This window comes from Oncorhynchus mykiss, chromosome 13 (assembly GCF_013265735.2).
Source record: "Oncorhynchus mykiss isolate Arlee chromosome 13, USDA_OmykA_1.1, whole genome shotgun sequence".
Classification (NCBI taxonomy): domain Eukaryota; kingdom Metazoa; phylum Chordata; class Actinopteri; order Salmoniformes; family Salmonidae; genus Oncorhynchus; species Oncorhynchus mykiss.
This window is the reverse complement of record NC_048577.1, coordinates 31285385-31396785: the sequence shown is the minus strand read 5'-3', so window position 1 is coordinate 31396785 and position 111401 is coordinate 31285385. Positions and strand designations below refer to the sequence as shown.

General features: G+C 41.8%; 5 protein-coding genes and 1 non-coding gene across 8 annotated transcripts; all 6 read left to right on the top strand.

The window, feature by feature from the left end:
• Positions 1-1093: 1093 nt before the first annotated feature.
• Positions 1094-10243, top strand: LOC110485142 (neuronal pentraxin receptor-like; the record flags this gene model as incomplete). Its single annotated transcript, XM_021556211.2, has 5 exons — positions 1094-1798; positions 5782-6088; positions 6519-6760; positions 7971-8150; positions 8456-10243. Coding segments are annotated over 5 exons (1677 nt in total), but the record flags the coding sequence as incomplete, so codon positions are not given.
• An 11726-nt stretch (positions 10244-21969) lies between these two features.
• Positions 21970-25086, top strand: LOC110486118 (dynein light chain 4, axonemal). Of its 2 annotated transcripts, none has more exons than XM_021557486.2 (4): positions 21970-22271; positions 22884-22983; positions 23104-23187; positions 23665-24036. In XM_021557486.2, the coding sequence occupies exons 2-4, from the start codon at positions 22912-22914 to the stop codon at positions 23827-23829; spliced, it is 321 nt and encodes a 106-aa protein (XP_021413161.1). In that variant the 5' UTR covers positions 21970-22271; positions 22884-22911; the 3' UTR covers positions 23830-24036. The 2 variants fall into 2 exon arrangements, with proteins under 2 accessions (XP_021413161.1, XP_021413162.1); XM_021557487.2 differs by having other exon boundaries at positions 21983-22271; positions 22900-22983; positions 23665-25086.
• A 1512-nt stretch (positions 25087-26598) lies between these two features.
• Positions 26599-41262, top strand: LOC110486117 (extracellular serine/threonine protein kinase FAM20C-like). Its single transcript, XM_021557485.2, has 11 exons — positions 26599-28769; positions 29169-29723; positions 29919-30097; positions 34686-34764; positions 36428-36520; positions 36653-36768; positions 37146-37326; positions 37630-37739; positions 38040-38121; positions 39298-39357; positions 39588-41262. The coding sequence occupies exons 2-11, from the start codon at positions 29170-29172 to the stop codon at positions 39838-39840; spliced, it is 1707 nt and encodes a 568-aa protein (XP_021413160.1). The 5' UTR covers positions 26599-28769; position 29169; the 3' UTR covers positions 39841-41262.
• On the top strand, positions 35319-35391 carry trnaa-ugc. The gene has a single exon. It is a non-coding gene; the product is annotated as a tRNA-Ala (tRNA).
• A 12372-nt stretch (positions 41263-53634) lies between the features above and the next one.
• LOC110486116 (membrane-spanning 4-domains subfamily A member 4A) lies at positions 53635-74062 on the top strand. The gene is made up of 7 exons (XM_021557483.2): positions 53635-53903; positions 54032-54148; positions 54523-54579; positions 54876-55040; positions 55347-55469; positions 58499-58588; positions 73192-74062. The coding sequence occupies exons 1-7, from the start codon at positions 53742-53744 to the stop codon at positions 73285-73287; spliced, it is 810 nt and encodes a 269-aa protein (XP_021413158.1). The 5' UTR covers positions 53635-53741; the 3' UTR covers positions 73288-74062.
• A 17529-nt stretch (positions 74063-91591) lies between these two features.
• LOC110486115 (nuclear body protein SP140-like protein) lies at positions 91592-109266 on the top strand. Of its 2 annotated transcripts, XM_021557482.2 has the most exons (15): positions 91592-92143; positions 96765-96939; positions 97183-97413; positions 97631-97750; positions 99398-99531; positions 103523-103570; positions 104032-104080; positions 104615-104809; positions 105523-105662; positions 105854-105922; positions 107695-107822; positions 107955-108072; positions 108251-108325; positions 108401-108544; positions 108777-109266. In XM_021557482.2, exons 1-15 carry the CDS (start codon positions 92000-92002, stop codon positions 108888-108890), a joined length of 1884 nt encoding a protein of 627 aa, XP_021413157.2. In that variant the 5' UTR covers positions 91592-91999; the 3' UTR covers positions 108891-109266. The 2 variants fall into 2 exon arrangements, with proteins under 2 accessions (XP_021413157.2, XP_036796659.1); XM_036940764.1 differs by lacking the exons at positions 107695-107822; positions 107955-108072; positions 108251-108325.
• Positions 109267-111401: the final 2135 nt, after the last annotated feature.

Sequence of the window (111401 nt, the reverse complement as noted above, 5' to 3'; positions counted from 1 at the left end):
ATAAATAAATAAATACAAAAAAATAAAAAACAGTACTAGTGCAATTAGTTGTGTAATTTATTTTGTGTGTTTCTTGTTTTGAAGTGCAATAGTGTAATAATCAGGCTCTCTTCTTTATAAGTGTGTTATTTATTCTATGGCTGTATTTGTGTGATACAGGATGTGCAATGTAGTTTTATTTGTGTGTTTTTTGTTAGCAATAGTGTAATAATTTGATTATCTTTTTTATTTGTATTTATATACTACAATTTGGTTCTATTTGTCTTTGTTACTTCTTTTTTTATGAATCTTATTTTTGTATAAATATTTATATAGTTTTAAATTATATGATTATTTATTTGTGTTGCTCCAAATGTCTGAATAAAAATGACTGCTATAGTGCAGAATGGCGCTTTTTGGGTGGGTGGATGGGGGGGGGGGTCGCCCAGGGAGCCATACAAACTAGAACCGCCACTGCTTACAACACTTCCACCATCAGTATTCCTGTCTCCCGGGAACGTTGGATTTGACTAATGTGGGCGCGCACTAGAATATGTGCTATGTGCCCGCGCATCATCCCTGATGAGAACCCGCTGTACGAGCTTTATGATACCCTAGGCTACTACAGTTCCACGAGTTGGACTGTTTTGTTATTTAGGTTATGCATTCATCGACATAAATACATAACATCAAGCGATAACAGCATATGAAAAGCACCTCGATCTAAATGTGATGCGAGACACCGTCTCATATTATTCGCACCATCTCCCGTTCCCGCCTCTTGATATTGACTTGCATACTGTTTCGCTCTCTCTCTCTCTCTCTGGTTGTCCTGGTGATAACGAGATAGAGGAGCCTTACAACACTGAATCCAAGAGACAGAGGGATGAGATAGAAACGGTTGGAGCGTGTATCTGCATTCATTATAGCCTAATTATTAAATTATGTGGGACATATCCTATATATTGACTAAAAGCCTAGCAAAGCCATAAAATGCGTCTTTCATGATATGTTCATGGATTGTTTGACCTGCCAAAAAAATGTTTTACTCAGGCTGCGCTATTTCAGTGTTGTTGAACTAGATAGACACGTTTTTTTCTCATAATTATTGATTTCTTACGCCGCCAACCTGAAGTTCATCGTTATCATCTTGGCCGCCGGGATGGTGGCCTTCGTCGGAGCAGTCATCTGCATCATCGCCGCGGTCCATACCGGCACCGCTGCCGAATCTACCCAGCAGCCTGTGGCAGACAACCAGTCGCAATCTCCATACGCTGGAGTGCAGCAGACTTTACCCGGGGGCTCGGTGGCGCGAGCGGGTCGCCTGGGCGCTATCCATGGTTCTGAAAGGCAGAACGGAGAAGCGCCCACCTTCTTCCACGTCGCCAGCGGCTTTGATGCCGTCGGTGGAACTAGGCAGGTTAGTCAACTTATCTGCACCCCAGTCCCCGCCGGAGAATGCAACCCCAAAAACTTTCAGCAACAAGCCGAAGACCCGTCGCTGTACGCCGGAGAAGACTGGGGATACCTCCGCACCACGGCAGAGGAACTACAACAGACAGTGCTCAAACAGAAGGACCAGATTATCACCGACCAGCGGACCATTAGGGATCTGTCAGGCAAGCTTTCGGAGTGTGAGAGCGGAATAGTGGGGCGTAGAGGCGCGGGGCTCTGGGGAGGTAAAAGGGTAGATGAGGTCCGGCTCGTGGTCCGGGACCGTGCTCTGTCGTCGACTGTGGCACAGCTGCTCACCGCTCAGGCTGTGGACGAGCTGGAACAGGCTATCGTTCAGATGAAAGACCGCATAGAGAAACTGGAGGTAAGGAGAATGGGAGAAACGTGTGTCATGTCTGTTGGTGTTGAATTCCACTATCACATATCTTTATTTTAAACGAACTTGTTATTGTATCGTTAAATAAATAGGCTAATTCTGCCGCTCTTGTATTCACTCAATCTGAATTTCTACTCACGTCTCTGACCGCAGTGTGTCGGTGTGGGTGTGGCTGCGTGGTTTTACTGTTTAATTGAGACCATTTCCAGTTGATAGAAATCAGGGACAGTATTAGATTAGGTGAGATGACCGCCTACAAGTAACTGCCAAAATAAAGGAAACACCCACATCAAGCCACCACAAGCCGCCAGAACAGCGAGTCTTGGCATAGATTCTACAAGTGACTGGAACTCTATTGGGCGGATGTGACACCATGCTTCCACAATAAATTCTATAATTTGGTGTTTTGTTGATGGAAAACACTGTCACAGGCGTTGCTCCAGAATCTCCCATAAGTGTTCCAATGGGTTGAGATCTGGTGACACACACACACGCACACACACTTGCACACACACACACACACTTGCACACACACACACACACTTGCACACACACACACACACACACACACACACACACACACACTTTAAACATCCTATGCTCCTTTGAGACCCCATCTTTCAAAGTCACTGAGATCTATTTTTGTAGCCATGGTTAAAATAAAGGTTATTGCTATCTGGGATCCTTGGGACATCCCTACCCTAAACCCTAACCTTAATCCCTATCCTTACCGTAAACCCTAACTTTAACCATAACCCTTACCTAACCCTGTATTTAACCCTGACCAAAACCATTTTGAATGTCAACTTCAATGCGTTAAAGTCGAAGTCCCAAGGACCCCGGATAGCAAGGACTCCCAAATAATGGGCAACTGTGAATTTTTATACATGACCCTAAGCATGGGATGTTAATTGCTTCATTAACTCAGGAACCACACCTGTGTAAGCATCTGCATTCAATGTACTTTATATCCCTCGTTTACTCGAGTGTTTCCTTTATTTTGGCAGTTACCTGTATATCAACATCTGATTTATTGTCCATGAAAATTGATTAGCTGCATTATATTGAAATTGATTAGATACATTATATTCGACTTGGCTATAGCTTATTAGAGTTCAACTCAATTTTGAGGAACCAATCAGTTACTTCACCAAAATCTATTTACATATTTTGGTATCACTTGTTGCTGTTGCATCATTACAATGTCTTCTCAACACTGCTTCACAACTCAAGTTACATTTAGCCAATTTGATGAATGGAAACCCCAAAACTAGAATGTTGTAGGATAATTGGTTAGGCCTAGTCTACAGATACATGAGGATTTGTTATTCCAGGCACCTCTGCTTCCCAACATAACTTGCCCAGGGGGGGAGAAGAGGGGGGATGGAGGAGGGAGGGGAGAGTAGAGTAACACAAAGCGGCTTTATAGCTGCCTGCCAAGCAACATGTGATGTACAACCCCATTTCTTCTGGAGAAAATATAATAAATTATTCATCCGACCAGTTACCTATATTTGTTGAGAGCAGAGACCATCATATTCTTTTTTCAGCTTCTGCCTAGCACACTACTATTATACTATATCAGTGGTGTACCTCTGTATCTGTGGTCCTACCGTCTTTGGTCACTGAACCCCCAGTCATGGTGCAACTGATCATTAGGCCTATAGTCTTAACAAATGTACCCCATGTGGAAAGGTGAGGTACCCCTAAGGGTACTAGTACCTCATGTTGAGAACCACTGCTCTATATGTAACAGCATGAGCCTCACTGTAAATAATATGTTGCGTTGTCTGTGTGTCTATTTGACTGCACTTCGCTTTGCTGCAGTTGTAGTGTTTTTCCTTGGCTGACTATTGACTGAGAGGGCCTTCAATTACTTGTTTTCCTGGCACTATTTCTGCATTTCTCTGCACATAATTGATTGTCCATAATAAAAAATAATAACAAATCCGGAGATTAGAGTGCTTATCTAACACAAAGGCCCCCATTAATCACAGCACATTAAAAAGTGTGAGTGCAGCTCTAAAAATTGAACTGGCTTCCAGTGTTGCATTCGAGACCACTTAATTAAAAGCGAGACCGATTCAAGACCAAGACCGGAGCAAATCAGGTCAGAGTCAAAACCAAGATCGGAGGGGGGGTGAGACCAAGTCAAGACTGAGACCGGGAGGGAGACAAGGGGTCAGAGACCGAGTCAAGACCGAGACCAGAAAAATTAGAGTCCAACTCAAGACCATGATTGTAATAAAAAAATTGCCACCATAATAAGAGTTCAAATGTCCAGTATTTCTGTGCTCATATTTCAGAAGAACATACAGTATGGATTTCTTAGACATTCAGAATGGTGAGAAAAACATGCATACGGAGGGCAAATAGAGCCACTCTACAAATGATTACTAACCCAAACACAGTGGGGAACAATGAGGGCCTTCTACACCTTCAGAGAAGGGCAAAGGATTTATAAAATAATAATAACAATAATAATTACAATTATATTACTCTTTTCAATTATGTTCTGATTTATAATCGCTTCAGTTTTTGTTGGAAAGGAAAGGGTTAACACAAATCCAATCAGGATTTTTCTTTGGTCATTTCTGGGGCAAGCCATTAAGTCAGCCATTGGCTAGGCCAACATAAGCTAGATAGAAGGCATCTGCCATTCAACTGTGTTAGAGAAACATTTTGGAGTGACAGTGGAATCAACCAATCACATTTTGAATTGTAATCGGTGGGATCATTTGAACAAAAAGCATTCTCTTCTTCTCAAAGGCCAACGGGTCACTGCGCAATAGCAAGCAATAGTTTTCACATGGTCTAGCTAGCTATCCTTTGTTGTAGACTAATTTGCATCAGCTGCAGCAGGTGTTATCAAAGAGGACGTAGTTGCAAATTTGTTAGCTTCTCCCTTTTCAAGAATAACTTTCAACAAGAAGTTAACCTTTTACTGCAGTGGGCTCAATCGGGGTCACATAGAGTGATTCTTGGTACTTGAACAAATCTACTTTGAAACAAAAACAACACACATGGTTATGGGATTAAAAAAAGACACCTGTACCATGTCAGATATATAAAATATATGTGCAATACCCACTGGAAAAAAAGTGGGTATACGGTGTATACCTGCATATAGTGTCACACCCTGATCTGTTTCACCTATCCTTGTGATTGTCTCCACCCCCTCCAAGTGTCGCTTATTGTATTTATCCCTGTGTTTCCTGTCTCTCTGTGCCAGTTTGTCTTGTAGGTTTCCAAGTCAACCAGCGGTTTTCCTGTTCCCCTGCTTTTTGCATTCTCCTTTTTATAGTCCTCCTGGTTTTGACCCTTGCCTGTTTCTGGACTTTGTACCCACCTGCCTGACGATTCTGCCTGCCTTGACCACAAGCCTGTCTGCCACTCTGTACCTGCTGGACTCTGACCTGGTTTTGACCTTTTTTGCCTGTCCACTACCATTCTCTTGCCTACCCCTTTGGATTAAAAAACATTGTAGGACTCCAACCATCTGACCCCTGTGTCTGCATTTGGGTCTCGCCATGTGCCTTGATATATAGTTTCCACCTCACCACTGGCCCTTTGTGTTTTACAAAAAGTGCGCTCTCGTACATGAGTGCGCTGGTATTTCCGTTGCTGTCCTTTCAGAATCATAAACCTGTCACACACTGAAGGCCAAGGTCCAATAGGTTCGCCACTGCCCAAACATGTCTATAATAGATATAAAGACTGTTCAGGTTTGAATGTTTCAAGACAGGAGTGTATATATTTGGCCTGGCTAAGCGGTTTTATGTACCTATTGAATGGAAACTTATAATTCCACGTTTTTTACTCCGCTGGTCTCGGGAAGAAATTACGAGTCCTCACTGTCCTCACCGAGACCAGACAGAGACACTCAAAATGTACTACACCACTGCTGGCTTCCTTTGTCTTTGTATTTCAGTGTCTGCTCTTCCCTCCCTCCCACACTCCCTCCCATGAAGTCAGATATCGGACCGCTGGCGTTCCCTCACAACCACACAGATGCAGCAACTGCGATGACTTCAAGAGGTGGTGGTGGTGGGCTCTCTGAGGCCCCTGATGGTTGGGGTGAGGCAGGGCCAGGGGGACAAGCAGGGGATGGACCAAAGCAGTGGCCACGGGTGGAGGATCTGGAAGGAGAGCTTGAGAGGAAGCTGGAACTCCTGGAGAAGGAGAGGAAGGCCCTGCGAAAGGAATCCCAAAGACACAGGCAGGAGATCGACCAGGAGATGAACTCCCTACACCACCGCATCGCTGGCCTGGAGGAGGGTGAGAGGAGGGGCAGAGGGTTAGGTGTAAGAGAAGATCAATGGTTATGAGTGATAGTCATACCTGAATGATATTCATTTATATGGTGGGGGAGGTTAAGAGTCGGGGACATGAAACCATAACTGATGTACCAGAAAGGTAACTTATTATCAATCTATGAAAACGACATCAACACATTATGATACAGAATAAGAAAAAAGTACATAACAAGAAAGAAAATCCAAGTGGATATATCACAGAAGAGAGATGAGATATCCTGGGGGCAGGAAATAAGTCAAATGTGTAATGTAGCCATTGTATAAACCCCCAAATACACTACAAAGTCCTAATAAGACAAGTCTATTCAACATCCCTACCTACCAAATTACTTCATTACTCAAACACTCTCTCTATCCCTCTCTATTTCTCCACCCATACCTCCTTACCCCAGGACTTTCAGAGTATACTTATCCCGAGGGCTACAAGCTGTCCTTCCCAGCGCGTACCAACTATATGTACGCAGTGGTGCAGCACCCCATCCCTGAGCTGCGTGCCTTTACCGTGTGCCTCTGGCTGAGACCCACCGAGGGGGGCATCGGCACCCCCTTCTCCTATGCTGTAGTGGAGCAGCCAAACGAGCTAGTTCTGCTGCAGGGCATGCACACCCCTGTGGAGCTGCTCATTAACGACAAGGTAATGGAGGAAACAGAGCAGAAATAGTTTAGGGCACACTGAGTTAGACACAGCACAATTTAAGATGGAGCTATAACAGTACCTGAGAGTTTACTGTCGTATGATTTCTGCGACCAAAATGGCACCCTATTCCCTATGTACTGCACTACCTTTGACCAGAGCCCTGGTCAAAACTAGTGTGCTACATAGGGAATAGGATGCCATTTGGGACAAAAACAAAGCATCGTTTAGGCTAGAGCTGGGAGTGTAGTGTAGATCAGCATGAGGCCATTATGGTAATACATTGCCTGGAAGGCATAGAGAGCTACCTAGCTGGCTGTGCCCTTGAGGAAGGGCAGTCCGTGCCTTTGAAAAAGTAATACTGCAGTCCTCAAATGTTACTGTAATAAAAGAGCTGGATTAATATATTCCAGGGGGAAATTTGTTTAATGTCTCCATACAGTGTGTTAAGCAGCAAGATATCAACACTTAAAAAGTACAATATTTTATTTCATATAATATTGAGTTTTAGTGTAGGATATTCTTTACAACACATGGTTTAGGGTCAGTACTGAGAACCACTTCGTCGTATGATTGATTGTCCATTGAATTGTTTGCTATTGCCATCTTTTTTTTGTTCTTTTTTTAAAAATGTTACCCCTTTTTCTCCCCAATTTCGTGGTATCCAATTGTTGTAGTAGCTACTATCTTGTCTCATTGCTACAACTCCCGTACGGGCTCGGGAGAGACGAAGGCTGAATGTCATGCGTCCTCCGATACACAACCCAACCAGCCGTACTGCTTCTTAACACAGCGCGCATCCAACCCGGAAGCCAGCCGCACCAATGTGTCGGAGGCTACACCGTGCACCTGGCAACCTTGGCTAGCGCGCACTGCGCCCGGCCCGCCATAGGAGTCGCTGGTGCGCGATGAGACAAGGAGATCCCTACCGACCAATCCCTCCCTAACCCGGACGACGCTAGGCCAATTGTGTGTCGCCCCACGGACCTCCCGGTCGCGGCCGGTTACGACAGATCCTGGGCGCGAACCCAGGGCCTCTGATGGCACAGCTGGCGCTGCAGTACAGCGCTCTTAACCACTGCGCCACCCGGGAGGCCTGTTGCCATCTTAAATACTCAATTTGCAGTCTAATATAGTCTGCAGTATCACATTACCTGTTCTAAAGCACTAACACTCACACTAACCCAAACTGTTGTCCTCCCACCCCTAGGTGGCGCAGTTACCTCTAAATCTGTCTCGGGGCAGCTGGCACCACATCTGTGTAAGCTGGAGCCAGAGAGGTGGTGCGTGGCAGGCCTACCAGGGGGGCAAGCTGAGAGGAGAGGGGCAGGGCCTGGCAGCCTGGCACCACATCAGGCCTGGGGGAGTCCTCATCCTGGGGCAGGAACAGGTAAGACCTGGAGGGGTTGGTATTTTGGTGAGGAGTGGCAGGTTGAAGAGACCGTAACGGCATAGACCTATAGGGGGTTGTTGTTTTTAAAGGAGAGCATATTTTATTGTTCATTGAGATATAGACACAGGGATGAAATGAGAAGGGGCAGGTGAGAGGAACATGCAAAGTTGAAGTGGGGGACTTGAGCATCAAACCCCAGTCTCTCAGGGCAATGCCAAGTCCGGAGTTACCACTAGACCAAACTCTGACACATCCCTTCCTCTTTTCACCCCTTTCACTCCTCCACCTCCTTCTGCCTGTAGGACACTCTGGGCGGGCGTTTTGACTCGTCCCAGGCCATGGTGGGGGAGTTATCCCAGTGGAACATATGGGAGCAGGTCCTGACCCCCAGCGAGGTGTCCAGCCTGGCCCACTGCAGCCAGCACAGCCCCCAGCCAAAGGGTAATGTGGCCCCCTGGACCAACCGGGAAGTAGAGGTGTTCGGAGGAGCCACCAAGGTGCCCATGGAGCCCTGCGCTGCCAAACGCACCAACACCCCACTGTGAGGGGAAGGGTGATATAGGATCCAGGGACCTTATTTACAAAGCGTCTCAGAGTAGGACAAGTGATTGGGGAAAAATCAATACAGTTACATATCGCAATATTCTTTTGAACAATATTACAGTGATACTTTTTGTTGTTGTTGCTAGGTAGTGTTAGCTAGCAGTAGTCAGCTATGCCTGCGCCAGAACGCTGGTATTTTGTTGCTCTTCATTTTCTTTTAAAATAGTGAGCCAACATGTTTTCAATCCTTTTATTTCCATGACTGATCAAAACTCATTTTCTCATGCTCTCTCGTCTCTCTTCAACAGACATATAGAGAGCAATCTCTTTGGAACATCAAATTGCAATAAAATCGCAGTATCGAATCGCAATACATAAAGAATTGTGAGAATCAGTATTGTCACCTACCTGTAAGTATCATGATAATATTCGTGAGATCCCTGGCAATTTCCCAGCCGTACTGTACGTGTCATATTATACAGCTGTGTTGAAGTAGGGCAAAACATTGTGGAGGTAACATATTTCTATCTGAACAACTAGTTTGTAGAACAGCAGGAATACCTAACTGACAGTAGATTAAGGAATCATGTCAGCTCTATTCATCACATTTCTATCTGCAATGTTCGGTATATTGTACATTGTGAATTTGTGAAGTTAATTTATGGGTGAAGCTTGGGTGAAAGGGAGTAAGGGAATGGGGAAATGAGGCGCGTGTTTAGAAGTGGGAGTGACACTGGTTTTGTAACTACTCATAAAGACTTTATTTATCCCTCAAGGGTTAATTTTGTTTTGTTATTTTTCTATGTTTTACATCTATTGTTGATTAGGTTTATTTAGAGCTACAGGACACAGAGTGGGTCGGCTAGGCATACATACTTTTGCATTTCAACTGCTGCTTTGGACTTGGTCTATGGCCAAGCACTAGGTCCGAGGAGCCAATGTTGTTTTCTCAATAGGAGCAAACAATTGGGTATCTATAGCTTTCTCTATCATCTGACTTGTGTCTAACCGAAGGGGATAACTCAAGTGTAAATTATGATTTTATATAACATTTTATATGCAGACATTAAGAACACACAATCGTGTCTGTCCAGCGTTGATTTTTTAAATAACTTTTTGTATCAACTTGTTTGAAAACAGCATTCTTACTGTATCTCTTTTCATATTCCTTCTCGTTTAACATTTTTATAAATAGTCTATCTTAGTAATACAGCATGTCTAATCATTCCCTATGACTAATAAGAACTACAGAAACAGAGGTATGAACTAATCTCTTTGGCACTAATTCAAATTCAGTAACTGTATCCAGTAATGTCAATGTACGGCTTGAATTGATCCAGAAAATGTGTCTTAGACTTGGGCAGTGCTGTTACCCAAGCTCATTGAATAACTGTGTTGCACAATATGGTATAGCACAAAGTTTGATACTTGCTAGAACACCAGAATAAGTATTGGTACCAAGTTGTACTGTCATGTATAAACTGTGTTATATAATGCTTTTATATTCAATGTAAACAGTGATATGAATAACAATGGGTTTAAATGCATGTCATTATACTGCAGACGTGTATTCATTTTACATATCAATGCACATTCATATATAATTCAATGTATGAAAGCCCTCTTCATCTTCTACACTTTGCCATCCAGTGACGTGAGGTCTGAGGCCGGGTAGGCATATTCTATTGAGGCTCATAAAGCTACGGTGTTACGTGTTTATCGGTATGACGCGATCACAAAGATAACCATCAAACAGCAGCAACCATTAGACTCGCATTCACAGGCCGTAATTGCTTGTGCCTCACTCAGACGACTTTCAGCACCACAGACAGCGACCCAAATGCAAGTGAGTCGGTCTACTTGTAAACAGCGCTACACACACAACATCAAATCAAATGTTATTTGTCACATGCGCCGAATACAACAGGTGAGTGATATGCTTACTTACAAGCCCTTAATCCACAATGCAGTTTTAAGAAAAAATAAGTGTTAAGTAAAAATAGATAAATAAAAGTAACAAATAATTAGAACAGCAATAAAATAACAATAGCGAGAGTATGTACAGGGGGTACCGGTGGTTCTCAATCAGAGGCAGGTGTTTAGCGTTGTCTCTGATTGGGAACCATATTTAGGCAGCCATATTCTTTGAGTGTTTGGTGGGTGATTCTGTAACGGTTCTCTTGTGGTGAAGGCGAGTCGGACCAAAATGCAGCATGTAGATTGCGATCCATGTTTATTCAACAAACGAAACACGAATCTAAATACAAACACTACAAAACAATAAACGTAACGAAAACCGAAACAGCCTATACTAGTGTAAACTAACACAGAATAAGGACATCAAGACACTAAGGACAATCACCCACCAAACACTCAAAGAATATGGCTGCCTAAATATGGTTCCCAATCAGAGACAACGCTAAACACCTGCCTCTGATTGAGAACCACTCCAGACAGCCATAGACTTTGCTAGATACCCCACTAAGCTACAATCCCAATACCAACACCAAAACCCCAAGACAAAACACACCACAATACAAAAACCCCATGCCACACCCTGGCCTGACCCAATACATGAAGATAAACACAAAATACTTCGACCAGGGCGTGACACTCTCATTCTGAACGTTATTGACTTTGTAAATCTGCACGTACCCTAACTTAAGTGATGAATCAGCGATATACAAATTGGCTTTATTATTTATTTACTAACTAACTAAACAATCACACGGAAATACATAAACACACACACACAGTATAGGTTATTGATTACTAACATAATGCAATGACAACAGTCCATATTTTTATCTTATTTTTATTTCACCTTTATTTAACCCTTGTAGGCCAGTTGAGAACAAGTTCTCATTTACAACTGCGACCTGGCCAAGATAAAGCGAAGCAGTGCGACAAAAAACAACAACACAGTCAATAACACAATATAAAAATCTATATACAGTGATTATATAGTCCCTAGTGGACTAACCTGATATGACGGATTGATAAACAATGGAAAGGGGGGTTGTGTAAGGAGAGGGAGAGACAAATTCTCATACATACATTTGGAAACTACGCTCACCGTAGTCAGAATATTTAGCACTCTGGCCTTGGAGGGTGTTCCGTCCTGTTGACACAATATATGTGCTCACGTGGACGGGGTTACTGACTGGGCTCAAGTTTATATGAAAGTCAATATCTCATTCAGAAGGCTAAAATCAAATTTCTATCTTCACAAAAGTATTTTATACTTAAAAAGTATTCTTATATCTAATAATGTATTGTATGCAACATTTAGATGCAAACCTGATAACTAGGACATATACACGTTCAGAGTTACAGTTATCTTGTTATACCATCCTTAATGACATCACAAAATAATAAATTATATGACATGATTACTGTTTGGATCCCCACCAACAATTCCAAACGTTTCGATTTCAAAACAAATGTTCCAATGTCCAATCTTTTGCTGTTAGAATTTTTAGCCAAGAGTCTCTCTACCCACAGCACATTCCTTTTTTCAGTACTGCAGGGCAAGAGAGAGAAAGTTTACGACCGGCGTTAAGTCATAAAACCGGCCCAACTCCCCTTCCTCTCTGGTGGGAGAGGGGTCTGGCTATCTGTCAACCCTGTGCCGAGCTGATCTGGCAGCTTTGAGCCTCACCAAGGACAGAGAGTCATGACAATAGGCAGGGGCGAGCTCTGACTATCCTCTTGCAAAGCTCTCTACCTGCCTTCATCCGTTAGCTGGCAGTATAAGGTAGAAACACGAATGTGCAAGTCATGTCAATTCCTTTCATTGAGTTTGAATTTGAAGGGCGGGAGAAAGGTACATGGCGAGGCTGCCTTTCCCCTCGCCTCCTTGTGCATTTTGTACCAGATCACTGCAAATTTGGGAAGTAGTAGTACTAGTTCAGACATCTATTTTATCATGCAGAAAAAAATGAAGTTGACAATGAATGTTGATAAAAAAGTATATTATTTATTTTTCATTAGTAATTTTATCATAGATTTTCACACTGCCTACCCTTCCTACCCTAACCGCACGTCACTGTCGCTTTCCCTGGTTATGACTAAGTGGCAAGTTCCTGTCTGGGTATCTTTACCCATATTAAAGAAATGTCCATTTATTTCTCTACTGTAGTTATTATTCCAACATCATTCTGCAGTGTGATCAGTGTTTTGCCTGCCTCTGGTCTGTTCGGCTCATGTCTGCACTTCTATGGTCTCTGTGATATTGTGGCAAACTGTACAGCTTAGAAAATGAATAAACAAGATATTTTCTCTATTAACCAAACAATGTCTTATAGTCGGTGTTGGGAAAATTACTCTTTGTATTACCTGTATTTTTTTAACAGGTTTTTACTGTATGTTTAGGCAAATTTGGCATCTCTATCTTTTTCCTCTTCTTTCCTGTCAGAGTTGGTATACTCTGTGTGTTCATGTCCTTGTCTTCACTGGTTTTGAAATGCACAGCCCGAAAAGCTCAAATGGCCAAAAGGTTAAGTCTGTTTCAAATGTGAGTTATGTGTATTTCCTTCCTTTTCCTTTTTGTGTCAATGAATAACCTACTACATCTCGGTTTCAAAATGATTGATTCTAATATCAGCCTTAGATGGTGGCTATAACATATGAATAGGAAATTATTTTAATTGATGTTCACTGTGCATGTTCTACATGTGATTGCATATATTTGGACTTTGCGTGTTGATGTGTTTGTGTGTTGCATAGGTAGAGCTTTAGGTATTACTGTAGCAGTAGAGCTCATACATACTTGCTTGCACAGGCTAGATACGTGTGGTTTAAGCATATCTAGTAAGTAGACTTTTACTGTATGGTGAGAGAGGTGCTTGGGCGTGCATGCTTTTGCACACCTGTGAGCAAATAAATTGGCAGGATTAAGTGTGTGTAAGTGAGAGCGAGAAAGAAATAAAGCTCATGGCTATTTGGACAAACAATGGGATTATACATACTGTGCAGATTAACAGTGTGTGTGGGACAAGGACGGTTCCTGCTAGGCTACTTAGTGACCACCCTGTTACTCACTGACACACAAACCCTCGCGGTCACATCCTGTGCTGTCCAGGACACACGCCACAGGTTCAATTTAAAACCCCACTGCTCCAAACACACTGAATTGTAAACACACACACCACACACACACACACAGACACGCAAACACACACACACACACATTCAGCATCAGTGTGAAGCCTTTTGTTCAAGCCCCAGGTGCTTGAATAGGGCAGGGTCAATGGAAACCTGCGTACTGGATATGGAAAAACACAACACAGGATTATAGAAAGATATATAGCTTTTACTATAAAGAATCAATGTATACATTTATGAATATGGATGTAGTCTGGTAAATGCAATAAGTACCAGGCAGGACCAAAATACAACCGTGTAAACACTAAATAGTCTCCAAGTCCAAACAGCCACTAGACAAAAGTTGTACTGAGAATACTTACAAATGCTATTTCACAAACAACGAGACTGGAGAAATGATAATCGTTGTGACATTGGAAATGTTGATTGAGACTAGTTGCTCGGGGGGACTCTGGCAGGCAGAAAGAAATGCATCACCATTCTTCTTTGTGTGGTTTTCCGGCAGATTAGAGGCTGTGTTGCGTATTCGTGCCTTTCGCAGGTCGGAATGCGGATTGCACATTTTGGTCCCCCCCCCCCCCCCCCCCCCCCCCAAAAAAAGGAAAAAGGGAAAGGGACAACTTAAATTGCACCACCCTCTAGCTCTGCACCTATACACTATACCAAAAACCCACCACCCCATTCCACTACTTTGGCAGTTGGCCTGGGAGGATGGAACCCCTTCTCTCAAAACTTCCTGTAGATCTTCTGCACTCATCTCTCACACCCAAATGTTTCTCTGCTGCTGCAACTAAGACATCTATCTTCTGTGATTTCCGCTTCATCAGTGCAGTGCAGTTGATCACCATGGCTATAAATGCAAGAAATCCAACCCTACTATAATTCATCCTCTCTGGCTCTCTCTCTTCAGGCCTACTCACTCAGGGGCTACCAGTCATCTCACTCGCCCTTGGGCTATCCTCTACTCTCTTCACTGCCTCAGCATAGGAAACTTTCTGCCCCACTCAAGCTCTAACAATCTCAACCTGTCTCTCTCTCACAGGGCACTTCGGATCCCTATCTGCATGGGGACCCCCACAGTTGACACGCAGTGCTTTCTCTATCCCAACTGTATACTCCCTCCCTGAATATGTTCTCCTGCCCATTTCTCACATCGTCGGATCTCCACGCTGCTGCAACATGTCCGAATCCTTGGCACCTAAAGCACTATAGCGGGTTCGGAACATAGGCCCTCACAGAATAGCAAATATAACCTAACCTGACCTTATCAGATAGAAACTCTCATAGCTCAAAAAGACAGACAGGGTATTCTTAGTCTCACCATTGTCACTGGGTCTAAATCTCACTAAATGGCAGGTGTCACAAACACTAGGAATATTCCTTTTCATTTGATCCACCTCAACACTCAAGGCTACCACACTGATCACCTCTTTTAGCAGCCCCCTGCTCCGGAGTCCAAAGCAGGCCACAGGTTGAGCCCCTAGCTGTGTGACTCAAAGCGCCGCTTCCTCTGGGAGGCGGATACACAAAAAATCGAAACATTCACAGATGTAGCCATTTCCAGTTTGTCCTTTACCCAGCACGACACAACATATGGTTTGGCCAAAAAGCAGGAAACGGAATCCACTCATTCCAAAAGTCTCACTCCTACTTGCCCAAAATCATCTCTGGTAAGATTCTCAGGGCAAACATTGGAAGTCTCTACCACACCTGTTGCTGCGGGTAGACCCACTACATCCTGAACTGGTTCAACTTCAGAGCGCTCACCACTGCCGACTGACTCCATTTCGAGATCATCAAGGTTCTCAAGAGACCCTGAAGACCTGTCATACCACTAGCCACCTAGCAATTTTATGAAGATGGCTTTAGCTAGCCCAGATAGGTTCCCAATCTCCCAACCTCATAACTAGCTACCAAGAAAACATTTTTAGGCTATCAATCAAGTTAGAGTAGCTTGCTTGTCTAACTATCTTAGCTGGCATGCCTCATGCCTGCTAACAAGGTTAGTAGACTTTAGAGAAGTAAGCAATCACTTAATCTACTGAATAAGACATTTCTTTCAATATTTTACCAATATTTTGACAGAGATGCAGGAAAGCATATTTCGTTTCTTGAAATAAATAACCACCAGTCAGGAGGATACAGACACCTCAAAAGGTATGCTCAAAAAAAAAAAAAAAAAGAGTTTGATGTTTTGGACATTTTTTTAAGTCTATTGAAAACGTTTGGTTACTAGATAGCTAGCTACCTTTGAAGTTTGGATCTCGCCACGCTGTTGGCCTCAGTTGCTGGGACAGCTACTATCTGTCCAGTTATCCTGCTGACCAAGGCCAGGTCTGAGGAGCTGCTTGGTGTAGCAGCTAGCCTAGTTGCTAGCTAGTTGCCGATCAAGCTAGCTGGTTTTTCTAGAGGGCTTGAACGCAGCCCGCAACGCAGTTAGCCATTGTGGCTAGAAGCGTGGTTTATCCCGCGCTTATGGCTGTCTTGATCCCTGCTGTTTGTTGTTGTTGTTTCCAATCTTCCCTGTGACCTGCCCTGTCTGGAACTGCGAGGAGTAACAGCGTAACCTAAAATAAGGTTATTTTAAACAAACAAAAATAGCTTCATGTGCTGTGTCCAAATACTGGTGGAGTCAACTAATAAAAGAATGGACGACCTGACCAGAGAGGTTCAGGACCTGAAGAACAGTTTGCAGTTCTCCTAGGGACAGTTCGATGAGTTTAAACAGGAGAACGGCAAGATGACAGCAAAGTCATTGAGAGAGAGGACATCAGTTCTATATGTGAATCCATGATAACAATGACGGAGAAATCTGATTATCTCGAGAGACAATCATCAAGGCGGAACAACATGGTTGTGGATGGAATTGCAGAATCTCCACATGAAACCTGGACGGAGTCTGAGGATAAAGTGAGGAAAATGATATCGGAAAAACTGAAGATGGAAAACAGGAAGGTTGAGGTGGAGTGCACCCACAGGACTGGAATCCCCACCACAGGCCCAGGTGACATACCCATGCCAATAGTGGTCAAGTTCCTGAGGTTCAAGGACAAGGTATCTGTTATGTAAAGTGCCAAGAACTTGAGAGGAACATAAATCTTCACCAACAAGGACTTTCACCAACAAGGACTATCCTGAAGCTGTGTGCCAGAAGAGGAATGAACCTGCCTGCCTGTCCAACATCACTACTCTGGACGGCTCTGACTTAGAATATGTGGACAACTACAAATACCTTTGGGGTCTGGTTAGACTGTAAACTCTCATTCCAGGCTCACATCAAACATCTCCAATCCAAAGTTAAATCTAGAATTGGCTTCCTATTTCGCAACAAAGCATCCTTCACTCATGCTGCCAAACATACCCTTGTAAAACTGACCATCCTACCAATCCTCGACTTCGGCCATGTCATTTACAAAATAGCCTCCAATAACCTACTCAATAAATTGGATGCAGTCTATCACAGTGCCATCCGTTTTGTCACCAAAGCCCCATATACTACCCACCACTGCGACCTGTACGCTCTCGTTGGCTGGCCCTCGCTTCATACTCGTCGCCAAACGCACTGGCTCCAGGTCATCTACAAGACCCTGCTAGATAAAGTCCCCACTTATCTCAGCTCGCTGGTCACCATAGCAGCACCTACCTGTAGCACGCGCTCCAGCAGGTATATCTCTCTGGTCACCCCCAAAACCAATTCTTACTTTGGCCGCCTCTCCTTCCAGTTCTCTGCTGCCAATGACTGGAACGAACTACAAAAATCTCTGAAACTGGAAACACTTATCTCCCTCACTAGCTTTAAGCACCAGCTGTCAGAGCAGCTCGCAGATTACTGCACCTGTACATAGCCCATCTATAATTTAGCCCAACCAACTACCTCTTCCCCTACTGTATTTATTTATTTTGCTCCTTTGCACCCCATTATTTTTATTTCTACTTTGCACATTCTTCCACTGCAAATCTACCATTCCAGTGTTTTACTTGCTATATTGTATTTACTTTGCCACCATGGCCTTTTTTTTTGCCTTAACCTCCCTTATCTCACCTCATTTGCTCACATCGTATATAGACTTTTTTCTACTGTATTATTGAATGTATGTTTGTTTTACTCCATGTGTTACTCTGTGTCGTTGTATGTGTCGAACTGCTTTGCTTTATCTTGGCCAGGTCGCAATTGTAAATGAGAACTTGTTCTCAATTTGCCTACCTTGTTAAATAGCACATGGGGACATAAAGACTTTTTTACATCAGCAGATGTCACAAAGTGTTATACAGAAATCCAGCCTAAAATCCCAAACAGCAAGCAATGCAGATGTAGAAGCACGGTGCCTTGGAAAAGCTCCCTAAAAGGCAGGAACCTAGGAAGAAACCTAGAGGAACCAGGTTCTGAGGGGTTGCCAGTCTTCTTCTGGCTGTGCCGGGTGGAGATTATAGGAGTACATGGCCATTTAAGGCCAGATAGTTCTTCAAGATGTTCAAATGTTTATAGATGACCAGCAGGGTCAAATAATAATCAGTGGTTGTAGAGGGTGTAACAGGTCAGTATGTCAGGAGTAAATGTCAGTTGGCTTTTCATGGCCGAGCATTCAGACAGCAGGTGTGGTAGAGAGAGAGTCGAAAACAGCAGGTCCGGGACAAGGTAGCACATCCGGTGAACAGGTCAGGCAGGGTCCCTAGCCGCAGGCAGAACAGTTGAAGCTTGAGCATACTTAAATTCACACAGGACACCAAACAAGACAGGATATTTACATTAGATATAACAGACTGACCCTAGCCCCCCAGCACGTAGACTATTGCAGCATAGATACTGGAGACTGAGACAGGTGTTGGTTCGGTGGACACTGTGGCCCTGTCTGATGATACCCCCGGACAGGGCCAACCAGGCAGGATATAACCCCACCCACTTTGCCAAAGCACAGCCCCCACACCACTAGAGGGATACCAACAGACCACCAACTTACTACCCTGTGACAAGGCTGACTATAGCCCACGAAGATCTCCTCCTCCGCACGAGCCCGAGGGGGTGCAAAACTGGACAGGAAGTTCATGTCTGTGACTCAACCCACTCAAGTGACGCACCCCTCCTAAAGACGGCATGGAAGAGCACTAATAAGCCAGTGACTCATCCCCTGTAATAGGGTCAGAGGCAGAGAATCCCAGTAGAGAGAGGGGAGCTGGCCAGGCAGAGACAGAAGGGCGGTTCGTCGCTCCAGTGCCTTGTCGTTCACCTTCACACCCCTGGACTACACTCAATCATAGGACCTACTGAAGGGATGAGTCTTCAGTCATTTCTTAAAGGTCGAGACCGAGTCTGCGTCTCTCACATGGATAAGCAGGCCATTCCATAAAAATGGAGCTCTATAGGAGAAAGCCTCCAGTTGTTTGCTTAGAAATTCTAGGGACAATAAGGAGGCTTGCGTCTTGTGACCGTAGCGTATGTGTAGGTATGTACGGCAAGACCAAATCGGAGAGATAGGTAGGAGCAAGCCCATGTAATGCCTGTAGGTTAGCAGTAAAACCTTGACATCGTCCCTAGCCTTAACAGGAAGCCAATGTGGAGAGGCTAGCACTGGAGTAATATCATCACATTTTTTTTTTAGCATGGATAAGCTTGTCTGCATCATTTTTGGATAAAAGGTTTCTGATTTTTGCAATGTTACGAAGACGGAATGACAGGCTCATTATCCCCCCTCCCTCCCAAAGCCTGGAAGGGATGAGCAAGCCAAGCCTATGGGTTCGTAGCTTCAACCCCACAGAACACGCACACATACTTACACACATCAACTGATTAATAGATTGCTGAATGGTTTTTTTTTTCTCTTGACAAGTGCTAAATAATATGTATGAAATGCCTGATAGTGTATGTGATGTAAACAGAGAGGTCTATTTTCTTGGAGACCTGAACATTGACTGGTTTTCATCAAGCTGTCCGCTCAAGAGGAAGCTTCTCACTGTAACCAGTCGCCATTGGCGTCGGCTAATGACGTGGATGTTGATTAACAGGAGTTGGGTTAATTAAATGCGGAAGACACATTTCAGTTGAACACATTCAGCTGTACAACTGACTAGGTATCCCCCTTTCCCTTTCCCTAATGGTGATCCTAATAAATAAATAAAATAAATAATGATTATTGCTCTAGATTGCAGGAAAAGCTGTTTCAGGTGTTGGAGAAAAAAAAAACTCTGGACCATCCCTCAGCCATACTCACATACTCGTGCCCCCTCAGACGTTTGGCTGCCATAGAAGAGAGGCACATCCACCCTGTTACAGTAGGACTGTACAAGACCAATAAAATGTTTTGGACATTAACTAGTGTTTTCAATGTTGGCTAGAGACTACAGCGAATACATTTAGTTATGGATTTCATGGATTCGATCACTTTTGATTTCCGGAAGACATACCCTCACGTGCTCGTTCCTCTATGGAATGAAAGAGAAACACTGGGCAAGTTTGATTGGTAAGGTGAAAGCAACCGACTGTAGACGAAAGTCGAGGAGTGAAGTCGGGGGAGGTTCATCTGCAACAGCTGATAGTCGGATACTGATGTGGTTTTCCAACAGCAAAGCTCAGTGCAACAAGTTAATGTGCCATTGTTTATAATAACCATTTCTCCAACCCCCATATCACAAACTGAAAATATATAGACTACCGTTTCTAAGTTTGGGGTCACTTAGAAATGTCCTTGTTTTTGAAAAAAAAGCTATTTTTTTGTCCATTAAAATAATGATCAGAAATAAAGTGTAGACATGGTTAATGTTGTAAATGACTATTGTAGCTGGAAATGACAGATTTTTTAATGAAATATCTATGGTTACCCGTTATCAGCAACCATCACTCCTGTTTTCCAATGGCACGTTGTGTTAGCTGATCCAAGTTTATAATTTTAAAAGACTAATTGATCATTAGAAAACCCTTTTGCAATTATTTTAGCACAGCTTCAAACTGTTGTTCTGATTAAAGAAGAAATAAAACTGGCCTTCTATAGACTAGTATCTGGAGCATCAGCATTTGTGGATTCAATTACATTGCTCAAAATGGCCAGAAACAAATTACTTTCTTCTCAAACTCATTCTATTCTTGTTCTGAGAAATGAAGGCTATTCCATGAAAGAAATTGCCAAGAAACTGAAGATCTCGTACAACGCTGTGTACCACTCCCTTCACAGGACAGCGCAAACTGTCTCTAACCAGATTAGAAAGAGGAGTGGGAGGCCCCGGTGAACAACTGAGCAAGAGGACAAGTACATTAGAGTGTCTAGTTTGAGAAACAGACACCTCACAAGTCCTCAACTGGCAGCTTCATTAAATAGTACCTGGAAAACACCAGTCTCAACGTCAACGGTGAGGAGGCGACTCCGGGATGCTGGCCTTCTAGGCAGTTCCTCTGTCTAGTGTCTGTGTTATTTTGCCCATCTTAATCTTTTCTTTTTTATTGCAACTCTGCCTAGAAGGCCAGCATCAAAAATGTGCACATTGTACTGTTTCTGATGACAGAAACCCAAATATCACATTCATTTGTACATAATCCACTGCATACATGAATTGTGGCAAAGTTGGTTTCTGTTTCAGTCACATCTTTGGTCACGTTCGTGTGGGTCAAACAAAAACACCCTAATGATTGGTTGACAATAGAGCCTCCCACAATGCAGATGAAGGCTGCAGGATGAAGTTGCTGTTGATGAAGTGATTTTTGTAAAGTTCATGCAATCGACATGTAAGTCGGAAAACTATTATAACCCCATAATGCAACGATGGTCACCGACTTGACAAGCGTGGTCTGCTCAAACACAACCACTTTTTCCACGCCATTTCAATACAGCTACGACCGGAAGTGACTTTTTCATAGCAGGTTAGGAGAATTTATGCAGCAGGTCAGGATAATTTATTTAACAGAGTAGGGTAATTAGGTTAAGGTTAGGAAAAGGGTTAGGGTTAGCGAAAATGTTCTCCTAACCTGCTACGAAAATCACTTTTAGTCATAGCTGTCTTGAAGTGTCGTAGGTGTACATGGGGAATGAAAGGGGGAATTAAAGGAGGGTTGGGGTTCTGTTGACAAGGCTGAGGTTAGGCCATTGTTAGTGGGTCAACACACAGATGGCAAATGCGAGTTGTGGGGAGGTAGAGACTGTGAAGCATGTCCTGTTGCAGGCGGTATGCTGAGGTTAGGATCACATCACAACTCACATATATATATGTGAGTTGGGTTTAAATGAGAGGCAGAGCAAAAATATCAAGGAAGCTGTCGTTTCTCTATTCCATCGGCCTGCTACGGGTGTGAGGCTATTAAATATTTAAATGTGTAATTCGCACTCCGACCTGAGTAAGGTAGCAATAGGCAAGACAGAGTCTCGTCTGCCAGAAACGCACAAGAAGAAGAAGGAGAGTCTGGCACGAAAGAAGCGGTTGCTATGGCCGACATGTTTCCATATCAACTATAAATGGACCTAGCTTGTCGTGGTAAACTAGCCAGAGGTAAGTAGCCAGCTATTTAGCCAACTTGCTATCCATAACCAAGTAGAATTCAAAGAAGAACGTCTCATAACGGCGTGCAATGTTTGCAACTCTTTTCATTAACTTGCAGCGTTGGTTGCATTGCAACTAAGAGAACGTTAGTGAGGAGGCAAGGCAACAACCTACACAAGCCACAAGAAAACTAGCTACAGTACAGTAACTAGCTAATGTTACTGTAGGCAGATGCCTAGTTAGGTAGCAGCTACCTGTCAAAGTCATACCTAACGTTACACGTATACAGACTAACGTTACTAGCTAGCTAACGTTAGCTAGTCAACTCTGTGGGTAACCTTTCACCCATTTTTGATAATTGCCTAAATATGCATGACAATGTCATTCATGCATGTCACTTTCCTGGCCATAGTGACCAACCCTGCAGTCACTACATTCATTGCTTGTTTTGTCATGGGTAGAAGTAAACTAATACGAAGTGAGCAGGACTAGGAGGGTCTCTTTAGTTCAGCCTCCTTTGCTCATGCCTACTGTAGTACTTGACAAACATTGTGGCAACATGTAGCTAACATTTTAACCTGCCAAATAAATACTAAGGCCATCCTTCCATTCAAATGTGAGTGAGTTTTCTCTCCAGAAGGAGAAGGGAATGGCAGAGACAACAGAGAGCAAGAAGGAGGAGGCCGATTACAAGAGGCTGCACAGCTTCCCACTCATCAGGGTGAGACAGATCGTTTCGCTGCTGTGACACATATGTGGTTCACAAGTAGAGGCTGTGTGACCGTCGGTTTCGTGGAGTAAATGGTGAGTGTTGTAATGTATTGTTCTGATTTCTTCACAGCACACAGACATGCCAGAAGAGATGAGAGTGGAAACGATGGAACTGTGTGTCACAGCCTGTGAGAAGTTTGCCACCAATAATGAGGTCTGTCCGTCTGTCTATACACTGTGCGAAGTGCAGCTTGATTAGTACAGCACACTCACTATTGCTTTAATCCAAACAGTCACTTTTTAAAACCAGGCCTGTATGTAATCCACCCTCTCAGCCAGTCTGGCATTGTGTCAGCCTGCCTCACCACTCATTCCAGCAAACCTGTGTGTCCATCTGGACTAGAACACTGGTTCTCTCTCTCTTCCTCCGTCTCTCTCTCCTTCTTTCCCTCTCTCCTCCTCCCCTCTGTATTTTACCCCCTCCATCACTTCCTCTCCTCTCTCAAAGGCCCAATTCCAAATGGATCCCTCATCCCTATCAATGGATAAGTATTCAGTTTCAGCCATATTGCTGACTTCTATCCTTTACTCTCAAATCCACAAGGTGGTGTTGACAAGGGCTTATGGATAGGAGCCAGGGATTTGGTTTGGTTTCTGTATCTTCTCTAACCTCTCTCTCTTTCCATTTCAGAATGCTGCGAAGATGATCAAAGAGTCGATGGATAAAAAGTTTGGCAGCTCGTGGCACGTGGTGATTGGTGAGGGCTTTGGCTTCGAGGTGACACACGAGGTCAAGAACCTGCTCTACATGTTCTTTGGAGGCAGCCTGGCCGTGTGTGTGTGGAAGTGTGCTTAGCACACACACACAAACACACAGGCACACACACACCCCTCCCACCCAGTCTGTCTCTACCTAACGAGTGTGTATATATTTATATACACATCCTGGATGATTGGTGAATCTCTGAGCTTTGCAGTATTTTTCTTTGTTATTTACTGATTGTGTGTGTGTGTGTGTGTGTGTGTGTGTGCACCTGCCTGCCTGCCTGTGATGTCCCATACATCATTGATTGATTAGGCTGAGTCATAATTGATATATTGTATTCAATATCAGCATGTCACACTCTTGCCTTGTGTGTGCCCGAACATTATGAAAATGACCAAGTTTTATCTGTATACAAATGTGATCATTTCTACAGAGCAGTGAGTTCACTGCATGAAGGAGTCTGCTGTCTCCTACTATCCTACTGATGGAATTCAGTGGGGCTGAAACACTTGCACTCTCTTTCCCTATTACTTTCTGCTCTACTTCTTTAACTCGAGGCGGTGTGTGTGTGTTCTCATCAACATCTCCTCATGCTCACCTTTTGAAAAAAATGCATCCAGCTCTGTCTTTCCTCCATTCCGCTTGTACGTTGGCACACTGTCGTCGCGGTGGGCTGCCATGCCATCTGCTGAAAAACATCCTTACACACAGAAACACACACTCTCTCAGTCTCTCTCATTGCTCTCAATTCACACGGTCTCTGTTTCTCCAATCCTCTCTATAGAGGATTTTTTTATCTCCTTCTATAGTAGTATACCTTTAGTCTTCACCTTTCAGACATGAGTCCCATAAGTCACCCTTGTCTGTGTCTCTACTCCTCCTATAACTGATAAGATATCACAGGGACTTTTATATCCTCTCAATGTACATTAAATACTTGAATTTGAATGTGAAGATGGAATCTGATTTTGTAAATGATCATCATGGGCTTTTTATGAAAGAGCTTATTGTTGAAATAATAGTTATTTTCTGTCACGCCAATGTTATAAGATAGTCATGGATAGGTGTCGTTGTTGTTCTGAATTTGTATCACAACTGATGATATTACATGAGCTCTTCTGACTCCCTAGGCCTAGGCATTGCATTTCAATGGATATCAACTAGGCATACCATCTCAATGCCACATAGAATCCTTTATGTTGTCAACTGTGGATGCAACCAGGTACCATAACACCGATGCATTGTATTGCTGTTTTCACTTCAACACTGTGTGTTTGCATACATTCATAAATTCATTGCACATGAAATTATTTCTGAAAGTGATAAAAATGTTTTAGTTTTTTCAAATCTTCCGATTGTGGGTGTTGTTTGTTGAAAGTATGTGGACCGGGGATTTATATATACAGGATGTCCCTAGTGTCTATTCACTATGAAGCAAACGGGATGAAATGGGGAGGGACCTACCTGAATTTGTCCAGTAAGAAACGCTTATTTTGGTTTTTCCGTTGCAAAACATTTGGCTATGGAGGTGTTGGAAAGACCAAAACCCTTCAGAGTTCCCTTTTAATTAGCCACCATGCTAACACTATAACCAAGGGCAACCCGCCCTTTAAAACGCGGCAACCAACAGAGCAACCTGCCCTTTGATGTAATAGTTTCAGATTAGAGAAGGCAATTTACTGCTAGGCCCTTGGTGGTCCTTCTTATCTATAGGCCAAGTTCTGAAGTAAATAGTTATATATAGCAAGGCACTTAACCCTTATTGCTCATGTAAGTCCTTCTGGATAAGAGCATCTGCTAAATGACTAAAATGTAAATATAAAGTGCAGGTTGTGTGTGAGCACAGCACTGACCCTGAAATTTGAGTTTCTATGGATGTGAGTGAACCTACGTGCGTCCTATCACCTAGACTAGAGAACAAATTACATACTGCTCCATATTCCGTCTCACACTGTTATTGGGTGCAAGCAGTAAGAGTGGTTTTAAATCTTAGTTCTCTTTTCCTCTTCTAAATCATCCTAGATTCCCAGAACCCTCTAGTCTCTCTCGCTCTCTCTCCCCGAGTCATCTGTTTCCCTCATGTCTTCCTTTTTATTTGTTGCTCTCTCTGCCTTCGTCTCATTTCTCCCTCTGTCTTGTCTATTCAGCTGGACCAAAATTATATTGTTTTTCTTTCTCTTTCCCGTTCAGGTCTTCATTCTGCCTCTGCTTTCTCTAATTTGCTCCCTTGCCTCTCCATCTCTAACCCCCCACATGAAAAAATACTATAGTATACTATGGTATAAATATTACAGTATTCACTGTAGTGTTTTTGCAAACATTACTGTAGTATTTACTACATAGTTTTTTTTTCTTGAGATAATACTGTTGTGTTTACTATAGTATTCTCTAGTTTACTACAAAATTCTATAGTAAGTACTACACATCGAGGGATAATATTGTTTTTAATATATTATTTTAAAGTATATTACAATTTACTACACTGAACAAAAATATATTAACTCAACATGTAAAGTGTTGGTCCCATGTTTCACTAGCTGAAATAAAAAATCCCAGACATTTTCCATATGCACAAATTTCTCTCAAATTTGGTGCACAAATTTGTTTATATCCCTATTCGTGAAAATGTCTCCTTTGCCAAGATAATCCATCCATCTGACAGGTGGCATATCAAGAAGCTGATTAAACAGCATGCTCATTACACAGCTGCACCTTGTGCTGGGGACAATAAAAGGCCACTCTAAAATGTGCAGTTTTGTCACACAACACAATGCCACAGATGTCTCAAGTTTTACAGTTGGCACGTTGACCGCAGGAATGTCCACCAGAGCTGTCGCCGTTTTAGAGAATTTGGCAGTACGTCCAACCGGCCTATCACGTGTAACCACACCTATCCAGGACCTGAGGAGTATTTCTGTCTGTAATAAAGCCCTTTTGTGAGGAAAAACTCACTCTGATTGGTTGGGCCTGAATCCCCGGTGGGTGCACTACTGCCCAGTCATTTGACGGCCTAATGAATTTATTTCAATTGACTGATTTTCTTATATGAACTGTAACTCGGTAAAATATTTGAATTTGTTGCATGTTGCATTCATATTTTTGTTCAGTATATATCATTCTATAGTAAGTACTGTAGTATTCTATAAAAAACTAGTATTTTTTATTGTGGGGGCCTCCCCCTCCTATTTTCCCTCTACTTCCTCCATCCTCTCTCACCAACACTCACAGTCAGACACACTGACTTACACACACTCTCTCTTCCTCTATAGCCAGTGACAGATTGTCCCAGTGGGAGACAGGGAGGATTAGCACTATCCCACAAGCTGATGCCTTGGAACAGGGAGAGGGGATGGATTGATGGAGAAAAAGAGTTAGGGAGTTAAAGAAAAAAGGCATTATGAGAATGGGATAAGGATAAGGATGACAGTCCTTTTGGAATGCCGGGATGCAAGATTACACAGGGATTATTTAACTGTGTGTGTGGCTATGTGTGTGGAATCTCTGGATCAGTCTTAACATGACACATTAACACATGTTACCAGCACTATGTTTTGGTATTCCACGTGTCCCCTCTTGCTGTTCATTTCCCATGCATGATATTTCCCCTCACTCCATCTCTTTTTTTCTTACGTTCTCTTAATTTCTCCCTCTCCTCCCACTCTTTTTCTTCTCACTCTCTCTCTCTCTCTCTCTCTCTCTCTCTCTCTCTCTCTCTCTCTCTCTCGAAATGAAATATTAATTGGTAGCCAGGGAGTAACTGAACCACCAGCGCAACCCACAGTGACTCTGCCATCAAAGAGCTCTACCCTCATCTCTCAGGATTTGATTTGATTTGATTTGATCTCTCTGCTGGCCACGCCATCACTTCACCCACCATCTGTAACAAGAAACACTCTCCCTCTCGTCCTCTCTCTGTCTCAACACTGTATAAGTAAGTCTGCCACGGCAGTGAGGTGCAACACATTAGTCGACTGGGTCAACGTTGTTCTTGTACCTTTCTTTTTTTTGGTTTGAAGTAACAGACAATTATGGTGAGAATTCTGGGTAGTTTCCAAGCAACCTACATTAACTGCTTTGAGGGAAACAGGACGGACTTTGAAGCTTTGGTCTGTCTGTCTGAGGAATAAACTGTCCCCATCAGGAAATAATCAGGGAAGGAATTAAAGGGATAGAGGTAGATGAGGAATGCATTTATCAGCAGGTAAGAGAGCTGGAGGGAGGGTAAAAGGAAAGGGGGAGCATGGGAATTGAGGAGAGATAGATGAAGCTGAGAGAAGAGAGGAGGAGGATAGAAGGAGTACAAATATTTGATCTGGTCTGTGCTCATGGGTGCTTTGTGAAGTAATACTACTACAGTATGTTACTACAACACTCTACAAACATGTGAAGCTGAGTGTGTGTGTGCGTGCGTGTGTGTGTGCTCGCATCTGTGTGGGTGTGCGTGCGTGTGTCTGTTTCTGGAGGAAGGGCCCTGGTGGTCAAAAGTAGTGCACTATATAAGGAATAGGGTGCCATTTGGCATGCAAGCTCAGTAGACGGAGGGCTGGGGCTGTAGACTAATGAGGCTGAAAATAGAGAATGAGAACCAGTCAATAGAGAATGAGAGCCAGTGGGTGACGACCCGTCAAGAGTGTGTGTGTCTGTATCGGTGTGTGTGTGCCTTGTGTAATAAATCCCATCTACAATTCAATCCAATTACGCATTACAATATGTATTTCTATTGAAAGTATCTGGTGTTCTAAAAAACGAATCCTAAAATAAAGGGGTAATATGAATGTCCCCTCCTCACTGTAACGTCCATCCCGGTCACTCTAACCTGGCTCCTACCTCTGTTCTGTTTGAACTAGCGTGACCACACAGATAACAGAATCACTATCAGCTGTCTGTCAGGGAGAGAAAGGGAGAAAAAAATTGACAAAATGAAAATGTACTACAAGTGTATTTTTGCCCTGTCACATTTATTGAGGATCCAGAGAGAGTGAGGGGAAGAGAGAGTCTCACAACTTCTTGGCACATTGTGAAAAAACAAAGTAAGTAATGCATTAGCCATCCTACTGCTGCTTCATACTGGGAATGTTGGAGCGGTGGGCCTTCAATAATATATTGATTCTCTTTAGCGGTGCTTGATTCTCAGGGTAGCTAACTGGAATCACATTGTGTCTGTGCTTTGATGAGGAGAGGAGATAGATTTGTGTTAAGGAATACTGGCTGGCTGTTTCTGGCTGGCTGTCTGGTGGCTGGCTGTCTTTTCTGTCTGTCTGTCCGCCTGCTTGCCCGGTTATGACTCTGTCACATTTCCCTTTGTTTCCTTTATGCCTGTTAATCTGTCGTGACTCTTGACTCAACAACTGCCTTCTTCAGAGTTTTGAATATTATAAAGCAGATTATATTTGGAGGTAATGTGAATTGAAGTTTTCACTCTCTCCCAGCATGGCGAGGCAGGGCGTGGGTCGTCTCTCTCATTCCGTCTGTTTGGTATTGACATGTCTGTCCCTGGCTCTCCACCTCATCCTGGCCCTCTTCTGTCTCTCCGTCCTCCAAACATCCTGCGTTATCCCCCCCCCCTCCTCCTGTTCCTCCTCTTTGTCTTTTCCTGGAACTGTTCCCCATGGAAAACAGGGGAGATCTCACTCCCTTTCCTCACAAAGCAGCTCACACAAATTACCAGTAAGTCGCATGAATGGAGACTTTACCAAAATGGCCGCCCACATAGACCACAACGTGGAGGCCTCATTCAACATTGTCAATGAGAAGGAGAAGGACAAAAAGCTGATTCAAACCAAAATGGCCACCAAAGTGAGCCAATGGATCAGCAGTCGCTCCAAGCTGGAGGCCCTCTTCAGCCACCCGCTGTACAACCTGCCACGCAAACATCTGCTGGAAGACGATTGGCTGCTGAAGTTGAAGCCAAAGAACAAGGGAGGGGACAGTGAGGAGGAAGATGAGGAGGAGGACAGTGACAAAAGCAGTGAAGATAGTGAGTGGTGAGTGAGAGAAAGAGGAGTGGAAGACCACTGATAACAACAAAGTCGAAAAATTAAAGAGGAAAGAAAATGCTTTCTAGATAACAACAAAGTATATCATTCTGTCATAGCATATTACTTTTCTCATACATTTGTGATACCCATTGCTTAATTGGCCTGTTTCCCCTACCATCTTCCCCTGCTCTTTCCATATAGGCAGAGTGACAGCGAGGAGGATGGCTATGACCGAGCTAATTGGACTAGAAGTGCGGACACCCACCCTGCCTGGCTGAGGTACCACCTTGGGATCTCTCGCTGGGAGCTGTATGACAGGAATGACCCTAGCGTTGCCGAGGTGACTCAACAGATGGCCACACAACGCATCCTCAGCGCAGGTGAGAGGGTTGAGCTGGGGTATGGACATGTAGCTAAGATTAGGAATAAGACTACGGTTAGGGTTGAGCCAGGGTGTGGACATGGTGAAGCTAAGGTTAAGGTTAGGGTTTGGGTTTTGGCTAGGGTTAATGTTGAGCTGGGGAGTGGACAGGAAGCTAGGGTTAGGGTTGTGGTGGTTGAGGCTAGCGTTAGCGCAATGACTGGAAGGATACTAGCAGGCTAGTTAGCATTAGCTCACAAAATTACCTAGAACTTCCTTCATATTGGACATAGAGATTTAAAAATGGTATACAGGAGTTCACTTGACTCTGAGGAAGTACATAAAGGATTGTGTATTCATTACCAAAATCCCTTTAATTTATACAGCTTTTTTGAGTAAACTAAGCCACAAATATTGTAATTCAAACATGACTGTCTGCAGTACAACAGCCTGTGGCACCACTGTAGCTTGTTTTTAAACAAACTAAAGTACTGTAGCTATTCCAAGTCAGTTGGGCTAAATGCATGAGCCTTAAAATGGGGATGGTACTGTATTATCTTTCAACCCCAAGGGGAAGCCCAAACTCCACAAACAAGATGATGACTGTCTTACTAAGTGGAGTTGAGATCAACTCTGTATCAATCAGCATGAACTGGACATGGAGTAAACTACACTGAACAAAAATATAAACGCAACAATTTCAAAGATTTTACTGAGTTACAGTTCTAATAAGGAAATCAGTCAATTTAAATAAATACATTTGGCCCTAATCTATGGATATCACATGACTGAGAATACAGATAAGCATCTGTTAAAAAAAGGTAGAGGCGTGGATCAGAAAACCAGTCAGTATCAAATCAAATCAAATGTTATTTGTCACATGCGCCGATTACAACAGGTGTTCACCTTACAGTGAACCGGTTAGTCGAGGTAATTGAGGTAATATGTACATGTAGGTAGAGTTAAAGTGACTATGCATAGATAATAAACAGAGAGTAGCAGCAGCGTAAAAGAAGGGTCTGAGTAGCCCTTTGATTAGTATCTGGTGTGACCACCCTTTGCCACATGCAGCGTGACACATCTCCTTCGGATAGAGTTAATCGGTATCTTGATTGTGGCTTGTGAAATGTTGTCCAACTCCTCTTCAATGGCTGTGCGAAATTGCTGGATATTGGCAGGAACTGGAATACACTGTCGTACACTTCGATCCAAAGCATCCCAAACATGCTTAATTGTGAGAATACAGTCCATGGAAGAACTGTGACATTTTCAGCTACCAGGAATTGTGTACAGATCCTTCCGACATGGGGCCGTACATTATCATGCTGACCCATGAGGTGATGGCAGCGGATGAATGGCACGACAATGGACCTCAGGATCTCGTCACGGTATCTCGTGCATTCGAATTGCTATCAATAAAATGCAATTGTTCTTGTTGTCCATAGCTTATGCCTGCTGATACCATAACCCCACCGTCACCACAGGGCACTCTGTTCACAACGTTGACATCAGCAAACCGCTCACCCACACGACGCCATATACGCTGCCATCTGCCCGGTACAGTTGAAACCAGGATTCCTCTGAAGTACACACTTCTCCAGCGTGCCAGTGGCCATCAAAGGTCAGCATTTGCCCAATTAAGTTGGTTACGAATTCGAACTGCGGTCAGGTCAAGACCCTGGTGAGGCCGACAAGCACGCAGATGAGCTTTCCTGAGACGGTTTCTGACCATTTGTGCAGAAATTCTTCAGTTGTGCACAGTTTCTTCAGATGTCCGGGTGGTCCCAGACGATTCTGAAGGTGAAGAAGCCAGATGTGGAGGTCCTGGGCTGGTGTGGTTACACATGGTCTGCGGTTGTGAGGCCAGTTGAACGTACTGCCAAATTCTCTAAAACGACATTGGAGTTGGCTTATGGTAGAGAAATTAACATAAAATGATCTAGCAACAGCTCTGTTGGACATTCCTGCAGTCAGCATGCCAATTGCATGCTTCCTCAAAACTTGAGACAACTGTGGCATTGTGTTGTGTGACAAAACTGCACATTTTAGAGTGGCCATTTATTGTCCCCAGCACAAGGTGCAGCTGTGTAATGATCATGCTGTTTAATCAGCTTCTTGATATGCCACACCTTTTAGGTGGATGGATTATCTTGGAAAAGGAGAAATGCTCACTTGTGCATAACATTTGAGAGAATAAGCATTTTGTGCATATGGAACATTTCTGGGATCTTTTATTTCAGCTCATGAAACATGGGACCAACACTTTACATGTTGCGTTTATATTTTTGTTCAATATATGCTATTCCTGAATTATACAGACCACTAGCCATAACCCTAACCATAGCTTCATGTCCACACCCCGGCTCAACTCTAAGCCTAGCCATAACCCCAATCCTAACCCTAGCTTTGTGTCCACGGGCCCATTCAACCCACACATACACACGAGACACAAAAGAGTTGGCATTACAGTGAATGAAGAGATTACCCTGGGAGGCTGTAAAACATTGTCTGATGGCCCTCAAATCCTGTCTGTTGTGGGACTGTTCAGAAGCCTTGGTTGGGATCCATTTGTTTATCTATCACATGCAAACAGGGAAGTAGCAGTACTCTAAAAAATACTTGGTTGTTTGGTTGACCATGCTGGGTTGCAAGCGTTGGGTCACTTAGGTTGTTTTCTTTAAAAAGAAACGCTGGATTATTGGTGCCGGGTGATGGGTTATTGGTGCTGGGTTATCGAAATATGACTCAGTGGGTGAGCTCAGAAGACTAGAGGACTGGCTTAGCAGGGGCGTGGCTTTTAGATAGTTATTTTTAGCCACCCGTGAAAGTAAATGTCATTCCGGTTCATCTGCTTTGTTGTTATTTCATGTTAAGGTTGAACACTGCCACATTAATCAATGTTTCCCAAGACCCTATGGATATTTCAATGTTGGGATATGTAGATAATAATGTTATGAGTTTTATGTTATAATATATCATGTGCAAAAAAAAGAAATTTGCAGTGTACAAACATGATGAACAGGAAATACATTTGCTATTACAGGTGGCCAAAAATAATTGTCTGAAACCCATGTCTCTAATAGGCCATGCCTCCTGAAAATAACAAATGGAGCTGTTAATTCATCCCAACTAATGGTTAAAAAAACTGATGGTAAAATAAACCCATGTTTGTATAATCCATATTAACGCGACCCAACTGGCTGGGTCAAACTAACCCAGTGTGTGTTCTGTCCAATATTTACCCAGCGCTGGTTTTCCAAAGAAGCCAAATAGGGTTGTTTTTAACCCAGTATTTTTTTGTGTGCCAAGCTACTGTGTATGGGTTTGAGCGTGTGGGGAAGGGGAAGGGGGAGTGGGAGTTTTGTGTGTGTGAGTGAGTGAGTATCATAATTAAACACACAATCTAAAGAAACAAACAAAAAGAAACAAACAAAAGCCAAAAGCAATTCTTAAACACTAACCAATCAACCATAGTGTCACACCCTGACCATAGTTTGCTTTGTATATTTCTATGTTTTGGTTGGTCAGGGTGTGATCTGAGTGGGCATTCTATGTTGGATGTCTTGTTTGTCTATTTCTATGTCTGGCCTGATATGGTTCTCAATCAGAGGCAGGTGTTAGTCATTGTCTCTGATTGGGAACCATATTTAGGTAGCCTGGGTTTCACTGTGTGTTTGTGGGTGATTGTTCCTGTCTCTGCACCTGCACCAGATAGGACTGTTTAGGTTTTCACATTCCATTGTTTTGTAGTTTATTCATGTAGAGTTTTCTTCATTAAACAAACATGAATCATCACCACGCTGCGTTTTGGTCCGCCTCTACTTCACCTGAAGAAAACCGTTACGCATAGACTGTGAGGATAAAATCTAAAACCACTGAAAGCAATTATAAGTCTTTAAACTGCAAAATACACAAAGTGATTACACCAAACTAGAACATCAGCAAATGGATGACAGTAAAGAAACAGTCAGAGTAGAAACGTGAAAGCCAGATAATCGAAATCTCCAGCTCCTCTGATCTTTTGTTCTGAGGTCAGTCAATATAATCCTGCACTGATCATAAAAAAATCCCACTCACACATCCATGCATATAAACACACACAAACATATGCTCACACACAAACACACGCATACACACACTCTCAACACTGTACTGTGTTGAGCATAAAAGATTACGCAATAATCAGCTTGTGTGTGGGCTGGCCCATAGCCACGTTTCATATACTCCTCCTCATCTTCCTCTTCTTCTCACTCCTCCTCTCTAAAGTCCCTAGATTCTAGAACCACCACTAAATGATACCAGACAGTTTTTGATGTTCGGCCACATTCTGTACTTTATGTAATGAGGACGCCCTGTGGAGAACAGGGGTAACTGCATTTATGTCAAATCCACTAGAAATACTGTACTATTACCAAAAGAACACCATCAGTGCAGTCAATGACAGGTACCTACCTAATGGTGTATTTCCTTTGAATGTTGTGGAGACCCTGTGACTTTCATGTGTTTTAATGTACGGTAAGTGATATGTCTCTGTGTTCTGAGGGTCTGCATGCTGGTGTGTGATTATCATGGTGACGTTGTAGCGTTGTCTGTTATGTGTGTTTCAGTACAGAAGAGTGGGGGTACCCAGCTCAAGCTGATCATGTCATTCCCCAACTACGGACAGGCCCTCCTCAAACCCATGAGGTGAGAATCCACGATACGACGTATGATCTTTATTTACTTGACCTTTATTTGACCAGGTTAGTCTCATTGAGATTAAACATCTATTTAGCAAAAGAGGCCTGGCCGAAAAAAAGCAGCACACAAATTGTCAACATTTACAACGTAAAACACAAAGCACTACAGTTTAAAAACATCAGCTAATACATTTAACAGGCACATTGGAGTGTTTGAACCTAGGGGTCAAAATATTGACCGCCCCTTCAAATAATTTTCCACCATCGTTTTTACCCTAGCTTTAAAATAATTGAAGGAGAGGAACTCCTGTAGTTTCAAGTCATTTTGTAGCTCATTCCAAGTAGAGAGGGCAGAGTATTGGAACACTTTTTTTTACCTAGCTCTCCTCTCACCTAGCTGTCCTGTGAGCATAGGCGATAATTTTCATTAATCTGATGGACAATGTAGGTACACAGGTAAACTGGGAGCAGTCTTAGCATGGCCTTATAAATAAAAACGTACCAATGACTTCGCCTCTGAAGAGCTAAGGAAGGCCAGCCCACTCTCATATAGAGGGTACAGTCCGTGTAGCTCAGTTGGTAGAGCATGGTGCTTGCAACGCCAGGATTGTGGGTTTGATTCCCACGGCGGACTAGTTTGACAATGTATGCGCTCACTACTGAATGTTGCTCTGGATAAGATACAACTAAAACATTTGCAGGGACGAGGGAAGGCTTTGGAGTTTGTAACAAACCTCAGCAGTGCACAGTGTCCAGCATATGTAATGATGCCACAGGGGCAAACATGTACAAGTTATCACCATAGTCGATTACAGGCAAGAAAGACAAGACAAGTATTTTTTTCTCACTTTTTAAAGAAAAACACGACTTATTTTGAAAATAAAACTCCAATTTGAGCCTGAGCTTTTTCACAAGACCCTAGATGTGGGGTTTAGATGTGAACCACTCATCTAACAAGAAACTCAAGTAAGTTGATACCCTTTTCTATTTGCTCGTCCTGCATAGTGACTATGCATGGAAGAGTCTAAAAGGCTCTGCATGGTCAATCCGACATCTGCAGTGGCCATACAGCATTTACTGCGACACGGCCTCTGCAGAAGTCAGGGTATTTCTACTTCTTGCGCTTCGTTAAGCAGAGCAGAGCTCTTGTCAAGGAAGTAAGTTTGTGTTTATACTGGACCTTCCCGCCCCACCTACCGTCAACCAATCATGTCAATGCAGAGTAATATATAGCCCTCCGCATTGTTCAAATTTGGGCACCATGCGGCGATGCAGTACAGAGCTCAATTTGACCTCGGCATGCCTCTGGAGGGTCCGCAATTGCGGAACCTCCGACCACATTTTCAGATCAAGCATAAATTAGCTTTAATGGTTTCATCTTAGATTTCTTGAAAACCATGAACTTTGTCTTATCAGCATTTAAGAGCAACCTCAGCTGACAGAGCTGAGCCTAGACAATAGTAAAAGGCACATTGCAGTTCATCAAAGAACAAAATGATATACAATACGGCTTACAATACGATATACTACCTTATGATATACAATGTGATATGATACTATACAATACAATACAACTTTATTGTATCAGTCACATAACACTCTTACTCTTTCACAGTAATCTTATTTTGGAGGTGAGAAAAATCACATTGTTCTGTGTGTGTTTTATGCAGGCAGGAGAGAGATGCAGAGACAGACTTCAACCTGTTCTACTTCTCTGACTTTGAGAGACACAATGCAGAGATTGCTGCCTTCCACCTAGACAGGTGAAAACAATAAAAAATGGACCTCCCATCTGAGATTAATCTGTGTGTCAAAAGAAAGAGGAGAAAATAACGTCTAAATCACTACCACTGATTTATATCTCTCTTTATCTGTGTGTGTGTGTCGTCTCTCAGGGTGCTAGGTTTCTGTAGAATCCCTCCAGTGGTAGGTAGACTCATCAACATAACCAGAGAGATCAGAGCTATCACCACAGACCACAAACTATCCAGAACCTTCTTCACCTCTCCTGGTGTGTGGCGGTTGGTCCAATCAGCTTTCATAATCAAATCTAACTCTCCTGGTGTGTCCAATCAGCACAGATAGCAACCAAATTTCCCTCCTTCTCTGTTATTAAGCTTGTGTGTGTATAGTGGCTTGCACTATGTGCTAGTCCAGAGTTTCCCAAACGGTTGGTTGGGTTGCACTGGTGGGCTACAGTTTACTTTTCTGTGTCGTTCTGGGTTTATGACTGGTCACAAGAAAAAGTTCTAAATGCTTTTAGATGGGTTATGACCCCAAATGTTTGGCAACAACTGTCCACTGTAGGCCTACTACTTGCATTTAGTCAGTTAACTGTACTATTCACCCAACCCATTGTCTCTCTCTCTCTCCTTCCGCCTCCCCCAGTGGGTAATTTGTGTTTCCACGGTCAGTGTGAATACTACTGCTCCACAGAGAACCCAGTGTGTGGTCGACCCCAGGTCTTGGAGGTGTCCCTGGCCTCCATGCTGCCTGACCTCTCCCTGGCCCCCAGACGCTCCTGGAGGTCCCCTTGGAGGCGCTCCTACAGCCGCACCAAACTGGCACCGTGGGTAGTGGGTACCGAAATGGGCCCCTTGCCTGGGGGTCTCTAACTATGGGAGGGGTTGTGAAGAAACCAAGTGAAGTGTATATCTGTATTAGTGGTTATATACTGTACAGTAGATGGCAAACTGATGGGTTGGAGGTATAATTCAACGTTTGGATTGCATTGATAGAATTCAACTGATCAATGCAATGTAATAATGTGTAGTAGTATCATATTGTCCCCCACTGGCAATAAACCCGTGCATTTGACTAAAGCATACACGTGTTCGAGTCCATACCTCACATGCAGCTGCTACTGTTTCAGATGGGAGAAGAACCCAGATTACTGTGACACGGTGAAACAGACTCCTCCATACAACCAAGGCACCAGACTAGTGGATCTAATTGACATGGTCATTCTGGACTTCCTCATGAGTCAGTAAGCACACTGAACGACACAGATTCTACTACTATTACTACTTCAGTAATTCCAATATTCTTGAAATCAGTAACAATTCAACACACTACCTTGATTTTTCTCTTCTTTTGTTTTTTATCGAGTCACTGAAGCAATACATTCCATGTATTGCTCCATAAGAATGACTAAATGTTCTGAACATTTCCCCACACGACCATATTAGGAATGTGCCAAGGTTTAAGTCCACTGATAATGTGGAACAGATTTTGAATAGACAGAAAGCAATAAACTATTGTTTTGCTTTAATTCCTACTAAGGCAATATGGACAGACATCACTACGAGACTTTTGAGAAGTTTGGGAATGACACTTTCCTGCTGCACCTAGACAACGGGAGGGCGTGAGTACCATACCTTCCATCAATACCTTATAATGTGATACATACTGTATGTTCAGTGGCGATTTTAACTTTAAAATATTGGATGTATCAAAAAAGCTAATATGCATCGAAACCACTACAGACACAAACGTTCAGTTATGATCAGTTTACTTCCCATAGTCAAATTCAGCATGGGTCTACAATATTACATTATTAAAGTATTGGAACGCAGCCAAAACACCATTCTGAGTGTGTCTGCCTGCCTTTTACCAAGACGCTCCCTTTTAGAATAAAGCAACAAGTTACTCCCTCACTTCATCCATTGCATAGTTACAGTTCCATGAGTATAACAGTGGCATCAAACATTAACAAGCCGCGTCGTAGAGCTACCTCAAAACAGATGTTAGCCACTGCTTCTATTCACCACCAACCACAGTTGAATCTTCTTTTCCAGCTTGCTTTCTTTTTAACGGGTGGGCTTATTTCAAAGTTTAGTGGCTGATGAGCACCGAAATGTTTTATCTCTACATTTTCTACATAGCTTGAAAATGATTTGCTAGGAGATAGTCAACATGATAACTTTTCAGGTGGCTAGAAGATAAACAATGAGGTTGACACACATCAGTCCAATCACTGGAGAAAAGATGTAGACTTATCTGTGACAAATGACCTTGAGACTTCTTGGACAGGCACTGCCAATTGAACTCTATGGCAGCACCCAATGGGAAGAAGCTGCCTGGTCGTCAGTGAGCTCTCCCAGTAGGTGCTGGGGTGTTGTAAGTGACATCACCCTGAGCCAATCACGCGCAACCAGAGAAGATCAACAACGCCTACGCTCTGTGCCCCTCCGCCACAGAAGGCACATGAGCAAGGCTGAAACAGCTGCATTCTGGATCTGCCTTACTCAAAGAATATTGACCAAAACAATGATATGACATGGAGGAGTCGAGTATGCTGTAATATTAACTCAAGCAGTTATTTTGTTTACATTGTTTGCTAACTGATACGATATAATGTTGTCACACAAATTAATGCCAGAATTACATACAAAACAGGGCCATCTGCTGGACAGTGGTTGGGCTGTGCCTCACTTGCCATGAATGATGCGTCACCAGTGCAAATTTTGTTTTGCACTGGCAAGTTTATACATACCGATATAACAGTTGTGTAATATTGTGGAAACTATGTTATTTTTAGGTTTGGGCGTCATTCTGTTGATGAACCCTCCATATTGGTGCCCTTACGACAGTGTTGCAGGTAAAACTATCAGCTTGTATAAAGATCAGGTGCAAGTGCAGCAGAAAAAAAGTGCAAGAGGAGACTCATCTCTCCCCCTCTCTTCCTTCTCATTCTCTCTCTCACTTTCCTCCTCCTCTCTCTCTCTCTCCTTGTCTTCCTTCTCTCTCTCTTTCTCTCCTCTCTCTCTCCCCTTGTCCTCCTCTCTGTCTTTTTCTTCTCTCTCTCCCAAATCTCTTTCTCTGTCTCAGAATCCGTCGCTCAACTCTCATGCGTCTGCGTCTCCTGTCCCTCCCGGGCTTCCGTCTGAGTGATGTCATGAGGGAGTCTCTGTCCCAGGATCCCCTGGAGAGTGTGGCCCCCCTCCTCTCTGTACAACACCTCTCAGTGCTGGACCGTCGTCTGAAAACCATCCTGAAGGCTGTACACACCTGTCTGGAGCACCATGATGACGTTATCCATGATGACCTACAGGGATATGATGTTAACTTATACCGGCACTAGACAATAATTAAGACTGAACATCCATTTACAAAACCATCAATGCAATATGTCTATCATTGGATTCAGCTGTGGTTGATGATGAGATTATTCTATTATCAATCAATAAGTTAATTATGTGTATACATTCATGGCACATTTTAACTGTGTGTGTTGCCTAATGAAAACAAAAATTATAAAGTGTTTTAGCATTACACGGGTGGAGTAGTGTTACTGGAGTTTTCAGACAGCAAGGCCATTTGATCACAACAATGCCAGCACTCAGTAGAAAGAGAATGCAGTATATCAGGAAGTTATGGTGACAGAACTCACAACTTTTCGGAGTAGTCAGCCTGTAAGCTGGGACAGGAGGAAGCAGTTGCTTCACTGAGGCTGTACTAGTGGGACGTGTCCTCCTATTGTACAGATCCGTTTATCGGTTTACGTTCCCCAGGGGAGCTGGTCACTTGATCTCATGTCTGGTGGCGGCTCGTTTACAGACATCACAGAACCCAAACTTCAGTGGAGGGATGGCGTCTCTGTCTTCAGAACTGCTCCTTCTAAAAGACTGAGGAGGCGGGACCTGGTCGATCTCTATGTCTGCTGTCACCTTGAGGAGACTGGCGAGGTTAATCTCTTTGAATAATAGTAGTGGTTAGCACAGTAGAGAACGCTATAGCCACGGGGTTGAGATGAGCCTATCTGAACATCCTGCTTATTACTACCAGATACTAATTTCAGAATCTCCTAAAAGAGCCAGAAGATAGCGCTTTAATGTTTCCTTACAACAAAATCCTACTTTCTGTGAACAATTTGAAACTGAATTGAATTCATTTATAATGATCATCAAAAAATTATGTTGATGATCCTTGCATTTGAGGTTTTATTAAAAAACAATGCAACTGCATTTTCATCTGGGGAGAATAAATCACAATTAAAGAAGGTATCAGAGTTGTTAAACAGGTTCATGTAAATAATCAACTATGTTGGCTTAGGCTTACAGCACTTCCAAGGATGTTTCATGATGATTTTTACCGTTGTGTCAATCATGTTATATACCTAAGCTATTGTAACAAGGATTATTCCATAGGACTACTAGGATTTCATGGCAACGGCTGTTAGAGCTCACTTTGCAACGTATGAGCCCTGGTTAGAGTCCCTGCTGCAGCTTTCACATGTCTAATTATGTGATCTAGTGGTGCGAAGCATTCTGTTTTTCAACATTGTGTTGGGTGTAATTACATTGATATATCTAGTGAACAATGGATATGCAACAATGGGTGTGACGGATAGAAGTCATCACTATAGGTGTGATGAAGCCTTTACATCAAAGTTACCTGAAGCTGGATGGAAAATGCTAAGCCCTGACCAGTTATTCAGAAGAAATTCAAAACAAACACATTCTACACATGTACAAACTACCTGTTTAAAGTGTTATTACAACCATGGTGTTCTTTTGTTACTGAAGCTTATATATCAAATATCCTGACAATGATCCACATCATATTTGTAGACAAGTAATGTTAGTGTGTTATGCAGCAAAACACAACTATCCTTTTTTTAGGATGCAAACCAGTAATATGAATCACTGTTGATCCATCCTGTTCTGATCTAATGAGATGGATGTAGGATTTCCTAGGGCCTAGAATCAAGGCATTTCCCAGTCAAGAAGGACGAAGCCAGGCCCAACTTCGTTCTCATTGGCGAAGACTGAACTCAAGTTAGGGGTTATACAGTACCAGTCAAAAGTTTGGACACACCTACTCATTCAAGGGTTTTTCTTTATTTTTACTATTTTCTACATTGTATAATAATAGTGAGGGCATCAAAACTATGAAATAACACAAATGGAATCATGTAGTAACCAAAAAAGTGTTAAACAAATCAAAATAAATTGTACATTTGAGATTCTTCAAAGTAGCCACGCTTTGCCTTGATGACAGCTTTGCACATTCTTGGCATTCTCTCCACCAGCGTCATGGGATTATCACCTGGAATGCATTTCAATTAACAGTTGTGCCTTGTTAAAAGTTAATGTGGATTTTCTTTCCTTCTTAATGCATTTGAGCATTAAGTCCATATTATGCTAAGAGAATCAACAGTACATCATTACTTTAAGACATGGTCAGTCAATATGGAAAAATTTCAAGAACTTCGAAAGTTTCTTCAAGTGCAGTCGCAAATATCATCAGGCACTATGATGAAACTGGCTCTTATGAGGATCGCCACAGGAAAGGAAGAGCCAGAGTTACCTCTGCTGCAGAGGATACATTCATTAGATTTACCAGCCTCAGAAATTACAGCCCAAATAAATGCTTCACAGAGTTCCAATAACAGACACATCTCAACATCAACTGCTCAGAGGAGACTGCGTGACTCAGGCCTTCATGCTCAAATTGCTGCAAAGGACACCAATAACACGAAGAGACTTGCTTGGGCCAAGAAACACAAGCAAGGAACATTAGACGGGTGGAAATCTGTCCTTTGGTCTGATGAGTCCAAATTTGAGAAACAGAGTAGGTGAAAGGATGATCTCCGCATGTGTGGTTCCCACCATGGTGCATGGCGGAGGAGGTGTGATGGTGTGGGGGTGCTTTAATGGTGACACTGTCATTGATTTATTTATAATTCAAGGCACACTTAACCAGACCTTGAACAGCATTCTGCAGCAATACGCCATCCCATCTGGTTTGTGCTTAGTGGGACTATAATTTGTTTTTCAACAGGACAATGACCCAGATCACACCTCCAGGCTGTGTAAGGCTATTTGACCAAGAAGGAGAGTGATGGAGTACTGCATCAGATTACCTGGCCTCCACAATCACCTGATTGAGATGGTTTGGGATGAGTTGGACTGCAGAGTGAAGGAACAGTGCTCAGCATATGTGGGAACTCCTTCAAGACTGTTGGAAAAGCATTCCAGGTGAAGCTGTTTGAGAGAATGCCAAGAGTGTGCAAAGCTGTCATCAAGGCAAAGTGTGGCTACTTTGGAGAATCTGAAACACTTTCTACTACATGATCCCATATGTGTTATTTCATAGTTCTGATGTCTTCAATCCAGTAAAAATAAAGAAATCCCTTTAATGAGTATGTGTCCAGACTTTTAACTGGTACTGTATATATAATATATATATGTACATATTTCCTTTATCAAATTTGTGTAACTGTTTTTTATTTAAATTTAATTTTTTGCTTTATTTTGGGCTCCCCACAGGCCTGGGCCCAGGGGCATCAGTCCCGGTAAGACCCTGCATTTGTCCAGCCCTGAGCATCAAATCCAGAGGTTATAAATTCTAATCCCAGGTGAGGTCATATTTTAGCTGAACATCGTACCACTTACTTTAAAGCCCCCATAACTTTTCATTACTTTACTTATAATGGTTGGGCATGGTTTGATCTGATGTGAAGTTAATGTGATAAAATGTAAAGCAACATGTTATTACATGAAACTACACGTGTGAAAATGTGATTACATGTGAAGTATTCAACAAACAAAAAAACGTTTCCACATGTGCAATTCTACGGTAACTGAATTACATTATTGACTCCGTGTTTTAAACTTTACATTGTATGCCAAACAAAAAACATTGATTTAAATGTTTAACAAATCATACAAGTCTATTCACAAATATTACATTAAAACATTTAGTGGAAGAACAGTGCAGATGCTAACTTTGGTAACAGAATTATGGTAAAATCTCCCTCAGGTTTTTATGCGACCACGTTTATGCGACCAGAGTTCCTCTGTTCAGTGTCTGTGTTATTTTGCCATCTTAATCTTTTCTTTCATCGGCCAGTCTAAGATATGGCTTTTTCTTTGCAACTCTGCCTAGAAGGCCAGCATCCCGGAGTCATCTCTTCACTGTTGACGTTGAGGCTGGCGTTTTGCAGGTACCTGTTTCTCAAACTAGACACTCTAATGTACTTGTCCTCTTGCTCAGTTGTTCACCGGGGCCTCCCACTCCTCTTTCTATTCTGGTTAGGGCCAGTTTGCGCTGTTCTGTGAAGGGAGTAGTACACAGCTTTGTACGAGATTTTCAGTTTCTTGGCAATTTCTCGCATGGTATAGCCTTAATTTCTCAGAACAAGAATAGACTGACGAGTTTCAGAAGAAAGTACTTTGTTTCTGGCCATTTTGAGCCTGTAATCGAACACACAAATGCTGATGCTCCAGATACTCAACTAGTCTAAAGCAGGCCAGTTTTATTGCTTCTTTAATCAGAACAACAGTTTACAGCTGTGCTAACATAATTGCAAAAGGGTTTTCTAATGATCAATTAGCCTTTAAAAATTATAAACTTGGATTAGCTAACACAACGTGCCATTGGAACACAGGAGTGATGGTTGCTGATAATGGGCCTCTGTAAGGCTATGTAGATATTCCATAAAAATCTGCCATTTCCAGCTACAATAGTCATTTACAACAATAACAATGTCTACACTGTATTTCTCATCAATTTGACATTATTTTAATGGACAGAAAATGTGCTTTTCTTTCAAAAACAAGGACATTTCTAAGTGACCCCAAAATTTGAACGGTAGTGTTAATAGTTTTAAATGTTAGGATTATGTATTTGTGTTGTTCCAAATGTCTGAATAAAAAATACAGTAAGTGCAGAATAGTGATTTGGGGAGGGGGGGGGGGGGGGGCTGAAGGGGGGTTCACCCAGGCAGCTATACAAGCTAGAACCTGTCTCGGCTGTTGAAGGATGAGGACCAAGGTGCAGCGTGGTGAGCGTGTGACTGGTCAGGCCCCGTGTTATGGGGTGATGTGCACTGTGTCTCGGCCGAGCATTCACAGGCTGGTGTGCTCGGTGCCAGCGTACCGCATTTCCCGGGTGGAAGTGGGCATCCAGCCAGAATGGGTGGTGCCAGCACTGCGCTCGAGACCGCCAGTGCGCCTCCACGGCCCAGTGTATCCGGTGCCTCGGTCAAGGAAGAGGCCTCTTGTATGTCTCCCCAGCCTGGTGAGTCCTGTGCATGCTCCCAGAGCCAGGTCTCCTGTGTGTCTCTCCAGCCTGGTGAGTCCTGTGCCTGCACCCAGCCCGGAGCCTCCAGAGACGGCCTCCAGCCCGGAGCCATCAGAGACGGCCTCCAGCCCGGAGCGAGGGTTCCCAGTCCGGGGCCCGCAGCGAGGGTGCCCAGTCCAGGGTCGGCGGCGAGGGTCCCCGCACCAGAGGTGCCACCAAAGTGGGGTGAGCCAGCGGTGGAGCGGGGTCTGCGTTCCGCATTTTCTATTTCCATGTGTTGGCCGGGTATGGTTCTCAATCAGGGACAGCTGTCTATCGCTGTCTCTGATTGGGAACCATACTTAGGTACTCTTTTTCCCACCTGTGTTTGTGGGAAGTTGACTTTGTTTAGGGCACATAGCCTTTGAGCTTCACGGTTTGTTTTGTATTGTTTATTGTTTTGTCGGCTAATTTTTAAATAAAGTAAAATGTACACTCATCACGCTGCACCTTGGTCCTCATCCTTCAACAGCCATGACAGAACCGCCACTGACTGCAAGCATTGCAAAACAATCACTAGCCAGCTATTCAGTGGAGTGGTTGTGTGGTCCCAAATCTGGGATTAAGGGTCTCTTTTTCAAGTTTAAAGGAATAAACATTCAACATTGGCCATGCTGTCAATTAAGCAAGATTTGTGCCGCACTCAAAACAACTGGAAACTCGGAACTGGGAAATCTCAGACTTCAGTGTGTTCAAGACGACTGGGACATTTCCTGTCACAACTTGCAGACGACTGGGACATTTCCTTTCACAACTTGCAGACTTGTTTTCGAGTTGCTGTGCGTTTTGTTGCCAACCTATTTTGCTACCTGACAACTTTACTTTTTAATTACCGTTTATATTTTTGTTTTTTTTCCTCAACTTTTTTACTCCGGACGCTTTATCTGGACACGGTTCGTCAGGACCTCCAACAGCCGAAGCTAAGTAGTAACATTAACATGATGCCTTCTAATTGCAGTCGCTGTACTCATAATATACAGGAGAACGATCGCCTTACGGCGAGGATAGCTGTGCTACAAGCCCAGCTACAGACGCAATCGTTAGGCAAGGGTAATTTCAGTGTAGGAAAGGATGAAACAGCGTCTGTGCCACCAGTAAGTACAGATAGTAGTATAAATCCCCTGGCACAGTCCCCGCAGCCGGACAACTTTCACACGGTTTCTGGAAGGAAATGCTGTAGGAACGCTCAACCGGTGTCGCTCATTCAGCCGACAGAAACTTTCAACCGGTTTTCCCCATTAAGCAGCGAGTCGGAGTCAGAGGCCGAGTCTTCTCTGGTCTCTACTCCTCCCGTTACGGGGTCTGAGACGCCGAAGCTTCTCACCATTAGCTCTGACAAATTGAAAACTCTAGTCATTGGCGACTCCATTACCCGCAGTATTAGACTTAAAACGAATCATCCAGTGATCATACACTGTTTACTAGGGGGCAGGGCTACCGACGTTAAGGCTAATCTGAAGATGGTGCTGGCTAAAGCTAAAACTGGCGAGTGTAGAGAGTATAGAGATATTGTTATCCACGTCGGCACCAACGATGTTAGGATGAAACAGTCAGAGATCACCAAGCACAACATAGCTTCTGCGTGTAAATCAGCTAGAAAGATGTGTCGGCATCGAGTAATTGTCTCTGGCCCACTCCCAGTTAGGGGGAGTGATGAGCTCTACAGCAGAGTCTCACAACTCAATCGCTGGTTGAAAACTGTTTTCTGCCCCTCCCAAAAGATAGAATTTGTAGATAATTGGCCCTCTTTCTGGGACTCACCCACAAACAGGACCAAGCCTGACCTGCTGAGGAGTGACGGACTCCATCCTAGCTGGAGGGGTGCTCTCATCTTATCTACCAACATAGACAGGGCTCTAACTCCTCTAGCTCCACAATGAAATAGGGTGCAGGCCAGGCAGCCTGCCAGCATAGTGGAGTCTGCCACTAGCACAGTCAGTGTAGTCAGCTCAGCTATCACCATTGAGACCGTGTCTGTGCCTCGACCTAGGTTGGGCAAAACTAAACATGGTGGTGTTCGCCTTAGCAATCTCACTAGGATAAAGACCACCTCCATTCCTGTCATTATTGAAAGAGATTGTGATATCTCACATCTCAAAATAGGGCTACTTAATGTTAGATCCCTTACTTCAAAGGCAATTATAGTCAATGAACTAATCACTGATCATAATCTTGATGTGATTGGCCTGACTGAAACATGGCTTAAGCCTGATGAATTTACTGTGTTAAATGAGGCCTCACCTCCTGGCTACACTAGTGACCATATCCCCCGTGCATCCCGCAAAGGCGGAGGTGTTGCTAACATTTACGATAGCAAATTTCAATTTACAAAAAAAAGAATATGGAATAAATGTTGTGGATCTTAATGTTTTTCCTCATAATCCTGGACTATCGGACCACCATTTTATTACGTTTGTAATTGCAACAAATAATCTGCTCAGACCCCAACCAAGGACCATCAAAAGTCGTGCTATAAATTCACAGACAACACAAAGATTCCTTGATGCCCTTCCAGATTCCCTCTGTCTACCCAAGGACGCCAGAGGACATAAATCAGTTAACCACTTAACTGAGGAACTCAATTTAACCTTGCGCAATACCCTAGATGCAGTTGCACCCCTAAAAACATTTCTCATAAGAAACTAGCTCCCTGGTACACAGAAAATACCCGAGCTCTGAAGCAAGCTTCCAGAAAATTGGAACGGAAGTGGCGCCACACCAAACTGGAAGTCTTCCGACTAGCTTGGAAAGACAGTACCGTGCAGTACCGAAGAGCCCTTACTGCTGCTCGATCATCCTATTTTTCTAACTTAATTGAGGAAAATAAGAACAATCCGAAATTCCTTTTTGATACTGTCGCAAAGCTAACTAAAAAGCAGCATTCCCCAAGAGAGGATGACTTTCACTTTAGCAGTGATAAATTCATGAACTTCTTTGAGGAAAATATTATGATTGTTAGAAAGCAAATTACGGACTCCTCTTTAAATCTGCGTATTCCTTCAAAGCTCGGTTGTCCTGAGTCTGCACAACTCTGCCAGGACCTAGGCTCAAGAGAGACGCTCAAGTGTTTTAGTACTATATCTCTTGACACAATGAAAATAATCATGGCCTCTAAACCTTCAAGCTGCATACTGGACCCTATTCCAACTAAACTACTGAAAGAGCTGCTTCCTGTGCTTGGCCCTCCTATGTTGAACATAATAAACTGCTCTCTATCCACCGGATGTGTACCAAACTCACTAAAAGTGGCAGTAATAAAGCCTCTCTGAACCTTGACCCAGAAAATATTAAAAACTATCGGCCTATATCGAATCTTCCATTCCTCTCAAAAATTTTAGAAAAGGCTGTTGCGCAGCAACTCACTGCCTTCCTGAAGACAAACAATGCATACGAAATGCTTCAGTCTGGTTTTAGACCCCATCATAGCACTGAGACGGCACTTGTGAAGGTGGTAAATTACATTTTAATGGCATCGGACCGAGGCTCTGCATCTGTCCTCGTGCTCCTAGACCTTAGTGCTGCTTTTGATACCATCGATCACCACATTCTTTTGGAGAGATTGGAAACCCAAATAGGTCTACACAGACAAGTTCTGGCCTGGTTTAGATCTTATCTGTCGGAAAGATATCAGTTTGTCTCTGTGAATGGTTTGTCCTCTGACAAATCAACTGTAAATTTCGGTGTTCCTCAAGGTTCCGTTTTAGGACCACTATTGTTTTCACTATATATTTTACCTCTTGGGGATGTTATTCGAAAACATAATGTTAACTTTCACTGCTATGCGGATGACACACAGCTGTACATTTCAATGAAACATGGTGAAGCCCCAAAATTGCCCTTGCTAGAAGCATGTGTTTCAGACATAAGGAAGTGGATGGCTGCAAACTTTCTACTTTTAAACTCGGACAAAACAGAGATGCTTGTTCTAGGTCCCAAGAAACAAAGAGATCTTCTGTTGAATCTGACAATTAATCTTAATGGTTTTACAGTCGTCTCAAATAAAACTGTGAAGGACCTCGGCGTTACTCTGGACCCTGATCTCTTTTTTGAAGAACATATCAAGACCATTTCAAGGACAGCTTTTTTCCATCTACGTAACATTGCAAAAATCAGAAACTTTCTGTCCAAAAATGATGCAGAAAAATGTATCCATGCTTTTGTCACTTCTAGGCTAGACTACTGCAATGCTCTACTTTCCGGCTACCCGGATAAAGCACTAAATAAACTTCAGTTAGTGCTAAATACGGCTGCTAGAATCCTGACTAGAACCAAAAAATTTGATCATATTACTCCAGTGCTAGCCTCCCTACACTGGCTTCTTGTCAAAGCAAGGGCTGATTTCAAGGTTTTACTGCTAACCTACAAAGCATTACATGGGCTTGCTCCTACCTATCTCTCTGATTTGGTCCTGCCGTACATACCTACACGTACACTACGGTCACAAGACGCAGGCCTCCTAATTGTCCCTAGAATTTCTAAGCAAACAGCTGGAGGCAGGGCTTTCCCCTATAGAGCTCCATTTTTATGGAACGGTCTGCCTACCCATGTCAGAGACACAAACTCGGTCTCAACCTTTAAGTCTTTACTGAAGACTCATCTCTTCAGTGGGTCATATGATTGAGTGTAGTCTGGCCCAGGAGTGGGAAGGTGAACGGAAAGGCTCTGGAGCAACGAACCGCTCTTGTTGTCTCTGCCTGGCCGGTTCCCCTCTTTCCACTGGGATTCTCTGCCTCTAACCCTATTACAGGGGCTGAGTCACTGGCTTACTGGGGCTCTCTCATGCCGTCCCTGGAAGGGGTGCGTCACCTGAGTGGGTTGATTCACTGATGTGGTCATCCTGTCTGGGTTGGCGCCCCCCCTTGGGTTGTGCCATGGCAGAGATCTTTGTGGGCTATACTCAGCCTTTTCTCAGGATGGTAAGTTGGTGGTTGAAGATATCCCTCTAGTGGTGTGGGGGCTGTGCTTTGGCAAAGTGGGTGCGGTTACATCCTTCCTGTTTGGCCCTGTCCGGGGGTGTCCTCGGATGGGGCCACAGTGTCTCCTGACCCCTCCTTTCTCAGCCTCCAGTATTTATGCTGCAGTAGTTTGTCGGGGGGCTGGGGTCAGTTTGTTATGTCTGGAGTACTTCTCCTGTCCTAATCGGTGTCCTGTGTGAATCTAAGTGTGCATTCTCTAATTCTCTCCTTCTCTCTTTCTTTCTCTCTCTCGGAGGACCTGAGCCCTAGGACCACGCCCCAGGACTACCTGACATGATGACTCCTTGCTGTCCCGTCCACCTGACCGTGCTGCTGCTCCAGTTTCAACTGTTCTGCCTTATTATTATTCGACCATGCTGGTCATTTATGAACATTTGAACATCTTGGCCATGTTCTGTTATAATCTCCACCCGGCACAGCCAGAAGAGGACTGGCCACCCCACATAGCCTGGTTCCTCTCGAGGTTTCTTCCTAGGTTTTGGCTTTGCTAGGGAGTTTTTCCTAGCCAACGTGCTTCTACACCTGCATTGCTTGCTGTTTGGGGTTTTAGGCTGGGTTTCTGTACAGCACTTTGAGATATCAGCTGATGTACGAAGGGCTATATAAATCAATTTGATTTGATTTGATTTGATATTGGGGACTTGTAAAAAAATGAGCTCAGACTGGGAAAATTGTTTTGAACAGTCATCCAACTGGGAATTCCATGTTGGGAACTCGGGAGTTCCCAGTTGTTTTGAAAGCACCATAAATCCAGAGAATGATAGATTTTGATTAAAAGTTTGATGGCAAAATTTGCCCACAAGGAGGACCGCCGCACCACTTTCAAGTGAGCACAGCACAACAACTGTGAGTCCAAAAATATGTATTGTATTCTGCTACATAAATGACTTAATACGCCAGGAAGAAATGTATACTGTAGCTAAGAAAGTAATACTAAGTGTATGTTGTGTAGTAACAAATAGTTACAGTATATCAACTACTCGGTCTTAAACAAAATTATGGTTTGTCTCTTATCTGCAAATCATTCAATTATGTAATAGTTTGTACATCTCAATTGTTATATTGCTTACGGTATATAGGTCTCTGTTAGAGGAATTTAACTCCTATATGTTCATTAACCAATTCAATTAAAACACTGTCCGTTTCTAAGAATTTGTAAGATACTTATTTGCATAAAATGGACAGAGGCCAGTCTCAAAATTAATCAGCGTTTATTTCCCGAGAGCTCTGGTCATAATATCATGTACATTTTTTTGTATACCTCACATTTCATCATAAATTTCGTCCAAAACGTTCAGTAATAGACCCAAGTGATTCCAGTTGAAATTGTGAGGGTTGTCTTGTTTGTGCAATGCGCTGCTTGTGTGTTGGTATATTGTCATCAAAAGTGGATTCTCGTGATTGTATTTTCCTTCCTTTTTAGACCACATACAGTGAATTCGGAAATTATTCAGAGCCTTCACTTTTTACACATTTTGTTACGTTACAGCCTTATTCTAAAATGTATTAAATAAAACATGTTGCTCATCAATCTACAGACAGTGCCCCATAATGACAAAGTGAAAACATCTTTTTAGATATACCGTATTTACATAAGAATTCAGACCCTTTTCTATGAGACTCAAAATTTAGCTCAAGTGCATTCTGTTTCCATTGATACTTTTTTAGATTCTTCTACAACTTGATTGGACATGATTTGGAAAGGCACACACCTGTCTATATAAGGTCCCACAGTTGACAGTGCATGTCAGAGCAAAAACTAAGCCATGAGGTCGAAGGAATTGTCCGTATAGCTTCGAGACAGGATTGTTTCGAGGCACAGATCTGGGGAAGGGTATCAAAACATTTCTGCAGCTTTGAAGCTCCCCAAGAACACATTGTCCTTCATCATTCTTAAATAGAATAATTTTGGAACCATCAAGAGTTTTCCTAGAGCTGGCCGCCTGGCCAAACTGAGCAATTGGGGGAGAATTGCCTTGGTTAGGGAGGTGACCAAGAACGAGATGGTCACTCTGACAGAGCTCCAGAGCTCCTCCGTGGAGATGTGAGAACCTTCCAGAAGGACAACCATCTCTGCAGCACTCCACCAATCAGGCCTTTATGGTAGAGTGGCCAGACGGAAGCCACATGACAGTCCACTTGGAGTTTGCCAAAAGGCACCTAAAGGACTCTCAGGCCATGAGAAACAAGATTTTCTGGTGTAATGAAACCATGATTGAACACTTTGTTCTGAATGCCAAGCATCACGTCTGGAGGAAAGCAGGCACCACTCATCACCTGGCCAATACAGCCCTACGGTGAAGCATGGTGGTGGCAGCATCATGCTGTGGGGATGATTTTCAAGGGCAGGAACTGGGAGATTAGTCAGGATCAAGAGAAAGATGAACAGAGCACAGTACAGAGAGATCCTTGAAGAAAACCTGCTCCAGAGCGCTCAGGACTTCAGACTGAGGCAAAGGTTCACCTTCCAACAGGAAAACAACCCTCAGCACACAGCCAAGACCACACAGGAGTGGCTTCGGGACAAGTCTCTGAATGTCCTTGAGTGGCCCAGCCAGAGCTTGGACTTGAACCAGATCTACAACAACCAACTTGACAAAGCTTGTACAATCTAGATGTGCAAATATCTTAGAGACTTACCCAGAAAGACTCACAGCTGTAATCGCTGCCAAAGGTGATTCTAACATGTATTGAGTCAGGGGTGTGAATACTTATGTAAATGAGATATTTCTGTATTTAATTTACAATCATTTTGCAAACATAAAAAAAAAAACATGTATTCACTTTGTCATTGTGTGTTGATGGGTGAGAAAGGTGGAATAAGGGGTAGGATTACTTTTTGAAGCCAATGTATACTTTAACTGTCTGTTACTGTACATGCAATATGCTTTGTGAACTTCGCTGGACAGAGTTTGCTATCTGGTTTTGTAATAAAACAAATGTGTGGTTGAATTCACTGGCTTCCCTGGTGATTTTACCCACGCACTGCTACTGCTAAAACTAAACTGAAACTAAATAACATAAATTGAAATAGTAATGTTTTTATCAAACAGAACATTTATAGAAACTCTAAAAGCAAACTGAAACTTAACTGAATTTCAAAGAAAAATAAAAAAAATGAATAGAATTAAAAACTAATAACTAACATAACCTTGGAAAAGAGAGAAAGAGAGGCAGAGACAGGAGGAGAGGAAGAAAGGGGAGAAGAGGATAAGGGGACAATAGGAAGAAAGATGAGGAGAGGAAGAGAGACAAAGAGAAGAAGAGGAAGAGAGAGGAAGGGAGGGGTGCAGGAATAGACATGAAGAGCTTATATGATATCTCAGCATTTATATACACTCCACTTTTACTAAGCTCTTTTCTGTTTGTCATGCTTATCTAATGCCCATTCACCAATAATTCAACATTCACTATTATTTCACCTACTTCTTCTTTCACCTACTTCCTACTTCTTCTTTAATTCAGGATGTCTCCCCACAGAGGAGCAACGTCTTTGGTTAAATTAAATTACTTTATTATACCACACCATGAAGATGATTGCCTCTACAGCAGGGAACAAAAGAAATGTATACACTTCCATGCTATGTAACATGAAATAGAAACTTATACACCCTTTCATGGAAGTGTATGAGTTTCTTGTATAGCCTGTGTTCTATAGGCAAACAACTTCAAGCCCATGATGGGAAGTTATGCTAATACAGAAGGAACTAAATGTCGCTCAAGTTATTCAAGTAAACAGACAATACAGCAACCACAATGGGGAGAGTTCAAAGTCTAATGAGTGGCAGACACACACCTATTATGCATGACAGTCCCAAGTAAATGATTATCTGGAAGTCCCAGGTAGAGTATAAACTTTACATAAGGCTCATCAACACACCACTGACCAGCCGTATCACCTCTTACTGTACTACAAACAGCCTTCTCTCCTCTGTGAAAGATGTCCAGCTCTGTAACAACCACCACTAACGGGGTGGTGGTCATCACCCATGTACACCCCACTGGCAACGGGATGGGGGTCGCTTCTGCCCCTCACTGTTTGGGACAGACGGTTTCCTCAGTGCTGGGAAGTTTCCGGGCAGGGCAACCAAAAGCGCTGGGGGTAAGAATTTCTGTTGTACATCATTTGAAAATTAATTTGAAGTTTAAAAAAAAAGACAATTTTAGTTGAAGGTACTGGAAGAAAATAAAAATTAATTTCCTGCTTTGTACTTTGTTTTTCTCTCACAGACCATACAGATCATGGTTGGTTTGATGATGCTGTTGACAGGAATCGTGATGGCTACAGGACCACAAGTAGACAATATTGGAGTAATCAGCGGAATATTTGTCTGGGGATCTATCATTGTGAGTGAGCTGTTCTGTCTAACAATCCTACCTTACATTTCCTGTCTCTCTTGATGCAAACAAAACATCCTAATAATTGAATAATGTCACAATTTGAAAATAAATGCATTAAAAACAAATGTCAAAATATTTAAAAAAAAATGTATGGTAATGCTTTATAACGAATTACTTAACTAATGACTTTTATCGCTGTATATGTATTTGGCTAGGCCTATGCCATTTATACACTCCGTTTGTATTGACTTCTATGGAAGTAATTAAACTTGAATTTGAACTTTGGTCATACTGTACACTACTTTTGTAGTGTACTGTGTAGAGAATAGGGTGCCATTTGGGACGCACACTTGTATAACAACTTCCTTGTTCCTTCTCAGTATGTCATTGCAGGCTCTCTAACTGTTGCTGCTGACAACAATTTGAACACATGTCTGGTCAGTATCAACAATTTTTTTCCCTCAATAAAGTTCAGGCTTTTGATTTATAAAGTTCCACTCTATTTCAAAACAGAATCTACTTTATATATAGGCCCTCATTTTTCCGTTCAACCTGCTTGTTTTCCTCCCACAAACACAAGCAGTGGGGTGGGCACTGGCGATTCAACAACTGCAGATTGCACCTTTAATAGACATGTAATAATGATTGTCAACACACTGTATTCTATATTGTATTTCATTCTTCACAACCAATCATTCATCCCCATGTCCTCTTTCTGCTCTCTGTCCCTTAGGTAAAAGGCTCCCTTGGAATGAATGTTGTCGCCACGGTTATTGCTCTTACTGGCACCATTCTGCATTCTTTGGACAGTGCTGGGATCTTCTTTTACAACTACTACTGTGACTATCCAGACTATCCTTCATACTACCCTCCATCCTTTGTCTGCCAACAATATTGGGTATATACCAAATGCTTATTCCTTTGGTCAGGAGATATTTGTAAATCGGTAAAGGGGGATTTATCATCTATAATTGTATTGCTAGACATACTGTTGAATGTTTTTTATTTGTTTAAATTATACACCATCTGTAGCATTTGTGACATCTCCAACATGCAAGCAATAGTGAATTAGATGCTATTGAGTTAATTTATACTTCTTGTTAGCCCACGCTGAAACAGGAGTCAAAGTTTAATTGTACATAATTGCTCCAAAATGGCAGGGTAGTCTAGTCATCTGCTGTTTCCTGTTCCTCTCTGTCTATAGATCAGGTCACAGGGAATTTCAGGTGTTTTGCTTGTTTTCTCCATGCTGGAGTTCATAGTGTCCATCTGTGTCTCGTCATTCGCCTGCAGAGCTGTCTGCCAGTGCTGCCGTTCCAACCCTGAGGTGAGTCTATGGACATAGATTTCTGTCAAAATGCGGTACAAGATTTAAACCGAAATCTAGCTCCGAATACAGTTCTGGTCCCGAAATTATCGACACCCTTGATAAAAAAAGGGGCAAAAATGACTGTATAAAATAAATCATTCAATACTGAGCTACATTGTATGCAACCAAAATGTATACTAATACAATTGCTTAGAGAAAGAGATTTTGCTTAACAAGTGGGTTTTTTTTTCAAAAGGTATGGGTCAAAATGAATGACACCCCTGTTTTCAATACCTCACTGTGCAAGGATAACAGCACTTACACTATTTCTAAAATGTTTTATGATTTGGAGACCACACTATGAGGGATCTTAGACCATTCCTCTGTACAGAATCCTTCCAGATCATTGATATCCTTTGTCTGCGCTTATGGTATGGGGTTCTCTAAATAGCTCTATGTTCATGTCATCTGACCAAATCACAGTGTCCAATCCAAGTGCCAATGTTGTTTAGTAAACTCCAGGCATTGGTTGGGTGACATGAAAATAGCTTTGGCCACGCACACCAGTTTGGCACCGAAATGAGAATGCACAGAAAATAACCCCATATCTACCATAAAATATGGTGGTGGGTCTTTGATGTTATGGGGTTAATGTTCTTTCACTGGTCCTGGGCCCCTTGTTAAGGTCAATGGCATCATGAACTTTAGCCAGTGTAGGAGCCAATTTGGGTGCATCTTATATTATGGTATTATTTGGGCAATTACACTCCCGACCACTAGGGGACAATAGAACCAATGGTGTGTATAACCCCTGGTTGACTGACAGGGGGCACTGTATTGAAGCCACCGAGCACAGCCATCTTGGCACTCCTGCTCCAGTGTGCGGACGTGGGAGAGCTCACGGTTCTCACTTTTGTTATGACCATTTGCTGCCAACACAGCGGCCGTGAGCTCAAACCTAGGAAGGATTTCTGATTCATGGGAGCAACTCTCTCTTTTCCCAGCATGAATGAAAGATGTACAGTACCAGTTTGAGATGTTTTTCAGAATCATTGAAGAGAAAAGTATGGTCCATCCCATTGAGTATTTCACCACAACCTCATATGCCATGTCTTTAAATATGCATATAGATGGATTAAAAGTAAACTTACATTGTAAAACTTCTGGCTACCAACTTTCTAACTCCATCTATAATTTTTGGACTTTATAGCACTCCCAGAAGACATGAATTATTGAGTCATTGCTAGTTGTACACTTAAGTCCTGAACAGTCATTCTTAAAATTACTTTTTATCTCATGGTAACTGCCAGGAAGTTTGAAAATACAGGCTGAGTGAGAGGGAGCTTATATTCTTGAGCTCGCCTTGACTGACAGCTCTTTGAAACTCCTATGTCAAGTAAATTGGATTCAGTGAGCAGTTTTGCAGTAAAATAATCTCAAGCAAATTTGGTGGCACACAAAGCAACTCAAACAACATTGAAATTGCATCAAAGATAACATTGTTTTTATGCGTCTTCCGTTTAGCATGTCTCTTGTGATGCGGTTCACAGCAGCATTGGTGGATGTGTTGATTAGTTATGTTCCAACACTCCCTTCGTCTTGTGTCAATATCAGTTCATCTTAAATCTTCATCTAAAAGTTGTATATTTTTATTACCTATCATACATGTGAATCCTTTTCTGAGTCAAATAAGATTCCCTCAACATTTCTTTGATGTCCAAAAGATTTCAGATAGAAATGTAGTGTATTGAACTTTTCAATTGCATGTATTTGAAAACGTCTACATTAGTCAGTCTAAAATTGCTTTTTAATTCTGTAATGGAAATCATTTTATTTCCTATGCCTTTAGTTTTCCATGGGGCCAATTTATCAGTGAACTCTGAAAAGCTATCCAAGGATTGTTCCATAGGGTTGTGTTTTTAGGGAGTGATATTGGTTCTTTTAGTATGCATTTCATTTTCTTCAATATTGTTAGTGTTCTTAACTATAAAATTGTTAATGTTCTTCTTTATCCTTCGAAAATAGACTTGTGAAAAGATTCTGATGATTAGCATGCACAACTTCAATATGTGCCCATTGTTCTTCTTTAGTGCACTTAACAATATGTTGCAAGTAAAAGCCTTGTGTGGCGAGTTGATACAATTCCAAGTCTGGAAGGTTAAAACAACCCTCAGACTTTGGAAGATGTCAAACTTTCCTTTTTATTCTATGAGTTTTATTTACCCATAAATTCTGTCATGGTAAGTATACTTTTTTAAAGAATGTCTTCGGTGGGGTAATTGGTATTACCGAGAATAAATATAAAAACAAAGAAATTGTTATTTGGCCACAAACTCAACATTTTGCAATGTCTATCTCAGTCTCCGGGATTTAAAATCCATTGAAAACATGTGGGTTGAATTGAATAGGGCAGTCCATAAATGCAGACTAAGGATCTCGAAGGATCTGGAAGGATTCTGTTTGAAGGAGTTGTCTTTGTGAGATAATGTCTAGATGCTTTTTATAGTGGAGATCAAGTTTATAAATTGCTTGGCTGGGCTGATGAGACAGTGGATTGCACAGTCAGATGGAACAGAGTAAATAGGCATTTTAACAGCATAGATTTAGCCAGTGGTAACTTGTGGAATAGACAAGTTGGAATGCAATTTTAACCAATCACCATTCAAGATTAGACCCACCCGTTGTATAATTCACAATAGCAGCACTTACAGTTGACCAGGGCAGAAATTTGACTAACTGACTTCTTGGTTCTTGGAAAGGTGGCATCCTGACCGTGCCACGTTGAAAGTCACTGAGCTCTTCAGTAAGGCCAGTCTACTGCCAATGTTTGTTTATGGAGATTGCATGACCGTGTGCTCGATTTTATACACCTGTCAGCAACAGGTGTGTCTGAAATAGCTGAATCAACTCATTTGAATGGGTGTCCACATACTTGTGTCTATATAGTGTTTATTCTGCAACTGTAAGAGCGCTGAGCAGTCATGACACCTGTATATTTGATCAGCAATTTATATAAAGGACTTCAAATGTACATGTCTGTCTTTTAGCAAGTGTTCGTCATTGGGAATCAAATACCGGTACCTCATGGCTGCATGACTCCAAGCAACGCACCTTTCCCTCCTCAGAACAACTACGAGGTAAGACATATTTGGAGGTTGATTTGCAGGGTTCCATATAAAATAGGCTGCTCATTATCTTATAATTAAAATTTAGAATATCTCAACAGTGTCCTAGTTACTCTGGAGTAATTAAAAAAAACTTCTACTGCAAAAACTTCAATTCAAAATGTGCAATCAAAACATTGGTCACTGTATAAAATTCTGTGGGGCTGTACATGCGAACATTCAAAAAATGTTAGTTTAAGCATCGGCCAAATAAAATCATTGACGTAGTTGCACGTGATCAAAGGCTACATGTGAGCTGTTCCCGTCACATAACCTGGTACATTTAGCTCTATGCTAAACTCACCAGGTGGTCGTGATTATATCCAGTTGAAATTCCATATAAGCTAATTAAAATCGTTGACGTAGTTAGAAGCGATAGAACCAATGGTGTGTTTAACCCCCGTATTCAATCCACCGGGCAAAGCCATCTTGACACTCCTGCTCCAATGTAAAAAATTATTTTGGAAGCTAAAGAAATGCATTTATTAATGTCAACATTCGTTTTTGACACGTTTATTATATTAGACACCTTAATGCATACTTTCAAATATTATATTATGTGAGCTAAAAATAAACATTTGTAAATATATAAAAATTTTCATTAAAGTATTTTTTTAGAGTAATGTTACTGTCCCCCCTACAACAACATGTGTAATTTTGTCCTTGAAACATTTAATTGAAATACTGTATAATTCCATTCATTCGTATTGAGGACTGCTCCTAATGGAGAGTGCCAATACCGCTGATCGGTGGTGTGAAAGCTCTGTGGCCAATACAATGCACCAGCAATCCAAGGTTTATATACATCATTGTATAGAACACTTTTCCAACACCTTAACAGTCAAATGGCACCATCTGCTAATCAAAGCTACTAAAAAGCACACATTTTCAACTGAACGATTAATCCTGGGGATTTTTGTCATTTGCGACTTTATCATTTTTACCTAACCTTAGCTCATGAGAATCCAAGCCCATACAGCCATAGGTTTCTAATTTGAACAATTGACCACAGCATGGCCAACAGGTTAAACTTTCCAGATACCCTGTCTAACCGTTAATAATCACTAGCATGCAATACGGTTTTGGAAACCTCTGAAATTCTATTTTCATATCACCCCAAAATTATTTTACAAATACAAAAGACACACTTACTCTGCGCCGCTTTAACACAGATTCCTACTGAGGTGTTGCACTTCCTGCGCTAATGGAAACTCAGAAGGAAACAAAGAAACGCGTTGGTTCAAAGCTTCAGGGTAAACTCCAAGGCATTTTTTACTCAAATATTTATAGTAAGTTGAACTCAAAAGTCATTATTCATTAAAGTCATTAAAGTCATTATTATTAAAATATTGATGTGGTACTGACTTAAAACTAAATGAGAAGTAATACCAACTCAATTTTTTAAGTTATAACTTTTTCCCCAGCATGCTCCACTGCAGGTAGATTTTTGGGGAATTGTGTTAAATAGCAGTTTTTTTCTTCTAATTTATCTAGGCAAGTCAGTTAAGAACCAATTCTTATTTACAATGACTGCCTAGGAACAGGGGTTAACTGCCTTGTTCAGGGGTAGAACGACAGATTGTTTAAGCTGTCAACTCAGGGATTCGATCTAATAACGTTTGTGTTACTGGCCCAACGCTCTAACCACTAGGCTACCTGCCGCACCAATGCATGTACATTTAGTGATTAATTGATTCAACTTATGATACACAAAGATAAATAACATACATTTTTCGAAACTAATCGAATCATTTAGTTAGATTTTTTTGCTCCCATTACTGAAATGGTTGTTCTAGTTTATTAAATGGCTTAGGTTGACTCCTCACACTGTTCCTAACCCTGGTAGTCATTATGAATTCAGGTTGGGGGTGAATCAAACGTTAAGCTGCTGGATAGCATAACTCTGGCTGGATTCTATTAAGAATTACACAGTCAGTCAGCATAATGTGACTAGCAGGTAGGGTTGCAAAATGTCCCAGTTTTTCCAGAAATCTCGGTTGTAAGATTCCTGGAAATCCTTCAACCAGGATCTGGGAATTTTGTTAAAGTTACTGTAATTTTTCAACCTTACTTGCAGGCCTGATGTGGCCTTTAAGCCATTTGTTTCAGGACACTGAAATAGGGTAAAGCTTGGCCTCAAAATAAGGCCTTATGAGATTTATAATGTGTTTTCATTCAGTTTAATTATAATGATAACATTTGCGTAGGAACTCACTTGGTGAAGGGTTACCAGGACACATACTCAGAGCATGCGCTGACCGGCTGGCAAGTGTCTTGAATGACATTTTCAAACTCTCCCTGACCCAGTATGTAATACATACATGTTCCAAGCAGACCACCATAGTCCCTGTGCCCAAGAAGGCCACGCTAACCTGTCTAAATGACATTCATATATGTAGCCATGAAATGCATTGAAAGGCTGGTCAAGGCTCACATCAACACCATTATCCCAGACACCCTGGACCCACTTCAATTCGCATACCGCCCCAACATATACTGTTAGTGTTCAAAAACTGGAGAGTTGAGACTAAATCACGGACGTTGGACAGAGTGGATTTCAGTTGTAACAAAAGACAGTTTTAATGAGTCAGAGATATCTTGTCCCGCAGTTTTACGTGCACGGACCTAGTTCACATAACTCGGCAAGGAGCCAGGTGAAAAAGAGGCCTATACAATGGTTACATACATTTTTATACATAGAATAAAGTAGGTGGAGTCTTGTCGTTTCGGTCTTCTTGACTGGTCGGAGGGTTGGAGGCGGGCCTTGCTCTAGCCAGAGCGGGCCCCATTGGTGCACAGCAAAAGTTCTTTGCTCTTGGGACAGGCCAGTTAGAGGGAGATGAGATGTGTGTTTATATAAGGAAGAGGGGGTCAGTCTTATGGCTGGGTGTATGTGTTCTTACTACGGAATGTCTTTGTTTATATGAGCTATGTGTATGAATATTTATATAACAAATCCCCCTCTTCACGTCTATTAGACGTGAAAACTATAGCAGAAAGGTGGCGGTTGCAATCGTGGGTATACATAAGGTGGTGCTCCTAACCTTGTCTGGTTTGCATGGTGGGTCTGTAGGTGTAGTGCTACGTTTGGGACGGGAGTGATTGGAGGGAGTGATATCAGGAAAGGAGTTAGGGACATGTGTAGGGGTTGGTGTATGTGATGTGGCAGGGTGAAGTAGTTGTTCAATTAACCATGTGAAAGTCCTAGGGTTACTCCAAATATCAGTATGAATATCACAAATAAGGGACCAGATATCCCCAGCCTCACCCAGAGAGGGAGAAATTTCCCTCTAACTGGGCGAGGTTCCCTTCTCAGGGGAGGCGGAGTTTGATGCCGCATCACCTGAGGAAGGAGTGTCTTCATTTGGAATCGAATTTAGGCCGCTCAAATCAGCTCTGACTTCAGTCAGTGTTCTAGAAGGAATTGGGGCTGGGGTGCAATGTGTAAGGCGGTGCCAAGGTGTGCCTGATTTACCTTTGAGACCTGGACTGAGTGTGAAGTAACCTCCTTCACTTCGTACGGTCCAGTCCACCTGGGTTCCAGCCACTTTCTCTTGTGGACTGTAACCCTCACCCCGTCACCAACCTTTACCTTCAGTAGTGTCGTGTCCCCCGGCAGCTCCCCCTCCTGGACCTTGTGAACCTGGGTAGAGAGTGCTGCAGAGAGAACCGTCAGTTTTTTCACATAATTAGACATTACAATTTGTTGTACATCAAGGGCGGGCATATGACCTCCCTCCCTTGGTGGACCATGCATGACTCTACCAGTCATTATCCCATGAGGCACATACTTTAGCTATCTTAGCTTTTGCTTTTGGTTTGACGTTCCACCAGATTTTGGGATTGGGGCCTGTACACAGATCCAAATCTGTGGGTTATGCCAAATCTTTCTTCCACCTGTCTCAGGTGTTTGTTAAATGTAAGCCATTTGTCAAATTTGATTTGTCTTGGGATGCCATACCTGGGTATTAGTTTGGTTTGTAGCCACTTAAAGACTGACCTAGCATTCTCCCCTTTTGTTATTATTGCCTCTACCCATTTGGAGAACCTATCTACTATGACTAGGAGATAGAGTTTGCCTTTAGATAAATTTTCGGGGCCCATGTCGGTGTAGTCTATACTAATATCCTGAAAACATGCATTAGGTATTACGTATGAGCCCATTGGTGTTTGATATGGTGTCTTTGGGTTGTGTCTGTCACAACCATTGCATTCGTCACAAAATAAATCATCGTCATAAAATAAGTCAGTCATATTTTTTATGTGAGGGTGCCACCAGATGTGCGAGGCCTTTTTGGAGGGTCTTTAGTTTGCCTTCGTGTGTGGGGCCATGTGTTTCTCATAAAAGTTCTGGGTCCATCAGTGTGGCCTGCTTCATGGGCATGGGCTGAGTCTGTATAGATATTCAGTCTTTCCTTTTCCTCTGATGAGGACCTGCGTCAATCCGATGATTTCAGCTAATTTGGCCGATGCTGGTTGAGGGATGATGGCTGATTGAAGGGTGACATCACGAGGTGAGCTGTTTTTTCAATAGCTTTTGCTACTGCAGCAACGTATCTGGAGCATGTTGACTGTCCTACCTCAATGTGGTCAAGTTTGAAGAGTAGTACATCAAGACCCTTCTCTCCCCCTCTTGTTTCTGGAATAGGACGGATGAGGTGAATCCTTCCCTTCCAGAAACATCCAAATGGAACTTGTTCTTGTAGTCAGGTGCCGTCAGAGCTGCTGCCGCTGATAGATCTGTTTTCAGGAGTGCTATGGCTATTGATGCTTCAGCCGTCCAGGCCAGGGGTGCATGGAGGTTCCTTGATCGTAGGATGACCGGTGCTGCCACCCCCTCTGGGCCACACCCAATGGTACAACACCTGATAGGTGGGGTCAGGTGCATCATGTCTTCGTCCCAGTCTGCAGTGTAGAGGCAGTCATCAGTTTCTGTTGCATTGAGTGTGCAATGGATCTCAGCTTGGGGAGTCTTATATGGGTGCAGAGTGTAGATTTGAGCTTTCAGTTGGTTGAACTTAAACTGGATGTGAGGGGTGGCAGGCCCTGTGGGTAGGCATTTTAGCCAGTACACTTCTTGGGCTTCAGACAGTGTGGTCATCGGCAGGAGTGGCATCCTCATCATTCTTACTGGGTGATCAGGTGTTGAAGTGGGAGGGTTGGTTGTAATCTTGCTGCTCCTGCTGCATGTGTCTAGGAGAGGGTCCTCTTCCTCTTCCTGGTGCCCCTCCACGTCCTCTTCCTCTTTCTCTCCATTGCTGTTGCTGCGGGGAGAGTGGTTTCGTGCAATATCTGGCATAGTGACCGGGAATTCCTCAGTTATACCACTGGTAGTTTCCCCCTCTGTATGGTCCAGTGTAGGGGCCTCGTTGAGCCCGTTGCCTGCAGGATATACCGCTGTGGGGGAGGGTAATGGGGTGGTGGGGCTGCCTGCTGTTGGATCATCTGAGAGACAGTCTGTGCCACGATCTGAGTGTTATCTGGCTGCTCCCCTTGGTCTTGAGTTTCTACTGCAATCATTTGTTTGGGCGTGATGGCTGCAGACATTTTATCTAAGTCGTCTGATAATGTGTATAATGCGTTATTTAGGTATATTCAATCCTTACTATGTGGTGTTTATTTCTATCGTTGTATGCTTAGCCTGTCCCTGGTCGAGACAAAGGGGGTTATCAGTATGTGACGCCCGCCACGTGTGTATTTCACCGGTATTTTATTTGAATTTGTTCAGCGATTCGTTTAGGTATTTTCTATAAATGATTCTGCGATTTCCTTTTGGAACAATATATCAGTGAATATATGCGGTTCTATAACAATTTTCAGAGTAATTCTAGGTCTTTAGGAAATATAGATAGAATGTCTAGACAACTAAGAGTTGTTCAGTGAATTATTTAAATACTTTCTGTAAACAATTCAGTAAATTCCTTTATGAACTTATATCAGTAAATTCGAGCGATTCTATAGCAATTGTCAGAATAATTATATATCTTTAGGCAATATCAACAGGAATGAAAAAAAACGAAAATCAGTATTCCATTCGATACTAAGGTGGCTTTGTCTACCAGCACGTGTGCATAATAGCCCAGTTACGTATCCCAACCTACTCCGCGACAAACGTTTCTTTCAATTTAATTTCCCCCATCTCCAAATCATGGAATGTCAACTCTGGTTCATCTTATGTTTATTGTTTGATGTGCAATAGCCACATCATTCCCGATCTCTGTCTAGTGGAAGGCCAAACTTACATATCCTATATCTATTCGACTACACCTCTAACATAACCAATTAAACAGTTTACAACTCATTCAATAGGATCTTTTACATGCAGATTCAGTCGATCTATTAATTAACTAAATCTCTAAACACAACCAATTAAACAGTTTAGAACTTATTCAATAGGAACTTTTACGCGCATACTACACTTCTACACAAAACCAATTAAACAGTAAGCACTTATTTAATAGGAACTTTTACATGCAGATTCAGTCGATCTATTAATTAACTAAATCTCTAAACACAACCAATTAAACAGTTTAGAACTTATTCAATAGGAACTTTTACGTGCATACTACACTTCTAATAATAGGCCAATTGATAAAAAATAAAAATACAAATAAAAAATAAAAACGAGCAAAACAAGATCTCCCCGATCAATGTCTTAGGTTCTTATGTAAAAAATTTGGGCACCGATTCATACTCACGCCCAGTACTTTCTGATCAAAATTTGGTTTAGGCTATAATACAATATGCAGATTTCGATATAACGGGCTCTGCTCACCTTTATATAGAGCGCTCCGATCAGATTTCCTGAGGCAAGATGAATGGCTGGGGAAGTCACTCTTCCGTCTGATTTTTTAGCCGTGATCAGTCTCGTCCTCTCACACTAACTTATAATAGATCGAATTCAAGAATAACCAAACTCTGCTACCAATTCTGTTAGTGTTCAAAAACTGGAGAGTTGAGACTAAATCACGGACGTTGGACAGAGTGGATTTCAGTTGTAACAAAAGACAGTTTTAATGAGTCAGAGATATCTTGTCCCGCAGTTTTACGTGCACGGACCTAGTTCACATAACTCGGCAAGGAGCCAGGTGAAAAAGAGGCCTATACAATGGTTACATACATTTTTATACATAGAATAAAGTAGGTGGAGTCTTGTCGTTTCGGTCTTCTTGACTGGTCGGAGGGTTGGAGGCGGGCCTTGCTCTAGCCAGAGCGGGCCCCATTGGTGCACAGCAAAAGTTCTTTGCTCTTGGGACAGGCCAGTTAGAGGGAGATGAGATGTGTGTTTATATAAGGAAGAGGGGGTCAGTCTTATGGCTGGGTGTATGTGTTCTTACTACGGAATGTCTTTGTTTATATGAGCTATGTGTATGAATATTTATATAACAATACCCAGATGACGTAATCTCTTTTGGACTCCACACTGCCCTCTCCCACCTGGACAAGAGGAACACCTATAGTACCAGTCAAAAGTTTGGACACACCTACTCATTCAAGGATTTTTCATAATTTTTACTATTTTCTACATAGTGAAGACATCAAACTATGAAATAGCACACATGGAATCATGTAGTAACCAAAAAAGTGTTTAAAAAATCCAAATACATTTCAGATTCTTTGAATTAGCCACCCCTTGCCTTGTTGACAGCTTTGCACACTCTTGGCATTCTCTCAGCCAGCTTCACCTGGAAAGCTTTTCCAACAGTCTTGAAGGACTTCCCAGATATTCTAAGCACTTGTTGGCTGCTTTTCTTTCCCTCTGCGGTACAACTCATCCCAAATCATCTCAATTGGGTTGAGGTCGGGTGGTCTAGATGCCAGGTCATCTGATGCAGCACTCCATCACTCTCCTTCTTGGTTAAATAGCCCTTACACAGCTGTGTGTTTTGGGTCCATTGTCCTGTTGAAAAACAAATGATAGTCCCACTAAGCACAAACCAGATGGAATGGCGTATCGCTGCACAATGCTGTGTTAGCCATCCTTTTTAAGTGTGCCTTGAATTACAAATAAATCACAGGCCGTGTAACCAGCAAAGCACCCCCACACCATCCCACCTTCTCCTCTATGCTTCATGGTGGGAACCGCACATGCGGAATTCATCCATTCATCTACTCTGTGTTTCATAAAGACGAGAACCAAAAATCTCAAAAGTCTAATGTCCATTGCTCTTATTTCTTGGCCCAAGCAAGTCCCTTATTATAATTGATGTCCTTTAGTAGGGGTTTCTTTGCAGCAATTCAACCATAAAGACCTGATTCACGCAGTCTCCTCTGAACAGTTGATGTTGAGATGTGTCAGTTACTTGAACTCTGTGAAGCATTTATTTGGGCTGCAATTTCTCCTTGGGAAATGTCAGAATAATAGCAGAGAATGATTTATTTCTGCTTTTATTTATTTAATCATTCCCAGTTGGTCAGAAGTTTACATACACTCCATTAGTATTTGGTAGCATTGCCTTTAAATTTACTTGGGTCAAACGTTTTGGGTAGCCTTCCACAAGCTTCCCACAATAAGTTGGGTGAATTTAGGCCCATTCCTCCTGACAGAGCTGGTGTAACTGAGTCAGGTTTGTAGGCCTCTAGCTCGCACACGCTTTTTCAGTTCTGCCCACAGATTTTCTATGGGATTGAGGTCAGGGCTTTGTGATGGCCACTCCAAAACCTTGGCTTTGTTGTCCTTAAGCCATTTTGCCACAACTTTGGGGTCATTGTCCATTTGGAAGACCCATTTGCGACCAAACTGATGTCTTGAGATGTTGCTTCAATATATCCACATCATTTTCCTTCCTCATGATGACACCTATTTTGTGAAGTGCACCAGTCCCACTTGCAGCAAAGCACCCCACAACATGATGCTGCCCCCCCCGTGCATCACGGTTGGGATGGTGTTCTTCAGCTTGCAAGCTTCCCCCATTTTCCTCCAAACTTAACGATGGTCATTATAGCCAAACAGTTCTATTTTTGTTTCATCAGACCAGAGGACATTTCTCCAAAAAGTACGATCTTTGTCCGAATGTGCAGTTGCAAACCGTAGTCTGGCTTTTTTATGACGGTTTTGGAGCTGTTTAAAGGCACAGTCAACTTAGTGTATGTAAACTTCTGACCCACTGGAATTGTGATACAGTTAATTAATTATAAGTGAAATAATCTGTTTAAACAATTGTTGGAAAAATTACTTGTGTCATGCACAAAGTAGATGTGCTAACCAACTTGCCAAAACTATAGTTTGTTAACAAGAAATTTGTGGAGTGTTTGAAAAACGGGTTTTAATGACTCCAACCTAAGTGTATGTAAACTTCCAACTTCAACTGTACATACCTCTCCACATTGATCTGTTACTGGTACTCCCTGTATTTAGCTCCATTATTGTGTATTTGTTGTATTTTTTATGTAATTTTTAAACTCTGCACTATTGGGAGGGGCTCGTAAGCAAGCATTTCAAGGGGTACAGTTGTATTCCGTGCATATGTCGTGGAGAATCGTTTAAAAATACACTGCTCAAAAAAATAAAGGGAACACTAAAATAACACATCCTAGTTCTGAATGAATGATATATTCTTATTAAATACTTTCTTCTTTACATAGTTGAATGTGCTGACAACAAAATTACACAAAATGTATCAATGGAAATCAAATTTATCAACCCATGGTCTGGATTTGGAGTCACACTCAAAATTAAAGTGGAAAACCACACTACAGGCTAATCCAACTTTGATGTCCTTAAAACAAGTCAAAATGAGGCTCAGTAGTGTGTGGCCTCCACGTGCCTGTATGACCTCCCTACAACGCCTGGGCATGCTCCTGATGAGGTGGCGGATGGTCTCCTGAGGGATCTCCTCCCAGACCTGGACTAAAGCATCCGCCAACTCCTGGACAGTCTGTGGTGCAACGTGGCATTGGTGGATGGAGCGAGACATGATGTCCCAGATGTGCTCAATTGGATTCAGGTCTGGGGAACGGGCGGGCCAGTCCATAGCATCAATGCCTTCCTCTTGCAGGAACTGCTGACACCCTCCAGCCACATGAGGTCTAGCATTGTCTTGCATTAGGAGGAACCCAGGGCCAATCGCACCAGCATATGGTCTCACAAGGGGTCTGAGGATCTCATCTCGGTACCTAATGGCAGTCAGGCTACCTCTGGCGAGCACATGGAGGGCTGTGCGGCCCCCCAAAGAAATGCCACCCCACACCATGACTGACAACATCCGCCAAACTGGAGGATGTTGCAGGGAGCAAAACGTTCTCCATGGCGTCTCCAGACTCTGTCACGTCTGTCACATGTGCTCAGTGTGAACCTGCTTTCATCTGTGAAGAGCACAGGGCGCCAGTGGCGAATTTGCCAATCTTGTTGTTCTCTGGCAAATGCCAAACGTCCTGCACGGTGTTGGGCTGTAAGCACAACCCCCACCTGTGGACGTCTGGCCCTCATACCACCCTCATGGAGTCTGTTTCTGACCGTTTGAGCAGACACATGCACATTTGTGGCCTGCTGGAGGTCATTTTGCAGGGCTCTGGCAGTGCTCCTCCTGCTCCTCCTTGCACAAAGGCGGAGGTAGCTGTCCTGCTGCTGCGTTTTTGCCCTCCTACGGCCTCCTCCACGTCTCCTGATGTACTGGCCTGTCTCCTGGTTACGCCTCCATGCTCTGGACACTACGCTGACAGACACAGCAAACCTTCTTGCCACAGCTCGCATTGATGTGCCATCCTGGATGAGCTGCACTACCTGAGCCACTTGTGTGGGTAGTAGACTGCGTCTCAGGCTACCACTAGAGTGAAAGCACCACCAGCATTCAAAAGTGACCAAAACATCAGCCAGGAAGCATAGGAACTGAGAAGTGGTCTGTGGTTACCACCTGCAGAACCACTCCTTTATTGGGGGTGTCTTGCTAATTGCCTATAATTTTCACCTGTTGTCTATTCCATTTGCACAACAGCATGTGAAATGTATTGTCAATCAGTGTTGCTTCCTAAGTGGACAGTTTGATTTCACAGAAGTGTGATTGACTTGGAGTTACATTGTGTTGTTTAAGTATTCCCTTTATTTTTTGGAGCAGTGTATAAACTTACAAGAACTTGTGAATTCAATACAGGCTTTTAATACAAACATATCAGAAGCCTAGATGGTCCGCGGAACACATACTTTCCCAGAGCACTGGCTCTGTATTTATACACACACAGCATATGAGTCCATTCCACATGTTAATGAAGTTACTTCCCTCAGGTCATCTGCCACCATTATCTCTCAGTCCAGGCTTCCTGCTTGTTCATGCCCAATAACACCTGTATCCACTCTTGATTAGATTACAATGGTGGCAGGACCCTCTCGTGTCCTAAAATTAATCATGTCTATCTTACCCTAAGCACTTATGGCCTTTACCCTAAGCACTGATGTCCTTTACCCTAAGCACTTATGTTTGTTCCTCTCTATCTAATCTGTATAATGGTATCCTGCTCTTTTCATAATATATCATGTATTTAAGTGTCACCTCCTCCTCCTTGCCCTAAGCCCTTATGCACTTTAAGGCACGTACGGCTTCGGTTATTACACTTACAGTGCCTTGCGAAAGTATTCGGCCCCCTTGAACTTTGCGACCTTTTGCCACATTTCAGGCTTCAAACATAAAGATATAAAACTGTATTTTTTTGTGAAGAATCAACAACAAGTGGGACATAATCATGAAGTGGAACGACATTTATTGGATATTTCAAACTTTTTTAACAAATCAAAAACTGAAAAATTGGGCGTGCAAAATTATTCCGCCCCTTTACTTTCAGTGCAGCAAACTCTCTCTAGAAGTTCAGTGAGGATCTCTGAATGATCCAATGTTGACCTAAATGACTAATGATGATAAATACAATCCACCTGTGTGTAATCAAGTCTCTGTATAAATGCACCTGCACTGTGATAGTCTCAGAGGTCCGTTAAAAGCGCAGAGAGAATCATGAAGAACAAGGAACACACCAGGCAGGTCCAAGATAATGTTGTGAAGAAGTTTAAAGCCGAATTTGGATACAAAAAGATTTCCCAAGCTTTAAACATCCCAAGGAGCACTGTGCAAGCGATAATATTGAAATGGAAGGAGTATCAGACCACTGCAAATCTACCAAGACCTGGCCGTCCCTCTAAACTTTCAGCTCATACAAGGAGAAGACTGATCAGAGATGCAGCCAAGAGGCCCATGATCACTCTGGATGAACTGCAGAGATCTACAGCTGAGGTGGGAGACTCTGTCCATAGGACAACAATCAGTCGTATATTGCACAAATCTGGCCTTTATGGAAGAGTGGCAAGAAGAAAGCCATTTCTTAAAGATATCCATAAAAAGTGTCGTTTAAAGTTTGCCACAAGCCACCTGGGAGACACACCAAACATGTGGAAGAAGGTGCTCTGGTCAGATGAAACCAAAATGGAACTTTTTGGCAACAATGCAAAACGTTATGTTTGGCGTAAAAGCAACACAGCTCATCACACTGAACACACCATCCCCACTGTCAAACATGGTGGTGGCAGCATCATGGTTTGGGCCTGCTTTTCTTCAGCAGGGACAGGGAAGATGGTTAAAATTGATGGGAAGATGGATGGAGCCATATACAGGACCATTCTGGAAGAAAACCTGATGGAGTCTGCAAAAGACCTGAGACTGGGACGGAGATTTGTCTTCCAACAAGACAATGATCCAAAACATAAAGCAAAATCTACAATGGAATGGTTCAAAAATAAACATATCCAGGTGTTAGAATGGCCAAGTCAAAGTCCAGACCTGAATCCGATCGAGAATCTGTGGAAAGAACTGAAAACTGCTGTTCACAAATGCTCTCCATCCAACCTCACTGAGCTCGAGCTGTTTTGCAAGGAGGAATGGGAAAAAATGTCAGTCTCTCGATGTGCAAAACTGATAGAGACATACCCCAAGCGACTTACAGCTGTAATCGCAGCAAAAGGTGGCGCTACAAAGTATTAACTTAAGGGGGCTGAATAATTTTGCACGCCCAATTTTTCAGTTTTTGATTTGTTAAAAAAGTTTGAAATATCCAATAAATGTCGTTCCACTTCATGATTGTGTCCCACTTGTTGTTGATTCTTCACAAAAAAATATAGTTTTATATCTTTATGTTTGAAGCCTGAAATGTGGCAAAAGGTCGCAAAGTTCAAGGGGGCCGAATACTTTCGCAAGGCACTGTATGTCTGTTTAATCTTTGGTTTCCTGTCCACTTTCTGTTTGTGGTCTAATGTACACCTTTGCTCTACAGTGTTATGTTTGTCCCTATATGTACCGTTTGCTCCCACAAATGTGACAAATAAAGCGTTCAACACCATAGTGCACTCCAAGCTCATTACTAAGCTCAGGTCCCTGGGACTGAACACCACCCAGGTGGTAAGGGTAGGGAACAACACATCCGCCATGCTTACACTCAACACGGGGGCCCCTCAGGGGTGTGTGCTTTGTCCCCTCCTGTACTCACTTTTCACCCATAACTGCATGGCCACGCATGACTCCAACACCATCATCAAGTTTGCTGACGACACAGCGGTGGAAGGCCTGATCACCGACAACAATGAAACAGCCTATAAGAAGAAGGTCAGTGACCTGGCAGTCACCTCTATACCAGGCGCTGCTAGAAGAAGTCCCTAAACATAATCCAGACTGCATCCCAAGTCATAAACTGTTTTCTCTGTTACTGCACGGCAAGTGGTTTGAATGCACCAAGTCTGGAACCAACAGGACCTTGAAGGGCATCAACTCCCAAGCCATAAGACTGCTAAATAGTTAGGCCAGTTAGCTTTTTGGTTATCTGCATTTTGCACAAACTCTTTTGACTCATCACATACGCTGCTGATATTGATTATTATCTATCGTGTTGCCAAGTCACTTCACCCCTACCTATATGCACATATCTACCTCAATTACCTCATAACCCTGCACATCAACTCTGTACTGGTACCCCTCACATTTAGCCATGTTATCGTTACTCATTGTGTATTTATTCCTAATTTTATAATTTTTCTCTCTGCATTGTTGGGAATGCCCCGTAAATAAGCATTTCACTGTTAGTCTACACTTAAAGGAAGCATGTAACAAAACAAATTTGATTTGATTCTGTCCCCCTAACTATAAAAATACAAATAAATAATATATAACTATATATATAACTATATATATATATATATATATATATATATATATATATATATATAAAATATATCACTTAAACTAAATAAAAACAAACAATAAAGGTCTGAAAACGAACTGAAGCTGAACTGAATTAAAAATAAACATTAAAAAACTGATATAACTTAAAAACTATTTAATAACAAGGATGTGATTATCATGCAATATTGACACTACAGGCTCAACCTAGTAAGTAAATACTGAGCATGTGTGCTGTAGCTTTTTTGTTAACATCTCTCTATTGTAGAATTTCTATCATAGGTTGCAACCCAAATGGCATCTTAATCCCTATATAGTGCACTACTTTAGGGTGCAGGCTTTGGTCAAAGGTAGAGCACTAAGTATAGGGAATAGGGTGCTATTTGGGACATATCTGTCCTATTATGTACTGTGTTGTTTCTACAGACTGTGATCTACCCAAAGGGTCCCGAGGGAGACGATATGGGAACAGGGTTTCAACAGAAACCCCTGCCTCCACAAAACACTGCTTTCATCCCTTGAGAATTGGGCTTCTGTGAATACATTCCTCTTTTTCTTGTTAAAATTGTGTTTTCTAGGGCTATTTTTCTGATCCAAGCCAGGCAATGGTTGGCACCACATCACTGATCTGAATCATTTGACAGTTCAATATTGATATTGAAGTATAATGTTTAGGTTACTATATATATGGTTTATTTTTTTTATTTTTTTTTTACTTCTTGTTTTTGTAATTTATCTTTTTATTGATATAAGTTAATTAGAATGTATTATATAAAAGTATAGTACATTTATCAACTAACATCAGCCACTGCTACATTACATTATATGATATTGAGGCATCACTTTCTTTTAATAACATGCAAATACATATTTAACTTAATGTCTTCAAACAAGTCTTGACTTAAACATTAAAAAACTGACAGAAGAAAATGTGAGTTGGGAGTCACTTTTATCTTTCATACTACGTAATTAATGACATTCATATTTTGGGTCTGAAAACATCCTGATAAGGAGGGAGTGGTGCTTGGGTGTTTACATTGGGCATTGGCCTATATCCTTTCTATCTTGAGTATGTGCAACATTAAACATCATGAACAGTCAAAATCATGTGTTTTGTTAAATTTGATGATTTTTTTTAGAAAGAAACCCTATCAAAGTATGATGACCAAATGATTGTTGCTTCTACAGTGCCACATTTGTGGGTTTTAAAGCATGAACTGTTTGTTTCAAATCCTGCCACAACATCTCAATTGGGATTAGGTCTGGATTTTGACTAGGCCATTCCAAAACTTAAAATGTGTTGCTTTTTAACCATTTTCATGTACTTGATTGTGTGTTTAGGATCATTGTCTTGCTGCATGACCCAGCTGCGCTTCAGCTTCAGCTCACAGACAGATGGCCTGACATTCTCCTGTAGAACTCTCTGATACAGAGCAAAATTCATGGTTCTTTCTATTAAGGAAAGTTGTCCAGGTCCTGAGGCAGCAAAGCATCCTCAAGAAGAGCTTTTGGGAATGTTTTGTTCTTTTGTCATATAATCCTCCTTTTAGAATATGTATACTTACCTGGAGTGACGTTTTATTACACGCATACTTACCCAGAGTGGCCTTTAAACATGCATAGTTACCTAATTACTTACCTGAAAAACTTACCTGATATCCAAACCGATGTGTAGACGGTATGTTGCTGTTCGTGAGAGGACCTTTGTGTAATCCTCTCTGCCGCTCCTGTTGAACAAAGTAAACACCATCAACATCAACAATAACCACAGCCATTCATCCCAAACAACATCAGCAATAACCACAACCATTCATCCCACCGCTCAAAAATCACAAACCACCACTCCCCCCATAGTATTCTGAAGAACAAGTTTTCATTCCCTACTTTCTATTTTGAATAATGTTTTTTACCCCTAACCCAAGACCCCTTAGCCTAAACTAGATCCGTATCCTATTTCCAACACTTCCCTTTAAACTAGCGTTTCTCAAAGTCGGTCCTCGGTACCCCAAGGCATGCAAGTTTAGTTTTTTTGCCCTAACACTACACAGCTGATTCAAATGATCAAAGCTTGATGATTACTTGATTATTTGGGGTCCAGAGGACCGAGTTTGGGAACCCTGCCTTAAACCTAAACCCTTACCCTAAACTGGGTTTGTATGCTTTACCCAATCCCTCCTCCACTATTTTATATTTTTTTTATTTACTTCTTTACATGTTTAATTCATTAAAAAGTTTGTTTTAATAAAATCAAGCTGAGAAAGAAAAAAATGTAACATCTTTCCTTTTGTACCTTGCCAAACCTGACTTTCACCTGACAGATACATGGAGAAGAGATATCCCTACCAGTCCCAAAGTTCGTTAGCGCACCACAAGAGGGATGCCAAATGGGAGATGTGTATATAAAAAATATATATCTTTGCTGCAATTTCAGTGTTGTTTGAGATGATTTCACTGCGATGCTGCTCACTGAATCAAGTCAAGTTGCTTGACATAGGCGTTTCAAAGAGTTGTCACTCAGCCTGCCTTTTCGGACCTTTGCTTTTTGGTTGAACCATTTGTGGTTTAGAAAGTGGGTGGGTTAGAAAGGAGTTGCGTGCAGTTGAATCAGTGAAGGTAACCTGCAGTGGACTTGTGATATTTGTGTGTGTTACTTCTGGCCAGAGGGAGAAGGCACTTTGTGTCACGCAACTTGGGTCAATATCTGTTTCTTGTTTTGCTCTTAGGAATAAGGCACCATTGAAAGGAGTGATTTCTGGGGTAGCGTTAAGTGTGAAGGTGGAACAATTTAAGTTCAAATTCCTGGTCTTTGTGATGCATCCCGTTTGGTGCGACGCAGACCAGGTGGGGAGCGTGGTGAAAAAGTCATTGTCAGTCCTTTTGAGTTTTGAGTCTCAAAGTCATGTTAGGATATATTAGTGATCCTGTTAGAGCTGTTGTGCAGAATCCACTGCACTGTTTCAGATGCAACAATTCTGTTCATGCTGCAGAAGTGTGTAAGTGGGAGATTGCGAGATGTGGGAAGTGTGCTGGAGGGCATGCGACAGAGGATTGTGTAGTTTCGGTGGATAAAGTTGTGTGTGTCAATTGTAGGGGTGCTCGTGATGCTGGGGATCGGAGGTGTCTGGTGCGAGAGAGGCAGATTAGTGCGGAGGATGGGTCAAGGGTGCTGGATCCTGAGAGGATCCCAGTGAATAGTAGATTTGTGCCAGTACAAAGGAATAGGGTAATGAGTGAGCTTCAGTAAGGTTGGCTTCTTAGCGTTCATAGCAAGGGTTATCAACTGTACCGCAGAAATGGAAAGTTAATCACAGAAAATGGATGTTGTGGTGGCAGCTGCAGAGAAGTATTTGGGCATATGAGATTTGACTTCAGAAAAGTTACAGGGTTTGCTGAGGGGTGGTGTCTCATCCTCCTAGGCTGTTGGCATAGGCAGAAACAGATATGGTCAAAGTAGTAGAATGGGGTAGTGGGTTTTTAATGAGTGTAGGTGACCATTGCAGAGAAGTACTTGGGTGTAGGGCTGTGGCGGTCACAATTTCGTCAGCTGGTGATTGTCAAGCAAATAACTGCAGGTCTCACAGCAATTGACCGTTAATTAACATAAACACATTTAGCATCTCCGAGCTTCCAGACATAGCCTACAAGCCACTGATGCAAACCTTCGGAACATCTACATTTTAAAAAGTCTAATCAATCCATGTAATGTAGCCTACAGCATCACAATATTTATTTTAGACAGGTCTGAGACAAAGAAAATGTAGTCTATTTCAAAAGAACGGAATAGCAAACTCTGAGTTGTCAGCATGATAGGTCCTGATCTGGCTATGCCATATGGCTGTGGGCTACACTAGTTCATTTAGCAGACAAGATTTGCTTAGAATTCCGCAGCATTATTTGATATTATTATATAGTATGAAGAACACAATTTAACAAAGCTGAATAAAATAGAAAATACATTTTCTGCAAATGATTATAGGGAGTGAGCACATGCAGCTATTCTGTGTTGATAGGTTAACAAAGAAACAGGTACTCTTATTTGCTTCATTCAGAGTTATTTATGTAACTTTAGTTGTGATACAAACATTGGGTGATATATTTTTAATACATTCTAAGGCTGCATGATGCGACTCTAATGATGATTTGCATGAAAAAGTTGCATGAAAGGCATGAACTCTGCTTTATTTGCGCCATAGAGAGGCTTTTATTCTCTATTTTGGTTAGGCCAGGGTGTGACTAGGGTGGGCATTCTAGTTTCTTTTTTCTATGTTTTTCTGTTTCTATATTTTGGCCGGGTATGGTTCTCAATCAGGGACAGCTGTCTATCGTTGTCTCTGATTGGGAATCATACTTAGGTAGCCTTTTTCCCCTTTTGTTATTGTGGGTAGTTGACTTTGTTCGTGGCATTGTTGCCCAAGTCAAGCTTCACGGTCGTTTCCTTGTAAAAAAAAAAGAAAGGTACGCTCATCACGCTGCGCTTTGGTCCGGTCATTTCCACCCTGACGACAGCCGTGACAGAGTCTCTCATTCACAATTTGACAAGCACTTGATAATGCCTAAAATGTCACACCGGCATCCCCTTTGTGTGGTCGCACTGCCCCCTAAAAAAAAACATGCCTTTTGCAGCCAGTGGCCGTTGTGCCTATAGGCTGAATATAATAACTATAATTCCCTTCTTCCAGATGCATGCTGAATGCTCCGAAGCACCTCTCTCGGGTCTCACAGGCTACAAGTGAAAACAGGCACATCCGTGACCCTTGTGTTCTTTTCCGAAGATATTGTAAGAACTGTCCACATTTACTTTTCGTCAGCCAATAAGATGAGTAGGCCTAATGAACCTCAAATGCACTAGCCTATGTCAATCTACTATCCCCCATAATACAAAAGTTTACTTATTCTATTCTGTGCGAGGAAGAAATATTCCAAACATGGTCTGCTACAGTCGTGGGATGTGCTAGATCCCAAATTAATACAACCACTAGCATAAAAAAAATGTTTTTATGCAATGAGGCTTGACACAACAGATTAGCTTATAATGTTGATAAACTATTAGGCTATTTCTTTACATTATAAGGCAACAAAAGTGACCGCAAATTTGATTAATGCTTTTATTATGAAGGAGCATTTTATGGTGAAAATATCTTCCCCAGTGGCGATTTAAGCTCTTAAATCTTGGTGGGGCAAACACCAAAACTTTTCTTTAGATGCATGCCAGCAAAGCCACTACACAACACAACACTAAACAATACATTAATTGCATTGTAACGGTTACAAACGGTGCCCACAAATTGTTAGGGCCTACATAAAGCTGTCCCAACAGCATAACTTTCTTTTCAGCGCAATGGAGTGAATCTTTATGTCAGGGGTTCACCTAGGGGTCATGATAGGGGATGTACCAAATGTTTGATGTATTATAATAATTGATTATGCTTATGTTGTATTAATAGAACCCTCCCTCCTTACATTATAGGGTCCTAGACTACAGATTAACAATATATATATTAATTATAGAGGTTTACTATTATTCCACAGTTGTTTTCTAGTTTCTCTGCCTCTTTTAAAGAAATGGTCTGAGAAATGTGTGACTGAGACAGAACTGCAGGGGAGTGAAAGAGATAAGAGACTAGTCAGACATTCCACAATAAATCAACTTGGGGAGTGGACATTTACTGCTTAGCCCTTAGAAAACACTGGAACTATTGTATCTCTCTTGCAAGTTTGTATACACATGGGCTTTGTCTGATGAGTAGAAGGTAATAACGTATGCAGTGACATCACTAGGGCTGAACTTTGGGTTTAATAAAATAACTTGGGACCTTTTCTATTTTGCAGAACTTACTAGGAAACATGCGTGCTATGTTCCTGTTGTCATCTTCTGTCTGCAATTGCATTAATAAAGGTTTTTGAATGATTTAATTAAAGATATTGTCAAAATGCTAATTTCACCAATGATTAACAAGGAACAAACCCCAACACTTACCACTGCTACACCTGGCTATCAGCGGAGCCTTGTCTGGCAGCGAAACATTTCATTCAGCCTCATTTACTGCCTTTAAAAAACAAAGCTGATATGGCAGACTTGCTTAGATAAATGTGGTTTCAACTGACAATTGAGATGTACAAACTATGGCATAATGGGACAACGTCTGGATAAGAGGCCATCTGTAATTTCGTTTAAGACATTAATGAGCGAGCTAGGATGGATGTAGTCATTTGTTCAGCACTTTTGAAATGTACAGCTACAGAATTCAGAACATGGGCTGTTCTTACAGTGTTCGCCCTTCACACCAAGTCAGAACCGTGGATAAATAAAGGGTACATATAAGCAGACAATGAAGCTCTTACAATCTTCGATCATGTGTAAAACAGGCTACAGGCTATTTGCACCACCAAGTCAGAACAGTAGGAGGGGGAAAGGGACCAAATTATTAGGGTGAGGCACATGGGCAACTAACAGCTTAGTACACAAAATACACTTAGCATTACTTTCTTAGCTACAGTATACATATCTCCCTGGCATATTACATCATTTATGCAGCATCATACAAGACATTTTTGGACTCACGTTGTTGTACTGTGCTCACTTGAACATGAAGGGGGTGCCAAAGTTTAGCATCAAAGTTTAGCATCAAACTTTGTAGTCAAACTCTGGCCTTTTCTGGAGTTGTGGTGCTTTCAAGACAACTGGGAACTCAGAAAAAAACCAGATTCAATCATGATATCAATGATCTTCAGGTCGGAGCTCTAGAAAGAGGCCCGAGTTCCCGACTTGGAATTCCGAGTTGGATGACCTTTCAAAACATATTTTCCCAGTCGGAGCTCATTTGTTTCTGAGATCCCAGTTACCTTGAACACAGCAGAAGTCATGCTAGATTGACAGCATGGCTACTGTATTGAACCTTTTCTGGCCCATCATGTTGTCATGACATTGCCCTCTTTGAGTACAGCGAGCACCATCCCCCGCTCTCTGCTTCTACAACCAGACTGCTGTGGTCAGAGGTCGTAAATTCCTGAGAAGACCTCATGGACACACAGTTATAGAGAGTAGTTTTTCATGTAGACAAATGAAATCTTTCCACCTCACAGAACTTGAGGTACGAACAAATTTTATGTTCCAGAGAAAGTGTGAAAGATCGGTGAAGAATCCAGCTACGAACTGGTCCGTTTGGCACAACTTGGGAAGCTCAAGAGAGACGGTGTGGCCACATTATCATAACGCTGTTTATATAATAGCCTCAGATATAAGGTTTACATCTAATTGTTGTATAAGATGAATGAGTGAGTATGATACTGTTTGTATAATTGTGTAATATGATTTTGGACTGTTGAATGAAGAAAAATACAATTCTCTTTTGATTTGAACTAAATCAGAGGACCGCCACTGAGCCCAGTTAGGGTCAGACATCCTGAGACAGCCTTTTCTGCCATTCCGAATAAAACCCAACTTTGAGAAATTATCACCAGACCAGATGTTTTTCTCCATTAGAGGAGGACAAAGGTTGTAGACCATTGCTGAATCTTTTAACCATACCACGTGGTTAAACTCTTAGACTATTGATACCGACAGAATAAGAACAAGTCTTTGATATTGATTACTAGTCTGCAGCTAGGAATTCGGTATCATTGAACGCGAAGAACGACAACTGCCGAAACATCCATTCTATAACGAATGTCACTTTGAACTATCCCCTCTAACCAAGACAGAGAGAGAGAGGGAGAGAGACGGACAATTCTACAAAAGAAATACTTTTTACCAGCAATCAAGACGACACACTGAGCGTAAGTATATATATTGATTGCCATTGTTCCTGAATGAGTGAGCGTTCATGTGTAAGGTATTAGCATTTTAATTATTATAATTAACTCTGTAGGGACATCTTAGTCGACCCCCCATTGCCCCTTTGTCTAACAAGCCGCCATGCCGATTCAGCCCACTAGGGCACATTCTATCATTTCATGTAACCATATTTACTGTTTGTTTATGCATTTCTGTGAATTACTTAGTTAGTAATGAATAAATGATTTAAGACAATTGATGTATGGATGACTCATAGTGAAGACTGGATTCGTGCAGATAACCAACAATTTACGACATTTGGAATGAGACTAACGTGAGGTAAAATAAATAAACCATTAATCAGAAGACTATTGATCAGATATGAAAATATCTGAAAAGATATATCGGGAAATTATAACTTTGTAATCTGAATACTTTCCTTGGTGCCCCAACTTCCTAGTTAATTACAGTTACATGATTATTCAGTTTAATCAAGTAACTAATTACAGAGAATCTTTGATAAAAACGAAGTCTTCAGCTTGGCAAAGAGACCCTTAAACCCAGACTTGGACCACACACCCACTCCACTGAATAGCAGGCTAGTGATTGCTAACCACTGATTCCTTCCAAACCACTCATTGTTGAGTTTGCGATTTCCAAGTTGTTGTGTAATGTTTATGTCCAATGGACGATGATACGTTTTATCACTAATTTCTCTTCATAATTTGTCTTCATACGACAAGGAATGAGGGTGCGCTCTTTGTTATTTTCCTTTTCTATGGAACACCGTTCTTTCCGTCTGAAATATTATCGTTTATTTACATATTAGGGTACCTGAGGATTGATTAGAAACATTGTTTGACTTGATTGGATGAAGTTTACTGGTAGCTTTTTGAATTCCTTTGTATGCATGTTGAAGGAGTGGATTACTGAAATCAATGGCGCCAACTAAACAGACTTTTTGGATATAAAGGACTTTATCGAACAAAACGAACATTCCTTGTGTAGCTGGGACCCTTGGGATTTCAAACAGAGGAAGATCTTCAAAGGTAAGTGATTTATTTTATCGCCAATTGTGATTTTTGTGAAGCCTATGCTGGTTGAAAAAGTATTTTTATGTGGGGCGCTGTCCTCAGATAATCGCATGGTATGCTTGCACCATAAAACCTTTTTGAAATCTGACAAAGTGTTTGGATCAACAAGAAGTGAAGCTTTTAAATGATGATGTAATGTATGTTCATGAATGTTTAATATTACGATTTTGTCATTTGAATTTGGCGCACTCCAATTTAAGCGGATGTTGTCGAATTTGATCCCGCTAGCGGGATCCGATCCCTAAGAGGATTTCCATAACAGACATGTGGGCTATAGGAAATGTGCTTAATGTTAGGAAAGTTGAGAAATATATATAGTATGCCTAGCCTAAGAAATCTGATGGGATCCTCCTCTTTTTAATAGAGGCCATCACTATGTTTTCTCATGCAATTGCATAGCCTATTGAAATGCTGCGCAACATGAGCTCATGGGCTCTCATGAAGTGTTTGATTACATTTTTGATTACATTTGCATCGATGTCAGATGAGAGAGACAATAGAGTGCTGAGTACCAGGCAGTTAGCAAGGTTGGTAGACTACACATCAGCAGCATCAGAGCTTGGAGAAGACTAGTTACCGTGACTAAATGGTCATGTGGAATTTGACTGTCTTCATGACTTGTGACCACCGGTGTGGCGGTAATACGGTCACCATAACATCCCTACCTGGGTGTATGAGATTTTATTGCAGAAGAGTTAATGGCGTGGTGATTTATATTTTTATGAAATAGTGGTACTGTATATAGGTGTAGGGTTAGTTGGTGGTGCAATTTACTTATATTTTTTTAGGAACAGGAATAATGAAGAGAATTTAATGTCGGTAGGCCATGACTGGCCTCACACTTTAGTACAGTAGGGGGTGGTGTATGCACCGATCCGCCATCCCAATCCCAAAGAAAAAGAAGAAGCCTGTCTTTTCAAACTTCCTGGTAGTTAGCCATGAGATAAAAAGTACTTTTCAGAATGACTGTTCAGGACCTTTAAGCCTGGAGCCGAGGCTAGTGCGATATTATAAAATAGTAGCATCAGCACCCCGCCCTGCCCCAGTGTGCGCTCCTTACTGCCCTGGCTTGGGACACACTCTTTTCACGCCACTTCGATACTGCTACGACCAGAAATGATTTTCTTAACTTCTTATGTCTGGGGGCAGTATTGAGTAGCTTGGTGCCCAGAGTAAACGGCCTGCTACTCAGTCCCAGTTGCTAATATATGCATTTTATTAGCATACTCTGAAGTTTCTAAAACTGTTTGAATGATGTCTGTGAGTATAACAGAACTCATATGGCAGGCAAAAAGTTGAGAAAAAAATCCAACCAGGAAGTGGGAAATCTGAGGTTGGTCGATTTTCAACTCAGCCCCTATTGAAGATACAGTGGGATATTGGTCATGTTGCACTTCCTAGGGCTTCCACTAGATGTCAACAGTTTTTAGAAACTTGTTTGAGGCTTCTACTGTAAAGGAGGGACTCATAAGGTCTGTATGAGTCAGTGGTCTGGCAGAGTACCATGGGCTCGGGTTGCTCGTTCACGTAAGAGGTATCTCCTGTTCCATTGCATTTCTGAAGACAAAGGAATTCTCCAGTTGGAACATTATTGAAGATTTATGTTAAAAACATCCTAAAGATTGATTCTATACATCGTTTGACATGTTTCTACGGACTGTAACGGAACTTTTTGACATTTCGTCTGCTCCTAGTGAACGCGCTTTGACTTTGGATTTGTTTACAAAACGCGCTATCAAAAGTAGCTATTTGGACATAAATGATGGACATTTATTGTGGAACTGGGATTCCTGGGAGTGCATTCTGATGAAGATCATCAAAGGTAAGTTAATATTTATCATGTTATTTTTGACTTGTATTGACTGCACAATATGGCAGATATATTTTTGGCTGGTTTGGGCTCTGAGCGCCGTACTCAGATTATTGCATGATTTGCTTTTTCCGTAAAGCTGACACAGCGGTTGCATTAAGGAGAAGTTTATCTAAAATTCCATGTATAAAACTTGTATCTTTGATCAACGTTTATTATGAGTATTTCTGGAAATTGATGTGGCTCTCTGCAAAATCACCAGATGTTTTTGTAACTACTGAACATAACGCGTCAATGTATACTGAGATTTTTTTTATGTAAATATGAACTTTGCATAACAAAACATACATGTATTGTGTAACATGAAGTCCTATGAGTGTCATCTGATGAAGATCATCAAAGATTAGTGATTAATTTTATCTCTATTTCTGCTTTTTGTGACTCCTGTCTTTGGCTGGAAAAATGGTTGTGTTTTTCTGTGACTTTGCGGTGACCTAAACTTAGCGGTGACCTAAACTTAGCGGTGACATATATTCTCATAACCTGTCACGAAAAAGTCACTTAGGTATCTTGCCTTAGAAAGAGTGTTTTACTTTTTCAACACAATCTCACACTCAATTTGTGCAAATTTGTACTAAAGTATTTTAGCAGATTTTGTGCTTGTAGTGGAAATGTCCTGTATTTACCAAATCATGAGAGAATATCAGAATACTATTGTGTTACTGTATATGTATGAATTTTCTTTCTTGATCCTAGTACTGAATGTAATGTGTGTAAATATAATCAAGAATTAGAACAATGACTGTCTGTTCCTTGGTAGAAATTAATGAACTATATCTTCAGACTGGCTAGAATGCTTATCTACACAGGAAGACCTTGGCTCAGTCATAAATTATATTAAATTGGTAGGGAGACGATGTGGGAAGGCTTGAGATACTGCCTTTGTACCAGGGTGGGAGAAGAGACGGGACAGTTCGAAAACTAATGACATAATTTTCAGTTTATAACCTGTGGTAAACTGTAGCATGTTCAGTACTCTCGTGAATAAAATCTGCTGTTTGATTTTAAGACTGGGCTCTGTCCATTACTATAAAATAAGGGTCTTATAAATCCTTATCAATTGACAGTGTTTAATTTTAATTGGGTGTTAAAACAGAGACCCACCAGGCTGGGGAGACCTCCAGGAGGCTTGGTGTTAGGAGGAGGCACCTGAAGGACCGGGCTGTGGGAGCACTGGAGCTCTGGTGCGCAGCCTTGGCACCACTCCCCCAGGCTGGATCACTGCTCTAGCCCGGACCCTCCAGAGTGCAGGCACAGGTTGAACCTGTGGGTAAGCACGGGAGATCTAGTGCCTACTACGCGCACCTCTCCCTTAGGCTCCATTCCCACATTTGCCCGGCACGAGCGGAGCGCAGGCATAGGACGCACTGCACCCTCCAACGCCCCGGAGACACAGTACGCAGACCCGGCGCAGGATACCCTGGACCAAAACTGCATACCGGCGACCAGACACGCTGAGCAGGCACCATACGCCTTGGCTCGATGCCCACACTCGCATGACACTTTCGGGGGGCTGCCCTATAGCGCACCGGGCTATGGGCACGTACTGGCGACACCTTGCGCTTAACCGCATAACACGGTGCCTGACCATTAACACGCTGCTTATAATAAGCACGAGGAGTGAGCTCAGGTCTGCTACCTGGCTTAGCCCCACACCTCGTGTGCCCCCCCCAGCCTGTGCCCAGGGTCCCTCTCCGTTCAATATCTCCTCCCATGTCCAGGAGTCCTGTGATGCTGGCCGCTGTTGTTGCTGCTGCTGCTGTCGTCGCTGTCTTTTATCACGCCGCTTGGTCCTTGGTTGGTGGGTGATTCTGTCACGGGCGTCCTCCTCTTCATCTGAAGAGGAGAAGCGAGAAGGATCAGAGGACCAAAATGCGGCATGGTATGTGTTCATGATGAAATTTAATAAAGAAAACACTGAACACTGAAACACACTATATAAAACAATAAACAAATAACGACCTTGAAGCTAAATGAAAACTGTGATGACACAAGCAATCAACATAGACAATCACCCACCAACAAACAGTCAAACCCAGACTACCTAAGTATGATTCTCAATCAGAGACAACTAATGACACCTGCCTCTGATTGAGAACCATACTAGGCCGAAACATACAAATCCCCAAATCATAGAAAAACAAACATAGACTGCCCACCCCAACTCACGCCCTGACCATACTAAATAAATACAAAACAAAGGAAATAAAGGTCAGAACGTGACATGACCCCATGACAGAGAACAGATAACTGCAAATGGCCACCACTATAGTACTACAAGATACATTCTGATGAGAAGTAACTCACAAGCATATAATGAAAATAAAACATATTATCTATGTTACCCAACTATTCTGATTATTCCCCAACATGCTTTTCAATCTTTTTAAAGTTATTGGAGCAATGGTGTTCTTCACTGCCCTTTTGTGTCCCACATTTATTTATATCAGTAAACAAACGTGTTAACAACCCAATATTGTTAATCAACCAGTTTGTCTTCTAAATACTTATATTAGTTACCTTACATTTTGTTATTTTTTTTATTAATGCCAATGCTGTTTCTATGCATGTTTTCGCTTAATACTTTGGGATACTGGTGCTATGTCGGATTTTATGGGGGTTGCCATAATATTGGAATAAATAGCTGTGTTTGTCAGTATCATGGTATTGTTGTATCGATGAAGGCATTTGATTGGGGTATGGGGATACATTTTCATGATGGAAAATGAATCAGTAAATGTGGGGAAACAGAAGACTTGCAAAACAAATCTGTTTGGTTTAAATTCTCCTAGTGTAACTGCATGGTATTTACAACTATAATGAGTTTGGACTATGATCAATTAAGCCATACCAATTCAGTTAAACGGGTTAATGTCGAATAATTAATTATGTTGGCTTACACTTATGGCACTTCCAAGGATGTTTCATGATGATTATTACCGTTGTGTCAATCATGTTATATACTTATTAAGCTATTGTAACAAGCCTTATTCCAGCATTGTAGGTCTACTGCCTCTGCTCAGAGGCCTACTAGGATTTCATGGCAACGGCCGTTAGAGCTCACTTTGCCATGTATGAGCCCTGGTTAGAGTCCCTGTTGCAGCTTTCACTTTCTTCCACTACATTGGTGGCAGCATTGAGATCACATCCAGCTCACATATAGTTATGTGATCTAGTGGTGGGAAGCATTCAATTTTTCAACATTGTGTTGGGTGTAATTACATTGACATATATAGTGAACAATTGATAAGCAACAATGGGTGTGACGGATAGTAGTAATCACTACAGGTGTGATCAAGCCTTACATCAAACTTGCCTGAATCTGAATGGAAATTGCTATGTATGCCCTGACCAGTTATTCAGAAGAAATTCCTCTGTGACTAGACATTTTCTAAGTTAACTTACCAGTGTAGACCCAAAACAAACACATTCTACACATGTACAAATTACCTGTTTAAAGTGTTATTACAACCATGGTGTTCTTTTGTTACTGAAGCGTATTTAAGTGATAATGGAGAGGTGATTGAAGTAATAATGCCAGTCGAGGGCCGGCAAACCATGCATATATATCCTCCAAACACCGGCTTTCGAGGGCATTATCACTTTTATACAACGGGTTTGTCAAGGCTCAGGAGAAGACCCAGATGCAGACAGTTTCAAAGTAACAAAGGTTTATTACAAAAACAGGGGAGAGGCAAACGTCAGGTCAAGGGCAGGCAGAAGTCAGTAATCCAGAGCAGAGTCCGAAAAGTACTGAATGGCAGGCGGGCTCAGGGCAGGCAGAGGTCAGTAATCCAGGTTGGAGTGACAAGGTACAGAACGGCAGGCAAGCTCAGAGTCATGGCAGTCAGAATGGTCAAAACTGGGAAAACAGGAACTAGAGAAAGACAGGAGCACGGGAAAAACGCTGGTAGGCTTGACAAAATAAAACGAACTGGCAACAGACAAAAAGAAAACACAGGTATAAATACCCTGGGGATAATGGGGAAGATGGGCGACACCTGGAGGGAGGTGGAGACAAGCACAAAGACAGGTGAAACAGATCAGGATGTGACAGGGTTACCAACATATTTAAATAATGATTGACATATTTTCATTAAAAAAGTTATTTTGATACATTTATTCGTACTATTTCATCCTTCCACAAGATATAGTCCCAACACAAATCTAGGGTTGCTACCCAAGCCGGCTGGTCGTCCGTTCTATCGGTTTGGTTGCCAGACCCAGTCCTTCAGTCTTTTTGTTCTGTATCTATGGACGCAACCCAGTCGTTCGTTCTAAATGGTTCATTGCTGTACTGGCTTGCAACTTTCTTATCCCTTGCTTGCTAGCTAGCCAACTACAGCTAACTTACAGTCACATGCAGCTAGAATAACAGCAAAGTAGCTGCATTTGCATTTGTTTAAGCTGTTTTCTAGTGACATTTATTTGGATGCATCCATAACAATGAGCTAATGAGGCGTGATTTCGCATAGCATAGAAAATGGCATAGGACACTTGTTCAGAGGAGCTAGCCAACAACACAATCACTTCAAACTGAAGCTGGAAAGACTGCAAACTAGCTGCACTTCATTTCGTTTTTTTACCTTTTTTCAATTGACGTTTAATTTCTTTGTATATATCCATAAAAATTATGCCAGCTGATTCATGATTTTCACTGGCTGAGAAACACTGCCTGTCTGTCTCGTCTCGACTCCCAACACGTTAATTACTATGGGACAGCTGGAGATTGAATTTGAATATTGAAACAATGTTGCAAATGTCGGAGAGACTGACAGAAATGTTTACACAAATCTCAGCTTTTGAAAACGAAATGTTAGTCTAAAGGAAATGTGAGAAAGTCTAGATGCTTTTATAGTGGAGATCAAGTGTATAAGTTGCTTGGCTGGGCTAATGAGAAGCGTGGATTGTGCAGTCAGATGGAACAGAGTAAATGGTCATTTCAACATCATAGATTTAGCCGGTGTTAACTTGTGGAATAGACACCGGCTGGAATACGGTTTTAACCAATCAGCATTCAGGATTAGACCCACCCATGGTATAAATATCAAATAACCTGACAATGATCCACATCATATGGGTAGACAAATAATGTTAGTGTGTTATGCAGAAAAACACAACTATCCTTTTTTAGGATGCAAACCAGTAATATGAATCACTGTTAATCCATCCTCTTCTGATTTGATCTAATGAGATCAGAATTGAGGCCTTTCCCTGTCATGAAGGACGAAGCTAGGCCCCTCTTGGATCTCTTTGGTGATGACTGAACTCAAGTTAGGGGTTATAGGTCAGACTCTCTTATACCCCTTTGCCCAACATGCTATACCCCTTTTAAATCTGAAATAACTTGCATCATTATTATAGGGCTGTGAAACCCATAGCCCAATGGCTTCAGACTGAACATTTCTCACTGGAATTTGCTGCTGACATTGAACATAGCTTAGGGTTAGGGTATTTACTTAATTTCAGACTCTCCTATGCCAATATTTCCAACATCTTATACCCCCACATGTTGTAAATAAACACTTTTTAAGGGGATATAACTTGTGTCATTATTATAGGGCTATGAAACCCACAGCCGAATGGCTTCAGACTGAGCATTTCTCACAATTTGTTTCCGGAGAGCAATTTCCAAATTATAACAGCTAGTGTCCATTTATTTACAGTAGTGTGTTGATTAATTATTGCTTTCTTCAGTGGAAATACATGTATAAAAATGCAAAATATAAGCATGTTAATCATTACTGAAACATGCAAACTACAAACATTTAACCAGTTAAAGATAATGAATACATGACCACAAGATACAAATATTTCATAAAAAAACAATTCATACAAAAGTCAAGAGTTGGCTATAACATGAGTACTAACAAAGTGTGTTTATATGTGTGTAAGTGTTTGTGTGCGGGTGTGTGTATAATAATTTCCCATCATAAAAATGGATCCCCATTCCCCAATAAAATACCTTCATCGATACCACAAAAACAATTACCTTTCTGTCTACAAGCGCACCAGTATCACAAAGTATTAAGCGAAAACAGGCATAGAAAACGGTACTGGGTGTAATAAAATAAAAAACATTGTAAGGCTACTATTATATTATAATTATTTCTGTGACAACCTGGTTGATTAACAATATTGGGTTGTTAATAACACGTTTTTATATAAATAATGTGGGACACACAAAAAAGGCAGTCTAGAACACCATTGCTCTAATAACTTTCATAAGATTGTTCTGAAGTTTGCCCCCCAAAAATGTATTTTCCTCGGAATGAAGTCGGGCAAAAAAATTATTTTCACACGAATTAAGCCACACAAAAAAACAAATAAAAATGCACCAAATCTGCTGAAATACTTTTAAAAACATATTTGCACGAATTGAGTGTGCGATTGTATTGCTCTGTTTGTGGGAGGGACGTCTGAAACCTGCCGACCCGCTCATTAGGTCTATGGCGGCAGATTGACAAGGGCGGCATTTTTTTTAAAGCTAAACTGACCAAGTTGTACCTCCAACAACACATAAAACCTTTACATAATTCTGCCCAAAAACAATGACAATTTCTCTCGACCAGTGGCATATGGGCTTTTCAGGTGAGCGCTGATGCCGCCCTGTGACAAGCAATGTTCACTTTGTCAAAGGCAGGGATGCAAAATATTTATCTTATCCATTCCCAGCCTGCATCTCCAGGGTGCTGATGGAGACGCAAAAAACGAATTTAACATAAATTGTGTAGCAGATATATGGTAGAATGAGTATGTGTCCTTTTCTGTAGTGTATGAAACTGCAATGAGATGGAAACTTTTTACATTAGGTTTCTTCGATCAAATAGCCTAACCAAAATGGCGCCCAATCAAATAAAAAATGCGCTGACATGTTAAAAAACAACATGTCCTAAAAACAGGACAGGTAAAAGTAAAATTGACCATATGGAATGGACCGTCAGGCTACTCACAACTGCTGTCCATTAGTTTCATCCCATGGGCTAAATTGTCATGCTCAGTGGTTTCAAGTTTGTATCCATATATTTTTTTCATTGAAAAAGGAAATACTTCTGCATTTCCCGCAGTGTCAACACATTGCAAATAGGCTCAGGATTAGTTGGGTAGCTGATATTCAGAGTTTAAATATCGCTTTCGACTAATAAAGCCAATGCAAAGGCCTGCTTTACAAACTGTGGGTCTACCATATCAATGGGCATTCATAAAATTCCATTGCTTGTGGACATGGTAGGCTACACCCCAGTGAGCACGGGCCAACGTCTTCTTGACGTCTTTTTTTGTTGTTTTTGTCCGGACCTGCAGTCTTTTTTGTGTGTGTTTTACAAATGATGAGCCTACCACATAGATGAGCATTCCTAAAATTCAATTTCAGGTGACACTATACCTCAGTAAGCACTGACCGACACTGATGCCTTTTGGATTACTTTTTTTGGTCTTGTCCAGTTGTCTTTTTTGGTGCCATCTGGACCAGCCTTGATTTGGCTCAAACGTAGACATATAAAAAATGATGTATTTTCAACTTTCATTCAGAACCCGAAAATGAACCACTAATGAAATGGCTATGGCCATGGCTACCAGGAATATGCATTGTGTCGTCCCCCTGCCAACCCCTCTTTTATGCTGCTGCTACTCTCTGTTGATCATCTATGCATAGTCACTTTAACTAATCCTACATGTACATATTACCTCAAATAGCCCGACTAACCAGTGCACCCTCACATTGACTCTGTACCGGTACCACCTGTATATAGCCTCGCTACTGTTATTTTTTTTCTTTCTTTACTTATCTATTGTTTACCCGAATACCTATTTTTTACTTAAAAACTGCACTGTTGGTTAAGGGCTTGTAAGTAAGCAGTTATGCAGTATGGTCTGTCTTCGGCGCACGTGATAAATACATTTTGATTTGAACCTGATTTCAACATCTGGAAAATGCGTATTTTCACCTTTCATTGAGAACCTACAATGAACCTAACTTCGACATCTTGAAAATACGTATTGTAGACGTCTTTTTAACGTAATTTTGCTTACTGGGACTATTCTGATAAGGGGCGGCAATTTTGTGGTCTCGCCTATGGCGGCCGGGATCGGCCGGTCACATGAGCGTTTTCACTTTCCAAACGCCATTTGAAGTGGGTTTCAGTGCAGGCGGGAGATCTATTTTATCTTCGAAAATAACAATAGCAACATGCTGTAGGCCTACAACTGAAAACTTTTTGGATTACGTCCATCGTCCAAACTGGAATGTAGCCTATTTTCGTCTCGATTGCTTTTGCGCGTCTATCGTCTGAATGAATCATTTCACCCTGGGCCTGAAATTGAAACGTAAATAGCCTACAATCATACTTTCATTTATGAATCTATACGTGCAACCCAATTTTAACCTGTTCATTAATTATTAAACTGTTAATATATTCAGTGACCTGGTAAATATTGGATTTTTTTCAACAAAGAAAACTGAATTGAAGAGTTGAACTACAGTTGCGATCGGCGCCAATGGACCCGTTGGCTTTTCTGACAGATAAGCAGTTACTGCAGTTTTTACGCTGTAGTAGGACAGAGATGTCGTGCATGGTGCAACCACACACATTTCTTAACCAGCTTCGTGACCACCACCTCATTCCGGAGAACATGTACAAGGTGAGAGCAGTAGAGACCGCCAAATTTCTATAGACATAACTGCCCAATCAAAGGCTCAATTTAATCCCATCGGTCACAATACCGAAACAAACTTTTGTAGGTCCTACTTTACAGGCTTGAAATAAATTAAAACTGTACTTAACAAATAAGTCATATATTATACATTATTAATCTTGAATCTACTTGAGACGCACATGTCCCAAGTAGGCACCTGGAAATGCAAATGCGCTACGCTAAATGCTAAATGTACTCGTTAAAACTCAAACCTTGATCAAAATTCACAAGCAGGGTATTAAATTAAAGCTACACTCGTTGTGAACCTAGCCAGCAAGTCAGATTTTTAAAATGCTTTTCGGCGAAAGCATCAGAAGCTATTATCTGATAGCATGCACCCCCCAAAATGCCAGCTCGACACGTAAACAACAGATTTTGCGATAGACGGCGCTACCCAAAACGCAGAAATAAAATATAAAACATTCATTACCTTAGACGAGCTTCTTTCTTGGCACTCCTATATGCCCCATAAACATCACTATTGGGTCTTTTTTTCGTTTAAATCGGTCCATATATACCCAAAATAGCTTTGTATTGAAGTAGTGTCATTCAGAAAAATTCATCGTTTTTAAACGCTGCGTAATTTTTTAAAATTAAAAAAGTCGACGATAAACTTTCACAAAACACTTCGAAATCCTTTTGTAATCCAACTTTAGGTATTAGTAAACGTTTATAATCTATCAAAACGATTACAGGGCGATGTCTCTTCAATAGGTCCTCACTTCAAAAACAATGCAATCTGATCTCTCCTTGAACTGCATCCGGGTGAAGACTGGAAAACTTGGGGTCAGACAGATGGATTTTCCAACAATTAATTCGATTGAAAATTAGTACAATGGCGCCATCGTGCGGAATTTGTATGAAGTGCAGGCAAATTTCCATTAAATTCTGTTGTCCTTTAACAACTGGTGGAAGTGACTTATGGAAATTATTTTTTGCTTTCAGAGAGCAGTTTTTCTTGCGTTTTTCAATGAAACACACGCTCTGTTATAGTCACAGCCGTGATTTAACCAGTTTTATAAACTTCAGAGTGTTTTCTATCCACACATACTAATCATATGCATATACTATATTCCTGGCATGAGTAGCAGGACGCTGAAAAGTTGCGCGATTTTTAACAGAATTTTCAAAAAAGGGGGGGGTAGATCTAACAGGTTTTAAGGAAGTATGAAGTATGATTCAGAGAAGTTTCATTTAGATTTCTCAAAATGGTCACAAGACAAGGATAAATCTCCAAGGTTTAGACCTACTTTTACACCAGAAGTCTGTATTCAACAGTTTAAAAAAACAACTACATTGTTGAAATGTTTTCATATTTAGTTTCATGTTTAAAGGGTCTAGTTTACATTAACTCCCTAGTGGTTCAGAGGTCTAAAGGCATCACTACAGACACCCTGGTTCGATTCCAGGCTATATCACAACCGGCCGTGTTTGGGAGTCCCATAGGGCGGCACAATTGGCTCAGCCTCGTCCGGGTTTGGCCTGTGTAGGCAGTCATTGTAAATAAGAATGTGTTCTTAACTGACTTGCCTAGTTAGCCTATTTAAAAATAATAATAATTATGTGCCTTAATTTACTTTGAAGGGGTCATCATGAATTTGACAATAAATTATATACAGCTCGGTGGCAAGTAAAATGTTGTATTTAATATTAAAGTACACCTACTGTAATATAAATACAGTATCATAGCAAGTACTGTGTAATGACACAGTACAATACTGTAAAATGTACTGTATTAGGCCTATACTGTAAATGCTACCATCATCGAAAGGAATTAATGATTGGATGAATGAATTACATTTATTGAGGTGAGGGTTTGAATTTCATAGTATTTTACTGTAATTACAAGGGATTGGTGAAAGATTTTACCAAATACTTAGGAAGAGGTCATCATCTGATGGTGTCTGTGAAGGAAGAAAGTGGTAAGCAAGTTATTTCCAAAAAACAGATTTTCACCAAGTCAAATACATTTATTGTGTTAGAGGTATCATGATGCTTTTATCTGAACCAAAGTAGATCATTATAAGATTGTTCTGTACATCAGTTGGAGTCTCTATAAGCTTCAATATGAGATCCTAAACCTAGCATAAAAGTGCATCCTTGTAGCTGTGTGGGCAATAGTCAAAATGTTTCCCATCGGGTAAGTTGAGCCAATGGCAAGTTGAGCAAATTGAAGTGTTTCTTCCCAGGTGTAATGCAAGGCATTATTGCTGGCATATGAGGCAACAATAGGGCCTAGCCTATGCTAAAAGTGTTTTAAAAAAAAGTGTTTGTTAGGTGTTAAACCTGTGTTAAAAGGTGATTCAAATTATTAAAAGACAAAAAGTGATTGCGAATTGTGTTTGGGAAATAAAGATTGACATGGTTTTAAAAAGGTAGTGGCAATATTTCATTCAGTAGATATTTTTAGGAGGCTTAATTTACCCTGTTCCGCAGCTCACCTCACCTCGTAAATTGTGCCAAGAGACCACTTTTTTGTGACTAGCTATGTTTTCAAAATTGTAATGATTTCCTGAATTCTGATTATTTCCCGGGGATACACAACATCCTGAAATATATGTAGATATCTTTGTTAGAAAGAACACTATATTTCCCTTGACGGAGTGGTGCTGAATGTAAAAAAATACTCAACTTACCCCACTCTCCCCTAAAGCATATGAATTAATATTTGGTGTTTTATAGTGTTACGTTTGATACCGGAGCTCCGAGGCATGTGCCGAAATCGCTAAGCAGCTACTTCGAAGTTGTGTGCTGATGTGTGTATCACTTTTTCACGGGTGCGTCATCAATGACGTCCGAAGCTTCATCTCGTCACATGCTTTTTCAGACCGCGTGTTACAAAAAATGAAATCCCACTGATTTCTCTGTGGTTCTGGTACCGTCTTTGATTCCAAGCTGCTTTCAAACATCGACCTGTACTAGACACGTACTTTCAAATATAGTTAGGATTTTGTACAAAAAGTTTCAGCTGCCTGGCAGCTTACCTGTTAGAGTAGAGAACATTCAGGGTTGTGAGGAATCCTATCATTCAGAGATGGAATCCTATTTTGAAAATGGTTTTATGTGAAACACTTTCTGCACTGTTCAAATATTGGTATTTATTTAGTATAGTATACGTTTCTGTCTTAAGCATCTTAAATAATGCCATAGATTCCGTTTTTGAAAAACAGTAAAGATGCGAAGCTGGTATTCCAACTGATAGGCTACTGAAGCCACAATTTACCGCCACGCCACAGAGTTCAGATGATAGCAGTGGATTAAAACAACGTCTCTCTGATAATCATACGCTGCTGTTTATTGTTAACCAGCAGATGTCACTAATGTGCATTGTGAACTGATAATGAAGATCCGTTTTTCGGCACATTTTGGTGAAAGCGCCAAAGCCTTCAGAAAGCATCGGTTTCCCATCACTAGTGTTTTATATCACTTGCAGTCCAAATTGGCAGCAACTTCAGGGCAAAGCAGACCAAAAGGACATGGCACATGCCTTTTGCTCAACCATTTAAGGTTTAAGACTAGCTGCCACTCCAATCTGTCCCCTATACATAAATTGATGGGACACTATAACCACATACGAGTTAAATTGGTACAGCATTGTCAATCACGGATGCAATAAATATAGCCTCTTACAAGGTGCGCCTCAAAATATGTTGCATCCAGTGTTGCATCCATGATGCTCCCTGTAGTTATGGATATACTTGATTAAGATTATTTTACAGATGATTTTACCATTATCCATTAGCCTTTACATTTGTTTAAAGCAGTGATTTTGACTGTAAAATATTGGCCATGTATAGACCCATACACTGAATGAATGTAATAACTTATCAAATATGTATTGTCAATAGGTTTGTTTAGTGTAATTTACACAATGGTAGACCTTACGTAGGTATTGCTGAATAGTCACAAGTGTACCTCGTTTATCAGAGTATTGAACCTGGTTCATATGGGTATTTGTGCTGAGATATGTAGGTGTAGATCCAGTTTATATTAGTATTGGGACTAGTGTATAGACCCGGTTTGTAGGAGTACTGGAGCTGATGTGAAGGGCCGTAGCCAGGATCTGAGTTTTAGACATAAAAAAAAAAGGTTGAAGCTCATTTACTGCATTTCTATACAATTTAAAAACTCTAAAATTCTATTTGGAGAACAAGGTCTATACCCGTTGTATTCGGCGCATGTGACTAATACAATTTGGTTTGATTTGATTTGAAAACGATTGTAATCATTTCCCGGTTTGACCGCTAGAGGTTCCTTGAGGTTCTCCAGGGTTCATCGGTTCAACACTAATTCTAAGAGTGTACTATGTACACTAAGACCATTCACTCTCCTATTACTAGCTGGGTACAAAAAATATAAATAACACGTTATTGTGAATGTTATTGTAAAAGTGGACATTGGAGTTGATGATCATTGATTAGTAATATGTCCATGAATTCCTGTCTGTCACATGAACTGATTGGGATGGTAGTTGCTTCTAGAGAATCAAGTCTATCACTCTACTCCAGCCAAAATTTGTTAACCCCCACAAATTGGACCATGGTTTTGTATTTGACCCCTCCTGCAGAAGCTGATTTTGATTAGGAGTAAGGAGCTGAGGGAGAAGGGTGTGTACCGGGTGTTGGACTGGGTGGAGGCAGAGAGGCCCGACAGCATCAAGGTGTTCTGGAACTGTGTGTTCAGGGATCACCTCCTGCAGCAGTACCCCACGTTACGCCTGCTACGAAACCGCCTGCTGGACGGTCAGTTCTGGAGCCTTCACTCTTATTACTCTCTTATTATGGCCTTATTATGGCATTTGTATGGATAGGCTAATATCTATATATAATTCTAACTCCTAGTATAATATAAATGTAGTCTCAATGGTGGATACTTTGAAGTTGAGGTTCAAAGCCCTGTCTAATTTGGATTTCTAATAATTATTTATTTGGTTTACATGAATTAGGTTGCATGGTTTGCTCAATGTTGCCACCAATCCCTTGTAGGGTCATTCACATTCTATGAGAAACTGCCAGAGAAGGTGGAGAATGAAGAGGAGGAGGATAAGAAGAAGAAGAAGGCTTCAGCGGAAGGAGGAGAGGAGGAGGAGGAGGAGAAGACAGGAAGGAAAAAGAGGAAACAGAAAAAGAGAAGTGTGAGTGCGGAGGAGGAGCAGCCCAGCACATCCACCCAGTCCACCCCCAGTCAGAAGAGGAAAGTCCAGAGGCTCAAATACTGTGAGTCCCCGGCTTATGTTCCCTTGGGGAAAAGAGGAGGCCTTGAGTAGGAAAGTCTAAAGTACCTCTAACTTCAAACAGACATTTTCTTGAGTAAATATTGACTCTTGAATTCATAGGGTAGGAAGTAGGTTTATTGTTTTGGCGGGGTGAAATATATACATTTTTTTATTTCAAGTCAAATCTTAATGACTGTCCCCAATGTGTTCCCATGCAGGCTCACCTTTCAGGAAGGGGGAGAAAGCTGACATCTGGACCTGGCCAATCTACAAGAGCCATCTCCCAGTCACCTGTGGGGACAAAGAAGGCATGCTCAACAGGGACAAGCTGGCCAAAGGTAGGTCATAACAAGGACTTTATATGATGTGTTTGTGTGTAATGATGGATGTGGTTTGGCTGAATAACCTTGCCTGAGACCTTAAAAGTGGCAATCTGCGGTTGCTACATACATTTTTGGACTTACACATTTATGATATGTGCCCATTGATTCTTGAAGAATACCCTCAAAACATGGTTAAAGCTATATTGTTAATAGCATGGATGGTCAGTCCTTGCCTGTTAACTCTATAGGTAACACAGTTAGAGCGTTGGACTAGTAACCAAAAGGTTGCAAGTTCAAATCCCCAAGCTGACAAGGTACAAATCTGTTGTTCTGCCCCTGAACAGGAAGTTAACCCACTGTTAAAAGGCTGTCATTGAAAATAAGAATTTGTTCTTAACTGACTTGCCTAGTTAAATAAAGGTAAAATAAAAATAAAAACCATGGTGAATGTGACTGTAGCCTACATCAAATGTTGCAATGGTAAAAAGTTGGATATCACATTGCCTACCACAGGAGGTTGGTGGCATCTTAATTGGGGAGAACGGGCTCATGGTAATGGCTGGAGTGGAATGATTGGAATGGTATTAAAAACATCAAACACATGGTTTCCATCTGTTTGATGCCATTCCATTCGCGCCGTTCAGCCATTATTATGAGCCGTCCTCCCCTCAACAGCATCCACTGTTGCCTACTCTAATATGTTGGCATGCATATTTTTTTTGAACCAATTCTGATGGTTGTTTAAAGCATGATTTTGACAATATTACCGTTATATCAACACACTCGTCACTCCCATTTAACAACTCTGAATCGCTTTGGCACACAAGGCATCAAGTCACTTGCAGATAATGTTGCATACAACGTTGTAAACAATGTTTGAAAGGTCTATCATTTTCATCGAACACAATCAAATTTAACATAAGCCGTAGATGCCATCAATTGCCCAATTTATAGGCATGCCCAATTTAAACAGATTTTTTTAACAAAGTGATGTTGGATAACTTAAAATTGACATGATGTGAATAAATAAATAATCAAAAGAAAAACTTGTTTATTTATTAGCCTAGTGTTTATAAGTATTTAGGCATATACTTGTGGAATTGGCCTCATGTGAAATCATTGTCAAATGCTCAAGAGATACTGTTACATGTACAGTAGGTCTAGATCATTTATGGATTGATCATATACAGCAGAAATATCAAAACATTATTTTAACAACTCCAAAGTAATTGCATGTGGCGCAGGAACCACTGATTCGCTGCATTTTTCTATTATCAAGACACCTGCTGGTAACTCTTAACTTGTTAGGACAGGTGTCCTAAAAATCTGTTGATTAGGTGTGACTTTTATGATTAAGGATAGCTTTTATTTTTTACCCTTCAGCACTTACAATAAATGTTCCACTCTGAGACCCTTTGTGAATACGGGCCCAGATCTAGTGCATAGCCTTTAGTGGGTTAACACAGTATTGTGATGTGCAGGAGACCCAGGTTTCAATCACTGTCAGGCACATGTGTACCACAGTCTATTTGACTTTGCATGGTTTTAATTTGTGGTGGTGTGTATGATGTCTGACTTCCTCATTGGATTGTCTCAGGGGAGAGGTGCATTGTGGTTCAGGGTTGCTGGTTGATGTCTGACTTCCTTATTGGTTTGGCTCAGGGGAGAAGTGCATTGTGGCCCAGGGTCGCTGGTTCACCCCAAGTGGCTTTGAGGAGTTTGGGGGGAAGAAGAGCCGCAAGAACTGGAAGTACAGTATCCGCTGTAGAGACACCACTCTGGAAAAACTGATCCAGGTACAGCATATATTTTGATCTAATTTATTTGACCATTTAAAAACACAATTCAACCAGACGTGATAACACAGGAAAGTTGAACAGCGTGGTCACTTTTCATACTCTAATCAGGCCTATGTCATTTGGACAATGTTGCCATACACTACACTCTGGGATATATATAGGTCTGTATCATATAGTCTGTATCATATACAATATCATATAGGGGAGACTGGGGTTGGTTGTCACACTTTTTACTCTTGTGTGTATTTCTCAGCACCAGTATATCTTACAAAACTATTTTCAATATTAGGAGAAACACAGAGGTCTTGGGTTGAAATGTGGACTGACCCTTTTTATCTTCATATCTAATTCCAACATGGAGTCACTGTAAGACCTTTAAACAGGTTAACATTCCCAAGGCCACAGGGTGCGTACTCAGAGCTTGCACTGACCAGCTGGCAAGTGTGTTCACTGACATTTTCAACCTCTCCCTGACCCAGTCTGTAATACCTACGTATCTTCAATCAGACCATCATAGTCCCTGTGCCCAAGAACGCCAAGGTAACCTGTCTAAATGACTATCGCCCAGTAGAACTCACATCTGTAGCCATGAAATGCTTTGAAAGGCTGGTCATGGATCACATCAACACCATCATCCCAGACACCCTGGACCCACTTCAATTCGCATACCGCCTCAACAGATCCACAGATGACGCAGTCTCAATCGCACTCCACACTGCCCTTTCCCACTTGGACAAAAGGAACACCTACTTGAGAATGCTGTTCATTGACTACAGCTCAGAGTTCGACACCATAGTACCCTCGAAGCTCATCACTAAGCTAGGTACCCTGGGACAGAACACCTCCCTCTGCAACTGGATCTTGGACTTCCTGATGGACGCGCCCAGGTGGTAAGGGTAGGCAACAACACATCTGCAACGCTGACCCTAAAGACCAGGGCACCTCAGGGGAGTGTGCTTAATCCCCTCCTGTACTCCCTGTTCACCTACGACTGCGTGACCAAGCACGACTCCAACACCGTCATTAAGTTTGCCGACAGCACAACGGTAGTAGGCCTGATCACCAACGTCGTTGAGATCAGAGACCTTGCAGTGTAGTGCTAGAACAACAATCTCTCCTTCAACGTCAGCAAGACAAAGGACACTCATCGTGGACTACTATAAATGGAAGGCCAAGCACACCCCCATTCACATCGACAGGGCTGTAGTGGAGCCGGTTCTGAGCTTCAAGTTCCTCGGTGTCCACACCACTAAGGATCTATCATGGTCCAAACACACCAACACAGTCATGAAGAGTGCACGACAATGCCTCTTCCCCCTGAGGAGGCTGAAAAATGTGGCATGTGCCCTCAGACTACCTGCATTGACCCTTTTTTTTGCAATACCACTCTTGCACTAATTCTATGCACACAACCTGGACCCACACATTCACACATACTTACACTGACTCCTTGACACACACATACAAACAACTTTTAATTGATTTTATCACATTTTTTCTCCCCAATTTCGTGATATCCAATTGGTAATTACAGTTTTGTCCCATCGCTGCAACTCCCGTACGGTCTCGGGAGAGGCAAAGGTCGAGAGCCACGCGTCCTCCGAAACACGACCCGCCAAGCCATACTGCTTCTTGACACACTGCTCGCTTAACCCGGAAGCCAGTCGCACCAATGTGTCGGAGGAAACACCGTACAGCTGGTGACCTGAAGTAAGCGTGCATGCGCCTGGCCACCACAGTCGCTAGAGCGCGATGGGACAAGGACATCCCAGCTGGCCAAACCTTCCCCTATCCCAGACGACGCTGGGCTAATTGTGTGTCGTCTCATGGGTCTCCTGGTTGAGGCTGGCTACAACACAGCCCAGGATTCAAACCCGGATCTGTAGTGACGCCTTCATAGAATGGTCTTTGATCGCCAATGACATTGTTGTGAATTGCAAAGCAGGCCGTTCATAAATTCTGAGCGTTATCATGTTCCTCAATTAATTCACGACACAGAGTGCACTCAGGACGCACAGAGCACATCCCGACCATAGCGTCGTCAAATCATACAAATGGCAGTCAAATGACCATCGTTGCTAAGCTTGCTAGATAACCTAATAATAAACGAATGTCAGAATATTTTGGCTAAGTCTTGTTGATGATTCGTTGATGACCAGATCAGCTCATGGATAACTATTTTGAAGAGTGCAAATAGTTTAAATATCAAGGTATCTTAATATCCATATCTACTCTCATATCATTTGTTGATCACACATTCTCTACCGAAGTTCTCATATGGGCAGTAAGTATGAGACAGCGCAGAGAAGAGGGGGACATGTTATAACGGTATTTTGACATGCTTAAGCGAGAGACGTGCTTTCAGAATGCAACCTATGTGTCACCAAATTAAGTTAAGAATTTTTCATGCGTGACAGGAGTCAGGATTTGGGGTTTCAGTGGGATAGGGACTGGATAGGAAAATAGCCTAGGCTTTAGGACAGGAGAAGATAACAATTCAGAGGCATGAGGGAAAAGGCTAACAGACTTCATGTCTGTGAATAGAGACGCATATGTAGTGAATTGTGCATAGACCTATCAAATTTATGACTTTCTGAAGAGTCACAATGACAGCTCAAGAGGCACACTTTCTTTTATAGGCTATACTGTAGGGGTTTCCTGTAGGGTTTATTAACTGCATTCGGGTCGCATGTGCAGACCGGCAGTGTCAATTATGCGTGTGCTCTGAATTCATGCCGACTTTGTGTGAAGTAAATACGCTAGGCTAAAGGCTGGCCTCAGCCGGATCGTCAGGCTTCCATGCCTCAGCCGGCTCACCAGGCTCTCACGCTCCTGCCGGTTCGTTGGGCTTCCACACCCCACCCGGCTTGCCCAGCGCCCATGTCTCGGCCGGTTCTCCCGGGTGGGGGGGGGGGTACTGTAACGTCTGCTCCTGCTCTCCCCCCCTAGCGCTTGAGGGCGCCAGGCTACCCAACATCACGCGCTCCTATCATCCATTACGCACACCTGCCTTCCCTCGTCACGCGCATCAGCGATATTGGACTCACCTGGAGTCACTCATCACTTGTTATTACCTCTCCTATATTTGTCAGTTCCCCAGCTCTGGCTTCTGCATTGATTGTTTTTTGTCTTTGTTTTCTTTTATGCTGACGCTGTTCCTGTCTCATTCCATGTCCGTTATTTCTTAAATGTTTGACTCCCCTTACCTGCTTTGTCTCTCCAGCGTCATCCATGTGACAGAGAGGTTCAATGCTTTAATATTTAATCATTTCAGCCCCCAAATTCATATTCATTATATAAATAGGCATGTTTAATTTTGCCTTGCTTACCATTCCAAATAAAGTGGAATATTTTTTTGTTCATAGATTTTATTTGTAAAATCGTTCGGTGTAGGCAGGGCCATAAGTAAATCGATAAACTGGGATAACGACTAAATCATTTAAGATGCTAGTTCACGTAGCTTGACCTAGAGACTCAGAAATAGGTTTGAAATATAGCTCTCCCTTTCCTGTTTTCAACAAATGTACCTGTTCATGGATACTCCCATAATTAAAACATTTACGAAGAAATATCACACTTTTTTCCCCCTTGTACCTATACGAAACATAAATTCCCCTCACCTCAATGTTTTGTCATGCTGACATGAATTGGCCAGGTGAATGAGTTCTGTCGAAGAATTCACACATTTTAACTTAAACATTACACAGCGCCATTTAGATTGGTAGTAATTAGCACGGTGACAACCAACCCGTGAGACAACCACCCCCGGTCTCCCCTAATCTTACCACAGCATATCGGTTTATCATTACATATACCAGAAAATTGGGCCAGACGGAGCAACAAACTATAGCTATACATTATATCCTTTTTGTTTTTCTGTAAAGAAACTAACTACAGATATTTCACTGATATGTCATTCAACACTAAAAAGCAATGTCTGTCTCCCTTTCTCTACTCCCCCCCCCCATCACCATCCTACCCACCTCAGGAAGGCCATTTAACTTCACCAGACTTTAAAAGAAGAAAGAGTGCACAGGTATGAGACCAATCTTTCAATATACCACATCATCTGGATCAACAAATTTAATCAGACTATTTAGTTGTGCAAATGCCCTCAAATGCTTACTACATCCACATCATACTGTATATCTATATAACAGTTCACCCACATCATTCTATGTAAAAAAATGACTTTATAATAACTGAATAAAAAAATCGATCCTTGCCTTTATAAACCAAATATAATCCAGGTCCTCACAAATTAATAGAACGGTAACACATCATGGTAATTCGGTTTTTGTAAGTAGAGGCTTATACCATACTGGGCATGGAAAGATGTGGGACCATTGAAAATGCAAAGATAGTGCTGCGTCGTCATAGCATCTGAATGAATACATGTTGTTTATGAATGCAAGTCACCTTACCATATTAGATAAAGAAGAGTCTATTATGTGACTGAAATATGTACAACTGGTCTGTCTATTTTCTCCTTTCTAGGCCAAGAGAGCACTGTTTCCCTCCAACCAATCAGCGGGCTCAATAACAGGTATGTACACCAATCACAACTCAATGGAATCTTTCTGAATCCTTTAAACATGACTATCTGGTAAAGGGGATGATGTTTCTCTAACCATGTGTTTTTGTTGTGTCACAAACCGGCTCGAAGCCCGTAACAAAAAGGGAGACAACGTGGAGATAAAGAATAACAAAATATATTTATTAACTGAAGTAAAGTAAATACAATTAACAATGGTTTGTGTTTAGTCAGTAGTGTAAGTGAGTGGTCGCGTGTGTACATGTGATAATTAGGGGTGTTGAACGGTGCCAATGCAAACAAACCAAATCTGTCTGTGTCTGCATGGAGAGAGTCTCCCCAATGAATGTGGAAGAAGTCTATTTATCCTGGGACACACCCGGGCCCAGGTGTTTCCCATGTAGCTGACGACCCTCCCAACTCCGCCCACCGGCATCCTAATAAGGAAACAAGAACAAAGAGAGAATACGGCAGACAGAGTGGGAGGGTCGTCACAGTTGCTATAAGGTTTTTGACCCTAAACGTCTTTGTTTATCTTTACTTCAGGATCTGAGGAGGATGATGGTGAGGAGGAAGAAGAAGCTGAGCAGGAAAGAGAGGAAGGAGAGAGAGGAGAGCAGGCAAATACTGCTGTAGGAGAGAGCAGTACAGGAGTCAGCCATGGTGTTGTGAAAAAGTGTGTCTTCAAAGTCACCTGTGGAGCCATCAATGGAATGCTACATAAGGATCGGTTTGCATCAGGTACATATTTTATTCTCTCAAGGTTTAATAAACATAAGAAAATCCTATAGCTATTGCCATGTCTCCAAACCTATTGGAGGTACTGGAGACACTTTTACATGTTGGCAACCCTCTTTCTCTGGCTGCACCTCAAATACCGCCCCCACTTAGTGCTTTTATCAAGCAGAAAACCCATTTCAGCTGATCCACAAGGCCATGAGAGGTGAGTGTGTAGTTCCCTTAAGGAAAAGCACATTCAGTCAAACGGCTTTCACTGTGAGAGCTTCCCATGTCTGGAACTCACTGCTTTCAGACACACAGAACTGTGCAACACACAACCTGTCTGTAGTTTGTGAGGTGTGTAGATATTGTTTGTTCATTTTCTGTCTTTTGTTTGGTTGCTTTTTGTGTCATTGCTCTGTCTGTCTGCGTTCTTAGTGTTAGTTGTCATATGTTGCTCTCTGCTCTGTATGTGCTCATTGTCTGTCTGTACTGCCCAATGACTACGGTTGAACATTTGCTGTCTAAAACTGGCACTTTTAATGAAAATGTCCCTGTAAAAATAAATGTAAATTACCAATTTTCGCTATTGTCGGTAATACACTACAGGTTCTTTTTCCATAGCCCTATGTCACTCTAGTCAGTTGTAGTGACCCATATTGGATTTATACTAGGGTTATAATAGGGTTTCATTTGAGTTTTTCCTTTTGTCCTTATCTTTTCTGTTGCCCCAGGGTCGTGTGGAAAGAGCATCCGTACGGAGCAGTGCTGGATGACCCCGATAAAGTTTGTGACGGAGGGGTCAGCTCTGGAAGATCCCTCCTGGAAGAAAGACATCCAGTGTGACGGGAAACCACTCAGCGTCCTCATCGAGGTACAGAGGGAAAGAGAACAGAGAGTGAGGAAGAGATATGAGAGAGAGAAGTGTGTTTGGCACTTACCAACCTACTGTACTAGGAATGGCTTAAGATAGTCTGGCAGGTCTTTAAGGACCTGTGATGAAAAGGTTTCCCTTCAAAAACATTTTTAGTACTACTACTGTCTTTGTTTGTTTCTAATTTTCAGAGTAAGCTCTTGCACATCCACTCTCTCCTGTGTAAGTGCAAGCTGTGCAGCTCCACGGTCAAAGACCGGGTAAGTTTCCCCCTCCACCCTCAGGAATATGGTGGCACCCACTTACCAATCACATTGGTTAAACAAATGCTTCAGTTGTAAAAATGAAATTCCAAGATGTTTCTTAACATTACTGTATAAGGAATGAATTAATGACATTTTTGTGTGAAATCATCAGTTGGCAACCCATCCCTTACAGGATTTATTTGACACATAACAAACATTTCAATGATTCAGTGATAATTCAGTGATAATTATTCTGGTGTTCTGCGAAGTGCGCACCACATAAATAATGAAAAAATAAATCAGTACATAATAGTAGATAAGGTTATGCAAGCAATAATAATAACCCTCAATCAGTAAAAATGATAAAAACTAAAGAGAAATTCAACAAGGTATTTAAACCTGGTCTCGCACAAAGAAGATTCAAGTGTGAGACAGGCCTACAGACACACACGTGCACTTTGCTATATTGTCACAGCTCTCATCGTAATGAGGAGCTGACCAAAGACTCAGCATGGTAAGTGTTCATGATTCTTTATTAACCAAAACACTTGAACAAAGTGAAAAAAACGAAACAGTTCTGTAAGGTGCATAAACTATACAGAAAACAACTACCCACAAAACACAGGTGGGGAAAAAAGGCTGCCTAAGTATGATTCCCAATCAGAGACAACGATAGACAGCTGTCCCTGATTGTGAACGATACCCGGCCAAAACATAGAAATAAAGAAACTAGAATGCCCACCCTAGTCACACCCTGGCCTAACCAAAATAGAGAATAAAAGCCTCTATGGCCAGGGTGTGAGATTTATTTATTTATTATTTTATTCCAGTCTTTATAAAAAAAATTAACAAACAGAAATACACAATGGACAAAAAAAACATTTTAAGTTTCTCCTCATCGCTCAGCCACATATTTAAGGAAAGTGTAAATATCGTGGTACAAAGTGCAATAGATTTTTGTACAAATGTTTTCAGTCAGACTGCTGGAAAAGGTCTGACATTTCGGTTGCCCAGGCTCCTCCTGTGAAAAGATCCCATTGAAAAAATGTTCTGGCAATTGGCATATCCAACAGTCTATTCCAAAGTCTCACCATACATGCCTTCCATCTCACCTCATAGGGTTCCCAGCCAATGTCCCCAATTATTGCCAGTATAGGCGCAAACTTGTGGACACTTAAAAAATATGTTCTGCTTTGAGATACCTCTTAGCAACTCACACTCTTGCTGAATAGTCCAGAACAGGACACACATGTCTGATAAAGTTTGGAATATGTGGCATAACCAATATCTTTGAGTGTTTTTGTTTTTCTTAAAGCTCTACATGCTGAGTCAGCCAGGGCAGATGTGCCGTATTGAAAGGTGGTCATACAGTATGTTCATCAAAATAAAGACCCAAATATTTATAATTTCTAGTAAACTCACCGCCACAACTGAAAAACGTATCTTAGTACTTGGATTTCTAAAATGCATTAAAAAAATCTAACAAATTAAAATCAGGATTCTCCATCTTTTGCACCAATTGACTGCACATAATAACATTTTCCGCAAGTCTTGTTCAGTTTCTGCCATCAAAATAATATAATCCGCATTTCAACATATCTTACTCCAGTATTTAACTATTTCATTTATTTGGCCAAATCATTAATAAACATAGCAAACAGAATCGGTGATAAGGAGTCTCCTTGTTTTACACACAAGGGTGTGGAAAACCAATCTGTACGAAATTCGTTAACACACAAACATGAAGTTGGTGCTTGATTGTTAACCAATCTCTTCTGTCTTGGCAGCACGATCAAGATAATGATGACGACTGCTTCATCTGTAGAAGCCAGGGCAGCTTGATATGCTGTGATAAGTGTCCTCGCTCCTTCCATCAGAGATGTCATCTTCCTAATGTGGATGACGCTATGCTGGGGTGAGAAGAGTAGTTGAGAGTTGATGAGAGAGAGAGTAGGAGAAATACATTTGATACAAGAGAGGTCTGTTCTGTGTAGGTAAACTTAGCTGTCAGCTAATTTGTGCACTATTGAAATGTGTGTTATCACAGGGATAATCGTACGTGGATGTGTACATTCTGTGTTCTGGGTGCCAGTCAGTTGTGGCGCTACCCCAAACAAATGACCTACCAGGAAGCCTTGACTTGCCGAATCTCTGACCACCTACTGGTGAGGAGCCTGTATTAATGACTGCTACAATTGGGCCAATTGCCTCCAACTTCCTTCAATCAATCAATTACTCAACCTATCTGTCTGTCCATTATAGGCATCACTATATACTTGACATGAAATAATTATTCAGAATGAAATGTAAACCATCTCTGACCAGTCACGTTTACTCTGACAGGAATGTCAGTACCTCCTGCTGTGTCTGTACAAAGCGGACGAGGACAACATCTTTGTGACAGATCCTTGCATCAATGTAAGTTTGCTTGGTTCTCTCTCTGTGTGTGTGCTTATCAAAGTTCACATATCTCCGTCTGTGTTTCATTGCCAGGTAAGAAACTACACCAGTGTGATAAAGACTCCGATGTGGCTGGGCAGGGTTGTGGAGAAGCTGCAGCAGAATCTCTACAAAACAATGCAACACTTTGTGTCTGACGTGATGTTTATCTTCACCAACTGTGCCACATTTAACAGGGTAAGACAGCATTACTGCAGTATCCAATGTGAAGACTCAGGGCTAACATTTTGAAAGAAAGTCTTGGAATTATGCTAGTCAACTTTACTTGTGCTAATGCATGAATAACACTTTAACAATGTGCCTTTGCTTAATCCATAACAAAGCTGCATTAGGCTAAATGATTTGTATTTATTGTATTTCTAGTTTGTTTATTATGTTTTCTATCCAAATGTGTCTTTTTTTTCTGAAGGATAATGCAGAGTTCCGTGAAATGGGCGAAAGATTGAAGGATCTATTTGAGAGAGAGTTCAAGAGTACATTCAGCATCCAACTTCAGCATCCAGCTGCATCCAACAGCCAGTAGAGCCTTCATCAAGTCTGTACTGTTATCTCTCTATGAGACAACAGGGAATATTCACCATGCCCTGGTCCTTCTATACAGCCTTCATACAGACTTGTACACCAAGTTGTACAGATCTTATTTTCCATGCATGTACATTATTTTCCATCTAGTCCTTTCTACCGTTCTACCAGTCAAAAATGGGTGAGATAATAATTGAAATAGAATGATGGTGATAACATTGCATTTCATACAGTAAATGTTGCTTTGCTAACTTTTCATGCAAAGCCTTACTTCCTTACCTTCCAGGTTTCATACTTCTGGTTAAGCCATACTAGATTTATGTCCAGGGATTCTGTCAAAAATAAACTAATGAATTTATAAAACATTGTACAACGTACTGTAGGTATACTTGTTTGACTTTGTGTAGCCTACCAGAATGTGGTTCTGTTGAGGAGAATATCAGACGGAGCAGCAGCGCTCTCTTCAGGGCAGTTTGGGCAGCACCACAATTGCCAGCAGCGAATCCCCTGCGCAGCAGCGTTGCGCAGACATGCTTGGTAAACGATGCAGACATTTCTCTTCGGGTTGTTGTAAAGCCACAGTTTCGAGAATGCGAATACTACAATAGTAGCTTATGTTGGGTTTGTAGGAACATTTCTTTATCTCTAATTGAAAGACAAAAACAGCCACATAGGCAGCCTATTTAGACATTGTTGAGCAATCCAATAGCCAATTAAGTGCGTAATGTCGTTGAATATCACTGAAACGTGAAGACTCGAGTCCTTTGACGAAGAAGACGAATCATCTCCGCTGCTTTCAGGCAAGGCGGGAGAAGGAAGACCATGCAGGCTATTCAACACAGCATGGCCGGCTGGCAACTAAAACGACCAGCAAACCCATTGTACTGTGTAAGTTGTTGGTACTGTATAATCAGTCAGACGTGGCATATTTTTCAGTCTTGTCTCACAGGAACTTTAACTTTAAAACTACTAGATAACTATTAGATAATAGGCAGAATCTACCGCAAACCCGGAGCAGAGTTGCTAGTCAAGGTGTTGGAGGCAAAAGGCAAAACTGGAGAAACATTCAAAAGTATTTGCACACTTTAGAAATGGTTAGAGTTGCGTCAATTCGAATCTGGTATCAGGATAAATATGACAATGAGTCACCGATTGTATACTATGTATTTTTTATTAGCTAAGCAATAAGTGGTAAATGCAATTTTTGTATATACGGCTCTCTGTCCCACGTTATCTCGCACCTGGCTCCTGTTATCTATCAAAAGACCGCTTGTTCTGCAACCCCACGCTCTGAATGTGCCCTGTCTTCTGTATTTTTCCATCATGAGAAAGTCCCCTGGCCCTGACACTTTTAACAATGTTTCAAGTCAGCTATGTTGCATAACACATACATGCATCCACACAAGCCAACAGCAGATAATATTCAATCATATATATGGTAATGGACTATAGTGCATAACACAGAAACCTCATAAAATACTATTATGATCTATAATGAAAGATAATAATTGTATTGAAATTATGAGCTATCACAAAATAAAATGCATCTTCCAGGCAAGGATCATAGGATTATTAAAACTATATTTTAGTCTGCACAATAAGCCCTTGTCTCTCAAATACATTGTGACAGTTGTTAGCTAGTTGGTTAGCTAGCTAGTGAATTTGAACCACATTGTCATACTCAAAACACCTCATTACAAGACCCATTTATCTCAACATTCTCTTGCTCTCTCCATCTGTCTGTCTCATAAGATGATGGATGGCATGCTTGGTGAAACCATGGCACTGAAACCACCAGCAACCTACCCTAGTAACCAGCATGCAGAAACCCCTCCTTCCCCATGACAACCCCATCACCACCTGCATTATGAAGCTCACCCCAGTTCCCTCCTACCTCCCACTAAATTAGATTTAAAAAATAAATAAAAAATATTTAAAAAAAACACGTAATGGAACAGGGGACTGTGAAGCAACACAGACATTTGCACAGACACATGCATGCATGCACACACACACACACACACACACACACACACACACACACACACACACACACACACACACACACACACACACACACACACAAACATACACATGGATTTAGTACTGTAGATATGTAGAAGTGGTGGAGTGTAGGGGCCTGAGGGCACACAGTGTGTTGTGAAATCTGTGAATGTATTATTGTAATGTTTTAAAAATGGCATAAACTGCCTTAATTTTGCTGGACCCCAGGAAGAGTAATGGGGATCAATAATAAATACAAATACCCCACGCCAATTCCCTCCCCCCTCCCGCTCTACACCTTTGTCAGATCCCTCCCCCCACCCTGTCCGCTCCCCTCTCTCCACCCCCTTGGACACGCCCTCCTCCAGGATAGCCAATAACACAGACCCTCTACAGTTTAACCCTGCTCCGGTCGCACTGCCTCCCGTGACACCCACCATCGCTTCTCCTGCCTCACCTCCCAGGGCTCCTCCATTACCAACTTCCTAGACCAGCAGCAGAGGAGAGC

What these genes read in the sequence shown, in the direction of transcription:
- LOC110486118 (XM_021557487.2), top strand. Translation starts at nt 22,912, where the DNA reads ATGGCAGAGACAACAGAGAGCAAGAAGGAGGAGGCCGATTACAAGAGG. An exon ending in ACAGCTTCCCACTCATCAGG is followed by an intron (nt 22,984 to 23,103) that starts GTGAGACAGATC and finishes ATTTCTTCACAG; the next exon opens with CACACAGACATGCCAGAAGA. An exon ending in AGTTTGCCACCAATAATGAG is followed by an intron (nt 23,188 to 23,664) that starts GTCTGTCCGTCT and finishes TTTCCATTTCAG; the next exon opens with AATGCTGCGAAGATGATCAA.
- LOC110486117 (XM_021557485.2), top strand. Translation starts at nt 29,170, where the DNA reads ATGGCGAGGCAGGGCGTGGGTCGTCTCTCTCATTCCGTCTGTTTGGTA. An exon ending in ACAACGCATCCTCAGCGCAG is followed by an intron (nt 30,098 to 34,685) that starts GTGAGAGGGTTG and finishes TGTGTGTTTCAG; the next exon opens with TACAGAAGAGTGGGGGTACC. An exon ending in GCTGCCTTCCACCTAGACAG is followed by an intron (nt 36,521 to 36,652) that starts GTGAAAACAATA and finishes GTCGTCTCTCAG; the next exon opens with GGTGCTAGGTTTCTGTAGAA.
- LOC110486115 (XM_021557482.2), top strand. Translation starts at nt 92,000, where the DNA reads ATGGACCCGTTGGCTTTTCTGACAGATAAGCAGTTACTGCAGTTTTTA. An exon ending in ATCAGCGGGCTCAATAACAG is followed by an intron (nt 104,081 to 104,614) that starts GTATGTACACCA and finishes TCTTTACTTCAG; the next exon opens with GATCTGAGGAGGATGATGGT. An exon ending in ACTGTGCCACATTTAACAGG is followed by an intron (nt 108,545 to 108,776) that starts GTAAGACAGCAT and finishes TTTTTTCTGAAG; the next exon opens with GATAATGCAGAGTTCCGTGA.
- LOC110486116 (XM_021557483.2), top strand. Translation starts at nt 53,742, where the DNA reads ATGTCCAGCTCTGTAACAACCACCACTAACGGGGTGGTGGTCATCACC. An exon ending in TTGTCTGCCAACAATATTGG is followed by an intron (nt 55,041 to 55,346) that starts GTATATACCAAA and finishes CTCTGTCTATAG; the next exon opens with ATCAGGTCACAGGGAATTTC. An exon ending in CTCCTCAGAACAACTACGAG is followed by an intron (nt 58,589 to 73,191) that starts GTAAGACATATT and finishes TTGTTTCTACAG; the next exon opens with ACTGTGATCTACCCAAAGGG.